At 44.2% G+C, this 121,896-nt stretch overlaps 3 protein-coding genes, 1 long non-coding RNA gene and 1 pseudogene across 4 annotated transcripts; 1 reads left to right on the forward strand and 4 right to left on the reverse strand.

Moving 5' to 3' along the window:
• Positions 1-2,934: 2,934 nt before the first annotated feature.
• usp43a (ubiquitin specific peptidase 43a) lies at positions 2,935-100,752 on the reverse strand. The gene is made up of 16 exons (XM_056409303.1): positions 99,643-100,752; positions 90,818-90,979; positions 72,141-72,244; positions 53,161-53,253; positions 50,239-50,374; positions 46,758-46,902; positions 37,663-37,819; positions 34,613-34,724; positions 27,966-28,069; positions 26,254-26,331; positions 25,949-26,078; positions 22,447-22,566; positions 19,155-19,404; positions 17,539-17,697; positions 7,685-7,846; positions 2,935-7,550 (listed from the first exon to the last, which is right to left on the reverse strand). The coding sequence occupies exons 1-16, from the start codon at positions 100,246-100,248 to the stop codon at positions 6,382-6,384; spliced, it is 3,687 nt and encodes a 1,228-aa protein (XP_056265278.1). The 5' UTR covers positions 100,249-100,752; the 3' UTR covers positions 2,935-6,381.
• On the forward strand, positions 77,746-80,206 carry LOC130190105 (uncharacterized). The gene is made up of 3 exons (XR_008830902.1): positions 77,746-78,084; positions 79,311-79,395; positions 79,995-80,206. It is a non-coding gene; the product is annotated as an uncharacterized LOC130190105 (long non-coding RNA).
• Positions 100,753-102,033: 1,281 nt separating the features above from the next.
• cfap52 (cilia and flagella associated protein 52) lies at positions 102,034-112,284 on the reverse strand. The gene is made up of 14 exons (XM_056409828.1): positions 112,224-112,284; positions 111,642-111,841; positions 111,382-111,518; positions 110,534-110,662; positions 110,329-110,428; positions 109,913-110,029; positions 109,737-109,837; positions 109,390-109,560; positions 108,835-108,983; positions 108,579-108,724; positions 107,878-108,029; positions 106,622-106,724; positions 103,777-103,888; positions 102,034-103,018 (listed from the first exon to the last, which is right to left on the reverse strand). Exons 1-14 carry the CDS (start codon positions 112,282-112,284, stop codon positions 102,837-102,839), a joined length of 1,860 nt encoding a protein of 619 aa, XP_056265803.1. The 3' UTR covers positions 102,034-102,836.
• A 543-nt stretch (positions 112,285-112,827) lies between these two features.
• Positions 112,828-116,204, reverse strand: LOC130190058 (zinc finger protein 501-like). Its single transcript, XM_056409224.1, has 4 exons — positions 116,040-116,204; positions 115,719-115,864; positions 115,055-115,112; positions 112,828-114,934 (listed from the first exon to the last, which is right to left on the reverse strand). The coding sequence occupies exons 2-4, from the start codon at positions 115,797-115,799 to the stop codon at positions 113,841-113,843; spliced, it is 1,233 nt and encodes a 410-aa protein (XP_056265199.1). The 5' UTR covers positions 115,800-115,864; positions 116,040-116,204; the 3' UTR covers positions 112,828-113,840.
• A 588-nt stretch (positions 116,205-116,792) lies between these two features.
• On the reverse strand, positions 116,793-121,596 carry LOC130190479 (TBC1 domain family member 24-like; annotated as a pseudogene).
• Positions 121,597-121,896: the final 300 nt, after the last annotated feature.

Raw genomic sequence — 121,896 nt, forward strand, 5'->3', positions numbered from 1 at the left:
ATAACATAACATTTGCTCAGATATAAGTTAAAGCAACTGTTTCAAGGTGAGATTTTTTCTCTCTGTTATGTGACTGTTCACACATTAAGAAGCACCATTTTGGCGTGGGGAGCGGTATCCAGCCGATGCTAAACAGATCGCATATTTTGTTCAAAACAAAGCCCCAGCTGCCATCACGGCACTGCTCTATGAGGGGGACGTGGCTATTGAGAGCACAAATCTCTAGCTAGTGTGTTATTTAAAAAAAAAAAAGGTTATAATTGTGACATCTGCCTCTTTTGTATATTTTGCGACCTGTGTCTTCGATTGTGTCATAAGTCACGGATGTCGCAGAGAGAGAGGACCCAAATGCCGACATATTCTGCAAAAACCAATATTTAATTTCCAACTACTAACAGGACGACAAACACGCGGACCAAACAGTACAAAGCCACACTGGGAATGTGACGAACAGGGTTTACATACACAGGCAGGAGGAGGTGATTGGACAACGAGACACAGGTGAACACAATGAGGGCGGGGCCAGCAATAAGACAGAAGGAAACAATCAGGGCCAGGGCAGACAATCACAGGGAGACAGACGACACAAGGACTTCAAAACAAGACACAAAACGAGACACAAACTCCAGATCATGACAGTACCCCCCCCTCAAGGGACGAATTCCAGACGTCCCAAGCGTTCCACACGGGTGGGTGGAGGGGAGCCGGAGGAGGGTCCAAGGCTGCAGAAGCAGTCCGGGGGGCGGGCCGCAGGACCAGTGGCGGTTCGTCCATAGGGGGCGCTAGTGCGCCGCCCCTCTTAAAATTTGGAGATGAAAAAAAAAGGAAAAAAAAAAAATCCTGTCAAAAAACATTATATGCCAAATCATTTAAATAGTAAATATACCGTGTTGACGCGCTAAATGTGTGTGGGAGACCGTAAGCCCCTGTCAACAACCACTTAAGTTAATGTGAAAAAATATAATATATCGCCATTATCACGGAGAGAAGCCCCTCCCCTTTTTCGAGGCGCTGGTCTAACGTGTGTGTACGGCATCGATACAACATTTCAGTCGTTTTGGCAATGACCGGCTTCACATTGGCGGATGAAACCGGGAATCTTGGGGCGCACGCGATTGGATTATTCGGCAGATCAGAGACCCGTATGTTCCCTCAGCCCATAGAGCAGTGTTGCCAGGTCCGCGGTTTTCATGCGGAATCGGGCCACTTTTGAATTTTTTGTCCTTGGTTCGGGTAGACCTATTTTGCATGCAAATTACATGAATATCTTTAAATAAAAATCCATATTTTAAATGAAATAATTTATTCATACCCAAATCCTACCAAACTGACTCCAGATCAGCACGTACACACATTTTATTTATGATAATATACTGTATCTAATTACACAAGGCCATTTTAGGACCTAGGTGAAATAACTTGAGGGAAAACTGCTTTTAATGCTGGCAAACTAAACATATGTTGTTACTTTGTAGATATTACAATACATTTGGCAATGATAACAATGCTGTTGGACTTTAAAAGCAGTGTATATGGTTTGGCACGGGCATATTTTGAGTTCTGATATTGGGCTGGTTTTATCTCACAGACCTGGCAACCCTGCCAGGGAGCTCCACCTCCACGCAGGTACGCGAGCAACATAGCTAGCAGAAGCTTGTGTTGAGCACTGTGTTCTTGAAATAAAGCTTTGTTACAATATTCTACTCAAAACCTCTTTTCTTCTCATTGTGGAGTGCTATTTAAACCGTGCCGCCCAACTGCGCCCCCCCCCAAAAAAATTTAACCAGCCGCCACTGCGCAGGACGATTACCAGGCCAAGGGGCGCGCTCTGAAGAGCGGGCCGGAGGACATGAGCGGGGAGCTAGGGGACCGGGCTCAGGAGAGGAAGTCACAGGGGTACCGGGGTCTGGGGATGGGGGCTCTATGGGACCAGGACCAGGCGACGAGACATGGGGAACTGTGACTGGACGGGTCACGGGGAACTGGATGGGACGGAGGCGGGATGGGAGAACCGTAGCCGTGCAGGACGGAGGCGGAACATCGGGGACTGGAGCCGGAACACCGGGGACTGGAACCTCGGGGTCTGGAGCCGGAACACCGGGGGCTGGAACATCGGGGGCTGGAGCCAGCGGCGGAACACCGGGGACTGGAACATCGGGGGCTGGAGCAGGCGGCGGAACACCGGGGACTGGAACCTCAGGGTCTGGAGCCGGCAGCGGAACACCGGGGACTGGAACCGGAACACCGGGGACTGGAACCTCGGGGTCTGGAGCCAGAACACCGGGGACTGGAACCTCGGGGTCTGGAGCCGGTGACGGAACACCGGGGACTGGAACCGGAACATCGGGGACTGAAACCGGTGACGAAACACCGGGGACTGGAACCGGCACATCGGGGACTGAAACCGGTGACGGAACACCGGGGGCTGGAACCGGCGACGGAACACTGGGGACTGGAGCCGGTGTCATTGACTACAGGGCCCGGAGGGACTCCAACATGTCCTCGAGAAGAACATGAGCGTAAGCTGGTCAGGCAGGAACCGTGCAGCGGAAACTGAAGGCTGGGTCCATTATTGGTGGCTTCGTTCTGTCATGATAAGTCACGGATGTCGCAGAGAGAGAGGACCCAAATGCCGACATATTCTGCAAAAAACAATATTTAATTTCCAACTACTAACAGGACGACAAAAAACGCGGACCAAACAGTACGAAGCCACACTGGGAATGAGACGAACAGGGTTTACATACACAGGCAGGAGGAGGTGATTAGACAACGGGGAACGAGACACAGGTGAACACAATGAGGGCGGGGCCAGCAATCACACACAAGGAAACAATCAGGACCAGGGCAGACAATCACAGGGAGACAGACGACACAAGGACTTCAAAATAAGACACAAACTCCAGATCATGACAGATTGAGAGTGACAGCCTCTGCGAATACAATTATACAGTTTAATATAACCACAGAGGAGGATATCGAAATAGCAGCTGCAGTCAATCCCATTTGACAATTTAAAGTGAAAACTAAGTTTTGGATTTTGTGTTGACCGACCGCCAGCTCAAAGAACACGTTTTAACAACAGCACTTCTAAGGATCAACTTAAATGAAGAAGACATTTAACTCTTATTGCTTACTTGAGACAGCCTTAAAGAAACGTACATCTTACCGAAAGTGTTGGTAAAAAATAAACGTGCAAGGGATAAAGTTACTGAGCAACCGCCAGCTGGTACTCAACAAATAATTGCCAGAACTCTCAACACCAAGCTGCCAACACTCTTACTGGTGGTCGTTAAGCAATTTCGTGTATATCGCTAGTTAAAAAAGGATTTACGGACTCATTTCTGTGGAATGCGCTCACCTCACCTAAAAAATGTGAACAGAAGAGTGAACATTTGTAGAAAACTAGCCAACTATCCGCTAGCTAGCTAGCTAACGTTAGTAGTCCACTGCTTGTTTTAGTCGTGACTGCAAAACCTCACCTACTGAGTTTGCTACTTGACGTAAGCCGGTTTATATGGAAATGAACCCACTAAAGTTTGCAATAGAATCGGTAAATGTAAAGATGGCCGCCGCTCTGAACACCCTACTTGATTTAAATGGGAATGTCCGTTCTACTCCGATTCGCCTTCTATAAACATAGTGCTCTAGTTTTGGGATTTAGGAGTTGATCATGTAAACTGTTGTTTTTCTTGACTGTCTTTAACCTTAGGATTACCATCTATGAATTATGAAAATGGGCACAGTTATGATTTAGATTATTCTACATCGTGGGTGCTGATAATGAAGCTCGAGGCAAAGGGAAATCCTGACAGGCTGTAAAGAAAATACAGCCGTTGCTACAAATGAAAGTCCAATTCTAAAGGTTTTGTTAGCAGAGTTTCTCAATCTTGACAATAGATCTCACACATTTCATATTCAGACGAGTGGAGTGGAGATTTCTCAAGTTGATATGAAGCAGAATAAAAAAGGAACAGGCTGATATTTAAATGTCATTACTTGATGTCGATGCTCATTTTAAGCATTCAGGAGTGCAGGTCAGTGAACGTCTGCTTCCCTCTCTACGTATAGTAGCAAACTACAGAGCTCGTTCCGGTCCAACACATTGATGTAACGCTCCAATAACCAATAAAATAAAGATTGCACAGATGAGCATGAATCCAGTATTCATATTCATTTGGAAGAACATTAGGAATTATTGAAGCTTGATAAATAGTGTTGGTTTTCAAGGTTTAACCCTTGTGTTGCCTTCGGGTCAATTTGACCCGATTCAATGTTTCACCCTCCTGTCGCCTTCGGGTCAATATGACCCGATTCAATGTTTAACCCTCCTGTTACCTTTATATTTACTAACATATTTTACCCTTGAGGTCAATATGACCCCAGCTATTAAAATCTCCAGAAAATTATTAGAATTAATATTATTTTCCAAGTTTAAGTGTGAGGTACTTTATGTTTGTTTGTTGACTCCCGAAAGAACACCGACATTAAACATTGAATCGGGTCAAATTGACCCGAAGGCGACAGGAGGGTTAAATATTGAATCGGGTCAAAATGACCCAAAGGCAACACAAGGGTTAAAGACAAATTCTCGTTACACACATAAAAAAAGGCTGTTTCTGTGTTTGGGTGCTTCGGCAGCATCGAGTGCTTTTCTCTTTTTATGCAGCACTGTGCAAATATCAATGAGGGGGTTTAACACGTGGAGAGCCTGAGAAGGCATCATGGGACATTTCTGTGCACATACAACATTGAATGTTATCGGCAGAATTTGGAAGCAGACGTGTGACCAGGAAGTCACACATTTGAATGAATCCCTGGAGACATCAGGGCCAGGAAAATGAAAAATCAACTGCTTTCTCTCACCAGTTCTATTTGAAGCACTCCCAGTGGCTCCGGCTACAGCTGCTCAAGAGCCACAAGTGTAATTGCACACACATGAACAACTTACCATTTAAAAGTGAAGCACATTGATAAGGGGGATACAAAAGTCGAAGGTAACATAAACCAAAAATCTAACTGATTACATTGAATAAAATATGTGGGAACACTTTGAGTCTTTATGAATATTTATGACTGTCGTAATTGACGTTTAACTTCCATATGTTGTCGGTTTGTATAATGGTTGTTATTAGACCATTATAATTGTGTTATATTTTCCTTGACCTCAACTAAAGTAACCACTTAAAACTGTAGCCGCCGTTAGCTCAGTTACACATGTAGCTATGCCATCCAATAATGTCATTCTGGCCTAATGTTAACACATGAATATTATATGATGATGATATAGTGTGTGTGTTATATTGTTAATGTCACGTTGTCAAGACAGTTCATGCAATGACAACTTTCATAAAAAATATCGTAATTGACCAAATGACAGTCAAACATTCATAAATACTCTCTTCAAATAAAGTGTTACCAAACATGCTTACAAGTGACCCCATAATTTATCATTATACTATTCTGGATGTACAAAATAAATTCCAGTTGTCACTTATTGATATGGAAGATTTAAAGTGTCAAAATGAAAACCCGTCACAAAGAAAAATACCAAATACATTGTGCATCTACTGCGTCAGAATTAAATTCAATCACATAAAGCAGTTTTGTCTTTAATAACAGAATATTTGTTTTCATCAGAACACGAATGTACGGACCTAATTTTGTTTCCATGAGAACTGAGACTCACGGTCAATGCCAAATGGAAAAACAATAAACTGTCCACCATTATTCATTTATATTAAATTTATTTCACTTGTCACACGGGGAGGGGGCGAGTCGATCCTTCACCAGCACACCGGGATGTGTTCAAAGACAACCTGCGCTCCAAACCAACATTAAATATGAATAATTCATGTAAATTTGGAACTGCGCCCTCAAAGTGACTCACCTCATCAAGTGGACGCGTTACGTTATTATATTTGAACACAATCAGTGTTAAGCAGCTGTTAAGCAGACAACATGAGTTTAATATGGAGTGATGATTTCCAGCTGCACTAATAAGACACAAATGCAGATAATGTGCTTGTGTGTGTGTGTGTGTGTTTGCGTAATATCGTACTTGCAGTGCTAAACAGACAAACTCATTGGTCTAAACTGCATATTAGTTGCTCAGGCACTTGTTTTTAAGTCATAAAATAAACCGAATAAGTTTGATGGACAGGTCGCATCGTTTCATTCTGCTGATTATATCCCTCCTTCATTTGCTACGTGTCTCTCAACTCCATAGTGCAGGCCACTTTGACCCTCGTCCTTTTCTGGAGACATAAAAAAAGGCCCGCCACTCGGAATTGAGCTCTATTGCTTTGATCCCAGGGATCGAACGCCATCGACTACAACAGATCAGAAAAGGCTTTGTGAGTGGCGTCGAGCGCCCCCGCGTCAGAAGCTGGACTCGGGAACTGTCCTTTTGCGTCCCAGCGAGGTCGTGCTGTAACGGGCCCTCTGCAGGGTGCCGGAGGACGGTTTGTCCGTCGTCAGGCTGCGCGGCGGTGCCGGGGCTGGTGGCGCCGCGGTCATCCCGTTGCGATGCAACGACGCGGTCCTGCGCATGCTCTGCTCCGCTTTGGTGGGGATGTTGGAGGAGCTCTGGGAGCGCTTGATGTTCGCCGAGCTTCGTCCCGTCGGCCTGTTCGCCAGCTCATCTCGCAGATGGCCCGGGCCGCTAGACTTGCCTCTTTCCACCCTGGTTCCTTCTCCCGCGGCTCCGTTGGACAACGGCAGCCTCGCTCGGGTCCTTCTGTCTCCTTCCTCACCTCCTCCTCTCCCTGACTCTCCCTCCCTGGACTTCCTTGAGTCCTTTTCCTTCTTCAGGAAGTTACCTTTCAAAAAGGAGCGCAGTCCCTCGTGGTTCTTGGGCACTTCCCCTTTCTTGGTCTTCGAGTTTCCTTCATTTGCACCGCGGTGTTCCTGATCATCTCTCTCCCCTTTTGGTCTTCTCAAGGTCCCATCCTGAAGGCTAGGAGAGCTGTTGCTGGGCTGAACTCCAACACTGGAACTTATTTTTGTCTCAGTAGTTTCCTGGGAGGCTTTGGAGGAGCTTTGTCTCCTGGCATCCTTCTTGCTGGTCAGGGTGTTGCTACCCGAGCTGCTGCTCATCTCATCTCTTGCCTGGATCCCCTTCCTGCGTCTCAAGCTGGCTGTCTTATCTGATGCTCTCCTCTGGCCCTCCCGGACCAGCGTAGAGTCAGGAGGCAGCTCATCCACCGCCCTACTGATGCAACTTAAGCTCCCAGCGCTCGCAGATCGGACATTGGCTGAAGCCCGGCCCTCGGCAGTGTCCTTTATCCTGCGCGATTCGCTCATCACTGTCACTATTGGATCCTTTGTGCACCGGGGCCGCCGGCCCGATTCCAAGTACTGCACCAGCTCCGCAGGGGCAGAATCTTGGACTGAGGGAGGCACTGGGTCCGGTTTACGTCTGTCTTTTGAACCAAAGGACCAGCTCAGGGGGAACACTTTGCTCAGGGTGTTCTTGGTCTTGCTGGGGGCTCTCATGCTCACGCTGCGTCCCTGAAGACCCCTGATTAAGGGCCTGCTCTCGAAACCCCCTGACAACACAGAGAGGAACATGTTTTTAGCTTTTACACTTGAATGTGACACCTTTGTAGAGGATTGAGCTTGAAATAAGCAAATTATAAGACACCAAACTGATTCGGGCAAAATACTGAGTGTGGCCCCTCACCTCTTTCCTCTTTGGAGCCATTTTCAAGGAAGACCGGAGACTCAGGCAAGTCAGGTAAGGAAGACGGGCAGGTGGTGGAGGATCGAGAGACCATGCTGCCTCTCTTGCTATCCCCTGTCAGCCGGATTAGCCAGTGGTCTGACATCGATGAACTGGTGGACCCTGTGACACAAATAGAGGGAAAATGAAGCATCAGCGTAAAATAGTTGCCCTCCTACAACTTTACTGGATGAATCAGAACCAGATGAAATACTTTTGTATACTACCGTGTCAAAACCTTGCAACAATGTAACCCACAATGCACCACTTTGGAGATGTTATAGTTTTATAGCCTCAAGCAGAGACGAGGAGCAGCTACAGAGGTCTGGTGAGATCACTTGTTAACTCCACACCCACAGAATTGTTTTTCTTGAGACCAAGTGACATCACTTTCGACTATTGATCAGACTTTTTTTCGGCGCCCTCGGGAGCTACACATACATATATTTTTTAATTCACAAGACCCATAAAGTAACTTTGATGTGTAAAATTGATTGGAGTTTATCTTTATTCAAACAGTTCATCACAAAGTGAAAGTTCCGATGTAGTTTAAAGTAAAAAAAAAGTTAACAACACTTTCTTCTTCAAGTCTTGCAATACCTCTTTCAACCACGTATCCACCGTCACACTTTGCAGCACAATACTATATAATGTTATAATCATACACTGTCTGAGCGTGCACGCTTACTTTTTTTGTGGTCATCAATTTACAAAGCTGTTGGGATTGTGGCTCATCGTGCTCCTGCCACCACGACCAATCGTGCCAATTTTCTAAATAATTCCTAATTTTATCATAACAAATCATAATGTTAAACTATAAAATAAAGAAGGCACCCAGGACATATCTATACAATATTAGCCCAAAGATGAATGTAACTTGTCCTCGACTCACTGCTGTGAAGTCGGTCATTTCCACGTAGAGGATCCACAGTAATTGATTCGCTTCCTTATCAAACATGTTTTTCCCTTCCTCAAGTGGCCATATGAGGAACACATTTCAAAACACAAGTGGCAAAACATAAATCACATCAGCATAAACTCAGCATTGTGTGTGGAGCTCCACATGTTTCACAAGAGGAGTATTTACTGATGGAGTTTATGGTCTGGAACAACAAGACTTGACTGCAAAACAACCCTGTTCCTGCAGCGCTCTCTGGCAGGCTCACACCTACATGAAATTACTTTTGACCACTGTTGTGAGAAAACATGTTTTCCCCTGCATGATGAAATGTTAAAAAGGCTTTTGGGTTCATTATTTCTCCCTTATCATGTGCTGCAGCCTGTAAAAGGTGGAGGTTCACCATCATTAAGATGCTCCAATCCCACCAATGAATCTCTCTCTCTCTCTCTCTCTCTTTTACTCTCTCTCTCTCACTTTGCATCCGCTGATTGATTGTCAGTTGGTGATCAATCAGCCCCAGCTGTAAATAATCTGTGTGTGTGTGTGGGCCTATCTCTTCCCTATAAAGAGCAGTAGGAACCGAGACGCGGGAGAGGGAGCTTGGGCGTGAGGTCTCATCCGACCGCCAGTGATATAACGCTAAAAAATAACAATCCCCGTTGCTGCCTCCATCTTCAGTCCGTTACTCACGGGATAACAGAGAAAGCTGTGACACATTTCCTCAGGAAAAGAATAGAGAGTACACTATTGGAGGAAAATTATGCTGAAAACAATACATGCCCACTGAAACGGAGAGTTTTTCTATAACAGCTGTGTGAGCAGCAGCTTGTCAAGCACAAATGTGTCAAAGCAACATAGCCGTGTATATGCAACAGGTCAATGGTTCTGACAGCCGGATCTAAAAAAACATTAAAATAACAAAACCTGCCTGTCCTAAAAAGTTATTGCTTAAGAAAGGTGGAAAAAATAAGTCATTTTAGATTGTGAGTCACAGTAACTTAGCTACATGTACAATTACAAATAATATTGAATTAATGTTTTTATTAAACTAACCCTAATACAGTTTAGTGGGCTCTAGGAAATGAATAAGTATTATATATAGCTATACTTATTAAAACTATAGCTATTACAAAGAATGTCTGCATTCATCTCAAAATTTACTCCACATAATGTAAAGCTTCAGTGCGCTTCACATTTTGCCTCTAATATTTGTACACAGATGAATATCCTCCAGAGAGCTTGCCCTTTTGAAGGAGGACAAACTGCAGCGTAAAATACCGAATGTCGACCAAATTTGTGCATGTTAAACATCAGTAAAACATTATTTCTGACATGTACTGTATAGTGGAAGTAATAGCAAAGTTCATAATGACAAAAGGTTAAACCTTTCTCATGAGAGGCCCTGTGGCATTTGTGCTATCAGTATGGGCATGCTCAACATGGCCACTTCATGAAGTTACATATTTATCTGACCTTTACAAGCGTGTGTTGACTTACCATTGAGGTAAACATGTTGTATTTTCCACACTAATCTACCTTAATGTCCCGAATAAACATAGGTTGTGTCCTCCGTTCTTCCTGTCTGCCTAGTTGAGTCATTTCTGAATGCATATATATATATATATATTCTTCTGATGCACACGATTCGGAAAATAGTAATACTCAGTTTTTCCTTTTGTTTTCCTTTTATTGGTTGTTTTCACATTTGTTTTGCATTTGATGCTGACAAACCCTTCAATATTTGATGTAAAGAATGCAACATTCACACCTACTCACGTCTGGGTATATGAATACACGGCCACCGAGTAATAAGTGTCACATTTCAAAACATAAATCATGAGCACAAACTCAGCATTGTGTGTGGAGCGGTGTTAACGGCAACACAATGAGGGAACTAATTGTGGCTCCACCAGTTCACACGTTTGCTCTCCCCGCTGTGCAGTCAAGCATGTGCTTGAGATTGCTAGGACATGATTCATATACTTTGTGGATTAATAAAAGTGTATATAAATATTAGTTTATAATATGCCGCTGCTTGAAAGCTTTTTTTATTGAAGGCGAAATTCTTTGGTGCCGAAGTTGTGAATCTGTAATGATCGAGCGGCTGGCTAGTTAGCGAGCTAATTTGCTGACTGCTTTCATGCTCATGCTATAGTGGTTCCAGAAAGTAGAATAAATATAATATAATAGATATAATATGAGCCCATCTGCTGGGCTCATATTATATATTATATATCATTAAAACTACCGAGAGGAAACCTTCAGCGACAGTCTTGTGTTTGACAAAGATCAGTGAGGTGTGTGGTTCGTTTAGTCTGGTGGCTTTGAGGAGAGAATACCTAAACGATGATAATTGTCCAAATCCCTGTTAATCTTCTTCTTTTAGTAAAGCACTTCAGCTACTTGCCCGAAGGGAAAAAAGCGTACTCCCTGAACTAGGTACTTGCAAATTCAGTTTGTGTCTGAACCAGCATGCTGCGACTTTAATCAATATCACAGCAACTCACAAGGGAGAGAAATCTGCCATTTCAAAGAGACACTGACTGTTCACAGTGAGCCTTCGTGAAGCCGTTATCTGGTGATGTGGTTTCTGTAGATGGCATTGCCCGGGCATCCGACACCACTGTAAAGAATCTCGGTTATCTTTGTTCAGGACTTGTCCTTTAACTCCAACGTGAAGCAAATCTCAAGGACTGCATTTTTTCATCGATGTAACTAGGGCTGCTACAAACGAATATTTAGATAATCGATTAATCTGTTGACTATTTCTTCAATTAATTGGATAAAAAACTGTCATTTTCAACCCTTTATTCAAAACAGGGTTCACGGTCATGGTAAACATGGAAAATTCCTGGACTTTTAAAATGGTTATTTTCAGGCCTGGAAAAGACTGGGAAAAAAATAAAATCCCCAAAAGTTTTGGAAAAGTAATGCTAATGTGTTATATTCATATGTTTATTTACGCTGTGTATATACTCTATGCTTTGGAATTCTTATTGTTAGTTTAAATCTTCTTACTTTTTCATGTACACACCGAGTTTTCACAACATTTTGGGTCGTGGAAATGTTGTTTAAAGTCATGGAAAGGTCATGGAAAGGTCATGGAGATCCACTGGTCAACATGTGTATGAACCCTGTCAAAAACAGTACAGACAACGCTTTACTCGCGTGAGTTTACTCGCCCGACTATTTGTGGTTTAATCGCATCATTCGCCCGGTGAGGGGGCGTGGCTTATCTCCGTTGCTTTGCTTCATGGAAAAATCATTTCCGCCATCCACCGCGGAAGAAATAACCACTATTTCTTCGTTAAATACGTTATACACACACGGAGGAACATCGTATGCCCTGGTGTCTGATTGGCTTTCGCAACGCTGCATTATGGTGTTATGTAATGTTTTGTGCAACTTTAGTTTTATTTTAACGATGGAAGATGTCTTTGTTTTCTAGTCTAAATAATTGTATCTCTGACATTGAAAACAGTTCAGTCGGACCATTTGTCTGTAGTTGGAGTTCCACCTGAGCTCTGCTCCTACGACGTGATTACACAGTGTAGTGAAGTGATTAGCAACCTCAGGCACACATACCGCCGTTGGCCCGAGGTCACTGCTGAGGAACAAGTAGTGAGAGTTAGTTACTCAGCTGTGGATGATTTGCTTTAGGTTGTGTTAGGTTGTAATAGTTTATTTTGATTCTGGACATGTACATAGAGGAAGTCTAATGCTTTAAATTAATACATATAGAAAGATATTATAAATAGGAAATATTAGGAATAATTTTATTATGATGAATGTATTATGAAGCATAAGAGAAAGACACTGTTTTCTGTATTAACCGTATGTAAATGATCAATGTAAATGGCAAGATTTAATGTGTATATGTATGTCGCATGGGAATGAATGTTAGTTTATTATTTCAGAAATTTCTCATGAAATATGAAGCTGGTTGAATCCTGTGACGTTACTTTAATCCGGAAAGTAACATACTAGACTTTTATTGTGAAGGAACTGTTTAGTCAGCTGACCGGAAGTGTGATGTCGCAACCAAGGGTCGTGACGTTTAACGCCCTCCATGTTGTTGTGTAGCTTTAGTCAACGGGAAGGTGATGCATATTTGGAAGAACAAAAGACTAATCCTTGAGGATAGGTGATTGGCTGTTGAACACTAATATAACGTTTGTCTTGACCGGGGTTCGACAGACCTGCTCGCTTGTATTCCGCGAGGAGCCTGTGGCGCATCGGCAGGAACGGAGCCACGATCAAGAGCTTTAATTTTTTGTAATATTGTTAAACTTAATCCATCTTGATCCTGATTTCCATCGAGCGTGAGGTGTCGAGTACCAGAATCTTTTGTCGTTCATACATCATTATGACATCCTGATTATGGAAGACAGATGTGTCTTGGTGCAGGGATATCATCACGCAAGAGAAAGCACAAATAGTAGTGGCAAAATCTCTCTTTGAGTGTTTGGGGGATATTGAGTCTGTTTGTTCCTCTCAGGATCTATCAGAAAAAATGAGATCATGCTGAGGACCAGAGTGCAGGGGATAAAGCTTTCCGCATGGTGGTTGTATACAAGAGACATTCTTAGCAAAGCAAGACTTGGAAAGACTAAACTCTCAATGATGACTTTCATGGGGCTGGGGAGTCTACAACTGACCTTGGCATGGGAATAGTCAGAGGTAGGATACCAGGGGGCGTGGCTATTCGATGGAATAAGAAGCTTGACTCATTGATAAACGTGGTCACGCTTGGTGTTGACTGGTGTATTGCAATATATTTTTCTCACGATGATATGGAATTTATTATCCTGAATGTTATACACCTTATGAGTGCCATCACCATGAGGATGAATATCTAAATAGGCTCCTATATTCAAGATAATATGTCCTCTAGTATATATGTCATTGGGGATATGAATGCAGATATCTCAGACAACTGCTCACTATTTGCCAAACACATGGCTCAGTTCTGTAATGATAATCATGTGATACTGTCAAGCGAAGTGCTTTTGCCTCCAGACATATACATGCATCAGTGAGGCCTGGCTCACTACATCATGGCTGGACCATTGTATTAGTACAACTGATGCTCATGCTTCATTAGGATGTATGGGCATTCTTTATGGGGCAGCAACAACTGATCATCTACCTTTTTCTATGTCCATAAATGTTGAATATCTCCCAGCACTCACTAGTAATGGTATAAGAGTCAACACAGAAAAAAATCAACTGTTCAAGTCTCACAAAGTAGGTATTCTTAGTCTTTTATGCTTGTACAGACACATCTCTTGGTAATATTCATCTACCTAGAGATGCAAAGTTGTGTACAGCTTTTAAATCATGGGCTATCGCAGGGAGACCCAGACAAGGGCCTGAGCTCGAGTACAAGAAGCTCACTATAAATATGCCGTACCCTTCATTTGTAAAAGTGAGCAGGCCATTAGAGCTGACTCCTTGGCCAAGAAGCTGAAAAGTAACACTGTTGATTATTTCTGGAAAGAAGTGAGAGCTCTTAAAAACTGTAAAACATCTTTGCCGTGCACTGTTGATGGAATTTCAGAAACAGACAATATTGGTGAGTTATGGTGACAGCATTATAGTACCTGGTTCAATGTATCAAGAGTGACTTGTACAAGGTGGACGATATTGAGAGTAATATGCCAATGATTATTATGTCACATGAGGTGTACCAAGCTATAAATAAGGTGGCTGATGCCAAAGCAAGTGGTTTAGCCCATATCACTTCACCTTAAATATGCTAGTCCGAGGGTAGCTCCTCTTCTTGCCATTTGTTTTACCGGCTTCATGATGCATGGCTTGTTACCAGACTTAATGCTGTCTGTTCTGTTAGTGCCCGTCATTAAAAACAGAGCTGGTAAAGTAGGTAGTCTGGATAATAACAGGCCCATTGCTTTGGCCAGCTTCCTGTCAAAAGTCTTAGAAAGAATCCTGTTGGACAGAATAAATGAGTTTATTCACTCCTCAGATAACCAGTTCGGCTTTAAAGCCAAACATGGCACTGACTTGTATATATGAGCCTTAAATGAAATTTTCAACAAATATAGAGGTCAAAACTTAGTGGTTCTCATGTGTTTTATTGATGCCTCTAAAACTTTTGACCGTTTCATGGAATTCTGTTTGTAAAATTGAGTCAAATAGTGTCCCCAAATACATTGTGAGAATTCTGGCTTACTGGTATTCTCACCAGACTTTGCAAGTATAATCGGGCCAAAGTGTTTTCGCCCCATGTGGGGTCAGCAATGGGATCCGACAACGGGGGATTTTTTCCCTAGTTCTTTTTAATCTATATATTGATGATCTGTCCAATCAGTTGAAAGGCTGTAATACTGAGCGCATGATTGGAAATGCTTTAATTAATCATATTATGTATCCAGATGATCTTGTGATTCTTTATCCATATAGTGCTGCTCTTCAGCAGCTCCTTACTGTATGTACGACCTATGGTGTGGAACATGACATCAAATACAACGCCAGTAAGAGTGCTATCCTCATCTGTAGAACCACAGAGGACCAAAGTCTTCAAATTGTTTAATTACCTCGGTGTCTGATAAGGTAAAATATCTTGGACATTTTAGAACAGATGACCAACGATGAAGACATCTATCGGCAATGTCGTATGATGTATGCACGAGCGCTCTCACGCAGGTTCAGTATGTGTACAGATGGAGGGAAGATGTCTCTGTTGAGAGCATAGCGTCCACTCTACACTGCACACATGTGGTCCAATTACAAAAAGCAAGCCTACAGAGACTTCAAGTAGCTTTTAATGATGCCATGAGAATATTACTGAAGAGACCGAGCTGGAGTAGCGCCAGTGAAATGTTTGTGGCTGCAGGAGTCAATACTTTCCAAGCTGTTTTAAGAGATCTTATGTATAAATTGATTTGCCGGGTTGATGACTCCGAAAATGAAATCCTCATGGTTTTATTAAATATAAAGTTCAGTACTCCATGCTACAAGTCCCAGCTGTGAAGATATTGGTACAGCTGCCTATTCATAAGGCATTCGTAGGTCGATGTATTTTACTTGTGGTTTTGTATGTATTTTATTCTATTTTAATGTTTTGTACTATTTGGACTCTGAGTCTGAAATATAAGTTGGATTTATTGATTGATTAAAAGAGAGCTATCTGGTTGTATATCCACTGCACCTGGGAAAGCCGGAGAAGGCTATTCGCAGATTTGCTTCAAACAATAAAAAAATTTTAAGTAAAAAAACACCTTGCCTTTACCTGGACGCATGACATTACAAGTCATTTAGCTGAGTCTTTGATCCAAAGCAACCTACAATAAGTGCATTAAACTTCAACCATGAGTACAAACTCAGAATCCGAATCAAGAAAGTACAATTTCTTCAAGAAAGCTAAACTACAAAAGTACCAGAAGTAAGTGCCGTTCAAGTGCCACTGAAGTGCTAATCTGACACCAACCAGTGACAGTGAGAGGCCGTCTTTTATATTCAATTAAAATGTAACAAGGTCCAGTTAATGTCTGACTTGCGCTGTGATTTAGCCCCATATATATATATATATATATACAGGACTGTCTCAGAAAATTAGAATATTGTGATGAAGTTCTTTATTTTCTGTAATGCAATTAAAAAAACAAATGTCATGCATTCTGGATTCATTACAAATCAACTGAAATATTGCAAGCCTTTTATTCTTTTAATATTGCTGATTATGGCTTACAGCTTAAGAAAACTCAAATATCCTATCTCTAAATATTAGAATATCATGAAAAAGTATACTAGTAGGGTATTAAACAAATCACTTGAATTGTCTAATTAACTCGAAACACCTGCAAGGGTTTCCTGAGCCTTGACAAACACTCAGCTGTTATAAATCTTTTTTTTACTTGGTCTGAGGAAATATTAAAATTTTATGAGATAGGATTTTAGAGTTTTCTTAAGCTGTAAGCCATAATCAGCAATATTAAAAGAATAAAAGGCTTGCAATATTTCAGTTGATTTGTAATGAATCCAGAATGCATGACATTTTTGTTTTTTTAATTGCATTACAGAAAATAAAGAACTTCATCACAATATTCTAATTTTCTGAGACAGTCCTGTATATATGGGGCTATATGTATATATATATATACAATGAATTCTCAGGAAATGTTTGCCGCATAAAATCATATAATATTTGTCCACAAATTTAAAAGGCTGTTATGACGAACAGTCCACTTATCATTCTACAAAACGACACAAACATTGTGTTGTTAAATTACAGCTCCACCATTCTCATCCCCTTGTTATGACAGCCGTGTGCACGCTCCTCCAGATGTTTTCCACACTGACTGCGGAGAGGCCACAAAGGCGTAGAACAGGGAAAAAAGGCTTTTGAGGAACTAGCAATTTACACTTGTGATGAGCTGAGAGAACATTCCCACTCTGACACTCAAAAAGGGTATTTTGACAATACACATTCATGAATTTTAACCTCTTACGACATAGCCTCCTGGGACACAAAGAGCATGGCAACTGTCTCCAGATCAACCACACTCGTGCATGAGTGTACATTTAGGATATGTAACATTCTTATCGTAAATACGGCAGATAGGAAACTGAAAACCTGAGGGGGGTTAAAGTACCTGTCGCCTTGGAGAATGGTTCACATATTTTAACGGTGGGTATTTTTTCTGGGTAGCTGTTGTTTCGACAAGAGGGTGTGATGGAGATGGAGCAGGCTACGAGTTTTATGCCCGGTAAAATGTATTCCGATTTGGGGTTTGCTCAACTATAGAACCGCCTATTCTCTGATTACACCGTGTGTTCTATGATTACACCTTTTCACATGACTGGTTGAATCAGCTGATTTATTGTGAACACATCAATTCAAACATTGTTTTTCATCGATTAATTCCTGTTTGCTAATCATTCGACATCATACCTCTGACGGAGCAACTGGCCGACCATGGAGGAATGGTGTTGCACCTCTGGTAGAAAAGGATGTAGGCTCCTCTGGTGCACACTTCCTCCTCTGGCACCGGGTCCACGCTGCTGTCGTCGTAGTTGTACCACTGTGCGTCCACCGAGTTCCTACAGTAAGCTGGGTTAGAACAATGACAACTTCAAATCGGCTTTGTGGAGGAAGAGGCTAAAGTGGTTTTAATGGGATTTGTTGATGCCAGACTCATTCCTTCATATTTGTGCAACACATCCTAAATTAAAAAAACATAATCTGCTTGAGATAAAACAGTGAAAGGAAAGTGGTCATGAAGAAGCGTAGATATACGTGATATCACACAAAACCAAAGCAGCTATATTGTGCGCAGGCATGACGCACAGATAATCCACCACCAACACAACTCCAAGGTGGGATTTCAGGCAGTAAGACCCGGAGACAGGAGGCGACTGTCAAGCCAGCTGTCATGGAGACGACTGCTTCTCTTTCCTCATCTCCTGCCGTCTCCAATTCTCCTGGATCGCCCCCCCAGCCTGTGCGCTGTGGCTCTACACAAACCAATTACACACCTTGCTTTGCTTCACCTGTTTGTCAAGATTCCCAGACTGCAGGGGACTCCTAAGATCTGAAGGAATATACTTACCCAAATAACTCGAAGGATAATATAGTGGATAATGATACGTTACTCGAGTATTCCCAAGAGTACTACAGTTTTTACTACTGTTTTGCTTTACAGGGGGTGGGGGGATTAATGTTCAGGTAATGCGTAATTGATGAGTCGTTACTAGTTTTATGCTGTCAGCACCGATAAAGTTAATCAGGAATGACTCGTAGAGGTCAGTATGATCCATTCACAAATATAAACTAATTATTACCTAATGACTTGGATCTCCGAGTCTGTTATCTAGTTACTCATCATTATCTATTTTATAATTCTTCAAATGACTAATCGTTTACAAAACATTATCAATGAAAAAAAATGCATTAACTAATGATTCATTAGCATTAAGTTCCTCATTCTTCCCTCAGTAGTTTCCCGGTAAATTCTTACATTTTTGTGTGCTATATTAAAACAATACTCATCATATCGGGTAGTTCTGTTTGGCTGTTCCTTGAACTATGTGAAAATGAAATGAAATGAAAAATCCAGTGACTTCAGTATTGGGTATAGGGTTGGACTCTTTAGTTGTCTGAGTGATTCTTCACTCACTGGCATTGTTAGCACCTGAATGGGTGCTGCTGGTAAATACTGAAAATCCCTCACACATGCTGGGTGTACTCCACTTGCAATTATTACTAGACGTGCCACATTGTCAGAGTTGTATTCAAAGGGACACTTTTAGACTTGTTAAGTCTTTTATTCAAGCTTATTCAATGGTCTGTGGAGAGAGTGGCTTCTGATTGGCGAATTCCAGCTAAATGACACCTATTCTGGAAATTCAACTTATAAAGAATGGGCAAGAACTATGCTCAATGTGACTGCTGATGCGAGGGTGACGTAATCTCTATTGAACAGACCGAAGATATGTTTACATGGGGCTGCAAGCGGTGAGTTACACTGCCCCCCGGAACACAACATGAATACTGTATCGAATCCATACCAGTATAATGTCCTCCGTGCATTCCCCCGTGGTGGTTGCACACAGCGTAGAGGTCGAACAGATAGTCGTATGGGAGGATCATGTCGGCAGGTTGGTGACACTGGCCAGACGGCTGCTTCCAGGGCGGTGGCCAGGCCCCTAGGTTCAGGTTCCTCATGCTCTGACTCCTCTTCACCACATGGGGGGCCATGTCCAAACCAGTCAGGGGGAAGCGCACCAGGGTCGACAGCTTGTTCCTTCGGTCGCCTACCTGTTTCAAAAAGTTTATATTCATATGTGCCGGTATGAAAAATAACACATGGTCTCGTGACAATCTGTGTGGAGTCGATCGAACAGAAATCAACTGATTGAGCAGCTGTTAAATTAATGTTGCAACAAGCATGCTCATGCACTTTTAAACCACCGCGCCAACAGAGATGTCGCAGCTGCATCTTAGCATAACAAAAACATCAGCTTGTGACTTTCTGTATCACTTCACGGTCTGATTAGAATTGAGCAGACATGCAGAAATACAATGTATTGATTTCCCCTCAAATCGTTCTTCACTATTGAAGCTCCTTTCCCCCTCTTGGGGCTGGCAGCTGATCGTAGTGAGACATTCTGCATACGCCCACAACCTCCAGAACTGTGTTGTGTGTGTCGCTGGCTTCTGGATAAGTCTCCTGTGCAGAGCTGGTCCTTTGGCATGGAGTCCAACCGAGAGAATGACTGAATTATAATGCAGAAGCTGTGAGGCTACAGTTTGACCCGGGGGGCCTGATGGTGCCACCTGCTTGTCAGATGAGTCAGAGGGCTGCCAATCTAGCTCCGGGCAAAGGGAAAGGTAGAGCTCGGGCTTACTTTGGATGGAAAATAATCCCTTGGTACGCGTCATGTCAAAGAGTGAGAAGTTGTGTGGGAGGTAGAGCGCAGCCAGCTGAATAATGCTTTTTAGCGAATGTGAAGTTTCAATGCACATACAATATATTCTGATGGGCAGTGACTTAAAAAAAAGAAGGAAAACTTTCATTTGCACACTATGTATATTGTTAATGGTACTTAACAATATACATGGATATAACTACTGTACTGTATCTTTAAAATAAAGAAGACAGCGTTATATTAAACGGTCTGTATAATTTATGCTTTAACAAAATATTCAATTCAATTCAGTTTAGTTTGTATAGCCCAATATCGCAAATGACAAATTTGTCTCAAAGGGCTTTACAATCTGTAAACATACGTCATCCCTGTCCCAGGTTGTAAATGTGTGTCGTTTACATTTGGGGACTCAAATGAGGCCGATTAAAAAGGCGATTAAAACTAAAGCATCAGAAGCCATGATATTAATATCAATGTGTAGGGTTGCGCAGTGACAGCAGGCATTATGACAGAAGCACTACATCTTTATATATTGCTGCCCTGACAATCCGTTTCTATTTTATGTGGACGATACTCATCTCTCTCTAAGCTGTGACCCCCATTACATCCTCACTGTGCTGCATTTCTGCTGTGTGAACACCCTTACCTTTTGAGGATTAGAACATTTCTCCCAAAAATCGAGAAATCGTTTGCCACACTGTCATAAATAGTTGATTTGATTACTTTCCTTAATCTCTCTCCCTCTCTGGAATCAAAAGAAGAAGAGAAACGTCTCTTCAAAATCATTTCATGGAGTTTGGTTCTCCCACACGGGCTAAGATATTATGTATCTCGTAGAAAGCCCTGAGGGAGTTATCTTTCAGATCTCTTCTTGCCCAATGTCCCTTTTCACCATGAAATCATCAGATGCCACTGTGGAATGACCTGCCTAAAGTTATCATCTTTGGGATCACTTCTTTAGAATTGCTTCTCTGGGATTTTCTTCGGGGTCTTTTTCACCGACAGTGTTTTTATGAGTTTAGTATTTTGCTTTTGGTTCATGTCCTTCTCTTCGTGTTTTAAATGTGTTCTGTTGTTATTGTAAAACACATTCAAACAGTGTTTTGAATTGTGCTATGTATAAAGTCTATCAATATTATTACCAGCATTATATAGAATATACACTTTTATTTATCCCCAAGGGGAAATTAGTTCTCTGCATTTAACCCATCCTTAGTTATGCTCAAGGACGACTTGCAACTAATGGGAGCCTGCGGGTGCAGGACGGCCCTCTTACCCCACTGAGCTAAAGCCGCCCCGTAAAGGTCAGAGGCATCTGGTACTTAATTGGTTGAGCAGACACTGTGTGTGTGTGGTCAGTGCAGGTTCAAATAACAACAGCACACAGAGAAATAAAAGTGTGTGAGCACTTCCAATCATCATTACTCAGCGTGAGCACCACGATGTGGGAGAGTATTGTGATAAAGAAGCAATTACTCAAATACTTATCTTGCAGCACACAGACCATAAATATAAACACAAATATGGTCTCAATGTGCTACACGGTACTCATTTAATGAGAAGCCATTTGGAATTAAATGGTCACACACACACACACACACGGTATTAATTGTGAGCCTTCCTCCACATGTGAGACCTGACTTCACATTACGTATCAATATGCAAAGTCTGATGCTAGGAAACGCACAGGTGTTGCAAATAACGTTAACGAGGGCTCTGCCCTCATCAAGCGTCCCAGTGAGCCCGGACCCTGAGACCGAAGCCGTCTCAGTTTAATTCATCACACCTGTGCGTTCCCCACTGTGACATGGGACAGAATGTCTAATGACATCCTACACCTGCTTTAGAATCAGCTTTGGAGAAGGGTCCGCCTCGAGAGATTGTGGCTCTACCGGGAGGCTTCAGTTCCTCGCGTTGACACAGCCTTGGCGTCAGAAAACACAAAGTGGTGAAATAAATCTCAAAGTCAAGGAAGGGTCCTTCAACGGCCGAATTTCAAGGATGCTAAATCGTCGAATCCCTTCGAGGGGCTGGTGCAATGTCGAGGATCCTTTAGATTCTACGGAGGATACCGCCAAGCCAGTTGATGGATCCGTGTTTTTCCAATGGTGAGTTAGGGATTGTTGGAACGGTGGAAATAGCTATTGGAGATGAATTTTATGACTTTTATTTGGTGTCTTTTAATGCAAGGTGATGGAGGATGTGGAAAAGAAGCCATGAGAAATGTGTTCACAAACAATGGCCGTGACACATATATCCAGAAAACCTGGTACATTGTGGAGCGGGTGTTTGTCACTTTGAGTGAGCCCATCACGTCACACCAGTGATTTGATCGATTGTAAAACATCGACAGCATTAAGAGATAAATGATCGGATGCATGTTTAACCAGAGGGCCTGTTTCGCCCCGGAGGCCTCTACAGGTACACGTACCTGTCGGAAGCGCTTGAGGTGGAGGATGAGTATGTCGGGGAGAGTCCACAGGCTCATCTTCACCATGCCCTGCTGAAGCTGCTTACAGTGCGGACACTTCCAGGCGTCGTCCGGGGCGAGCTGGAATCAGTGGAAGGACCCATTACACGGGGAAATAAATCAAACTCTGAGCAGTGTATCGATATGTGTGGTTATTTCGTCATGTAATTGGGGGGCTCTTGCTTTATGGCTTGCCGAGCTCTATCGTGCAGAATGAGGACTCTGCAGAGGATGAAGTGCAAGAGTCCTCCCACCCCCTGAGCGTGTATCGATCTGACTTCTAGCCGAGTATTTGCTCTTCACACTGCTCAAAGGTCGACTTTTCTGAAAAGATTTCATCAAAAATAAATAACCAAAGCGATCATGGATCAAAGCCCTCTGAGTCATAATCCTGCCCCTGACCATGACGCAGTTATCTCCGTTTCTATATCTGTTGTTGCTATCTATAGTTGAAAGCAGGGCTCCATGGGCTTAATAAAGCGTAATAAGCACATTGGAGAAATGGATACTGGCTCTGCGATGTTTCCGACAAGTCATAGCAACGAGCACAAGATACATCCTGAGACATACTGTCCTAGACCTGTAAATATTGGGTACCCCTTAAAATGCAGTATTCATTTACAGCTTTACCGCTGCATTAACGGCTGTTTTGGTTTGCTTTTTTTGGATTTTACAAGTTGTATACATACATCGGGAAATGAATATGATCACCTCATATCAACAGGTGTATCCTTTTGTTATGACGTCAGGGGAAAAAGCTTCAGATTATTGTTGTTCACCTCCCTGCCTGAGGGGGGGGGGGGGGGGCTTGCCCTTTGCTTTTCCTTTCGTTGCAGGTAATTGGACGGCTACTTAAGAGGGAACCTGTGGGGCCGGCCCTCCCTCTCCAGCTTCCAACCGGGCCATGCGGCACAACACAGATTTTTGGGTGGTGTTATTAGTAGGGATGGGTATCGTTTGGGTTTTTTCCGATACCGGTGCTAAACCGGTACTTTTAAAACGATACCGGTGCCTAAACGGTGCCTGAACCGATACTTTTTTTTTTAAACGCACAATGAGGACATTAAAAACCTCTTCGGCCATATTCCCTGGAGAAGCCGTTATCATGGAGCACTGACACACAACGGATATCAGACTGTTAACATACACAATATATGTTCTCCATTATATGTGATATGTATTGTCATGTGCAGACCTTATAGGGTTAATCCTGTCACTGTGTTGATGGGCAAAGAGAACAACCAATCAGAGGTACTGAAGATGACACGTGACAAATAAAGTTTTGCTTCTGACAGCGAGAGTTACACTGAAACAAAGTGATGCCCCACGGTCTTTATTCCTCCGTCATTATATTCCCGGTAACGCCAGGTATACAGCCGGGACCGCTGCACATCAACACATCTGCTAGCATACTGTCACGCTCGTAGCTCGTAGCTAGCGCTAGCTACGCGCTAACGCTAGCTACGAGCTAACTTAAGCATGGTTATAATGGCTAATTTATTATTTCTTGGCCTACTTTTATGAATGCAAGACTTGCAATCAACGATACGGTACTAATCTGAGTTAAGGCTGCTCGTCATCATCGGTCTCCACGTGTTCAGGGGGACCGGTGACGGTCTCCCTATCGCGTCCAGCTTGACGCTGGTGTGCTCCACACGGGCTCACCAGTCACACACGGCGCAGCCTCCGCTGTCAAAGTTAAATATGAGAGGCTCGTAACCTGCTGACAGGGCGGAGTCACCAGAGAAGTTCACAACAATAGTTTTTTTCAATTTCAATCGGCTCAGGCACCGGAAAGAAGCACCGAAATGTGCGTTGCGTTTCGGTCCGGGTAATACCGGTTGTATTGGAACCGGTACCATATTGGCACCGGGTTTCGGTACCCAACCCTAGTTATTAGAAAGGATGTGGATGAGCAGCCCTTTTTTGTTTAACCCTGTTTTCTGATAGGGAGATAGGTAAGACATCTGTACTTTTTTTTCTTTTCTTTTGTGGTCTAGATAGATAGATAGATAGATATATACTTTATTAATCCCCAAGGGGAAATTTGTCGAGTCAGTAGCAGCAACACACAAGAATAAAAAAACAAAACACAAAATATAAGAAGGGTTAGGGTGATCTGGCAAGAGGTGAACTGTTGTAGAGCCTCATAGCCGTCGGCAGGAATGTTCTCCTGTATCTCTCCTTGTGGCAGCGGAGCGTGAGGAGACGTCTGGAGAAAGTACCCCTCTGTCCCTGTAGGAGGTGGTGGAGAGGGTGGTCCGGGTTGTCCAATATGGACACCAGTTTCTTCAACGACCTCCTCTCCACCACCTGTTCCAGGTGCTCCAGCTGGCAGTCGATGATGGAGCCAGCCTTCCTAACCAGTTTGTTAAGACGGCTGGTGTCACCGGCCCGATGCTGCTCCCCAGCAGACAATGGCAAAGTGCAGCACACTGGCCACAACCGACTGGTAGAATAACTCCAGCATCTTGCTGCACACGTTGAAGGATCAAGCTTTCTCAGGAAAAGAGACGACTCATCCCCTTCTTGTACACAGCGTTGATGTTGGCCTTCCAGTTCAGTCGGCTGTCGATGGAGACGCCCAGGTACTTGTACTCCTCCACCATGTCCACGCCCACTCCCAGGACACTCAGAGGTGTAGGAGCTGTCGCCTTCCTCCTGAAGTCCACCACCATCTCTCTGGTCTTGGCCACGTTCAGCCGCAGGTGGTTCTCATCGCCCCACTTTACAAAGTCACTCACCACTGCCCTGTACTCCTCCTCCCGTCCATCCCTAATACACCCGACCACTGCAGAATCATCAGAGTACTTCTGCAGATGGCATGACTCCGTGTTGTACTGGAAGTCACTGGTGTACAGGGTGAAGAGGAAGGAGACAGAACAGTTCCTGTGGGTTTCAACATCACTGACCACCGTTCCAGACAGCACACGGCCCATTCTGACAAACTGTGGTCTGCCTGTGAGGTAGTCAGTGATCCAGGAGATGGTGGACGCGTCCACACCGGCCACCCGCAGCTTCTCACTCAGCAGCAGTGGCTGGATGGTGTTAAATGCACTGGAGAAGTCAAAGAAAGTGACTCTCACAGAGACATCGGTTCCATCCAGGTGCGACTGAGCTCGTTGCAGCAGGTAGATGGGGAAGTTAGATGACTTGCACGGATTGTTTTGTTTGTTATTTTCAGCCAGACTCACCCTGAAGAATTGATGAGAAACAGAGTGCACAATAAACAACCATTGTTCATTATAAACTGCAGCATTGGTCCTAATTTGGGAGGCGGGGAGACCCATCCGTATGTTACGCTCAGGCTCCCCTAGGCCGGGCGCAACAATTTACATTCAAAGATTAGAGATTAGGATTTAGCACAGGAGGCCACAAGAAAGACAGATGGCTGGATTTATTTGCCATCTGTGCATAACGACCTTTATTTTCTTCGTCAAGAGTTGTGTTGCTCTCGTCTCACCTGCTCTTCTTTGGTATACAGCTGAACGCACTGGTCCAGCGTGCAGCTGTGCTGCTGCAGATGCTGCTGCTGCTGGCTCCTCACGCTCTCCGCGTCCTTGATCACCTCCTCCTGGATGCTGCCAAAGAGACTGGAGACGCACACACACACACACACACACACACACACACACGGTTTATTGTTTTCATTCAGCTGGAGGGTTTAGTTTGGTGTGACTCCCATGAAGACATGCACCACAGCCCCGCCCTCTGCCTCCATGTTTGTTTCCACTATCCCAGAAGTTGAAATGATTGTGCGATGCTGACCATTCTTTGGCCGTGTTCTCCCACTCAATGACAACCTTCACGTGAGGAGGTCCCCCGGGGCCGCAGAACTTCAGAGCTCTACAACACAGCAGGAGACAAAGCACAGATACACTTCTTATGAACACGATGAAACACTTCCACAACTGCGAGAAAAAGCACGAAGGAGCGCCACTCGGGAGCCGGAGTTGCTACCTGCAGAGTCGACTTCACGAAGAAGTCACACAACAATTGTAAACGGTAAATAACTGCATACCTTATTGATCTCCGGAGGGAAGTTAGTAAAAAAAGACTCAATATATTGCCAATGTTATTGGGTAACTGAGGGAGGCTGAAGCCTATGCAATTGTGATGCTGAGACATTGTTATGTAAACATTTTTTTAATAGACATGAAGAAACATATGATTTCTGTTTCATAGCTTTAGTAATTTGAGAGGTTTCAGGTTTAGATAAGATGAGGACGTTGAAGAGCACTGAAGGACCACATCTTGTCCCGACTCTGGATAAATATGAACGGCTGACGATAACCCCAAGGCTTCCACACAGACACAGACACACAGACACACAGACAGACACACACCCACACACACAGCCGGCTTCACCCGAACCCCAGACATAAAGTCCCTGACTCCGAGGTCGATGGGCTCAGACCTTGTGAATAATCTATAGTGCTAGTCATTGAGTTTTAATTCTGTCATTGTGTGTTGTTCTGTCTGTATTTTTCTAGTTTTTATATTTTAAAATAAATTTATTTAGAGAGGGGCTCTGCAAACTTTATCCGCAAAGCAGCTGGATTCTCCCGTTGCCCTTTAAATGTAAAAGACCTCATTATCTTGCGCTTTCACTGAGGCCTGATCTTCAGTTGAGCCCCTCAGCTGCTCGTTATCGCTAAAGGAAGATTATTATTTGAGTTCCTTGTAATCCCCTTTTGCGCCATTTGCCTCTTCAAGAAATCACAGCTTTTTGTCTAATGCACAACAAAGAAACCTCTCTGAATATATGAGTTCATGCAGTTATCTCGATGCACGGTTTGAAAGGCAGGGTTGGTAATCATCAGGTTGGTACATCCTGACAGCTGTTTAATGAATCAAACGACGGACAAAGTATTGAATGATAAATTCCTGTTCTGAATGGAATGATCGCCCGTCCAGCTGCTCTCCGGCCCTTCCAAAGGCAGCCAGCTAACAACTGTGAGTATTACCATGTTCCTCATTAACATTCATGATGAAACATTTGGGGGAGTGGCTCTGGAGGGAAGAGCGGTCAGTGTTGACGACTTGGCGACTTTCTCGCTGGAGTTAGCGACTTTGTGAGCAACTGCTAGGTTGGGTTTTTCCATTGGATCTTTAAAAAAAAAGAACTAGTTTCTCATGATAACTGCTTTTATTACGTGGATATGGGTCTTTCTCTGTGTTCACGACTTTATGTGACCATGCAGCGATCCATCGATGGCCACTGGTGGTAATTAGTAACTCCTGATTCGTGCATTGTTTTTATCTGTACTGTAATATAGGATGCGTGTGCTATTATGCATCAATGTGCTGACTGACTGGAAATCCATGCTGTAACAAATGTGTTATTGAGCCCACAAAGAAGAACTTACGTGTTGCTGAGTCCATGTCGGTATACATTGAGCAGAAAGGTGTTTTTTCTTTGTGTGGGTTGTAACCGTGTGTGTGTGTGTGTGTTTGTGCGCAAAGCGTGTGTGTCCGACCTGTCAACCGCCGGGTGGTACAGCGGCCTGCTGTCTAGTGGGGACAGGTAGCTGTCGGCGTCCGATCCTCCCACCACTCTGATCTTAAACAGCCCACCAGCCTTCTGCAGGGGAGACAACAACACACACATTAGCACAACGGACATCACACTCTTTTCACAAGATAATATTTACGCGACTAGCTGGCGTGACGGACGGGGATCGCTCCATTAACTAATCTGTTTCTCTGTGTGGAAGTCTGATTTATTGCTATTATTTATTTCTTAAAGTGACCATGGTGCAGTGACAAAAAGCCTGTATGGAAGTTTCCCAAGACATTAACAAACTTCACCGCTCATTTCATTTTCAAACCTTTCCACCAGCCCAGGAAATTTGTCGCCGACCACCCACGGGCCTCAGCGCACAGCCAAGTGCATGAGCACTCTCGGCTGGCTTTGATATGCTCCTCTTTTATGTCAGAGCTGGCAAAGAGGAGCGGGTGTTTATGGCATGCGAGTCAGTCGATGTGTCTGTTTCTACAGCAGCTGAACCCTTGATGCTCTGATGAAGAGCCTTTCGGGTCCCACAGCTGAAGACAAAAGGGTTCTCTGCACAGGTTCAAGTATGCAGATATCTATTCCACTGGCATGCACGGCGGGAACATCTCATGTTTTCCTTTTTTCATTCGAAAGTTGTATTTCGCTGAATGAACCTGAGGGTGGCACCAGAACATTGCATAAAAAAAGCAGAAGCAGAGCGAATAACAAATCTCCCCGCTGTGGGACGGATGAAGGATTATCTTATCTGAACCTCATCTGCAGTTATGGCACACTTTCTGCCCGTTAAAGGAATAAGAGAACAGAAACTACATGCGCCTAAATTCCACAGTTTGTTTTCCTTTTAGGAATGAGAACAGAATCATAAACATTATTGTTATATTGATGGCTTTGTCAGCAGAAAATACCAATTCTGTCCAGACATTGTTGGAGGAGGAAACTTAGAAACCGAGATGGGGATCAGTAAATAACAAGTTGGTACTTCTCTTCTCTCCTCCACCTTAGTTCAGGTCTTATGAAGCTTAAAAGCTGCTCGCTGTGGATAAGGTCACGACAAGCGCTGCCTGTCACCGCGGCGTCGCCCGTGGCAACTCGAGGGCCAGTGGCGGGCACAGTGCGAGTGGCCGTGCGTGCGAGAGTGGAGCGCTGGGTTTCAGGGCTCGTGATGCGCCCGATGCTTTGCGGGATGTGTTCCATATTCAGGAATGTAGCAGTAATTCTTTTTCAAAACTACATAGTACAATGTAATTAAAATCTGCCTTCTATCTCCGCTCACTCTTCTGAAACATAGAGCTTCTTTTATGGCGGTAAAGAGGAGGATTATTGTTGGATTCTGAGTGAGCGGTGACATAATTAACGCTCAGCCCATAAAACCATCATTATAGACTGTGTGTATATGTGTGTGCACGTGTGTGTGTGTGTGTGTCCCGGGGTGAACTCTTTGATTTTAATCAGAGTTAATTAAATACTAGGAGTGCAGAATGAACTACAATTACATTTTAATTGCATTAACCTTGTGTGACGGCTAGGTATTTATTAGAGATGCTCCGATCAGGTTTTTTGGTGCCGATCACTGAAATCAGTATCTGCAGATCCGATCACGGTGTCGATTTAAGCATTCTATTTATTGTGTAGCATTATTGCCTCGGACTATGAGGAAATACATATAGAAAGCACCTCAAACATTAAATAAATTACAGATTTCTTTTAAAAATGTAGGACTTTTAATTTGAAAAATCTCCTAATTGCAACAGTAAATATGTTTGATTTCCAGGGTAATGGAAGTCAGGAATGTCTTGAACACATCTGCATCAGTTATTGCCTGGGACTATGAGGAAAAAGATATATAAAGCACCTCAAACATTAAAGAAATTACCGATTTCTTTAAACATTTAGGACTTTTACTTTAAAAAATGTCCTCATTGATAAATTAAAATTGATTGATTGCCAGTGTAGGGGATTTCAGATATGTATGGAACACATCTGCATCATTCATTTCCTGGAACTCTTGGGGAAATCTATATACAGGACTTTTTTTAACAAACAAAAGTCTGACTTATTTTTATGAACTCTTCCTTGGTACAGTAAAATATAATTTAAGCTAAATCTCAGAAACGATCTCAGGGTGTCTACAGGAATAAACCAGTGAAATTTAAGACTTTTTAAGACCACGTCTAAATAAAATTTAAGACCTAATTTACGATGGAAATATAAATTAATCTAAATTAATTAATTCAAAGTAAACACACTGATGTCTGTTCAAAATTAACAGTATGGTGTAATGCAAAAGGATAACACACAAATGTCATTGCTGTTGTAAATTATATTTATTAATACATTTTCAGAACATTTAAGTCCCATGAACAAATGTCTCTAAAATTAAGTAAATATATTTAAAAAATACATGCAACATAGTTCCTTTTAAAAATCCATAAAAATAACAAATAACATTTCCAGCTGCTTTTAAAATGCAATTCATTTACATAATATAATGTATGTGTGTGGGTGAGTGGTGGAGTTCTCATGTCTATGTGATGGATGTTTGTGCACAGGTTCATGTCTACTCTCCTGAGCTTTTGTGAATATACTAGGAAAACAATCCTTTTTCAAACTGTATTAATATAAAACTTCCAGTTGACATTTGGTCCATTCTCCTGGAAAAAAGAAAGAAAAAGGAGACTAGCTAAACAACAGTCACCACATCTCTACACCACCACTTCAGATTAATGTCAGACTGGATAAATGGGAATGAATACTATTTTTACAAATTAAGCAACGAGCCATCTCTTGAGCGGTGAACACTATGTAGACATATTGACAGGTAAACACCACTCTACTACCATTCTAAAACTATTTTTAATTAGTCTAATTAATGTGTGGTCTGCGCCTATCATAGCTGTTATTAAACTTGACACATGAGTAAAGCTTAACTATATGAAACACATACTCATATACAAGAGGATAGTTAATACATATATTTATAGTAGACTTACTTTGGAGGTGCTGAAGTAGGTCCTGGTCGCCCGCGGCTCCACAGGATCCTGACTGGGCGTGGTCATTTTCACCAATAAGCGCACATGAAGTCCAGCTGTCTGCTCATGGTGGTCTGGTCCAGAGTCGTGGAACAGAATGAAGAAACGCACTGCAGCGTTGGTCTTGATGAGCTCTTTGTTGCAAGCGCTGGATTTCCTCCGGTGACCTCAGCGTTGTAGTTGTGTGTCGTTCGCGGCGGGCGGAGCAGAAATTTCGGCGGAGCAGCAGCGGCAGAGCAGCAGCTAGCCAGGCTGGCGGCCTTCGCTAGACTCTGTGCTTCTTACTCTGCGTGAGATTCCACCGCTGGAAAGTCTCGCGACACATATGCCAGATTCGAAGCATTTCACCGACCGTGACCAGAAACACTCGTTCTTTTCAACCGTTGTTGAACTTGCATCCTGCCATGTTTTCTAAAGTAGCCGATGCTTCACGTTGTAGGGATTGATAGGACCGAATCAGCGGTGCTCACCCGTATATCGCACAGCGGCTTCGTCGTGTGTGTAATACGCTCTGTCATGAGCCGAAATTGTTGAGGATTTCACCCTGTTATAGAAACACTGGGTTGATAAGCGTGTCTTCTTGTCTGATCAATACATGAGTGTGCGCGAATGGACTGAGCGGACAGCTGCTGATCACTCAACAGCCCGACCTGCACAAATAGGCGGTGCGCGCTGGCGCCTCGGCATAACCACAGAGCACGAGACCCATTTTGACCCAGAAAAACCCTGGACATGACACCAAAAATTTAAGACCAATCCAATCTGAATTTAAGACAATTTAAGACTTTTAAGGCCTTATTTTTAGGAAAAAGCAATTTAAGACTTTTTAAGACTTTTTAAGGACCCTTGGACACCCTGATCGCTCCATTAACTAATCTGTTTCTCTGTGTGGAAGTCTGATTTATTGCTATTATTTATTTCTTAAAGTGACCATGGTGCAGTGACAAAAAGCCTGTATGGAAGTTTCCCAAGACATTAACAAACTTCACGCTCATTTCATTTTCAAACCTTTCCACCAGCCCAGGAAATTTGTGCCGACCACCCACGGGCCTCAGCGCACAGCCAAGTGCATGAGCACTCTCGGCTGGCTTTGATATGCTCCTCTTTTATGTCAGAGCTGGCAAAGAGGAGCGGGTGTTTATGGTATGCGAGTCAGTCGATGTGTCTGTTTCTACAGCAGCTGAACCCTTGATGCTCTGATGAAGAGCCTGGTCCCACAGCTGAAGACAAAGGGTTCTCTGCACAGGTTCAAGTATGCAGATATCTATTCACTGGCATGCAGGAACATCTCATGTTTTCCTTTTTTCATTCGAAAGTTGTATTTCGCTGAATGAACCTGAGGTGGCACCAGAACATTGCATAAAAAGCAGAAGCAGGCGAATAACAAATCTCCCCGCTGTGGGACGGATGAAGGATTATCTTATCTGAACCTCATCTGCAGTTATGGCACACTTTCTGCCCGTTAAAGGAATAAGAGAACAGAAACTACATGCGCCTAAATTCCACAGTTTGTTTTCCTTTTAGGAATGAGAACAGAATCATAAACATTATTGTTATATTGATGGCTTTGTCAGCAGAAAATACCAATTCTGTCCAGACATTGTTGGAGGAGGAAACTTAGAAACCGAGATGGGGATCAGTAAATAACAAGTTGGTACTTCTCTTCTCTCCTCCACCTTAGTTCAGGTCTTATGAAGCTTAAAAGCTGCTCGCTGTGGATAAGGTCACGACAAGCGCTGCCTGTCACCGCGGCGTTGCCCGTGGCAACTCGAGGGCCAGTGGCGGGCACAGTGCGAGTGGCCGTGCGTGCGAGAGTGGAGCGCTGGGTTTCAGGGCTCGTGATGCGCCCGATGCTTTGCGGGACGTGTTGCATATTCAGGAATGTAGCAGTATTTTTTTCTTCAAAACTACATAGTACAATGTAATTAAAATCTGCCTTCTATCTCCGCTCACTCTTCTGAAACATAGAGCTTCTTTTATGGCGGTAAAGAGGAGGATTATTATTGGATTCTGAGTGAGCGGTGACATAATTAACGCTCAGCCCATAAAACCATCATTATAGACTGTGTGTATATGTGTGTGCACGTGTGTGTGTGTGTGTGTCCCGGGGTGAACTCTTTGATTTTAATCAGAGTTAATTAAATACTAGGAGTGCAGAATGAACTACAATTACATTTTAATTGCATTAACCTTGTGTGACGGCTAGGTATTTATTAGAGATGCTCCGATCAGGTTTTTTGGTGCCGATCACTGAAATCAGTATCTGCAGATCCGATCACGGTGTCGATTTAAGCATTCTATTTATTGTGTAGCATTATTGCCTCGGACTATGAGGAAATACATATAGAAAGCACCTCAAACATTAAATAAATTACAGATTTCTTTTAAAAATGTAGGACTTTTAATTTGAAAAATCTCCTAATTGCAACAGTAAATATGTTTGATTTCCAGGGTAATGGAAGTCAGGAATGTCTTGAACACATCTGCATCAGTTATTGCCTGGGACTATGAGGAAAAAGATATATAAAGCACCTCAAACATTAAAGAAATTACCGATTTCTTTAAACATTTAGGACTTTTACTTTAAAAAATGTCCTCATTGATAAATTAAAATTGATTGATTGCCAGTGTAGGGGATTTCAGATATGTATGGAACACATCTGCATCATTCATTTCCTGGAACTCTTGGGGAAATCTATATACAGGACTTTTTTTAACAAACAAAAGTCTGACTTATTTTTATGAACTCTTCCTTGGTACAGTAAAATATAATTTAAGCTAAATCTCAGAAACGATCTATAAAGATGCAAAATCAGTTCATTGTTTACTTTTATATGTTAGTGTATGATTTGTCAACATCTTATTTTGAAAAACGGATGTTGTTTCACGTGGTTCTTTCCGCTAACTTTGCAAAACTGGATGTTGTCACGTGAATCCTTCCGCTAACTTCATCAAAACCCTCGCGCGCTTCCGATAGAATGCGTTTACCGTCAACATCAGTCTATAGGGGCTCAGACATGTGAGTGTCGGCTGAGTTGACCGCAGTGATTCAACTCGGGGGACGGGGACGCCGCTCGGTGCGTGAGGATCCCCTCGTGGACCTCTGCCCTCACCCGGCCCTCGCCAGGCGCATTTACTCTGTTGCGGTTCACCTCGATTGAAACTCTGATAGTAGTTCTCGCAGATTTGATGTCATCTGATCGGCCAAGTTTGATCGGCCGTTTTGAGAACGCCGATCAAAATCGATAATGGGAATATCGGCCGATATGGATCGGCGCCGATCAGATCGGAGCATCCCTAGTATTTATAAAAAGAGAACTAAAGTACTTAATATATTATTAGCCAATGTAGTCACGGAAAACTTTTTTCTGGTATTTCTTTTGCTTGAAATTACTCCGACATCTGTTGACAGACAATGAGAACTATTTAATCCAAACACAGAACCCAACCGTAATGAAAATTGATTCAACTTTTAACGACTCTCGAGGGGAGAGAAGTAGAGTGGATGATGTGTTATTGCGGGGGGGGGGGTATGTGTGTGTAGGGGAGGTGGGGAGGGGGGAGGGAGCGAGACCATTACCTGAGCCTGGGATCCATTCAGCATCAGATAATAGAGCTTGCTGAGGATGCTCTGCTGCAGCTGGTCCCAGGAGACGCTCCTGTCCTCGTGCATGAGGAATGGAGGTCCAAACCTTAGGAGGGGAGAGGAGAGAAAATGACAAAGATTGATAAACTCTGAACGTCATCCAAACTGGAAAACATCAATTAATTTCAAATAAATTAATTTCGGTGTAAAATCGTGCCGTCGCCACATCTGTTCGAGCCGTCAGACGTCACGTGCCTCAAGGCTGTTGAGCTGACAGCTTGAAGAGACATTATGCGGGTTAGGGGCCAAATAAATGGGAGAAACCAGCGTGTGCATCACCATCACCCAGCATCGATGCCTCGGAATGGGTTAACTGGAGGGTGACTGCACAGCAGTGGCTCCAGCAGAGGCCTTTTCTGCGTGAGGTTAATGGGAGACGCAGTTGTGCGTTTGCAAAGTGCTTCAGAATCTCTCAGAGGTTAGTTGATGGCTGAAGATGAAAGTCCTGAGGTTCACGCACGTGCACTACAAGCAGGTGCCTAATTGCCAGTTCATTGCCGGAGGTACACCTAGCTCAAACTTACGCAGCAGCTGCAACAATATCACTGAAACACTCCCAACTTCTAAAAAGGTGGGAGTGTTTCAGAGAGGCGTCGATTCAATGTCAAAAGTTTGGCATGATCCACGACTTTCAGTTTTGGGAAATCGAAGAGCTAAAACATCTGATGTCTCACCAGATGTTTTAGCTCAAAGAAAATTAATGAATAAAATATTTTTCCGAGTCGGTATTTAAATAACCTAATTTGCCTAACCTCGCGCTCCTCGTCAAGAGGAAGAGCGACGAGAGCAAAGACATTCGGACGAAATGTGCCACCTGACCAAGAACTGCCCTTGAATCTAGGTGATGGATGGATCCAGAACAAAGAGAGACCAAGATGCTCACACACACACACACACAGTCATACACACAGTCATACACACACACACACACACAGTCATATTGACAAATGAGTCCTCAAATGTCACATTCTGACAATTATTTGGCTTTTCAGACGAGCGCCTATAGTCGGACTTGATGAGTGGAACTGGATGACAAGAGGATTATTGATCCCTGTGGGGGAAACTGAGCCACCCTTCGGATCTCAGAGCACTAATAACAGTGACGGGGGTATTTTCAAAGTTGCTACTACGATCCCCGTCCAGGCCTGATGGACACAGTCTACCCTGGGTCAAATGAACCCTCCCATTAGAATGATGCTAATGTTACGAAGCACACAGCGTCTCCTAATGGGTTCGGGGGGAAAAACATTTCAATCACTTACATTTAGTGCAATTTAACCTCAGGGCAAAATGCCTCCAGCAAATGAATCCACAGCGAACAAAATGAATTCCATCTCGAATGCAAAATGAAATTCTTGCTTGGAATAATCAAACGCCGGTCACTGTTTCCTTTTTTTGGTGTGTTTTTAAATACTCATGCATCCACTTTGCAGCATAAATCACTGCCTATTACCCAGACTCCAAAAACGTGTTGTTTTATTAGAGTGTGGAGGATTTTCTATATCTGTGATGTTGCCTCCAGTTCAACTTCATTGCTGAGTAGAAGTAGTTTCTTCTCGGATTTACGAAGCCTGAATCCCTGTGGGACATTTATCTCTAAACTGTACAACAACATAAAGCAGCGATCCAGCTGCAGGTCCAGCTGCTGCCACGTTTTTTTTGGCCCAACCGAGTTTCTGTTGTACATCAGTTGCATTGGAGGCGCCGAGCCACATACTGTACACCTGCGTACCCTTGTTGGGAAAACTTATGGCGAGCGGGACAAAAGACCTTTCACAGGTTGAGTGCTTCAATTCTGAATCAGTCTTGGGTTTGTTTGCCATGCTGTCAGCTCTCAGCTCAATGGGAGCTCAAGCGGCACAAGATCAATAAGAGCAGCCCCACCTGTGGCCTTCATGCAATAAACTTAAAGGTCAAAGTCGAGACAGAAGTTGGATGTTGACATTGAGATCACGTTGGATGATGAGAGTGAGAAAGAATAACGCAGGTACTCTATTTAAGACACAGTGGAGCCGGAGAAAAGATGTCTCTACAGCTGTCTCGCAAATATAAAGATGACACATCCTCAATCTCATAAAATAGATATAAGTTAATCGACACTGCTACTGTATTCAGAAAGAAACACTCTTCACAAGATGAAGCCCAGACTCTGCAGCTTGCACGATGTCTGGTCAATAGGAGGTGGAATTGCCTCTGTCATAGACTTCACAGAGGAAGTGGTTGTGTCACAGTGGCATCACCCGTTGCTTTGCGGACTGACGTTTTAAAGCTTTGAGGTCGGCTTTCTGAAGGCATTTTGGTCGTCGCCATCTTGAGGTTTTATTTTGCAACCAAAAGTTAAAGGAAAGGGTGAAGCTTTAGCCGAACGCTTAATTAGCTGAAAACCCAACGTGAAAGGGTTAAAATTGTAAGACGAAAACAACAACAACTCTCAGACCGAAAAACATCGCGGTAGGCACTTGTCAATCACCTTGTAGCCCCGCCCTAAAGCATACCCTGCTTTATGGTCCATTAGTCTCTAAATGGACCGTAATTCAATAAATGAACTTCATGTTGTTGAATAAGACTTACAACTACAGATTGATAGCATAAAAGTAAGAAGTAGGATCGTTTTCTCCTAGACTTCTATATAATCTGACTTTGTTGTGCAACCAGAAGAGTCGCCCTCTGATGGCCAGTCGGAAGAATGCAAGTTTAAGGCGCTTTAGCGTTGGTTTCACTTTTCTGACCCAGAAGCGGCCACCTGGCCTAAGGCAAGCTTTATATTTGTCCAAAGAGTCATCACTTCCTCATTTCATCCCACTAGGCATTTGTGTGAAATTGCCATAATTAGCGTACCAATTCTAAAAATGTGTTTCGAGACTTTTGACGACCAAATTCTATTCAGTTTGCGTCAAACAAGGCATTCGGTGATATGTGTTGACGATGATGGACGGACAACCCCCAAAAACATAATGCCTTGTAGGCGTCGGCCTGCGGCTCACCTGACGCCCTGCTGGCCAGATCCTGCTGTGTTGCAGATGACGAGGAGGACCTTGGTGGGGCCGCCCTGGTTTAGGTATTCAGAGGAGAGCGTGCTCGACGGCGGTAACCTCTGCCTGTCGGGTCCAGCCGTGGAGGAGGGGAGGCTGTGGTGATACCCTGGGCAGAACAAAAGGAGGGCACAACTGTTTCATATAAACGGAAGAAGATGCAATATCTCTCAAATTAACGCGCACATGTCAGAGGCAAATTAAAGGGGATAGAGTATGAAAAGCTTATTTTATATAAGTTTGACTGGAGACGGCCTGTTTGTGAGAACCTGGAGTCCAGGTCCCGAAAACAATGTGACCATGTGATCAGAATGAAAACCTTGGAGTGACCTTCGATGGTAAACTCAGCTTCAAGTTACTGGTATCAGCTGTTTTAGGTCCCAAGGACGAACGATTGAAAGTCAGCACTCAGCTTCAAATCACTGATGTTAAAAACCAAGCCAGAGATCTAGGTGTAGTTATGAATTCAGACCGTAACCTGAACAGCCAAATCAAGACAAGCAGACAATCAGCCTACTGTCACCTGAAGAATACATCAAGGATTAGAGGACTTATGTCTCAACAGGATTCGGATAAACGTGTCCATGTATTTATCAGTAGACTTGACTACGGTAACGGTGCGTTCACAGGTCTCTGTAAAAAGTCAATCAGAAAGCTGCAGCTCGGGTCATCACGAAGACCAGGAAAGTGGATCACTCCACTTCTGAGGTCTTTGTGCTGGCTTCCTGTCCAACAAATAATTGACTTTAACATCCTGCTGCCAGGTTATAAAGCACTAAATGATTCAGGGCCTACATATATTTGTGATCTGCTGCGACCTTATGAACCATCACGACCCCTCGGGTCGTCGGACGGGTCTACTTTCCGTTCCAAGAGTCAGAACTAAACATGGAGAAGCAGTTCAGTTTTACTGCTCGTGCTCCACATATCTGGAACAAGGTCCCTGAAAGCTGCAGGTCTGCTGAGACCCTCAGAGACTTCCAGAGACATCCAGAGACCCTCAGAGACCTCCAGAGACCTCAGACCTCCAGAGACTCTCAGACCTCCAGAGACCCTCAGAGACCCTCAGACCCTCAGAGACCTCCAGAGACCTCCAGAGACCCTCAGACCTCCAGAGACCTCCAGAGACCCTCCTGCTTTAAATCCAGATTGAAGACTTTTCTGTTTGCTGTTGCCTTTAATTGAACCAGATTCAAGGATATCCATCACGTTATGCATCTCACTACTGCATTTGACTTCTTTAACTGCAACTTGCTTTTTGACTGTTTTTATGTTTTAATGAATGTTCTTAATTGTTTTAAAATCTAGTTTTCTTTTGCAATATGTTTTGATGCTTTTAATGGTTTTATGTGAAGCACTTTGAATTGCCATGTTGTTGAAATTTGTTATACAAATAAACTTGCCTTGGAGGTTATTTGAAATGCAAATGCACCTCCTTCTGGTGCAATCCAAACAAATTGTATCTGTACAGTATGCTTGAGTGTGTTTGTGTGTGTGTGTTTTATGTCTCCGTTTCATTTTCCCATAAAGCCCTCTTACTGTGCTTCTGTACGTTGCTCTGCAAAAAAATAAATCTAAATTAAAGGACAATATTCCACCCAGTTCGCAGGCGGGGCAGAAATGGACCACCTTAGTTATAAAAACACCTTCGGGTGCCAGAGTGAGGAACCGCCATGCAGGGAGCGACGTCTCATGTGACACGTTTACACTGAAAACACTTTCAGAACATTTCTATTAATATTGAATTGCCCTTTGATTCTTATTTCCCCCCAAGGAGCTGGAAGATGAATTACATTTGCTACTGCACACACACACACACACACACACTGTGAATAATAGTGGGTAATAGCTGGGGGGATACAGAAGGCCCAGCCTCTTGTCTCCCAACAAACATAAACTTTGACGTTATCGGAGGCTTTAATTAAACGTTGATTGTACGAACCCCAGCGAGCGATTAATCGCTGCCACCTTGCATCATCACATGTAGAGCCAACCTGAACACGAGTGTGAATATATGTAAAGCTCAGATGCACACACACACACGGAGACACAAAGAAGTGCCTTGTGAAAGCATTTGATTTTGTTCACGTCCACAGACAAGGACATAAAACATTTTTAGCGGATAAGTAGATTAAAAAAACGTTTTGATTTAAAAGGTAATGTAATAATACAACGATAATAGTGTTGACTGTTAAAACAAGCTCAGACAATAGAAGGAGAGACAAAAAGAAGCTTTGACTAATGTTTGTGTCAGCTGCTACCGAATCATTCGGTGATGGGTTTTTTTCTCGGCAGCTCACGCCACCTCATCATTCCGTCTTCATTCCCTCCTGTCCTACCATGTCATCAGTGTCCTCTTAAATAAACCCTTTACCTTCACCCAGCCTTGTTGTCCCCGTGTATGCGCTTGGGTCCAGACAAAACCGAACCCTCACACCGATAAGGCGAAATCGACAAAACTTGTTCCTGGTGCAGAATGTACATGGAATATGGAGGACACGGGGTTGAATAGTTCAACGCGAATGCTAGACAGCACTTGCTCTTTAGCGGCCACTTCCAGAGCCACACGAATATGACGTGCATGGCGAGGAGAGCGATTTCGCCCACCACACTACCCAGAGTCTCATTCTCACCTCCTCTTCCCTCCCTCCTTCCCTCCCTCCCCGTGGGGCGGACCAAGGAGCCGCCGTGGACGGAGGGAGGTGTGAGTTGGGTGAGAGTGAGAACAGGAGTTCTCTCGGGGCTAAACGACGAGAGCAGCGGTTGCCAGTTTTGAGAAGTAATTGGCAAAGTGAATAAAAGACAACGGGCGTGAGGGAGGAGAGCTGCATCGCGCGGCGATCAATCCAGCGCCACGTTAAAACCATTTGTGTTTTTTTGTGACAATGACAAGGCCGCTGTGGGAATCTCTTTGTAATCTGCCATTTTTAATTAAAAGATAAACGCCAGGACTGTAGTGACTGCGGGTGAAGTCAGGGAGAAAGAGACTTAATTAAACAGCTTAGCCCTGAAGAACTCACAATCACCCTCCTCCAATTCTTCCTTTTGCATCGACTTACCCTCCTCTCTCTTTCTCCCAGGTACTCTATTCATCATCGCCTTCATCTGCTTTTTAGGGAGGCGACAGATCGCATAACGCACGGTCTGGATGGTATCAGAGCTTGGAGTCACGGAGCGGATCAGCACGGGGGAAAAAAGAAGTAAATATAACTTTTGGAGAAATGGCCAGATGATTTTTTTTTCAAAGCCGGAATGGCCACATTTTATTTTTAGCATCTGGAATAGGCCTACAAAGCTCCAGATTATTATTTGTTTATCAGAAATATAGATTAAACCAATTGTGTTCTTATTGATTACAAAAATAATCTATTTTCAACTGTGTATTCTAAATTGCTTATTGCTCGCGTGAGGACGTTAAATAAGTCATATTTCCCTCTCAAAAGCATCTCCTTCAAACAATTTCATTCTAGTTTCATGATGATTATTATTTGTATTTGCACAATACTCATTGTTACCGGTGGTTCAAAATGACGAATGAGAAGATGTTAAAGATTGCGTTAAAAATTAAATTCTAGTAGTCAAAACGTGTCATCATACCAAAATGAATCCTCAGAAGGACATATAAGAAAGATATATTTATCTTTGTGAAACTAAACTATTTGGTAAGATCAAGGAAAAGATTAGTTGAAATAAGTATGTACTTAAAATAACTGTTAATACTACGCCACTTGACTTCCTCCCGTCACTATTACTACCACGAGAGCAAATATGGGTCTCAATCGGCGGCTCGCACATTCCTCCTGTACGGCGGTGTTTGTCGGCGAGGACGGATTCTCATTCAGACGTTGAGCTCGTTTATAACCGACGCTGTAAGAAAGGAGCTCTTGATCGTCCCTGTTACTCCTTCCGGCCTTAATTTAGGTAGATAACCACAATGTGGGGGGGCGTTAGACAAATCAGTGGTCCCACCAGAAAGCAACAAATGCCCCCCGTTGGCCTGAGCCTTCTGCCAACAGCAACCACAGATTAGGGCGGGAACTCAAACACACCTGATGCAAACCTCTCCTTTTGTTTTGTATCTTTCTTCCTCCGCTGCACAAAGTGTATATTGCTCTTTTGCACTCAAGGTGCGTTCACACCAAAAGCGAAACTATTTTTTCGCGCGACCAAATCCCATGAAAAGTCAACGTACAGACGCTTGTGGCTGCAATAGACGCGATATTTTCCAGGGCGGCGCGTTTGGGGCGACGCGATGACAGCGGCGCGTTTTCAGCGGCGCAATTTTCGCTTTTGGTGTGAACGCACCATTAGTCTCAAATACAAGCCTGTCAACAGTCCACGACAAATGTGCGTATCTGTGAGTAAATCAGACCCAAATGGGAGACGTGCTGCATCGGAGCTCTGTTATAGAACTAAAGACAAAAGATTCCCATCTCCAACGGAGATGGAGAGGACGAACTGATCACAGAAAAGCTTCTCTCAGGTAAACGCAGCCAGGCTGGCTCACGCCGACGCAAGTAAAACTGTCTGGCCGATTAAAGCGCAGGTTCCCTTCCGACTGACTTGTGGGCAGAGGAAGCTTTCACGCACATGCACTCGTGCGTCGCTGGTGTTGTTTGTTCTTCACGAGGCAAATGAGTCAAGCGTCGGCGGTCAGAGTGCCGAGTGCAGAAGTTCCCTTTGGGGTTATTTCTGAGTGATGAATCCTACCGGAGGGGGCAAGGGGTCCCCTGTGAATGTCCTGGCATGTTTATGCCTTACTGTACTTAGTTTGCTTTGGGAAAATTGTAATTGCCTTAATGCAGTGTGTACTTTGCAAGAGTTTCACACATTTGATGTCCTGTGTGCCCCCAAAGATAGGCTACACCTCGTGCCGCATGATCACGACTTTTCATGAGTCGATGAAAGACAGAGAATTTGAGGGTCATCAGGTGACCAGAATGACAACGTCATCCCGTAACGGTTGAATGTGTACACACAAACGTGATGAAATGTCGATGTTCGTGAATTGTTCGCGCTAAATCAGTAGATAAAAAGAAAAGATCAATTCAATAGAAGACTTGTCTGGGTGTCTAATACGCGGACAGCATTTTGTTCCCCTCATTTCCATTCAGCACTGCTCTATGAAAAATAGCTACAAAATGTAATAAAAATACATGATGCATTGAAGGCATTGTGACAAGAATCACAAAAGTATCGGAAGCGATCCCTCTGTTGTGCTGATGTGTGTGTGCGCATGTGTGTGTGGGTTCACTCGCGCAGAAGCAACACCTGGACTCGAAGTGGCTAATCGAAGGATGCGACTGATGAACACCTCGGAGTAATCCCTGACTCACACCACCAGCACGCAGCCCCCAGGGTGGTGGATGGGAAATGCCACGGCGGGGTTACCCTCGGACTCACAGGTCCTCGAGAAAAGACCTGAAGACTTCAGGAGCGCCGATTGAGGAGCCCCGGTGCACGGTAAAGTGTGTGGGGGAGGGAAGAAAGTTTTGGTTAATCTCAGACACACAAAAACAACACACACTGTCTGTCTGTCTGATTTTGCAGTGTTTTTCATCAGGGGACCTCCTGCTGTCATATGAAACCTCATTACTGCACCTGGGGGCGCCGTTGATTCAATACCCTTGGAAACAGTTCGCTGATCAAGTCGGGGAAATCACAGCAGGTTGTGACGACGGAGGAAGACCTGCTGATTGACCCTGAGGTTTACATACTCCTCATGCTATTATGGTCCAAATCAACCTTAATTCCTCCAACATTGTGTGATTTATTGTGTGATATATTTGAGTGGGCAACTCCTCATTAAAAAAACTCCTCCAATGGGGTTGAGACAAAAGAACACAGAGACGACCGTAAATAAAAAGAATTGGTCAAAGTATTGAATCGGACATTTTATTTAAAGAAGAAAAAGTTGTTTCTGCCTCTAAAAGCAGCATCACTCACACATGAATATGCCCAACCAACTCCCATCTCTTTGAGTGAAACCAAACTGAGACTCCTCGGGACATTCTTCATTAGATTTTGTGTTCTACGGGCTTCCCCCCCCCCCCCCCCCGACAGCCATCCGTCACGGCAGCAGCGTGCTGAGCCGAGGCTGCACCAACAGACTTACATGATGGACAGCATCAACACCGGAGCTGAGAGGCCTTTTAGTCTGAGGGAGGGTCCTCTGCACCGCCTGGCATATGTGATCAGCTCCAAACCTCATAACAAGTCCCACAACACACACTCACACACACACACACACACACACACACATTGATCTGGCTTGTGTGTCATTATGTACTGTTTTACATATTTACAGCAAAATGAGGACACTGTATTGGCAAAGTGTGATCTCGGATTTTGATCACACCTTCAAATTGAATTTCAGCATAAAACTATCCCCCTGTGTCACTTGGCCTGCCGCCCATCGTCCTTCATCTCCAAGCAGATCACAGTTCTCAGCTGTAACCACCCAGCAAAGTCCAGGTCTACATGTTCACAACAAGCATTTAAATACCTGCATTTCTGTGTGTGTGTGTGTGTGTGTTTGTGCGTGCGTGCGTGAGGCGTTGTATGTACGGGACTCCCGAGTGTAACTCTAAAACAGGGATTCCCAAAGTGTGCCTCTAGGGCGCGAGAGGAAAAATTTAATGGTGGTCTAATGGTGTAATAATTAATATTAAACATTCTCAGGGCTCTCAAGTGTCATTTCGGTCTTAACTCCCGCCACACATCGTATTTCTTACGCTGAAAAAAACTCTCGGCTATTTAATGTTTGAATGCAGGGGTGCTCAATACGTCGATCGTGGTCGCCGCAGAGCTCCGACGCCGGTCCGCGCGCATCGGGACGGAGCAAAGAAAAAGTCACTCACCCCCCGTCCCCCGTCAACAACTCTTCTCGGCTCGATGCCGGCGCGTCACGCTCAGCCGTGATGCGCGCACAGGTGAGCACACTGTTTTTTTTTAAGGTGTGGGGGATTGGGGGTGCGTGAACCCTGTCGGGGTGTAGAAGGGGGTGCGTGGTCTAAAAAGTTTGGGAACCCCTGCTCTAAAGGATTCATAACCCGTGTTTGATTTCACTCATGCACGCGTGTTCCGTGTGCGACGGCGACTGAAATCAAACCGTATGTGACACTGTTCTTAAACCGTGTGAAGGCACAACAGAAACACCTCCCGGTGAGAAGGTGAAGAGTCTTCATATTTCATGAGAACGTAGAGCACACATGTGAATTATTGATGTCATTCTTCTACTACCCCCCCCCCCTCCATAAAGGCTACATTGGGGAAAAGGGAAAAGGCGAACTACAACTTCCTAAGCGAGCCGTCAATAAATGACCTCATGCTGACGAAGGAGGTAATATGACTCCTTTAAGACGCCAACATTGATCTGCTCAATAAATCGCTGTGTGATAGAAAACCTGCAGCTCTCTTTTCCTCCGAAGCAGAGCGGATACTTGGCCGGAGAGCGGGCGCGAGTGGAGCGTCATAACCATCCTGAGGAGAGAGCTTGAGTGCCACTCATCCTCAGCGAGAGGGGCGATGCTTCATTAAATCCACGAGGAGTTGTCTCAGCACCTGAAACCTGATCAATCCTCCTTTATACATTTCACAACTCATTAGACATGTTTCACGCGATAAAATGGTGCCCGAGCTGCAGCTTAAAACTAAAGAAATAGGTAATTACTTTGATTAAAACATGTTTTTTTAAATACTTTTTTTTAATAATTAGAATGCAATTCAATACTTTTTACAATCCCACCCCCCAAAGAATGAACAACTGATAAAAAGCTCCTGCTTTTGCCCACTTCTATACGTAACAATGATTCCTCATCATTGAATCGCTTGAATGCAACCTGGAAAACAAGGGAGATGAATTAACCGTCCCGTAAACACATCCATATGTCCAAAATGTTATCATCGGATCTGAGCAGTAAACATTTTCCATGGACAAATAGTCAGTCCCCCCCCCCCACCTTCACCTTCACCACTGTCTGTGCCACTGGCTCCCTCTGCTGCACGACTGACTATCATCACAGCCCAGAGGGTATTTTTAGTCCATCAGTTTTGCTCAACCATAAACTGGACAGCAGGGCAGTATTCCATATGGCCATTCACCATCGACCCAACCAGGTTACCCTGTCAGAGTCGCCCTGCTGAACGTCCCTGTCAAATAAATAATGTTGGTTTTTTTGTAACAGAAACTTTGTTCTCGTTAAATATTATTCCATTAATATTAGCTCTCTTACTGAGCTGCTATCTGTTTTCATGTGACATATGACAGGCTTTTAATGTCAGGTGGCTTTTAATTGTATCAACAACAAAGAGTATCTTCACGCCGACCTGGTTAACACCCAAGACAGTTAAATGATCATACCTCAAACATGGCTCAGTCTGCCTTTTTGCTTCGTAAAGCAGAAAGATAGTTCGTTTGTGTTTCGCATTTATATATAATGTTTATATAAAGTATTTATATGATACTGTAAGAGGTGCAGCAATCACACAAGCCAGTTCCTTTCTGGAATGTAGTGCATTTACTCTGATGATACTAGAAAACAGTTTTCTATTCTGAGTCATGAATCTCATCACAAAGCTCTTCTGTTGCTGTTTACCCCATGAACAAAATAAGAAAGGTGAAGCCAGCGCATGAATAACTTTACGTCTGACATCGGCTGTTTTCTTACCGATGGTTCTTACTCGCCACAATCTGATGACTTCTCAGAGTATTAAATTAAATAATCATTTGTAGGAGCTCGTCCAGGTGAGACAATACTCATTCTTACTTCTTATTCAGAAGTTAGTATGTTTGATGATTTGGTGATGTCATGCATAAAGAAACAGAATGAAAGGAGGAATACAAAGCAGACAATGACCCTCTCCTCACCAAAGCGAAAAAGTCTGCAGTGAAAAATATCCACAGAAAGTGAAAAACTGTGAACCACTGTGAATAAAACCAAGTCCAGAGGACTGCGGGGCTCAAAAGGAGAACATTGGAAATGTGGAAAACATTTGAGGGTCAGCGTGGTCCATGTCTTTAATGGACATCCTGTTGCCGTAGTTACCTGAGTGAGGTGCGGAGCCTCCACGACCATAGAGGGGAGGAGCCTGAAAGGCGTAGATGACGTCGCTATCAGCGATTGCTGTCAGGTCGTCATCATCGGAAAAGGAACGCTGGAAACCCGTGGAGTACAACTCTGAAAGGATGACCTGGGAGAGAGCGAGAGAAATATAAATCAAGATGCACATTCAAAACAGGAACATCTACAAGGGGAATAAACAAGTTTTTATTTTGTATTTATTTATTTATCTATCAGAGAAGTGTATTTCCCGTTTTCATGTTTAAGTCCGAGAGCTCCAGAGCCCCGACAGTCAAACAGAACATTAAGTGAAGAGAGAAATCTAACTGACTATTTTATTTATTAATATTTTAAAGTGCAAACTGAGATGGTATTTTTTCTTTCTAATTATTTATGTGTTTCTAAATACTTAATTGTGAACTGAAATTAATTTCCTCACCAGGAAGCCAGTAAAGTTGCAACAAAGAAAAGTAAAAACGATAGATGAAAATGGGACAAAAAGATGAAGATGAAGCCTTAAGATCTCAGTGTTAATAAACCACCACGTCACCTGGCGATCAAGGCAGAAGATAAGGAAATTAAAAAACAGCACAGTTTGTTTAAAGCCTGGTCGGTCTTTGTTCACTGTTACTGTCAATAAAAAGCAAAAGCTGCATCAGTTCATTATACCTCCAGTAGCTAGGATAGCAAAGAGGTGCTAATGCTAGAAAAAGTATATTTACTTCCATCCTCTCCAGAAAAGGAGTTCACAATTACACTACCGTTCAAAAGTTTGGGGTCACCCAGACAATTTCGTGTCTTCCATGAAAACTCACACTTTTATTTATCAAATAAATTGAACATTTCATAGAACATATAGTCAAAACATTGACAAGGTTAGAAATAATGATTAATATTTGAAGTATTAATTTTGTTCTACAAACTTCAAGCTCAAAGGAAGGCCAGTTATAGCTTATATCACCAGCATAACTGTTTTCAGCTGTGCTAGCATAATTGCACAGGTTTTCTAATCAGATATTAGTCTTCTAAGGTGATTAGCAAACACAATGTACCATTAGAACACTGGAGTGATCGTTGCTGTAAAAGGGCCTCTATACACCTATGGAGATATTTCATTAGAAACCAGACACTTCCACCTTGAATATTAATTTACCACATTAACAATGTATAGAGTGTATTTTTGATTAATTTAATGTTATCTTTATTGAAAAAACAGTGCTTTTCTTTGAAAAATAAAGACATTTCTAAGTGACCCCAAACTTTTGAACGGTAGTGTACATAAAATTAAACATATAAATTGCAGGCCAGACCATAGCAGACACTGAGAACCAAGGGGTGACATAAAGATCCAGCTAGGAACACTATCATACTCAGACACATACAGTGCATTTTGCAAGACATTTTGACATGAAGGTATATTTGTCCTATAACAATAGATGGTGTAACAATCCAAAGGGTATTTTTCATTGCACGGGGACATTTGAGTCATTGCTTCTTCTTTACTCTTACGCTGCTGTGGAAATGGGTTTATAAAACCCCGAAAAATTAATCATATATTGTCGGGCAGGTGAAGGATTTATGAACAGACACCTCTGGAACCTTTTTTACTCTAACCTTTATCTTGCTGGTGACATTTTATCTTACTGTGTGAACGCAATTAAGTGTCACCCTGCTATAAGAAAAAAAGAAGAATATATATATATATAGTTTTAAACCTGGATTTTGTTTTTGCAATGTTGGTCATTATTTGTTGTTCATTATTCTCATGAAGAAAATATTGAAGTGACTGTCTTCCTTGCTAAGGACTGGGGAGGTGAAGCCATCACAGTGGAAAGCATTCAAGCATCGAGGGTTTTAGGTTTGCCATAACCATGTTATCTAAACTACGTATTTGCTAAAATAATGATTCCCCAAATAATCTTTATTTTAATGACTGAAGAAAATCTCAGTTTCTCTAAATATGTAAAGTCACACTGTGCTTAAAGTTGAAGTTCAAGTTAACATGACCTAACAGGACCATACAGTTTGAGCTGACCTCCATGTTGCGAGACGGTCGCCTTTGCCGGACGGAGATCAGACGGTATCTCCGAAGAAGAGGGCTGCCTAGCATGCTAGCTAGCTTGTCCTTCTCCAGAGCGAGCAAGCTAATAACTATCTCTAGAGGCCCTACTTGCTTTCCTCCGAGCTTAGGACGAGGATTGAGGCAGAGAGGGCCGTTCTTCTGTTACCAGTGTTGCATAAAAGCTTTGTGGAATAAACAAGGCAACTAGCTAACTAGCCAGCAGCTAAATTCACAACATTTAACAACTTACTGCTTCATCCACACAATCTTGTCTCAGCGCAGGGTAAGCACATTGCTTGCGCCGGATGAATGGGAACTTCGGTTGGATCTTTTTCTGTAGGCTAACCAGTGTTGCGTGAGAGCATGTAGCAATAAGCAAGCTAGCTAAGTATCCAGCCATCTGCTAGTTAGATTGCTAAATACGCCATGCTTTCATGCTACACTGGTTGCATAAGTTAAACCCAACAACGAAGTCATCTCTTCATCTCTCTCATAGTTTGGTCTACAAGCATCTCTCTTTCTCTCTCCCCCTCTCATAATTTAGCAGTAGCCGTGACAAGGGAGGTTAGCAGGTGGCTATTTTTAAACGAGAATCAACATTTTCTCAAAAAAACGTTTTGCCAATATTGGAGCTTGCTCGAGCCCTGAATCACAGTTTTTCATCTCAAACAAATGCAATTTTGATTTTGGCAGCCCAAAACACAGCGAGATGTCACATTTTCATGTGAAACTTCAGCCCGCTACCCTTGAGGTGATTTGTGCCTCCAGTGTTTCCATTGTTCTGCCGCCAGCTAACGATGTGACGTAATCTTGAAGTCGGCTGTCAAACTACATATACTCTATATTACAGAATCCTCATTTTTCAGATACCAGAACCAAAATGTTTGCCAGTTTTACACACAAAAAAAAGCTGGGTTTTGAAAATCTATCTTTCATTAAAGCCCATGAATACTTTTGATCCACCCACACAGTTCTTTCCACTTATTCTACCTGAATGGACCTCTTCTCTGGACTGTGTGAGAGCGTGCACGCCAGTGGCGTCCCTAGGCTAAAAAACCCGGGGCTAAAGCCCCGGATGTTTTTTCATTAGCCCCGAATGTTTTCAACCAAAACAGCGGAGTCAGACTGGCAGCAGGCGCACGTAACAACGCTCGCACTGGCTAAGCCCCGGATGTATCCAAATCCTAGAGACGCGCCTGGTGCACGCTGCTTGATTTGCAACTCCCTCACTCTCCTGCTGCACCTCTGGAGTCTGGTCACCTTCGCACAATTTCCGGCATTATTTTCAGGCCAAATTTTACAGGGCAGATGCAATTTTATAGGGCAGAGACGTCATTGTGTGTGTGTGTGTGTGTGTGTGTGTGTGTGTGCTGTCTGTGTGTGTGTGTGTGCGTGCTTCTGTACCTGGTCCGGGGAGATGTTGCCCTCCTCTGCCACCATGGCTCTCAGGCAGGACAGGGAACCCAAGAGGGGTACAGCTAGCCCCACCCGCAGGTACCTCTGACCCTTCGTACTGAAGACCAGCGTCACACACATTGGCCTGTGGGGCAAATAGCACAGGGGGCCAAAGGGAGAGAGGGTAAGCAAGTGTGTACGTGTACGGGCGTGTGCGTCAAGGAGGAAGGGGATGAAGACAGAGAGGAAGATAGATGAAATAGAGCAAAGTGCCAAATTGTTTTGCAATTTATTACAGATTCCAAACACACCCTGGCACACTGAGTCATTAACATATTTGTCCACACACACAATCGCACACACACACACATCGTTTAGAGATCCACACATCAACCAAAACCACCGAAAAGAGGGAGACAATATTGTGGCTGTGCAGAATTCAAGGACGCCAGGGGCACCAGACGCTGTGTTGTCAGTGTGTTCCAGAGATGTGTCGAGTCTTCGTGTATTTCAGCTGCTAAACAGCAAAACAAAGCATTCCATAAAATGAGACTTTTGAGACGCGCTGCTGAGCCGTTTTATGTCTAATAAGATTGGGTAAAAGATTTCCTCTGAGAATACTGTCGAGCATTAAACCATTAGATTTGTCTGCTTCTGACTTTATCTGAAGTGATTAAACAATTTTTAGATCTTCATTCCAGCACAACGGTGATGGTCCCGTGTGACGGGACACCTTTCAGTGATGGAGATTAGAAAATGATTGTTTAGGGAAGATCAGAGGACATGAAGGAGAGCAGCCAGCAATCGAGGAGAGAACGGGAGACAGAGTGAGGTCGCGCCTTCTCGTTTGGAAAGACGGGCGTCTCCTCTCTAGTCACTTCCTGTTTCCCATCGTGCATTATTCAGGCGAGTAATGCGTTTTGCGTCGGCAAGGATCTGAGGCAGTTGTTAGATGCTCCGGAATGAGACACCGAGATGTGCGATGAAACGGGATGAAAGGTGTCGGATGACTCGAGAGAAAGAAGAAATGGAGATGTCGTCTTACAAGGCAGGTTGTTTTTTTGGGGGGAGGGGGGATTTGCTGCCTCCCAAGCCCCTGCTGACTCAGAGCCTGTTAGTCCTCGTTCAACGAAAGAGAGCGCACGGTGCTCTTTGGGGTATCAAACCATTCCAAATTGTCTGGAAGAACCATGTTGCAGCTGGGATCCAGGGAGCCATTTGTTCCAGTTCCATGCCGTGAGCATGAACAAGTATGCACTCGTTCACCCCTTGGAACTGTTTAAAATAGTTAATCAAGAAGTGCAGTACCTAATATTAACTAATATTAATGTTGTGGTGATTCAGCTGATTTGAAGAGTCTGTGTTTAGGTGCTGGTGGAAAAATAAGACTTTTAGAAATTGGTTGTTGAACAGAAATGCATTCAGGGATGTCCGGAAACATTATTTACATTATCTTTCTTGCATTAATAATGAACAACATTAGACCTTTTCAAAGAGCATGCCACTCCTGTAACAGTGTCGCATAGTTTAAAAAACGAAAAAAAGGAAAATGGTGCAGCAGTCCCAGACCATATAGATTTCCATGCACAAAAACCTGCCCTCTACAGTACTCACAATGCATCTTGATTGATTTAGAAAATAATAACTCTAGTAGGAATTATTCTCAGACTGGCTGTGCAAGGTTAGATCAGGAGAAAACACTCAGAGATACTGCCGTCCGACCGTCCGCTTCGCCATACCAGGATTATCTGCAGCCCTACTGCCAGCCGGACCCGGCTGTGTCTCTGGGGGCCCTCCGACTTATCAGGTATTCTGCTGGGATACTGCTGCAGCAGGACGATGCAATGAGGCCACTGTGTGTGTGTGTGTGTGTGTGTGAATGTGTGTGTGCATGTGTGTGTCTGTATGTATTGGGTGGAAGGGGGGCACAGACCACCCACTGTCAGAGAAATGGGGTTGTGAAAGTCATTCATGTCGAGAGGTCTGTATGTTTGAAGATTGAGGGATGCACTCAACACTGAATGTAGGCAAATTGTAGAATTCGACTGATATTTGTTTCATTTTTGTGTGTGCATGTCTGGACACATGGGGGACACAGAGGGAGAGAGAGAAAGGGGCGAGAAAGAGGCATCCTGGGTAACCTACAATGTCGTGGTTACCAAGTATGCCTCGGTCACCAAGACGCCCCTCATTCGGCTTATTTTAAAGGGTCTGTTTTCGGTTATTCTGGGTGATTAGACCTCCACTAAGGTCGGCGCTGGGTTAAAGCTTTGATGGCAACGGGGATATCATGAGAACCGATACTTCGCGACCAAGTCGATGCTAAAATCCTGAAAACATGACTTGTTCATATGGTACCAAAGTATTTGGTACCGACGGAGGTTGTATTGAGCTTCATTGTGATGCGAATCACGAAGAAGAAGACAAATAAATCCTGAGTCCGGAGACTGGTTCTCATCAGCCCAAATAATGAAAGTCACCTGGGTGTGTGAAGTGTGTGTGTCAGGCGTCAATGCTGAACCCTCGTGTACACTAGAGCCACAAAGTCTTATCTCTCTCTCTCTTTGCATCTGTATTGTCAAATTCACAAAGTGAGTCCTAAGAAGTCTTACAGCCGGGCTGCTATGAGAGGAAGTGTAGATCGCCATCTACGTAACATTGACATCAGGTGAACATTTCAAATATCCAGAGGGTCAATGTCCCAGCAGCTCAGAGAAGCTTTTGCTTGGCTGAACAGTTTTGGGTGTGGACTAGATTTACCCAATAAACTAAAGTATGGCAGAACATATATTGTAATAATGTTTACTCACTGTCATAATAGGACCAAAATGAAAACATGATGTAATTGCTAAAACAGCATTGAAAAAAATCAACACATATACATCACAAACACACACACACAGACTGTAAGAGTTGTGTGTTATACATCACCTGGTTTGTCGTAGGGGGATAGGCAGAGAGATGCATGAAAAGGGGTCGAAGGTGTTGCTCTGCTTAAGGCAATGAGGGCACGTCAGAGAAGACCTGGAGACAAACGGACAAAAAAAGCAATTTAAAGTATGTATTTTGTTATACGTGACCTCAGAGCACCATGCACTCTGGGTTCTGATAAGTCTTGAAAGACATATTACTTTTTTTTTTGTCCGAACTTGATCCAGCCAATCTAATCACAAGGCTGGCTCTCAACGGCGGAGAGAGAAGCTCGAGTAACTTGATATGACGCGACAGATATCGGCCCATCGCCACATATCAAATCTTCTCATTGCCTCTTGAGTATTATGTGAATTTTCCAACAAGGACAGCAGTGACTACTGAGCACAGAATCAGGCCATCTGGATTCAATGTGTTGTTGTCAGAAGTGCAGCAAAGCAACAGAGATGTGATGCTGAAATTATTTGCACCAAAAGCAGTGAGGCAGTGGAAATACTGCTGCAAAATAAAAAAATAAATTAAAAAAGGGCTGCATCCTCAAGAACATACTGCACCGCGGAGAGGAGAAATATAGAAATATGGAGAGAACAAAGATAAAGGATGAACGGTGGGTTGGGATATTTAAAGGCACAGAGGGTAGCGGAGAGAAACCGCTAAGCAGAAGGGAACAAAGACGACTTCGACTAAAATGAAGGGTAGCAGACGGCGGATGTGGGACAGGCGGAGGAAACTAACGTGGAGAGCAAAGAGACGGAGATGAAGAGGAAGACAACAAAGTGTGGGGCTCAGTGGGAGCATGACAAACAGAAGGTTGGAGGCAGAACAGTCGAGTTGACGAAAACTAAAAAGCAAAGCTGACGGGAGAAAATAATAAAAATAAAAGCAACGGACAGGACCCCTCAACGTCTTTGAGTCGACGGGCGAGGAGCTGATCAGAGTGGAGGAATGACACCTGGGTGGAACAACTGGGGATCCACAACCTAAAATCTGCAAACAGAAACAGAAAATAGTTCCGAGCCACCTTCATAAGGATCTGGACACATCAACGCTGGCGCTCATGTTGACTTTTCTGATCATATCTTACATCATGAAAAGCCAGCCACTGTTTCGAATCAGCCCAAAAAAGACGAATCGACGTCATGAAATAAAGGAGCGAGGAGAGCAGTGCCCACTTCTTTTACGTTCTTCAAGATGATGCAGTGGTATAGTTACACTTTAACGACTACAAACAGGGTTATATAAAGCTCACTGTAATCTATTACTTGTATTTATTTTTCAGGAGGGTTATATGCAAGGTGCTTACTTCCACTTAGTTTATTTTACAAACTAAGCAAGCAAGATAATAATCAGTGAATCAGGTGGATTTTGTTCAAGAGAGATAGCCTAGCCACGGTGCCCGGTCGTTATGCTAAGCTAAGCTGATGGACTTCTGACAACAGCTTTATATTTATCGCAAAAACACGATAGTACCGATCATCTCATCTTTTGGCAAAGACGAGAATGAGCTCAAATGTTGACCTTTTCCTTAAAGAGCACTGCAGCACTGCCCAAGGTTTATGGGCTCTTTTTTTTATTGCTCCTCGACTTCTGTGTTAAGTGTTATTGGCTTTGTCGAATCAGCACTCAAGGAGTTCTACAGCTCCGATATGATTCATAAAGAGCAGAGCACCATCTGTGTATCCTGGTGTCAAGGGAGTTCAGCAAGTCCTCAATCTGTCTTCACTGCAAAGTACCAGGAGTCCCTCAGAGCAGCGGCCCTCAAACTTTCTTGTGCCACGGACCAGTTTCGTATGAGACAATATCTTCACGGACCGGCCTTCGCGGTGTGGGCGATAAATATGACCTGATAAATATGACCTAATAAAATGATACTAAGAAGTGCATGAAAAAACAACTCAACATTATGCCGAATTAGTAGGAGCCCTGAGCTGAGCATTTTTCTCTGCAACGAGCCGGTCACATCTCAGGTTAATGGGAGAAAATGACACCCGACGGGTGTTCTTTATGTCCGGTCTGCTCTGTAACTTAGTTTTGGTCTCTGTCACTGCAGAAAACCCACTTCACAAAAGGTAGGATGTTGGAAATGGAAGCACGGTTTCAGTGCGTTTTGCTGACAGAACACCGGCAGAGTTGTTGTCTGAAACGTACTTTTAAGGCCACGTTTAGTCACTAGATTGTGAGTTTCATTTTGGGGTATCGTATCACGTGACCTCTTGACATGTGTCGAGACGAGGCTCAGACACACAGACGGATGTATCTGGTTATTTTTCAAAATAAAACCTATTTCCGACCTTCATAATCACACTTTTTTTTAAAATTCATTCTTTCTGTGCGGCCCCGGTAGCAAGGGACCCACGGGCCGGTACCAGGCCGCGGCCCGGTGGTTGGGGGCCGCTGCCTGAGAGGATTGTGATGGCAACAAGCAGTAGTCTGGCACTGAAGTAGTGTGGGAGCGGATAAGCAAACACAATGAAATGTAGCTATGACTACAAATCCGCAACACGTTTCCAGTTACGCACATTCCTGGTGTGAGTGATGCTTTCGCTTTTATCTGAACGAACCTTGGCCTCGAGTAACCCGTTGTCCTTCCTTCAACCTGACGGTAATCTGGCCTTGCCGAGTGAAAACAACATGATCAGTTTGTTCCAGAGTCACATAGCCCCGTAACACAATCCTTTTATTCATGTGAGATCGTCTAATGCAATGAGGTGGCCGTGTGCCTGACGCTGCACTCATTGAGCCAACATTGAAGCACCGTTTCAAACCTTTGCATTTTTAACTCTGACAGATTCTTTGAAGCAACTTGACAGAGGTAGAGTTTCCCCATCGGAGGGAAACCAATTATCCTCCAGAAGATATCAGGCTTTAAACACACTTTTAAAATGCTAATGCAGCTGTCGACGTCATTTAGTGGTTAAGTCCTATATGAGTAGTGGACAGTCATTGTCACATTAATTATTGAGATGTAAGACTGCTGTTTTGAAGTATTGAGTTTGTCCTTTTGGCTTACGCCATCTTGGTTTTTGGCCGTCGCCCTTTGTTTTTTTTTGCAAAGACACGAGAAGGTGGAGCCATAGACGTGGACAGTCACCGAGTGGTTTGTGGACTGCCGTTCTGAAGCCTTGAGTTCTGCGTTTTGGCCGACGCAATCTTAGATTATGACTGTCGCCGTCTTGGATTGCGACCAAGCATACCCTGCTTTTTGGTTTCTTTCACTCCAAACAGGACCATCATTTACTAAATTAACATCGTGCTGTATTAGAGAAGACTTGAAACTAGCGAATTGGATTGGATTGGATTCAATTTATTGTCATTGCTAGAGTACAGGTACAGAGGCAACGAAATGGCAAGAAAGGATGAAGATTACAGCATAACTTGAGGAGAGAGAGCACATAAGCACATACATTTTAAACATGACTTGCAACATGGAGGGGGGGGGGGGGAGGTAAGCCAAAGACTGGGTGATCTAAGCCATTGGGGGGCAGAAGGTAACCAGCACAGACAAGCAGCCAGCCGGTCCAGCAGCCATTACGGCGCCAGTCACAGACCCCGTCCGGTCACACTGGGGGTACGAAGCAGGCGAAGGCGTGGGATGGGGGTGAGGGTAGTGAATGCATATCAGTGTGTTGAAAGTTTGTGTGTGAGTGGCCTGGTATGTCGTCCTCCCCCAGGCCACAACAGACAGAGTTCTCAGTCCGCAAGATGGTCGTTGCCATGGAGATAGCCTTGAAAGGTCCTGGGGAGACAACAACCACAGGTGTCTGTGGATTGGGGGAAGGGAATGAGAGAGATTCTCACTTGGGACCAAATACTCAAGTTTACAATGTTTACTGAGGTAATAAATCAAGAGAGAAGTAAGGTAATGTTCTCATAGACGAGAGTATCAGATTTCTTTTATCAACCAGAGGAGTCGCCCCCTGCTGGCCAGTAGAGCAAATGCAAGTTGAAGACACTTCAGCATTGGTATCAATTTGTTTGACTTGATCTTGAAGGACCATTATTCCAATGTTGCTGCGTCATGTTCTCTTCACACCGATGGCTCTGAGAGTGCGATCACATTCATGCGTACGTGTGCTGCCAGATGTTCGTTTCATCTCACAGTGTTTCACTTTCATTCCTGCCAGTTGAGCTGCTTCCAAGCTTGTGGAGATGCAAACTTGTCAAATGTACAAATACGCTGGAAATATTAACCACTTTTTCAAACTCTGCATTACTTCGCGGTCAGTGCCGCAACCGTTATGCCGTGGCAGCCGGTCACGGGCTCGCTAGTGATTCCAGAAAAGCTGACGCACGCACACAAGCACAAACTCTGCATTCATTTACACTGAAATACCCCCCCCCCCCCCCCCAAGTTTGTATTGAGGCTGACAGAGTTTACATGTTCCAACTGATGTTTTATGACAGAGTAAGTTTCAGTCAAACCAAAAATGCTTCCATCCTTTAGTCTGGACCCGACACCCGAAGCTGTCCCACACACGCCCACGGACGGGAGCATGCACCACAGCAGCAGCAGCAGCGGCTCTTATTCATCACGAAAGAAAGCGGGAGCTGCTCAGCATCCCTCCGATCAGCTCAGGGCTGAATAAATAAAGCTCGCATCGGCAGCGCCGCCGAACATTATGCAGCATCACGTCGCCTGATCCAGCGTGCTTTAAAAAAACAACAACGTTATTCTAAAAATGAGAAGCTTTGCAGCACAATACTGGGAAGGATGTGGGTGTTGTGGCACAAAATAGATCAGGGTGTAAAAGTTATGTGAAGTATTAGTTACGGTGTCAGCGATGAGCTGCTGTTGTCAGAGTTGCAGGGTTTTCTTGAAATATAATTTATTTGACAGCCCAGAGAAAGAAAAGCATAATAATTTACTCCCACTTAAAGGTGTTACTATTAGTATATCTGTGTTGGTATTTCCTCCAGTCAAAAGTCAAGTGTGAAAATGCAGCTGCGGGTGCTAAATGTGACGATTATACCTTGTGAATGCAGCAGACCCGTAGCCCTCACCTCGATTGTCAGTAAATGCTTCGAGAGGTTGGTCAAGGACTTCATTTGTTCCATGTTGCCTGCCACGCTGGACCCATGGCAATTTGCATATCGTCAAAACAGATCCACCGACGACGCAATTGCCATGGCACTTCACACCGCCCTTTCCCACCTGGAGGGGAGGAACTGTTGTGTGCGAATGCTGGTTGTGGACTACAGCTCAGCGTTCAACACTATTGTTCCCGCCAAGCTCGACACCAAGCTCAGAGGTCTAGGCCTGCACTCTACCATGTGCAGCTGGATACTGGACTTCCTGTCGGGCCGCCGCCAGGTGGTGAGGATGGGCAGTACCACCTCAGAGCCGCTGACCCTCAACACGGGAGCCCCTCAGGGATGCGTGTTGAGCCCTCTTCTCTACTCCCTGTACACCCACGACTGCACGGCCATGCACAGCTCCAACGTCATCATCAAGTTTGCTGACGACACAACAGTGTTGGGGCTGATCACCGACGACGACGAGACAGCCTACAGGAGGAGGTTGGATCACTGGTACAGTGGTGCCAGGAGAACAGCCTCGTCCTCAACGTCAAGAAGACCAAGGAGCTGATCGTGGACTACAGGAAGCGGAGAGGAGAGCACACCCCATCTCCATAGACGGAGTTGCAGTAGAGGGTCAGCAGCTTCAAGTTCCTCGGCGTGCACATCTCCGAGGACCTCACATGGACCACGCACACCACTCACGTGGTGAAAAGGGCCCAACAACGCCTGTATTTCCTTAGGCGACTGAGGAAATTCAACATGGCCCCCCGCATCCTCAGAACATTCTACACCAGTACCATCGAGAGTGTTCTGACAGGTTACATCACCGTCTGGTACGGGAACTGCACCGCCCTGGAGCGTAGGGCACTACAGAGGGTGGTGCGGTCGGCACAGTACATCGTTGGAGGTGAGCTTCCTCCATCCTGGACATATACACCAAGCGGTGCGTGGCCAGGGCCAAACGGATGATGAAAGACAATAACCACCCCGCCACAAACTGTTCACCCTTCTACCGTCAGGCAGGCGATACCGCAGTATCAAGTGCCGCACAAACAGACTGAGGGACAGCTTCTTCAGTCAGGCCATCAGGCTGCTGAACAAGGACTGAGACCCTCATTAACACTATACACCAGAACATATTCTGTGAATATCTATGGCCATGGTGTATATTTTATTACATTGTTTTATATATATATATATTGTATATATATATTGTATGTATATACATATATATATATATTGTCTCAAAAAAGTGTATATTTTATTACATTGTTTTATATATATATATTGTCATGATGTATATTGTATTACATTGTTTTATATACATATATTGTTAATACTTTCTTTTTTGTGTGGATATTGTATAGTTTATTCTCATTCTTATTCTTTTTTTAGTCTGCTACTGCTGTCGGGTGTTTTGCACATAAGAATTTCACAAACCGATTATACTTGTATAAAAGGGGATGTGACAATAAAAACTTGAAACTTGAAACTTGAGATTTAGTTTTCGGGGACTAAAACTAACAGAATAACTTTGAATCTATTGCGAGAGCCTGGGTGGCAATGGATGTGTCAAACAAAAGTAAAGAAATATAAGTATCAGAGAGCTTACACACACACACACACAAACTCAAAAAACAATGAACCCCCCATTTTGATCCCATAATTTCTCAGTCCAAAGACATCGGGTTGGTAACGGTTGGTGATTCTTTCATTTCTTCATTTCCCTCAGAAAGTATTCTTTTCCCAGCCGCGATCAAACTGCATGGTTCTTGCCACAGAAACCTGATTGTTTAGTCGCAGCAGTCCTGACCTGCTTTAAGGCATCGGACGAACGCTGCACTTACAGTGATGGATGGAGGCCTGGGCTCAGGTGGAAAGTTTGTTGCTGCTATTTAAACTTTAAAAAACAAGAAAGAAACTTGGATTCCTTCTAGTGAAACTGTTTCTCTCATAAAGGAGTTTCATTCTGCGTGTTTATTTTGAATGGCTATTCAAGAACTGTTGAAGACTGGAAACCAAGATGCCAGATGTACATTCAGCAGCAGCAAACACTACTCAACTCAAAAGGTCAAAAAGCGTCATGACCCTTTCATTAAGTTTCTCTCACTGGCTCCAAACATCACATCCTCATTCTCAGAGTTCCTCGTGATTTTTTAGAGAGAAACATATACAGGACTGTCTCAGAAAATTAGAATATTGTGATGAAGTTCTTTATTTTCTGTAATGCAATTCAAAAAACAAAAATGTCATGCATTCTGGATTCATTACAAATCAACTGAAATATTGCAAGCTTTTTATTCTTTTATTATTGCTGATTATGGCTTACAGCTTAAGAAAACTCAAATATCCTATTTCTAAATATTAGAATATCATGAAAAAGTATACTAGTAGGGTATTAAACAAATCACTTGAATTGTCTAATTAACTCGAAACACCTGCAAGGGTTTCCTGAGCCTTGACAAACACTCAGCTGTTATAAATCTTTTTTTTTACTTGGTCTGAGGAAATATTAAAATTTTATGAGATAGGATTTTAGAGTTTTCTTAAGCTGTAAGCCATAATCAGCAATATTAAAAGAATAAAAGGCTTGCAATATTTCAGTTGATTTGTAATGAATCCAGAATGCATGACATTTTTGTTTTTTAATTGCATTACAGAAAATAAAGAACTTCATCACAATATTCTAATTTTCTGAGACAGTCCTGTATGTATATATTTGCTAGCTTTTTTTCATTTCATATTACGTGACCTCTCGAGATGTGTCACATATTTCGTGACATCGTGAGAGGCTCAGACGCACACACGGGTGTGTCAGGTCTTTTTTCAAAATAAAATATTTTTCTGACTTTTTAAAAATTTACTTTTCCTCTGCAGCCCGGTACCAATCGCTGGTCTAGAGTACATATTTATAACACCGGGCTGGAGGACGAAGCATCGGTGCTCTTTCATAAGTCAAACTCAGGCTTGCCCTGTGTTAGAGGCGACAGGACACAGCGGGCTCTGATGTCGTGAGTCTCGGGGGAAAATGAAGAGCTGAATAAAACATGACCTCCAGCCACAGAGGCACTTCATACCACGGCCGTCTACAGGTCAACGCTCCTCCAGGGACTGAAAGAGAGCGAGAGCTCCAGAGAGTTCTCTCTTCTGTTCGGCTGTCAGTCAGTCAGTCATGTGTCACTGGCTGTGGATTGGAGGGCACTCATCTAGAATAGAGACCCCCTGTCAGGGGAAATTAACTCAGCCAAAAGGGCAGTTGAGAGACACACACACACACACACATACACACACACACAGACAGACTTGTCTCACCTTCACTTTTAGAAGCGTTAATGCTCCCTCTTTAGGCTTTTACACACCGAGGGGGTTGTGAGGAATAAAGGACATAAAAAACAGAAATACTCACCCTGTGAATATTTTTTTACCAATAAAAAAAAGGTTTGAATAGATTTGCGTAAGCATACATTATAGAAATTAGCAAAATGCTCCGAGGGACAAGGAGTTCCCTCTGGTAAACAGTTAAGCAGGATGCGGCTCAGCATGAGAGCGGGTCCTCTTTCAGTCAGAGTATCGGTAGTTCGATCCCCGGCTCGGCTCGTTCATGTGCATGTGTCCCTTTGGGGCCTTTAAACGGCTCCCGTGGGCTCTGGGTGTGAATGACGGACAGTCCTGATGGGCAGGTGGCACCGTGCATGGTGGCCCTGCCTTCGGTGTCTGAACAGGTGACATGTAGCGTAGCAGCGCTTTGAGTGGCCGGAGGAGTAGAAAAGCGCCGTAGTCCATTCATCATGTGACGCCGTTATTCACAAACAGCCCAGAAAACAAATGAAAAAAGTTGCGTTGTTTTTTTTGCTGTGTAATATATCCATTCTGTTGGGAAATACTTATGACAAAAGCCAGATATGAAAATATACTGACATTAAACTGACATTGCAACGACAATATTGTGATTCTCAATGCCACCTTCAAACATGCGAGTTTCCTCCTTCCTGGTTCAGACTAACTGAGGATGAATGGATTCCTGCCAGCCTCTTTAATAAGCACCTTGGCGCACACGAGACTCACCGACTCACTGTTGTGGACTTCAAGTCGACAACACTGAGTGGGTGTAGCCTGGACAAGCTGGTTGTGTGAACAAATAGAATAAATAAATTAAAGTATGGGGATAAGGATTATGAGTTATGACGGAGTTGGGTACTGGCTGCCTGCAGTCCGATCCTTTGTTTGTCTGTCCTGCCAGCTGTCCCCACTGCGAGTTAAAACACTGGAACTATCTCACACAGGCACAGTGTCCAAAGGGAGGAAACAGAAAAACAGACAAAATACATTAAAATAACAGCAGCTCTAAAAAAAATATAAATAAAAAGCCATGATGTGAGCAGACTTCCTCTGTTAGCGATCACTTTGAGTGTCCAGCAACAACAACAACAAGTGTGTCAGTCTTTGAAAGTGTCTCAAGATCTTTCTTTAAGTTACTTCTCGCTGAAGATTAGTTGCTACATGTCTCTTGTGTTTTGCGTTATGGGACGAATATTTCCATCGACCCAACATTTAAAATTGGGCAGTTATAGTAATGAATACGGGATGAAAAGTTTTTTTTTTAAACTGGCAACCGTTTGGGCACAAACTTTTATGGAGCCATCGCTATGAATGACACATTTTCCTGTCAGTCAATCTCTCTCTCTCTCTTTCTCTCTCACACACACATGCATCATTGTATTTCTGACAGGACACAGTGAAGTTCGTGAGGTGGAACCGATTCTCCAAACAAGCGACTCTTCCATGGTATCTCCCTGCTCCAGCCAGCCAGCGATGTATGCAGGGTGTGTGTGTGTGCAGTGTAGCATATACACACAAACACACACTGGGCTTTACAGGTGATTTTCTGGTGGGTCTCCACAGTGGAAAAGTAGCGGTGTGTTTTAATGAGCCTAGAATCTGGAGGCCTGAACTTCAACTTATACAGTTTGGGTGTCAGACAGGAAAAAGTTTGAGAATATAAACTCTTGTACAAGGCCAGTTCCAGAATATGATTCAGATGGAGCTTGGTGAGTGGGGAGATGGGAAGTTGTGCCCTGGCGCGATTTCAAGGTGTTCTTTTCGATTCAAAACATTTCTAACTTGACGAAACATCCACAAACCAATAGTCACACTCCCTTCTTACGGCCTGTGGTTCCGAGGTCATCTCAGGTACTCGCTGGTGAGCTAACTGTAAACTACCGAATAACTGTAAGGTGTAAGTGAGGTGGCAGATGACTTGTCTTTGCGAGAGAAAAAGGGTAAAAAGGTGATCAAAGAAAGAATCACTTTCCTTCTCACTGCCCGGCTCAAACCGGCTAGCGCCTGCTTCAAAGCCTGGTAGTGCAGGGAGCTGTGTGGCACCAGCAGGGGGTTTGGGGGGGGGGGAGTGGTACTGTGGGTGAGGCACTGTTGGTGCCGAAAGCTTCCAAATTAAAGTAAGTGAGGTCAAACAACGTCTGGTCACATTTTCGGGTCCTGTGCGCCGCTGACAGAGCGACCAGGCGGTCAGCGTGAGCACATCCCAACCTGGCTGGAGCCCCCGTGGACCATCTTTGAAGATGAGAGAAAGTTTGCACTCTCCATTTAAACGTCAAGTCTTCAAAGGATCTGCCGTACAAATATAGGATTGGTGGAGGGAGCATCTCATGCTGGACAGATATCCCCCGCATGTCACGATCACGCCACAAGAGTAATCAATCGTCCGTGGCTCCGGGCTCCACCTGTCAGGGACGGAGCGAAAACAATCTCCACCTTGTGTGTCTTTCAGCTGGCTTTGGTTCCATAGCTCTATAAACCTGGAAATCATAGGAAATCTAGTTTGCCTCTGACATGTTTATTATACAAAGTGTGTAATATCCCAAATGCTTTCACATCCAAGATGCATCCTAATAAAAGCCACTGTGATATTTAGAAGAAAAAACTAAGTAACCATCACCAGCTATCTTGTTTGTCAAGAAGACGGAGATCGAGGCCGGGGCTCTCCGCACGTCTCCCAGGCCATTAAAAATAGATGCCAAAAACTGAGAGCGACAGACAGAGGAGGAAGAGAGGGAGCGAGCGAGGAGGGGGGGGGGGGGCTTTTGACAAAGGCTCATTCAAACGCCGACTTGAGTGCGGACTCCCACATCGGCAGCCCAAACCACAAGACAGCCCGGCCTCTAATCGCAAACATTTATTCAAATCAGACGACTCCACTGGATGCCTCTGAGGCAGGGCTCCAGACTGCGACCAAATGGTCGCATTTTGCGCCTAAAATTAGACACAGTGCGAGTAAATTTTTCATCAACTCGCGCATGCGCGACCAGTAAATTAGCAGATTTCTTTTTTTTGTTATTAAATATTTGTGTTGCTTACAAACTTGTTCTACACTTCAGCCCACTATAGTTAGCGGTAATGCCTGAATGACTGGTTTGCTAACCGACATTAACTCCAGAAGAAGAAGAAAGGAGACGAAAACCGAAGAAGAAGAAGGCTGGCCTGTGTGTGAGAGGGGGGGGGGCTAATGTGTGAAAAGAGGCGCACCGCAGCGGAGACACAACGAGGGCGAGGGCCGCAGAGTGAGAGGTCCACGAGGGGATCCTCACCACCGAGCGGCGTCCCCGTCCCCCGAGTTGAATCTCTGGGTCAACTCAGCCGACACTCACATGTCTGCCCCTAGAGACTGATGCTCACGGTAAACACATTCCATCAGGAGCGCGCGAGGATTTTGATAAAGTTAGCGGAAGGATTTAAGTGACAACATCCGGTTTTGCAAAGTTAGCTGAAAGAACCACATGTAACAACATCCGTTTTTCAAAATAAGATGTCGACAAATCAAACACTAACATATAAAAGTAAACAATGAACTGATTTTGTATCTTTATAGATAGTTTCTGAGATTTAGCTTAAATTATGCTAACATTAAAACATTTTTACTGGACCAAGGAAGAGTTTATAAAAATTAGTCAGTCTTTTGTATGTTAAGAAAAGTCCTGTATATAGATTTCCCCAAGAGTTCCAGGAAATGAATGATGCAGATGTGTTCCATACATATCTGAAATCCCCTACAATAGCAATCAAACAATTTTAATGTATCAATTAGGACATTTTCAAAGTAAAAGTCCTAAATGTTTAAAGAAATCGGTAATTTCTTTAATGTTTGAGTTGCTTTATATATGTATTTCCTCATAGTCCTAGGCAATAATGCTACACAATAAATAGAATGCTTCAATCAACACCGTGATCGGTGATTGGTATTATCGGATCGGCAGATACTGATTTCAGTGATCGGTGATCGGTATTATCGGTGATCGGCATATACTGATTTCAGTGATCGGTGATCGGTATTATCGGTGATCGGCAGATACTGATTTCAGTGATCGGTGATCGGCACCAAAAACCTGATCGGTGCATCTCTTGAAACCAACAAATGTTTTGATTGGCCACATCGAAGTGCAACATGCACATGCTCAAGGTATGTTTTCTCTTAAAATATGTTTAAACTCAATACAGTAACTTCTGAAGAGTTCTCTGTTGTGAATGTTTTGCAGTTCATGAAGGCAAACAGGCATAAGATTGTATATTGTCAAATTATTTATCAGTAATACAGTAAATGATGGGAAAACTTTGCAAGTCGATTTATAGTGTGTCAGGGTTTTTCCTGCAGAGAAAATTTGGGCGCGTGCCTAAGCCGTTTTCCCGAGCGCCTATGACAAATCTCGAGCGCCTAAGGCAAAAAAAGTCTGCGATTAAAAAAAACTACGAACTTCGATGTCGGCGCATCGCTCTGTCACGAGCCGAGAATTGTTGACGGGGTAGACGAAAATTACAGAGTGGCGGGTGGAGATTTCCCCCTGTTATAATAGTAGGGGAAACACTGGAGTTGATAAGCGTGTCTTCTTGTCTGATCAATACACAACTGTGAGGTGCGTGAATGGACCGAGCGGCCAGCTGCTGATCACTCACTCAACAGCTCGACCTGCACGAATAGATGGTGCGCGCGCAGCGCGCAAACATTTTTTTTGGGGAGCACCGAAGACCCATTTTGACCCAGGAAAAACCCTGTGTGCGCCCCTAAATTTTCTGCTTGCGCCCCTAAAATTTTAAGTTAGGGGCCACTGTGCTCCTAGTAAAAAAAGTTAGTCTGGAGCCCTGCTCTGAGGAGGATCTCTGTGAGATATAAAAAGAATCAGGAAGGAAGAAGAAAGAAAAATCAGCTCAGTGATGGAGGCAGAGAGAAGAGAAGGGAAGGCCAGAGTGAGAGAGAGAGACACACACACAGACACAGACACACAGATGGAAATGGAGAAGGAGACAGACGAGAGTCGGGAAACAAAGAAAACAAAAATAAGGGAGTGATTCATCTTTTGTTGGAGTGCATTTAGAGCCGGAGTGCCCTGGTGATTACACAAAGAAAAGAGGAGGAGACCACATGGAGGTCCCACAACTCAACTGACTGCTAATGCGGCTGAGAATACAAAAGCATGCAAAAGGCATATTTACACTGAAGACGGTCTGATGGAAAACAAATACAAAAAACATTATTTATTAAATGAGAGTGAGTCACCGGGGGGACGGTGCTGCTGCAGAGTTTAGAAACAAATCAACACTCTGCGGTTTCAATTAGAGCGGAACTTATGTCGTGATGCGTATGTCGGGGAGCAGCCAGCGCTTCATTAAGGTCTTGGACTGGGAAAGTAATGCCAGTAATGAATTGTATTTTTTTAGATTTCTCTACGATGATAGGGAGAAAACAGCAAGAGGGGGTCGTAAGAGATGCAACTGAAATCGTTAAGTGAGTAAATGAAGACCGGGTCTTTTATTAATTCATAGTTTAAAGTAACACATTCATGAACATCACTAATCTGTGATGTAAACATACCAGAAGAAGAAGAGTCTAGTCTTATGTCTGCATGCCAAGGCAGATTATTATATGAAATAAGGTTTGTGTTTGATAAGATTTGTTAAACCTTTTTGCAACTAATAGCCAAGTATTACTCTTCATTCGGGCTTACTAATAATATAGTGGTATTGTAAATGTAATATCTTGGAATTTTTAAACTAAAAACTCACCTCGGTGTCTGTCGGTAATTGCGATTCATTTTGGAATATTTTCAGACACTTTCTGAACTGACAAATGCTTTGCTAAAAAAGAATCGCACACTATACATAATTAGTACACGATACATAATTAGTAGGGCTGTCAGCGTTAACGCATTAATCTATGCGATTAATTTGGCAGCGATTAACGCACTAAAATATTTTAACGCAATTAACGCAACTTTGTTCACTTCCGGTGTGCGTTGAAGTTTTTGCACTCCTCTGAGTGTCAAGCCGCGACAGTCCTGTTTGACACTGTTTCCGTTTTTATAACTATGAGTTCTCCACGAAAATATGGAGCAGAAATAAATTTAAACTCCTGGATGAATCAGTCGGGTTTCCTCCTCCGCTCCTTCCTCCCGTCTGCTCCTCCGACCCACAGAGACACAGAGGGGCGACGTGTCGGGTGACGCGGCGCGGAAAGAACTCGTCACACGAAACCCTTCACCGTGATTTGTCAATCCGTTTGTCTGTCAACATTTTGCGAAAAAAACAACCAATGAACACTCAGTAAATCACAAAGGACCTCCCACCACACAGGTGAGGCTCATTAGCAACCTGTCAGTCAGAGAAGCAGAGAATATGGCGCGAGGACAACTGAGCCTCATTATATAGAGATGAGATTGTTCTGGAATGTTTGATGTATAACACATGGGGATGTGTCATATGCAAACGCCTTTAAAAGGTGAATTTACATTTGTTTGTAGAATGGAGAACATGCCCCCAGCCTCCAGAGGGTTAACATATTTGAATGTCAGTCAGTTTATCAAGGCCACTTGTTCTGCTGTTGTTCAATGTTAAAGATGACAGGACCAATGGTGTCTTAAATACACCTTGTTTTACTAATCTGGATGTTTCACTGAAGAAACAATTTATCATACACGATATTAAATACCTCGCTGGCACTTTATAAGTAGGAGCCTCTTTGAAAAACACAGCTCTGTGTGAAGTTTTGTCTTAAAAAAAAACCTTTTAATCGCGATTAATCGCGATTAATGAATTTCAAAATGTGCGATTAATTAGTTAATTTTTTTTAATCGATTGACAGCCCTAATAATTAGTCTTCGGGCATTATATGGAGTAAAGACTGATGTGATCCATTTGCATTTCTTTTAAATGTCAGCAGAGGGAAGTGATCCTGCAACTGATACTGAAGGGGGGAGTGCCTGGCTGCAGAAAGGGGGCGGGGTTTAACATCAAACGTTTAATCCAACCCACTGTGATTTCACCCGGATTTTATTAAATTAACTGTATAATTTGGGTGAGGTTAAATGTTGATTGTGATTGGTTACTAAGGCTTTAAGGGTTAAGGGTCACGCCTCGCGTCCAGTATCGTCTGTCATCGTTTTTTGACCAACTTTAGATTAAACCAGCCGCGATGCTCTCATGCTATGCTTGACAAAATAGATTAAAAAATGCCGCATTAACTGCTTGGTTTACGTTAATTTGACATTCAGCTAGACTGAACACATTTCTAATTACCGCTAACGATGGCCGTTATATCCTTTTAATTATCCTGTGAATTGCTTACACTGCCCGCTAGCGCTTATTTCCACAGCTAATCGCTAGCATGATGACTATGTTTTGATTATGTTGAGGTAGAAATCTTGTCAAGAGACTGTTATGGTGTCAAAATACATAATTGTTCATTTGAGTTTCGATGAAAGGCTGGGATGTGTGTATGCATTGTTAGCACGAGTAATTAGTACTAGCTATTAGCACAAGTGATTCACAGGATATTTAACAGTGTAATAGCTATCACTGTTTGTTATATTAAATCATTTAAGTCATGAAAACGGTAAATGTGAAAATAATGTCGACCAATATAAACCATATTTTGCTGTTGCCATAATCAGTGTGTAGTGTGAGAGAGAACAAAGAAGAGAAGGAGAAAGACATAAAGGCTTAAGAAGATTGTCAACAAACATTTCCATCCCTCTGGTCTCTCCCACCCAATCAGCGAATTGATGCAGCGCGAGTGGTTTTCAATTAGTCAGCCGGAGAGCATCATGGGAGACGAGGATCCGCGGGATACAGTTGGCCTCTAAGACTCCAATCCATCATCCGCCGATGAGGGAATGGTATGATCCCACGAATGAACGGCTGGTTAACGCCCAACAACGTGCCGGTCAATACGAGTTCGAGTGTCAGAGGTCGACATCGTCATTGATCGACCAAAGCGTGACAGGGCTGCTCCGGGTGTTTAGACCGCGAGTCTCATGATCCCGTTTGACTATATTATTTGAGACCTGTTTCCAGAGTGCATGGTCATTTTATTATGTGGGTGCCGGAGTTTTTGTGTCTTGTTTGTGTCTTATTTTGAAGTCCTGTCTCTCGTGTCCTCTGTTTCCCTGCATTTTCTGTCCCTGTGATTCGGCGTTTCTCAATTCGAAGTACACTGAGTACAGACTTGTGTTCTTTTGGAGTCTGGACTTGGGAGGCTGGTCTTGGGAGTCCAGACTCCGGAGGACGGGACAACGGGAGGACGGTCTTTCTGTGATTGGAACAGCAGCTTACTTGATGACGTCACCACATCAGCTGTTCTTGCTCCTGAGTTTACTCCAATTATTCACTGTAAATTATTTTTTACAGTCCAAAAAAATATGACAACCCTGCTTTTTTCATTATTCTTTAAATATAATTATTTAATTTTGAATTATGTATGTGGATATATATATATATAATAAATATGTTATATACATATATATATAATAAATGTTATATACATACATATGTTTATTTTATATATATATATATTTGTATGTATATATAGTTATATTACACATGTAATTGCAAACAATTCGGTCAAAAGTAAAAAGACACCATGAGTTCAATGTTAAAATGTTATTAAAATATTAAGTTATGAATCTTAACCCTCAGTCAAACTGATGTAACGTTATCTGTGAATAAATAATAAACTCTTGGTGCTCGTTAGATCCTCCAAACCGAATTATATCTCAGGTTTAACCGCTACGGAGACATCAGAGCCAGCGGAGCATTTAAAAAAGTCCTGCCGAGATCAGGCTGCTGTCGGCGGCCACACAGCGCGCTGACCGCCCGGCGCTGCGGAGCTCACTGAGCAGCAGAACCTCAAATCTACGGCGCAGATCTTTATTAGGCTGAATCATAACAAACTGACCACAGATTTGATTTTTAAACTATTAACTTCTCGCCTGAAAACATCGTAAAATTACATTCCGTGACTCAACAACAATAGTATTTATAAAAAGTCAACTGTCAGTAGTTTATTTTCTCCTCCGCTATTGTTTCCGGTTGCTGGTGAAATGCATTCTGAGATATCGGCTGGCCAGAGTACACACAAGTCTCCTCTGATGCATCCTCCGGAAAGTGGGAGGATCAAGTCACATCCGGGCATTTTGACCGTGCTTCGCGAGAAGCGAACTTTGAATTGGAACATGCACTCGGACTGAGACTGATGACGTTTCACGAGTCCACAAGTAAAGAAAAGTACGGACAAGAACGCATATTGAGAAACGCCGATTGTCTGCTCTGTTCCTGATTGTTTACTTTTATGTGATTGCTAGCCCCGCCCTCATTGTGTCCACCTGTGCCTCTTTCCCCAGTGTCCAATCACCTCCACCTCCCTGTGTATTTAAATCCCGTTTGTCTCATTCCCTAGTGTGGGTTCGTACAGTTTAGTTTGTGTTTGTAGTTGACCTGTTTTCTGCAAAGGATTGAATCTTCCGTTGTTAGCATTTGGGTCCAATCTCTCTCTGGCTACGACATCCTGACAGAGGGGGGGGGTGGTGGTAATGATTTCGAGGAGCACAAGACTCACTTGGTTTATGCACACGTGTTCACTTGTTCGCACTCGTTCGAAAGCCGTGTTTGTTTCGGTTCGGGCGTGAGCTTTTCCCCAACCCGCACACGGATCAGCCTTTGCTTGTCAAACATGAGTTAATTGCAAACTGTGAACGGGCGGCCAAACTCCGCAAAAGTCCATTCATTTCCCACAGAGCTGAGCAACCAGGGAGACGAGTTGGCGAAACCAATCATCAACAGCTGAATAATTCATCCAGCTCCCCTGATGTCCTGCTGGTATTTTTCCAGGACGGTATTTCCACCTGAAAACTGCAAAAATGTTGTCAAGATGAGGCATCAGCGACCTGTTTTCGCCGCTCTGTACCTATTAGCAAGGAACACTGAGTTCATTACAAAAGTTTGCAGAGAGAGAATGTTTGTTGGTAGAGTTTGAAATAGAAAAAGTATTCTGGGCAGTGTATTCATTTTAATGGCTCAATTCAACCCTCCATTATGATCCATAATGTGTAGTGTCCTTCGTATATTATCTTGTGTTAGGCGTTGTTGTATAAACCTGATCATTATGTATCAGCATTGGTAAAAAAACTCCTCCAATCGTCTTGCCTTGATGGAAGCGGACAATCTATATTTCGAACCAATATTGAATCCACATTCAATTTTGTCCTCGTCTTCTTTTGGGATAGCTGAAATTGCTTCGTTCAAGCTGGCTGGCGTTTGCGCCTTTTTTAAAGTCCAGTTCAGTGTGGGAAGTATCACAGGGATCAGCTAATTTTTTAATTCCTTATAAAATTACAACGATAAAAATGTGATCACATTTGTTTATTGATGTCAGTCTTAATGTTTTGGATGGCATACACTTGAAACGTCGCAGTCTCTTCTAGACAAATTCTCTGTTTATGCAATTCAAGATCGGAGGATGAATCTGCGTAGCTGCAGGATCGACTCAACCAGACCTGAACCGATGGTGCCCTCGGTCCAGCTGAGGCCATTTTAAATCCACGAAAACTGGAAAGGATTGGATATGCCACGTTCGAAGAAAACACGTTTGCAATCCCGCTGCTCGTGTCCATGCCGCTCACCTGTACTGAGCCTGGAAGTGTTCGTGGACAAAGCTGTGTCGATCTCGAGGCTGCTGCGAGCCGGCTGAACTGGGGCTGGAAGAGTCCTCCAACGAGCCGGGTCCCTGCAGACAAAGGGACGAGGGAGAGAGGGGAGACAAGTGATCGCTTTAGTGGACGTGGAATACATTCTTGTCAACATCCTTCGTGTGCAGAACGATATCAAATAAGAATACGAATACAAGTTCCTTACAAGCCACAGTAAATGAATCAAGGCTGCAGTAGAGTAGTGCATCCCATTTGCCTTTACCGTGCTTCCTAAGTCAATATCAGGCATCAGATATATGACAGGGGGAGATAATGCAAAACTCTTTCGCAGAAGCCAAAGAGCCCTCGTGTATTGAACGGCAGCTTTAACCAGACTTTACGGTAGATATGAACAAAATCTCCTGGACTTTGCTCTTTGCCTGCAGTATATCAAGACAATACGCTGTAAAAGGAAATGTACTTCTTCAATAAACCAGGAGACGATCAAACAGAGACACAGGGATATGGATTTCGAGGGAGGCCCAGACGGATGAGCCAATTGAATTAAATGCTGGTGGGGGGGGGGGGGGGGGGAGGAATTGTAAAATGTTATGGCACCAAGGGGGATTTAGTCCATCTGAAAAGAGAAGGAAAGTTTAAATGCTAATCAGTCAACACAGTTTGGAGTCAAAGAAATATTTGAGATCTCACCCGGTGTCACGCTGATGTCTGCTAAACTAAATGACTGTGCTGCGACGGACTCAGCAGGGGGGCCAAGGATAAACAGCGATGAATAAACGTCTGTGACTCGAGGAAACAGACTGACTTGAATCTTTGTTTGGTGTAGCTGATATTGTCATGATTTAACCCTCCTGTTATGTTGCGGGTAAATTTGACCCGTTTGAAAATTTTGGAAAAATATTTCTAAGTACTTTTTCTGTATACAACTTCTTCTACTTACCTTATTTAGTGTAATCAACATAAAATACCATGTATTTGCAACCCCCCCCCCCCCCCCTGCAGGTTTATATAACAGAGAAGATGTTCGGGTCAATTTGACCCGGCAGTCAAAGTGGAGGCCAAAAGTGGTCAGAAGTGTCACATTTAGACTATTTCTTGCTTTGTAAATGTGGGACAGGCTTTCTTACTCCCTCCCACCAAGTTTCAACACACACACCCACCAACACACACACACACACACACATATACACACATCAGCACACACTATCAACCCTGTTCATAGCCCCATATATAAAGTAGTACACATTTCAAACTTCAAACAAAAGAACCAGGTGGTTGTTATGGGAACCATCTCTATCCTGCTGTGAGCCCACACCCTACATGACAAGCACACATTACAAACTTAACAATGTTTCTCATCTTCTCACTTTCCCCCTAAATACACCTTTATTGGACATGGGACACTAATGTTAGGGTTTCTTTCATGTCTCAACTAATGAATATGCTACTTTAGTACTTCTAATAGACTGTCGGTCTGTCTGACAGAGTGACAACACCCCGTTTCATCCCAATCTCAGAAGCACACACACTCTTTCTAACGATCCCGCCTGTGAGAGACATACAGATACTATTCTGACGGGAACCTTTATTTTCCCCCCTGGGAAAACTTCACCCACACTTATCAGGGGAGGGGCCAAACAAAATGGTACAAAGTACTACAACATTACACTCTGCAGATACATACGACTGCACCAAGGATGGCTGTGTGCTGGCCTTTGGTCATCTTTTAAAATGTAACTGATGTATCTCAACACAATAAATAAACATAATTAAAGTTTACTTTAAATACCAATCCTTCATGACTCATTTGGCTTTCTCATCTCTATTTATCTAAATCACCCCACAAGAAGAACATTTTTTTATAAAATGCAAATAAAATGTAGGAGAAAATACATGTTATGGTAGACTAATGCAATTTAGATTTAGATTTTTTCAATGTACCCAAAACATTTTTTAACGAGTATTTTTCATTAAAACTAGTGAGTTCTCCTGATTGAACTCTGATCTATGGAGGTGTGAGTAACTCAATTACACAAAAAACAGATTGAACTGACAACTTTTGGATGATTCAACATTAACTGGGTCAAATTGACCTGGGAACATCACGGCTGTATGTAAGAAACGAACATAACAGGAGGGTTATAGCAGACGCACACACAGTTGAGTTCCGCTGTACGCAGCCCGGTCTTAGTGAGGAAAAAGAGTCAACAAAATGTATTGCAACCATTACTTGTGAATAGGAAATGGATGTAGTTACCGGTAACAACAGCCATTGTTTCATAAACTGCTGTTCCGAAGCTTCGAATGCGCCATCTTGGACGTTGCCATCTTGGTTTTTATTTGCAACCAGAAGTAAAACAAGAGGGTGGAGCTTATGCTGCGCTCCAGACAACTCTGAACTCGAAAATGTCCAAAACTACAATGGAACGCTGGTCAAAGTCGTGTTCTTACACGTAAACTCCATCCAACTTCACGCAGAAGCTTGATTACAAGTAGTACAACAAAGTAGTACAACCAAAACGCTGAATACAGCATTTTTAGGTGACCAAAAAGATTGTGACTATCGTCCACAAACTGTGAAAGAGTTACATTTCGAAAAATGTCACGGAGCGACCGATCAATCACAAGGTTGCCATGTCCTCCAGCATACGTTACTTCATGATCTATTTGACTCAATGGGACCATACTTTACTAAATCATCATGCTGTTAAGACCATGAACTCTTAAATTGTTTACAGCGTTTACTGAGGTAATACATCAAGTTAGATATATCATTTTTGCAACCAGAGGATTTGCCCCCCTGCTGGAAAGAATGCATGTTTAAGGCACTTGTGCATTGGCTTCACTCATCAGTTGGGTTGTCGCCTGATCACAACATATTATTTTATTTTATTTCTAGCTGTAGGAACAGTGGAGCAACGATGCATCTTCCAGGTATAACACATTTGCACGGCAACACTGGTTGCGTTTGTAGCGGCATTAATCAGGCCGGCTAACAGACATCCTGACGCGTTAGTTTAGAAAAAGCAACAGTAACGCTGACGATGCAATCTGGGAATAACTGGCCGTGGGTGTGACGATGACTTTCAAATGAGCCGGTAAACCGACTGCTTGTGAAAAACGAGCAGGTCGGAGACGTCATCTTGCATCTCAAGAGGTACGCCCCCAGAGGTATGCCCCCGGAGTCGTATCTGTCGTCAGGCCGAGAGGCGGCGGGTTTTGGAGATTGGTGGGAAATCGTATTTGGCTTCATTGCAATCACCATGAATTCCAAATAGGACAGCGGCAGGAAGCGGTACGACCACAATCCAACTTTGATGACAATTCGCCGTGGCAATGAGGTGCTTTATAAAAATCTTCTCTCGGGATTGCTCTTTACTAAAATATCTAATGAAGCAAAAGTACAAAGTCCCCGAAGAAGAAGAAAAATCTCCTGTGTGAAGTTTACTTTGAAGCTCCACCTTCAGCACGTCTCCAGTCCCGGCCTCGTCTTTGCTTAAAACTTAAGTGGACAAAAACACATTCATAAAAGCTCATTATTCTTTAAGTCGCCACATAATGCAATAGTTACATCTCCGTCTTTCGTTCCCGAGTGATACCACAAGACAAGAGCTCCAATTAAGCGCTGCGGTGTCTGGCGAGGTCGCCGAAGAGTCGACGCACCCGAGAGGAAAACCGCTGATCGGCTGAGAACAGCTGTTTGGGAGCCGTGTTTTGTGCGAGCTCGCACCTCCGCCATCTGCTCAAGTGGTGAGGGGGAAAAAAATCTCATCTTGACGTGGCGACATGTGAGATAGAAGCAGAATTAAGGCAAGAAAAGAACAGGGGGGTGACGTGTGAACTAAACAGAGGGCGGCGCCTCGAGTCCCCCGTGAGCGATAAAGATTGGACGAGGGATTCATCTGCACCTGGGGGACCACGCGCTGCAGCAGGGGGCCATTTAAAGTGCACTGCAATTTCACTTTGCGCTGGTGAGCATCACCTTTTCACTCAGAGAGTTGGGGGCGCCAGAATGAAAAAAGAAAAGAAAGAAAAGAAAAGAGAATTACACCACAAGTCGTTTCTTCATCCTTGAGACGTAGTGATTCAGAATGTGATTATTTTTTTTTTTCTTCTGTATGTATGATTTTACAGCAGGTCCATATTATTACTGAATCCAATGTGATTGCCTTTGTTTGAACAGCTGTTGTCGTTTACCGTCTCTCGTTTGTAACTCACAGGCCGAGCCGGGACCGACTCTCAATTTCACCCTCTTTTTTTTCTTTTTTGTGTGTCTCCATCTCTTCTCTGGAGGACAATGCAGAATGATCCTCAGACCCTCGAGAGACGGACCAGGTTACAAGCATCACCATGGCAACCCTGGCCTCATTCCCTTCAATCAACATATGGGAACAGGGGGCTTTTTCATCAGCCGGTGTGGCCGGAGAAAAAAACAAATTCCGTGTTTGCTCTCAAACGCGGAACGACTGCAAAATATAAACTCAGGTAACTAATATTTAGTAAACGACTAGTACCCGTATCAATAGAATAGAAAGTCCACAGACGGGTTTGAAGTAGCGTGACGAGTCGGCTCCGAAGAGCACGAGGACGCGAGCGTGGCAGCTTCTCTGTACTCAGCCCTCGCGGCATAATGCCGTCGGCTCGATTCCCACACAGATTGAATACACGCCACTTTGCAACGTGGGATTCCCCTGAAGATAACGGTCGAGCCCCGCAGATGCACGTGAGACGCCGCCGTCTGATGCACTTTTCACCTTTCGGATTCCCCGCCAATGATTTGTCTGCCCCCGTACTGTCGAGACCACTTCCTGCATTCTCACTCATGCACATTTAATATCGCAGAGGACACAGAGTGCCAAGAAAGAAAGTTGTTTGTGATGGAGAGCAGCGGGAATATGAGTGAGAGACAAAGACTGGCTTTGATACTTAATTCTCGATGCATAATTGATCCGAACCGGGGCTTCTTTTTTCTTCTTCTTTTCTCTCGCCGTACCACATGGAGCAGGTCATCAACCTCTGAGGCAGATCTGAGAGCAGGTAAACAGACAGCTCCACTGTGCGACGGCGAGAGATGGAGTTAGAGCTACAGACACTTCATATCCAGCAAAGACGCACACTGTGTATGTTCAGGAATATATATATATATATATATATATATGTATAATCATGCTGCAGAGTAGATACCCACAGTTAGAACATAGAGAGCACCTCCCTGTGCCTCTCCATTTAGCACCCAGGGAATAAGGAATGCCACCGCGTCGCCGCTCCGCCAAAAATAGATGCGGGGGCCGGCCGCGGTAATAACAAGCCAATACTAATATTCAGTAGCACTAAGCTGTTCAATTGTCACACTGGGAGTATTCAAGAAAAAAGCTCCCAACAGATCTAGGCCACGTTCACCCGCCTCCTGTTGCTCGGGGGACAAAATTACCGGCAACATCTCCACCCACTCTTCCCTCCCGGGCGGTGTTATTGATTTCTTCAGATTTACTTTTACTTCCAGAGCTCAGCGTGCTCCAGCTGAAGTGCCTGTGTTCGCCTTGTTCTCTGAACGGCTGCAGTGATAAACTGTGGACAAGCTTCTTTCAGAAAAGTGTAGCAGAGCAATGAGGAGGCATAATAAGGGACAACTAAGGAAAAGTCTAGAGGAAATATTCTGGGGATGAAAGGCTTTTTGTTCTTCTTCTCGTACTGCTGTTCCCTTCTGCTCCTGAGCCTATTTCTTTTATTACGCCGATGCTTTTACAGGTTTAAGGTCACATGGGGAAAAGAACAGCGTGTCCTCCGACTCTTTGGTTCTCCCTTTCTGTTTGCCCTGATAATGCGGACGATACGGCGCACATGGGCCACATCACCGGCCATCAGCGGAGCTCGGCCTCGTGGCATCATGGGAGCTGTTGGAGATGGAGTTGTAAAGGTGCGTCAGCCCTCTCTAATATATTCAATGTTATAAGCACACATCTATTAGAACTTGCGTTAATGTAGTATCATGGGATTTAACATATTGTTGTTTTTAATGCACTTTTTAATGTGAAACCAGTGAAAATTGTCCAGTTTTGACAATTTTAACAATTTTAACTATATATGACCTTGTTCAGAGCAGTTGAGTGGCTCTGGTTTATTTCTCACTCCAATTGATTTCATTTGAACATCTCGAGGACAACAGCAGACACAGTCAGAGTGTTGGAGCACCGTTTCAGACTTTGTTGACTGTTTTTTCTTCCAACAGAGCAGAGCGAGGCCTCATGGGTACTGTGCCTCAGTGAGATTTGTTGAGCTCTTCGGCACACTCTCATACCACACGCGTAAAAACATTTTTTTTTAAACACTTCAAGGACGCAGAGAAATTAAAGACGGGGACGTGCCGGCTCCTCTGCGTACCGGCCGGTGCTGGTGATGCCGTGAGGAACGGGCTTGTTCGTTTTGTTCACACAATAATACATACTGTGTGTGTGTGTGTCTGTCTGTGTCTGTCTGTTTGTTTGTACCTGCAGCAGGACAACATCACACAACATGCAAGATTCTTGGCAAAGCCAAATACAAATGTAATGTTTGGAAGCACACAGTTAAGGTGTGCTATCTTTAACTCATCAGGGCTCCCCGACAGCAGAGTGTGGGACAAGATGAAGGACAAAGCCATGGCGGGCGGTTGCAATGGAACCCCCCCCCCCCTCCATTGGCAGGACGGTTGGCGTCTCACTCACTGTGATCTGAGACGGCTTCTTCTAGCCCCCTCCTCCTCCTCTGCTTTGGGTTTTTTGGGGACTCACTTCTGTGTGAGCGGTGAAACATTTCTCCTGTGCAGCCTTCTGTGAATCTCTCCGGCCCAGTGCCTCTGGCGGGGGCCCCTCCACAGACCCTCACACTGCAATCCCGACATGAAAACATACGCCGCAATCAAAGGCCCCCCCCGATTCCCCGCGGCGCGCACCCATTCATGCGAGGCGGCACCGAGGCGCTCGTTCCTCTGCGGCGCGCCGTCTGGTTTAAAGTCTGTGTGTGTGTAGCTTCACTGTAACAATGGGAAAGACTGGCGGGCCGAGTTTTTATCGCGGCAAAACGTTACAACCGCGGCGCTGACACACTGATTTAATGATCAATCTGTAAACTAAATGATTCTTTATTGTATTTGACTTGAAACAGAAACCACTGAAAGCTTGAAAGGTGCCCCGAAAACATTTGCAGCATCTGCTGTCATGGAGCAGAACGGCTGGGAACGATTCCAATGGTATTTTTTATTATTTATTATCAAAATGACCGTACACAGGCTTTTTTTTCTTTTTTCTGCCTTAAACCATCTTGATCATGTATCAAATGTATTATATTTCAAATGCAAATCCCTGAAAATTGCATTTCCATCTTCAGTATGCTGTGATGGTGCAAGTAATATTTATTCCTAAAGTGTACTGAATCAGCACATCACACGGCCACGGTTGAGCCACGTTAGAGACGGAGAGCGTGACCACAAATATTGATCAGCTAAATATCTCAAATAAATAAACTATTGTATTACTTTCCATTTCCTCCGCCGTAGACAGACGCACAATGACGCTGAGGACACTAAACGATAGTGAAAGAACAGCTTTCCATGTTTGTGGGTGATCATGGAGTTTATTTTTATTTAAACCCTCGAGTAATCAAAGCCTTTAGAAAATACATAAGGACATAAAGACATAAACCAATACAAAAGGTAGGGTTACATTTATCTTCCTTTCAACAAAATTGCCCCAAACCAAGCTGCAAAATGAAAGTTAAGATGTAGGTACAAATTAAATATTGAATAAAATGCCTGTCTTATGTGTCATTTTGCTACTTTTCCATTTCCAGAGACACCAGTTTGGGGATGGAGACAAAGGGTCGGTCTTTCCCCTTGTTTGGATGTCAACCACCAGTGTGCTTTTCACTCTCGGAGTCAAGCAGATATTATAACATGTAAAGGAACAGTGTGTAGCATTTATGGTGCTCTTTGGGCAGAGAGGAAATGTTATAATAATAAGTTTGTTTTATTTTGTGTATGATCACCTGAAAATATAAATCGTTTGGCGTTTGTCCCCTTTGCCTTTTGTTTCAAGACATTGAGCGGTTTGCACCGCCATGTTCCTACAGAAGCCCAGAACGGACAAACCACACACTGGCTCTACATAGGGGACATATTAGTTTTTCGTGAAAGCCCATCGTAGTTCTCGTGCTTGTTGGCAGCGGGAGAAGTTTCAGTTGGTTGCAATCTTCTTTAACACCGACACATTTCACACGTCAATGTCCACTGGAAAGTGTTCCATACCTGAAAGAACCCAAAATCATTTCCGTAAAAATAACAATCTTTTAAAAAAAATGTTATGTCTGTGTGCTTTTATTAAGACCCCCCCCCCCAAAAAGAATTCTGGAAAAAAGATGGCTTCTGACCGAGGAGAGACGCCGATTCAGTTATTGTCTCAAACCACATATCTAATCAACCGGCTGGCTCCAGGGGGGTAACACATTCACCTGAGCTGCCAGCCACCGCTATGAGTCATCCCTGTGCACATACACACACACACAAATATTCACACAGGCACACTATAATATATTAACTCACAGGGGCCGATGCACTCTTGCTCCCTTTCTGTGCATTCAAGCAGGCTCATAAAAGTGAAGATTTTCCCTAAAAAAGAGACGTCTGATTAAATGATCTTTCGGTTCGTGGTCACGAAAGCCACAGCGAGGACGTTCACCAGCGGAACTGCGACAGCCGAGCGCATCCGGAAACTTGAAATGGGGGGAGGAGGGGGACGTCACATTTCTACGTCTATTCTTTTCAAAGTTGAACACCACATAAATTAAGAATCCCCATATGTGGAATCTCCATGGCCTCAATATTTGTGAACATGAGCTACTCTGTGAAAAGAAGAAAGCCTCAAACTTGTGTCATCGGATATAAAGTCTGGAGGTGCTCCATAGACAATGAATGGGAGACTGATGTGGACCCAGAGATTGTTTGATTGCTTTTTTAGATCCTTATCCTTTGTTCTATTGAAATCAGTTGTGAAACAGAAACATGTATACAAATACAATTCCTTGGGTCCTCTCAGTGGTCATCTATATCATCTTCCTTAATTCACTGTCTATGGAGCGGTTTACTTTATGATCACAAACGTTTCGCATTCTACTTTGGGATTTGGGAGACAGTTAGTTGTTAACTCACTATTTGTGTAACTGTCTCAGACCATAGTTGAGAATGGCCGCTGCTGTTACCCTGTGACGGTTTCACCTCAATGTGATCAAGTTTCCTGCCGCGTGAAGAAGCTGATCCCATTATTATGTCGTCTTGTAGAGTTACAAGTTGACAAGATAACCAGCGACTTTTGAAAGGAAGTGGTATTTGATCAAGTTAAAATCAACCAAAGCGACCATATTAGCAGGCCGCTAGTTAGCAGACCGCTAGTTAGCTAGCTAGCATGTCGGGGTGGATTGAGGCAAGGACCCATTAGGCCTGGCAGCAGCTGTTGGATGGTGTGGATCCTTTTCTGTCATCAGTGTTGCATGAAAGCATTCATCTCTCTAATAGTTTAGCCTTTTAGCAACATGTGCTAGTGGCCGGCATCGGAGCTCTGCGGCGCGCGAGACGGAGAGCCGAGAAGTGTTAACGCGACACGTAGAGACAGAAATGACATGCTGCTGTGTAGAGACGATCAATAACAAACGGCTGTTTCGTTTGTTTAATAAAAGAACAAAGGCGTCTTTAAGAAAAGGGACCTTAAATTACTTCTGCTGTAATCTGGCGCTATAGAGAAAATAACAGGGTGGCGGGCGGAGATTTCAGGGGGGCGGGCCGCCACCCTGACAGAATGGTGGGGGAAACACTGCCTTCGTCTTCTCTGCTCACCTTCAGAGACCTTTATGAAGGTAGTCAGAGTTGATGAGTTGTGTGTAGCGGCTACTGTCTTATTAAGCGTGTTTGTCTTTGTGTATTTGAGTGCGCTGAAGCGGCCCACACTGGAGCTGCTGCTACCAGCTTGATGTTCTCGGCCTCCTGCAGGAGCAGATGACGTCTCCCACTGAGCGCGCGAATTAGGCGAGCCAATGTTGACATAGCTGCCGTCTGCTCTTTCAGAGAACGCCTTTCCACCAGAGCATATGAATGACACTCACATATCAGCACAGGCCAGGTTTAATGGAAGCGAGCATGTGCGTGTGTGTGTGTGTGCGTGTGTGTGCGCGTGTGTCACACCTGGGAGTTTGTCAACACTGTGAGAGGACTGGAGGTTTTTCTAATTAAACAGCTTTGAATAGCGAATCAAGCTGCGCTAAAAGACTCCCTCATTCTCCTCTCAAGCGGACGGTGTAGAAAAAGGCGGCTTGGCAGAGGTCGCCAGAGGTCAACGAGACGAGGCGGCGGAAGAGAGAGAGACAAAGCGAACACACAAAGGACCGATAATTGAGTGGAAAAGGGTGTTCAAGGCAGAGGCAAGAGGAGTAAAAGGACACAGTGTGACAGGAAGATGTTCAGAAAACTATGTCTTGATTACTCGACAAGACTAAAAGGTCTAGAGCCGTGCTAGTTTTCCAATTAAGGCTGTCGCAGTCTGTAATACTGGTGACAACGGCGTTTGGTTAAGTGACAGTGAGGTCATTGCTCGTCACATCTGGCGCACAGTGTGAAGAGAAAACTCCAGTGAAAAACACCCACTACTGAAACACATAAAGGCGACAGGCAGGACTTTGGCTCTGTGTCTCGGTTCAAAACCGTACGACAGAGGGTGGGCAGGAGAATAAAAGTGGAAGGAGAGAGAGGAAAAAGGGAGTAATGAAAGAAACGCTGTCCGAGCGGTAAAGCGGCTGACTCGACCCGATTCTTTCAGCTCCGGACGGCTGCCGCTAATGCGGCCTATTCAAAGCAGGCTTACAGGTGACAAAGGCAGTGGTGAGATAGCGGTTTGAAACCACCAGGCATTAAGCCCCTCCCCCTTTCACCTCTCAAGCTTAGTTTATACTAAGGTAGTGAAGTAGGCACGAGAAAACAACGTAATCACGGCCGGCGCACCTCTGAATTATTTTGTAACTTGTCACTCGGGCCACGTTTGTGGCTTCTTGTGAAAAACCCCGGTCGCCCTCTTCGTCGGCTCATGTCACTCAGCAGACCAAGAAGCTTCACCGTGACTGCCCTCTGATCGGAGGCCTTCCCCGACCTGAGGAGCACTGCGTGTCCCCACTTCATTTTCATGCAGCGCAGAGTTGCCACTGATGCCGCTCTGGCTGTTACTATGGAGATGCCACGTCGGGCCAAAACAAAAGGCGGAACAGAAGAATAAGCAGCCTCAGACAAGAGCCCCTGGCACGGCTTTGACAGCCAGATCTGGCTCGGTAGCAGGAACTAGATCCATCCCTCCATCTCTCTCTCTCCTCGTTCAACTCTGTGATTCTCATCTGAACAAATTATTATTGAAAGAAACAAACTGGTATGACTGATCGAGATACAGGGGGCGGTAATTAATTGGTCTCTCAAGAGGGGCGGACGGTCTTGTCAGGGCGTCTTTAGCTTTGAGCCGACCGAACAGGCGAACAGAGAAGAAGCAGCATTGACGATCCGCGCTTGGCATTCTGGGAGAGAAACGGGGGAGAGATCTCGTCTCCAAAAAGACGAGCTGAGAACCGAAACGTGAGCACTTGTAAGGCCGGGTAATATCCTCATGAACTCTCGCTCCACTGAAGGTCCCCACACTTCCCCCGCAGGGAACCGGGTCTGGCTTTGGTGGAGCTGAGAGACGAAGTTCAACTAAGGCCACTGGAAGCTGGAGTGGGGAGTCTGTATTGTGTACTGGTTGTTGCCCAGTAAATCTCAACACCGGGCAAAACACACACACACAGCTGAACGTGATTGTATAAAAAGAAATCAGCAACTGAAAGTTAATAAACAATAATAATTGGCTTTTTGCTCCAAGTTTTAACATAAGAATTGTTTAACGTCTCTCACAAAGACACTATTAAAGCCTTAGTTGGTCCCTCTGAGGTGTTGTTGTTTTTTAGTAAATGACCACACTCACATTGGACCACATGCAGATGTGTGAGTAACTAACAATGCAGCGTTACTGTTTAAAGGGCCTCTATTGTGAGCCTTAAGGTCCAAGTCTGCTTTTTAAATCCTTTATCCTTCTGCAAAATATGCCTCACTAGCACATCAACGCTTATGCCTCGCGAAAACCAAGGGACACACACACACTCACACACACTCACACACAGCCCACGCCAAGTCGACCACAATCGAAAGTGTCGCATTGCAAACAACAAGCTGATTAATCCAACACTGATTAATTTCTTTCACCAGGAAAGAACTTTTTATTTTTTTATTTTGAGTAAATGTGAAACTAAATAACTCGAGTGGCATGTAACGATTTCCCTTTGCAGCTGAGGACAACGATGACAAGCAGGAACAGGTCGGACTGCTATTTCACGTTCTACCGGTGCCGGCTTCAGGAAGACACGACCATATAAGGAGGGAAAGCTTGTAAAAAACAAAAACAAAGAGTGAGTGTGGTGAACAATGAAAGACTCGGTTTACTTGAATGAGATCAACAAAAAACATTTCGGTTCCCAGCAGGAACCGGTTCTTTTCGCCAAACACGATCACACGGAGGACAGACGATAACGACGGTGAGACGCGTTTGGTTGTTTGAGACTTTCCTCCGATGAGCGACGAACAGCCAGCCGCTGATCTTGAGCCTCACATTAATTATTGCAAAAAAACAACACACGTGAGATATCGCACCTGAATCCACAGACTTTTACACCGTTTCCTTCCAAACAACTTAGCAGAAAACCGGCTATGTAAACCCGACAGCCTGCAGGGAATAAATGAGACGGATGTGGGCTGAAGTTCACCGCCCTCTCTCTTGATTTTCCTTTCACCACTTTGAATAAGGTCCGAATAATTAAAAAAAGATATGGAATGTTAAAAACTTTAAATTCAACATTTGTGCAGCTCTTTCTGAAAAGGCCTTTTTATGCTCAGAATGTAAGCGTCGAATCCTTCAGCCTTTATAGTCCAATTTCTATTAACATCCTCAAGTCACCCCGTCTTCATTAGAGGAACTCCCCTCCTCTCTTCCCCCGCTCTCCTCTCCGTCTGACATTTTCACTTTCATTCCCTCTCTCACTCACTCTCTCTCTCTCACTCGCTCGGCAAAGACATACGTTTATCTTTCAGATGTTCTTTCAACTATTTTAAGAAGGACAACCTTTGAAATATATGAAATATATGTATTTAATGAAATGTTTCCAAATAAAATTGCCCTGAATATTTTATTCACCCAGTACGATCCATTGAAAGCCTTTCGCGGTGAATGTCCACCTGTGTGCGCGTGTGTGTGTGTGTTTGTGTGTGTGTGTGTGTGTGTGTGTGCGGGAAAGGGAGCTGAAAGAATTATAGAGAAACGGGAGGAAAGAAAACACACACACATAAACACACACACACTCTCCTGACCTACAAGAGGATCAGTGCTTGGTAAAAATGGGAAGCTAAGATGAAAGAAGGAGAGAGCAGGCGAGGCCATCACTGTCTGCTCTTGTCAAACATGCAAGAGTTTTAAAAGCTCCCCCCGAAAACTCTTCCGTCCGTCGCCCCACGCGAGAGAGAGAGAGAGACAGCATGGCATCTTCAGCAGGAAGACTGGTCCCTAAATTCAGATTCCTCTGCTTGCAATATTCTGCCCACTTTTGGTCAGCCGTGCGTTGGTTTTAGAGCCGATTACATCATGGATTTCATGTATTGAGCTACGAATAAACATGAAGAGTATATTTTAGGAAGAATCAGTCCAAATGTACGAACACACGAACATGAACTGTCGCGACCGCATCAAAACGTTGACACAAGACCACAACCATCCTGACCTCTGACCTAACCAGGGAGTTGCATTGTGGGCCACGTAGGCGTCAAGGAGCAACTCTGCTTCACCGCTGCATCCGTTTCTCACAATCTCACAGTCTCATCAGCGGCTTGCTGTTTTTGATCGTTTATTCATAAACTTTTTCTTTGGACTCGGCTGAAATCGATTCTGGGTGGCGTGTTTCCCGGCTGCAACAACGAAAATAAAGAAATTGAACAAATGCGCCGAGTTCTGTTCTGTGAGAGGCGAGAAGCAGAAACTGGCAGGTTACATTTGTGGCTCCCCGATGCCTCGGGGGAAAACAAACACCCGGATGAGATATTGCTGTTCAAACACAAACACACAAAGAAAAGTTGACACACTCTCCAGCATAGCTAATCTAAAAAAATAGCATAGGAATGTCCTCTGGCCTTTCTTCCTTCTGTTACTGATGCCTCTCAAGTGAGATAGCAGTGGATGTGCACTAGCATACCCTCTTCACCCTCTCCCTCTTACTCTGTTACCCCCCTGCCCCCCTTTTCTTTCTTATATGACATTTTCTGAAAGACATGAGACAATGAGGTGCAGGGGAATGTTCAGAGACTTATGTTGAGGTTAAACAGCACAGATTTCCCACTCGCCATTCAGAAGAGACACACATCAGGGCAACTCCGGTTCCATCTCGAGATGCGCAGCACTAACTAGCCCCCACCCGAGGAATCCCAACGTCATTTCTGCAGACGTCGGCGGATGGGGGGTGACAGACAGGCGATGAGAAGACCCTACTCAGTCATTCAACCCCTCACTAGCAGGATGGATTGAGAAATTGCATCGAGAAAGAGGCTTCGAAAAATAATTTTTAAAAAGAAGACATTTGAAAGGGCTGAATTATGGCTGAAGATGTGGCGAGAGGGAATATTTCCAAAAAGTTTCATTCTCTCTCCTCAATCGCATTAGAGGGGAGAAGGATGACCACAGGCGGGGATGAGCTGACCGCGACCCCTCTGTCCAGTCTGTTGTCACACTGATAGATTACAGGAGATCTCAGAATCACTCCTGAAAAATGTTGACACCGCACATCTTTACTTCTATGAGTTGGAATGAGCGTCAGTGTCATAAAAAGGGCACCCCCCCCCCATTAGCATCGGAGCTAAGCTAATATCGGCGCAGCAGTTTTCAGAGGCTTTAAAACCGGCAGTCAGGATTAATACTGAATAACAAAGTTTAAATGATAGGCAATTCATTCATTTAGTCTCACAAAACAAACTTAATTTGGAATTCTGATGAATTATTCAATTGAGAACCACAACCTCTCTCGACTCTCAACAACTATACTATCTTTAGTTATTAAATTATTTATTAAACAAGTGTGGTACTGTCATTCTGCAGTTGTTTTTTAACTGTGTTTTATTTATACATAAAAACACAGCGTCATTGTTTCCAATGGCAGCCAGTGAAACAAGCGACAAACATTCGACACTACGCGGCGCGCTCAGAATCGAAGTTGAGCTGGCCCAAATCATTTATTTGTATCAATACGCCGACAAAAATTTGAGCAACTCTTCACCAGCAACTCGGCAACAACGTAGCTGACCACACTTTGCTTTTATAGCTTTGTTTTTGTGAGCAAAACATTGGCGCCTGGAGGAAGTGAGTTTACTCACCGGTCGGCTACATAGCTTTACTCTACTTTTTTTAAATGTTCACAGAAAACATGATCTATCACTAGAAGCCCCCAGAGAGCCGCTCTCAATCATATTTCAATCAGTTGCTCATGTTTTATATGTTCTCCCTCTAGCCTCTCAAATATTTTTTAAATGCACTCGCTCTAAATCCCACTCACGGAGGAGCCCGAGGCAACTAAATAAATCGCAGCTTGCGCTCATGGTGCTCACCCAGTGAACACTGGGAAATGTATTTTTAATGCTCACCTTAGTGCCGCTCGTATACATATTTTGAGAACTGCTGAGGCCTACGGGGAGAACATAATGCAGCGGTTTGCAGTGCGATCCTGACCTTTAACATCATGTGATCTGCCTGGCTCAAAGGCAGAGGCAACCCTGGATCAAGAACAGGCCTCTCTCACTTCGAGTAGAAGATATCCCTCCCTCGTCTTTTTGTTGTTGTTGTTATTTTTTGTTGTCGACGTGAGACAACGGAGAATATGAGCAACGGTCGTCACGCCGCTTTGAGAGGCCGTTGTTGCACCGAGTCGGCGTTTCACCGCGAGGAATGCGCCGCCGGTGCCAGCGAGGCGAGAGTTCAGCGAGCGAGTTCAACGAGGTCCCGCTGGAAGGAGGATTAACATAACTGGGCCGCCTTTGTGTGTGTTCACAGCCTCGCGTTTACGTCATGCCGCTCGGGTGAAGCTGCCGGACTGGTCACACTGCTCTCACAGCAGGTGTGCTGCACAAACAACTTCTTCTTGGCAAAGAATGCTTCACTGTCTGTTTCTTTTTTTCTATCCTTTGAAACTTTTTTTTTTTGGGACTTCATATAATATGATTTTTTCGTCTCATAACCCCCTTCCCTTTTTTCGTCTTTTGTAAATCACTTTTAATTGCATTTGATTTCTTTAAAAGCCTCTGAGTCGAGCTATTTGGAATCCTACAAATTCAGTAGTAATACAATTTAGTGTTGTGTTAACCTACAATATATTTGGCATGTGTGAGGAACCTACAATCACACACACACACACACACACACACACTATAAATAACCATAAATGTTCATCCTGTGTCACCAACACATCTAAGGAAACGTGTGACTGGACACAAGTTTCCCAGCTCATATTTGCTCTTCTCTGTGGGAACCTGTACTCTCCCTATAATGTTGTAGACGTTTGTTTTCCTCACAGTCAAAAAGTAAAATCGTGAAACACCAACCTTATTTTAAGAGGATTCTCCTTAACGCTTGTTCCTTGAGGATTTCCCCACTTGAGAATTTCCCCACATAAATCATAAATAAGAATAAAACCAAAAAGATTTAAAAAGCTGTGACAAAGAGCTGGAATGCACAGGTTGTAAGGATGCTAAGGTAGTACCGAGGCGCTGATGTCCGTTGTCAGCAGACTATTTGACAGGTGTGGTCAACAAACGATGAAGTGATACGTTTAGAGAGGGAGGAAGAAAAATACACATCACATTCAAATGTCCTTCAATTTAGTCTGTTGTTGCACATTTACTTTCAACCCGGCAAAGTCAATATAAAGATGCATGAGAACCTACCTGAAGTCAGGTTCTTTTCACTAAATGCCTGTAAGGTCACCGGTCGCCATTTATCGCGGTGTATTCGGGCCCATTGTAGGGACAACATTTACAAGATTAAAGTCTTAAATCTATGGGGGAACAACTCTGTAGTTTCTCTGAGGTTTCTCACACAAACCAACAGAGGAGCTGTTCTCCGAGGTCCGATGTCTTTCTCATTACACAGTCACTATCAGTATCTGAGAGACATGAATTAAATCAATTTCGGGGAGAGGGAAAGAGCATTTCATGTTTTTCGATAGACATGTTACCTCCTGGTGTGAAAAGGCCAGGGATTCTCTGCTTCTGGCTTTTGTGAAAACCTCGACTCACTGGCAGCCTAATGAGAGCGCCGGCCGTAAGCTGGTTAACGGCGCACAAAAGGCGGCCTCTATTAGCGCTGCTATCGGAGAGGGCGAGCCGGGCGCTGACAGCTCGACTCATAACGGTACTCATCTACCGACAAGGACTCTGGGGGGAGGGGGCGTGGAGGCGGAGCCGCCAAACTCCAGGACGACTGGGAGGACAAGGGACGATACTGAGCAGGGCGTTTAACACGCGTGATCAGAGCAGCTCTTCTTATCCCGTGTTTAATGTCATCATGTGCAAACAAACACACTCGCAAAATTGGACATTCAATTACATGCTGTCATATTGTTTCGTGACGTAGATAATCAAGTCAGGCAGACAGAGTGTTATCTTACGATCTCCTGTAATGTACTCTACTGATGTTGTATTAGTGTGCGTTTCTTCTTAAGTGCACTTCAGTCTGATCTTATAAATGTATGGCATATTTTTACTGGCTATTGGTGCCTTGGCAACTCTGGTTCTAATGGAAAGAAAGAAAAAAAAGAAAACGAAAAGTCATCAACTCAGTCCTGATGCGTCTGCCCTTCACTTCCTCTCTCCGCACCACGTCCTGTCCCAGCTCATTTCCAAGTGCAAGGCGGCGAGGTGAATGTTTCACACATTGGGGACAAATACAAAGAGAGCGAGAGGGAAAGACATCTGCTTTCTCATTTGATATCTCACAGGACAGACAATCCTCTCGGACCAATGGGTTCAGGCTCCAAGAGAACCAGCTCCAAGACTCCCGCCGAAAAAAACCTCTTCTTTGGAGATTTCCACGACTGAAAACCCCAAAAAACAACACAGAGCAGTGATCGTGCTTTTCGATCAATGACGTAATCCGCCGTTGGTAAACTGTGTTAAAAGCACATCCCTCCGTCTAAACATGTGGGCCTCCTGTGTATACAACACGTTTTTTTCCGCTGTCTGTGAAATGATTCAGGGAGCTAAGAAAAAGACGGGACATTGAATCTGGAGACTTGGTTATGGGGGATCCAACTTGGAAGAATATCAGACATAATCCTCTTGGTTTCATCCCACCTTCTTCAAAAATCTTATCCACATACCTCACAAAGAAAACCAGGCTTTGTGTTCGCGCGCAATGGTTAAGTTCCGCCCACCTGCCGGTTTGCAGCTGCTGGCAACTAAAGGTGGCTTATTATTTATATATATATATATACACACACACACACACACAAACAGCGGAGTGCGGACTCACCTTGGCGGTGGCTTTGGTCTTGCTGCTGCTGTTAGTGTTGTTGTTGTTGTTAGGGCTGGGATTGGCATCTTCGTGAACTCTGTCCAGGAGCCAGAGGAGGAACTCCAGGGCGTCGTGCTGAGAGTTACCCCGAAACTGAGAGCCGTACTTGGCCACCATGCTCTGGGGGGAAGAAGGTCATAATCAATGTGAGTCATTACATTTTGACATCGTTCCCCGACAAGATGAGGACAAGACCACATGGAACACAATAACTCGTCGTTTGTCATAGTCTTTCTCTCTCTCTCTCTTATCACCACTTATGCAGACATTTAAGAAAATCTGCAGGGCATTATCTGGCTGTGATAAGATCAAGTAATAGTCATTCACAATTCTCTTTGGTCGCTGCACTCTGGCAAAAAACAGAGACAGAGGGCCCTTTACTCGTATGAATCAGACTTCAGAAGATGCATGGATCAAATAGAGCTGGAACAAAAAATGTAATATTAATATATATATATATATATACATATTTCATCTGTTAAGCGATTTATCATTTTGTCTCGAAAGAAGTTCCAGGTGCCTTTTGTCCTTTCCCACGACCCAGGTTGCGATCTTCAGATGTTCTGTTTGAACAACAATTTATATTGACCCAAAGATGTTTAGTTTAGTTTAGTTTAGTTTATTTCGATCAGCAATACTTTACAAAAATCAAAATTTCAACAAAAGAAGAAAGTGGCCGACCGAAAGGGTCAAGGCTGAAGCTATCAAGCTTATAAGTGCCCTAACCTATGCTTTCATGAAAATACTTATTTTAGAGAACCATATACATATACCTATATAAATATATACATAAACATATACACATGCATACAAATTCACACACCCATATAAACATATATACACACACATACATATCCATAAAACAATCAACAAAACAAAACCAAAAAAGCTTGTCCCCATTACCCGTTACTTATGATGCGTCATCAATGCTGATACGTCTGTACTTGTCCAGAGTCATGTCTTTACATTTTTCTTTTAATATCACCAGATTCTTACTTTCCCAAAGATGTCTATTTATTTTCTCTCATATTATATTATATCTCAACTCCTCATATTACATGACATGTCAATTAGCTGACGCTTTTATCCAAAGCGATTTACAATCATGTTACATTCATACGCCGTAGACACAGCTACAGGGAGCAATTCAAGGTTATGTGTCTTGCTCAAGGACACATCGGCTAGGGCGGGGATTGAACCGCCAACCCCTAGATTGAAAGACAGACCTGCTACTGACCCACAGTATTGGAAGGAGCTTCGAATGTTTGGCATTTCTTAACCGATCTTACCCGATCTTAAACTGACGCCCAGTTCAGACTCTTTTCAAGTGAAGCTATTTATTTTCTCTTTTTTCGTTTAAAGACTGTGTGGTTGTTGAAATAATACACTCTTTATTCTTCTATTTGTGGGGAAGTTTAGCAGCATCGGTAAACAACGATCAGACCGCCCTCATATTGCCCAATACTATTCTAAAACACGCATTGACAGTTGACACACTGCAGCATAGCGAACGATGACTCACGCTGAGGGCATCCAAAACCCTGACAGGTGTTATATGAGAAGGGGAAAAGGGCTGGCTGTCTAATTCAATGATGAGGAGTTGTGACTTTATGAGTCAGACGGCGCTGTCAACACTTCGCTGGGCGGCTACTCCACGCCTCATTAAAAGACGAAATCACAACATCACACCAGCAGCGTCGAAATATAAACAAGGGAGGGAGGGGAGGAGAGGTAGCCCCCCCCCTCTACCTGACGGAGACAGCCCGCTAATGAGCTTCATCCCTGTGAGGGAGCACTGACAGAGGATGGAGGGGCAGATGGAGAGCGGGAGAGAGGATAGGAGGGAGGGCAGAGACGCTGGCGGACATTCAACAGAACCTGCGAGTGTTTTTTTCTTCTTTTTCTCAAGGACGTTGCTGCTGTGGTGAGAAGTGAGAAACGGGCAAAAAAGTTTTAATGTTGATGATTTCGCCACTCCTATATTTATAAATATATATGTATAAAAATATATAAATATATATATATCCACACATATTATATATATATGAGGGGCAAAAACATTAAGCAAATACAGGTTACGGTGAGTTGGGGGTCAGACACCTGAGAGAGGTGACCCCACTGCCGGTCTCATTTTGTAACGCCCTGTTCCGTGTCTCCCCAGTGTGTCTTGATTATTAATTCCCTGCACCTGCCCTCAGCAACTCCTGTTTCTCTGATTGTTTATGCCCTTCACCTGCCATCAGCCACGCCTCTGTCTCCCTGATTACTGATGACCCACACCTGTGGTGTTCCCTGTTATATATGCTCTCAGTCTTTCACATGTCCCCTGTTGGATTGTTGTCTCTGTTATCATGATTCATTCCTGTCTTTGTTCGGGGTGTCTTAGTTAGTGTTGCTTATGCCTGTCTTTACTAGTGTCATTTATTCCAGTCTTTGTACCTGTTGTAGATTCCCAGTGTTGTTGTGTTTTGTGTGGAGTTGCCTACAACCAGAGTTTTAATGTTGAACATTTTTCTCAAGTAAAGAGAATTTTTTGTTACCTTTACCTGGAGTATTGCCTGCTTCCTTTGCACCTGAGCTTTTGCCCCCACGAAACCTGTGACAATCCGGGACACATCTGCTGTTTTATAAGTGTGTGTGTGTCACGGGTTAGGTTTAGGGTTCATCCCTACGAGCGTTTCAGGTGCATGTGCGCCACTCGGCCTCAAAAAGCACTTAAAAATGTGTTTTAGGAAATGTGCAGAGGCTTTGTGGCTTTCTTAAAACTGTAATTCTTGTCAAGGGGCTGAAAAGGACGGCGGAGAGACAAAAGACCTAATTTGCACGTTGGAGTGTGTTGAGCAAACAATCCAGAGGCAATCAAGGAGAGGATGAAGGTGGGCGTACGGGTCAACTTGAAGGAGATATTTTTTTTGGAAGAAACTAATCATCAGTCTCAACCCACACCTCATCCTAGTTTAGATCAGAGCATGTGGAACAACTTTGGGGTCCGTGATTCAGTTATTTTTGTTGACTTAAACTATTAAATGGTAGTGGGAGTAAAAGTAAATATATTTTGTATCTAGAGAATTCCTCACAAAATAATCTCCTTTTGATGTCATTTCCTGCATTGACCTTCAAAGAATACAAGACAAAATTATCAAGGCCAACCAGCTTTTCTGCAAACAAGGAAAAGATAAGAGAATGACAAAAGGCAGATGCTGAACCACATGCGGCCTCTGCTGCCGGGGTCACGACCTCCCATCGGTCGGCGGAGATAAGGGGCAACATCCCCCTGCTTCCACGACCTGGAACAGTCTCGGCACCCTCTCTTAAACTCACACCATTGCACCCCTCCACCCCCCACATCCATCTTCCTACAATACCTTCTCTCTCCCTAAAAAAACATTTACGTCCACCTCGTCCTCATCGTGGTCCGGCCTGGACGGATTTCTCTGTGACGGACGGAGAAGGATGCTGACACATAACGATGAGGCATAACCTGAGGAGGAACTGAGCCGGTTTGGCCCCCTATAGGTGTGTCTGGAATGAAGGCTGGATAGAATCTGTCATTACTGGCTGCTCCATTTGCGGTTTCATTTTTCAGCGACACGGTGTCGCCGGCTCACCTCCAGACGCAGGACAGTCATCACTTATAATCTGCACTTCTGTCTGTCCCTCTTTCTCTCCCTCTCATATGCTGCATTTCATCTTTCCTTTCCTTTTCTCACACACACACACACACTTTATTTTGTCCTCTCTTTCTATTGTCTCTCTTTGTCTTACCTCTGTGTCATGTAAGTACCATTCCCCTGTGCTAAATCAGTCCCAGCTGAGCTCCAGATCAACACACACACACACACACACGCAAACAAAAGCATACAAACAGTTCAGCACCTGTCCTTCCTCCACCTCTTCCTCCAGCCATCCTTCCAAATCTAATCAGCCCTCTACTTCTTGTGTCATCCTGGGCCGGGCTGGTATTATTATTATTACTACATGTCTTTTAACGACAAATCGAAATGCCACATCTTGGAACCGAACCCTACATCTCCTATGTGTATCACCCATGTGGGATTTACAGGCGCTCAGTGAGTAATTAGGGAGGAATGAATGAGACGCCATAGTAATCATGCTTCACAGGCTCCATGGGCTCGGCTGGAACGGAGCAACTGATACTTTTGAGGATTCACAGTTGAGGCTGGACATTATTATTTATTTATTTGTACACGTGCGCACTCCATTTCCATCACGGAGATGAAATCGGGGACAAAGAGTCCTGCATGATGTGGCGGTCGCAAAAATGTAATCCCCCAATGCTTAACCCTTGTGTTGCCTTTGGGTCATTTTGACCCGAATCAATATTACACCCTCCCCCGCCTTTGGGTCATTTTGACCCGATTCAATGTTTCACCCTCCTGTTACCTTTATATTTACTAACATATTTTACCCTTTGGGTTCAATTTGACGCCAGCAATTAAAACCTCCAGAAAATTATTAGAATTAATATTGTTTTCCAAGTTTAAGTGTGAGGCACTTTATGTTTGTTTGTTGACTACCGAAAGAACACCGACATTAAACATTGAATGGGGTCAAATTAATCCTAAGGAGGGGGGAGGGTGTAATATTGATTCTGGTCAAAATGACCCTAAGGCAACACAAGGGTTAAGGAAGATTTTGCTTCTTTCTTTCTTTCTTTCTTCTACAGCTTCTACAGTTCAAGCTTGGCACATAAATCACGGGCGGGATAATGAAACCTGGTGCAGACCGGTTTCATAATAGTGTCGCGCTCTAAACACAGACACGGCTCCTGCTTGTTTCTTTATTTACTCTCGTCACAGCGGCTCAAAGGTGTAAACAGAGTGCGGCTCGCGGAACTTGTAAGTGGTCCGGCTTGTGTTTCACGAGTCTTGGCCAAAGAAAAAGCATCCATCTTTCAGCCCTGAGAGTGAGCATGAGAGACCAGGCGAAGACAAACAAGCCATTAGTCGCACTCCCCAGAACCCAAACAGGACTACCAGCAAAACCCCAGCTTCCCGGCCGAGCTCCTTCTAGCATCACGGAAGCTGTATTCCATCAAGCATAAAAATAAATAGATAAACACAAAAAAGATGCGTCCGGGCTCCTACGTCACAACTTTTTAAGGTCAGGAGTGTGAGGCGGTAACAAAAGAATGAGCTCGCTCCACCGTAGAGTTAATGGACGGAGACAACTTTTGGAGGCACCAATAAAAGGACACTTCATCGCTCCAGATTTCATCAATTTCAAAATGTGTAGTGAAGCGGTGGAGGCAGGGTAGGAAACGGTGACCTTTAAGCGCTGTCGTTTGCAAGCGGAGCAGCATTTGGCAACTCACTTGCCAAATGCCACGCCAGACTTAAAATGCAGGGCTACGAGCAATGGGATGGGTTGCGGAGGCGAGCAACGTCTGACGATCGGGAAAACGATGATATTGTCGCGAGAGCCTTGTTTTTTCATTATCCTTACTGTCCAATGAGGAAAGAGCGCCTCTGAACTTAAACGGCCCACTTAATTGAAACACGACCGTCACTTGTTAAAAGGTGCTCGACGTAAAATCTTTCAGCATATCTAGTGCCTCCGTGCGGCTGACACGGACACGGCTGAGCCTTTGGCCGGCGGCCGGCAGTGCTAACAGCGCCCTTTCCTATCTCAGGGGGGGGCATCGTGAAGGAGTTATGCTTAGGGCACCAACATGGCTAGCAGCCGCACTAGTCCCCCCCCCCCCCCCCCCTGAAGCTGTAAACCTAGCGGAAACACTGCATTGATAACAGTTATTTTCTTCTATAATAACGCTCTGAATGTAGCAGCTACAGCAAATCTATATGAGTGACAAAGTTTGACATCATATAGACCAGGCCTCTTCGTTTAACTCCCGTCAACAATCCTTACAACTCATCAATATTCCCCTGTGATTTTCTTATTTGGCCCACTTGCTACTGAAGTTGAATAGCCCTGATATAGACGATAAATGAAAATCCAAGTGCATATAACAGACGCACGCTGCACTTGGGTTTTCAAAGGCCGAAAAAAAGTTAAACGAAACTTGTTTTCCAGCTTCAAGTGGACCTTCTCAAGAGCAGCGGCCTACATTTAAATGTTGACTTCGCTCCGTGCTGTAAAGGCCTGTGGTCATTCTGCTATCTTCACTTGAGAGGTATTGGGATTTCTACTGAAAGGCTCGTGAATTATTACAGGCGAAAAGAAGATGGGAAAAGTATCCGAGTGCATACATTTTTTTTTTTTTCACTTGCAGCCCAGTAACCCTCTTCAGGTGTGGAGGGATTTGGTATTCACCATCAGTTGTCAATCCACCCCACCCGCCTAGATTATAACCCTGGGGGGGTTTTATGAGGATAACAGGAGGGACAATTTAGTTTTGTTTCCAATCGCTGTCTCTCCCCACTTTTCTTTCCCTCTCCCTCTGAGTGCACACAACTTGAGGCGACTCAGCAGGGGGTGGAGGGGGGGGGGGGGGCTGAATGCACTTGCTACGGAAAACATCCTCTCTCCTGCTTCACCCTGGGATGAGCAGACTGACACAAATCACTGTGGCGATGCGATGGGGCGAGGCGAGAAAACACAAAAAGCGGAAGTGAAGGACATGATTTTTTTTTTTTATTTTACATTTTTTTATTTCAGCCCACTGTGATGAGAGGATATCGAATGGTTGAGTTAAAGCCGAACTAGACCAGTCACACGAGTATACACACCCAACAAGGCTGTGAAGGAGGACCAGTTGGCGTGATAATGTGTTGTATCCACTTGTTTCTTTTTTTAAAGAATCAACATTTGCAAAGGGGGTATTTACTAAGTTAAGAGAAGACACCATGTCAAACCATTTTTTATTCTCCAATGCTTAAAATGTCAGGCGTGCATTTTTCAGTTACAACGTAACGTAAGGTAGACCACCGCAACATCATCGTATCCTTTGTTAAAGCACGTACATGTCGTTATAAAGGTTGTTTTGATGCTATTTCACATTTCCCCCTTTTCCGAAAAATTCTGGGTTTATTTATTTTTCCAAAACTTCTCCGAGCCTGAAAATTGACATTTTCTAAATGTTACATACGCATATGCACGACATGCTGCCAGTCTTCATCATTAAATGGTCTCAGCGCCAACCTAGAGCCACACATATTTGGTACCAAGTGACCACTTCAGAAGAGGTCATTTTTATTGAATATCCTGATCGGCTTTATATTTCCTTTAATTCAAATCTTGTGCTGGTTTTCTGTTGACTTTTGACCATATTAGAGGTCTGCAGAGGCTCAGGTTCAAGTTGGCAAAGCCGCCTGTGAGAAGTTTAAAATCTTTTATTTAAATCACCCATTGCAGGTGTTCAGCATTCATGATCGATAACATCATGAGTCCTTCTATCTGATCTTTCGGATCAAAAGCGCATCTTCTTCTTCTTCTCGGTTAATCACCAGCTCTACCTCACAGCTTTGTAAGTCAGTCAGTGTCTCTCTCTCTCTCTCTCTCTTCCTTACTAATGTGTAGCTGTGGATGACATCAACCCTTTTTCTATTATAAATGATATCCCACTTGTACGTCAACACATATTGCATTACCAATCTCCCCTACAACTTCCCCCCGGCCGTTTGTTGATGCAACAGAGCAGTTACCGCTCAGGACGCCTGATGGTAGACGGTCATCCACTCAGCGCAAAGAGAGAACCGCACGACTTGCATTATGTCACATGCTGCGTTTGAAAAAACAAAAAGTGTCCTTCCAGTTTGCTGGAATGAGATGAGGAATGCACGACTTCCCCCGCACTGGGAATGCAGACCCAAGGGTCAGGGCAGGTTTGTCAGGTAGAGACGCTTCACCCAGTGTGTAATGAGTAATCGCACTATTGTTCAACAAACAAGAATACAAAGACAAACTCGCGGTGGAGTGGCTGGGCTCCACGTGACGCCCGCACAGGCACACACACGCCCACGCAGGTCCTGAGCGTCTTCACGGGACTTGCATTGGTAGATCGTCGCCCTTTGAACCCACGTGTGAGGCGCCGCTTGGCTTTAGTAGCTGAGATTCCGTTGGAGGAATGCGTAGAAGCAGCCGGAACCTGTCGATAATGAGGTCTCTTTATGGCTGGAGAAGCTCACAAAGGGGGGCCCACACATCCCGTTGAACCCTCATTGTCTCCCCCTAACCCACCACCCACCCCTCTCAATGTGAATGTAATCTTGTCCTCCCAGAGTACCCGCTGAGTGCAGATCACACAGCAGCAGGCCACTCACGGCAGCTTAATTATGTTTAGCCCAGAGACCCGGACACCCACCGGCGCTGGAAAATAAACTACCTGGCTGCAGCTTTTGCGGCTGTGTGTCAATTAGCTGTGTGCTAATGTGATTTAAAAGGCCCTAAGGTCCCGCAGTATTGCTTTTAATTGTGCGGCAGCGGGGGACATTCGCTGACAAATGAGCAGGTAATAAAATAACCAGAAATCAATTGACACACTATTTGGCTGGGGAGGAGGTCTCAGGGCCCCTGAGGGCCCAGGGCCCATGGATGTGTAATTCAAATACATAATATATGGTCTTTCTTTTATCCACCTTACTTTCAAAAAAATATTATAATTCAACAATATATTTGCCAAAACATACAACTGGTATTTGTTTAGCTATAAAAAAAAGTTGTTCCCTTTGTTCGAAAGACAAAATATAACAGCTTCGTCACACTCTTTCCCTCTGAGGTATTACCAGTATTAGTAGCTGGTAATTACCATTAACAGCATACTTCTAAACAACAACCAGCACGACCAACCAGTGGGTCCTCACCTTGAACTCCACGGACAGCTGCGGGGTGTACTCCAGGGTCCACAGACCTCGAACCAGCGACGCCAGCTGCTCGGTCACCTCTCCCCTGGCGGGCTCCTCGCCTCTCGCCTCCCCGTTCACCCTCCCGTGGCACCCCTCGGACTTGTACTGCTCCAACCCGAGGTACTCGGCCAGCAGGTCCGTGTTGCTGAGGCACTGGACCACGGCGTTCATGAAGCAGGTGTTGCCGTGGTTCTTCAGCCCCAGCACCCCGGGGGTCTTGTCCCCGTGGCACCACGACAGCCTGCCTTTCACCGAGCCCTGCGAGGAGGACGCCACGGAGCTCTTCTTCGCGGTTCCGTCCCGGGCGACCGGCGCGCCGTCGTCTTTGAACCCCCCTGACCTGCCCGTCCTGAAGCCGCCGTCGTCGTCCTCCGCGTTCGGCGGCTCCGCGTCGCCAAAGTGCGCCAGAGTACCCAAAGTTTTAAGGATCCTCCCCATGAAATTTCCAAAAGATCCCAGCGATTTCTTTCTGCCGAACCTCCTGGTTTTGTGTTTCTTCTCCTTGCGCTTCGTCGTTTTGGGTTTCATGGCTCTCCTTACCTTGTTTTCCTTGCGGGTATCCATGGCGCCACTACTTTACAGGACCGCGCAGAAAAATGAAACGGGCTGCGGAGTCGCACCTGTCTGCCGGGGCTGTCTACCCCTCCTCCTCCTCCCTATCCTCCTCGTTTCTCTCTGGTGAAGCGCCGGTAAGGCGCACGAGGACTGATATTATCTCCCGTGACATCCCGGTAATTCCCAGTAGTCTACGATGTGGTCTCCAGACCGCGCGATTCGTGGAGCGACGCTCTTTCCAGGAGCCGCGATGAGACGCTTTCCACCCTCCACTCACACACACACGCACGCACACGCACACACACAGCAGGTTCATTTACACTTCCTCATCGACGGCTGTCAGCGCTGGATCGCACGCGCGGACTCGTTATTCCTGCCTCCTTGCCTCCTTCCCTCCTCGCCCGTGTCTACGGGGCTACAATGAACTTCTATTTTAGGATCCTTTCCTGTGCCCGCCCCTCAGAAGTGAACTTTAAATACCTGGGTTGTTACTTATAGTTAGTCACAGTCTCAGCTGATGCTGGGAATGAGCAGAACACTTAACCGGACCCGTCTCGTTCGTTACAGAGGGAACCAGGAAGTTGGTCGTCTTTAATAAGGGTCGAGCTCCGCTTTGCATGTAACTGCCCCCTGTAGGACTAATTACAACATCACCTGATGATTTAATCTCTTCAGAAGGTGTCAAAAGAAGACACGTTGGCATTTGTTGGATGATTCTCGGGGTTGTCACGTGCATGAATTATTAAACCTAAACATGACCCTATGTTCATCTCCGATGAAGACAAATGTGCAACTGAAAGTCTTTTCTAGTTGTGCACATTGTCGCCAGAGTACGGATTAAACAAACACGGTTTTAAAACGAGTTCCCATAGCAGTAAAAATAGGAGCAGAACAGACATTCCCAAACATAGCAGGGTGCTCCGTGCGGCGGCCATCTTTGTATGTGCTGTTGCCTTTGCTATTGTTGTAGCGCAGTAGCGGAGTAAGGTCTGTTCAAACTAAACCAACACACTGGTTTTGCAGTGACAATTTATTTTTTTAAAGCAATAACATTACGTTATTTGAACTTTTTTAACCAGTTTAGCTTTAATTAAAGCATGATTTGATTGACTAGCTAACTAGGTTTGTTAGCTAGCTTGCTAAATTCCAAATACATGGTTTACCCCCCCCCTCTCCATTGTCACTTACAACTAGGCTATTTTCTTCTGCAGTAATCAAAATGATCACATAAACTGTCCAATATCTTCCTATTCTAAGTTCACAAGTGCATGCACAGCCTCAATGTAAGAATTCTAGGGTCCTGTGTTTTGGGGGTAACAGGATAATGATGCTGTATCTACTATTATAGACTATTATAGGCTTTCCACAAGTTTCTTTTTGCCCTTTACACTGCTATTGAAACCTCTTGTCTATATAACACACACGCATTTACAGACACATGTACAGCATCCTCTAAAAAAGTCTGGCTGTTCACTTCACACAAAGTAAGTCAAATGGATTTTAAAGAAGCACTCAGCTGGACGCGCTGTTTGCGGTTCCGGAATTCAGCATCTTTTGTGCTATATTCAGATTGTAATCATCTGAAGTTTAATTTCACAGCCCACCAGTACTAACGATTGAATTTAGTGTGCCAGATATGCTGATTTATTGAAACAGATAGTCCGGGACTCATCCGATTTCCATGATTTTTCCTCGATGTTCTTATTCCGGCATCGTTCGAAAACTCTCACACATGGTACACCATTTTGACAAATAAACATAATCATGTTTTCTCACAGAAAATGATACACAAACTTCCTTTATTCAACAGCAGGGTGTAAAATTACGACAACAGCGATGCCCTCATTCTCTTCTTTTTTTAGTACTGATCCAGGGATGTTTTTGCTGACTTGGTTTATACTGCAGGTTTGCCATTTAACTTTTTTGGGGGGGGGAAGCATGGACGAGGTATTAATTATTTAGCTTAGCCTTTCTGAACAATAGTGAGTTGAGTGGGTTCGGATCAGGCAGTCCGAGAGCGTCTCTGCCGTCTTGACCGGAATCCTTCAGGGAACCGCTGTTGATAGATTAGCTGACTGAATCCGGAGGCCCCCTCCTTGTCTCCACTACCCTCGATCCAGACATTTGAATGAGCCCACTCAATCAGAAACAGACAGAAGAATCATATCTGTGTGAATGTAATGCACTACATATAAAGTACAGCATTATTTTTACACATTCCGGTTTCCTCGGCATTGAGGCCGCGTCTGCAGAGCGGCATTAATTCTGTTGTTCCCAAGAAGCCTAAAAAAGCGTAGTGAAGAATACGTTCTTGTGCAAGTGTAATTTTAAACTCATGTTAAGTGTCGCTCTGTGAATTTCCACCTATATTCAGCTACTGTGGGTAGTTAGTTACCACTCAAGTGCCGGCACTGCACAGGAAATGCACTCGTCATTTATTTTTTTATTTCGCCCCTTCTCTCCTGGGAAAAGAAAAAAATCCAACAAAGTCATTGGTGCTTCATCAAATTGCAGACTAAGGGAGAACATTGTATACACTTGAGTAGGACCGTGGATGAGAGGTCTCAGTGGGCAGCAGTCTACATGGAGTGTCCACATTAAGGGGACAAAGGGTGAGGGAACCTCCACCGGAGAATGGCTCCGTCGGCGCTGGTGCTGAGCAAGATTCGGTTATTGGAGCAGATCTTGATGCTGGTGATGCTGCCACTGTGAGCTATTCCTACGTGGGTTACCTCGCCTTTCATGTAGTCCCATACCTTCACCAGCTTGTCATCTCCGCCTGTCACGGAGAGGTGAAAAACATGCCAATAACCGTTTGAGCAGACCGCATTGTAGTGTCACAGGAGATGAAAACGGAGGCTGCAAAGGGATGAGAACACTGTCGACTATAGGAGTGAAACAAATGGAAAGTCACACAAGAATGCCAGGACTAATACAAATCCAAGCATTTTATGTTATAGTTTTGTGAGAAATTGTCAAAATTACGAATTCTTGAGTTGTCACATGTATTTGTGAGGTCACGGTGACCTTGACTTTTGACCATCAAATTAGTTCATCCTTAAGTCCAAGTGGACGTTTGTGCCAGATGTAATGAAATTCTCTGAGATATTGCGTTCACGAGAATAGGACAGGCGTGAGATCACAATGACCTTTGACCCCGCTCTGCCTGACTACAAACAGTTCAACCTTGAGAGCAAGTGTAGTTTATTCCGAATTTGAAGAAATTCCCTCCAAGCGTTCCTGAGGTGTTGGCGTTCACAGGAAGAGGACGGACAGACGAATGCGTTCACGAGAATGGGCCTGAGATCACAGTGACCCATGACCCCCCCCCGCCCCCAAAATCAAATCAGTGATTAAAATTGTTCATTTGTGCCAAATGTGAAGACATTCCCTCCAAGCGCTCCTGAGATGTTGCGTTCACGAGAAAAGGAAAATATTAACGTAAAATGTATATATTGAGCACGCCGAGACTTTTCGAAATTTTCAGACTTTCTACATTCTCGATTGCACATAAAACGAGCAGAGGGGGGGCCACACCTGTCACAAAGTGCTGGCCGTCCTGCGAGATGTTCATGCCGTTGATGGACCCGGACTGCGAGCCCTCAAGTTCTCTGATGACGGCTCCGTCGGACACATCCCAGTAGGCCACCTGAGAGGGAAGGTAACAGACGCGTATTAGCTCATCACCGGCGGCATTAATGCAAGACTCCGAGAGGGGAGGGTTATATTATGGGAGTCTCTTTTCCTCATCATGAATGACACACCGACTTGTGATCTCTTTGCCGCGGTTTGAATTATAGTCGTGATTGCTTTTGAAGATTGAAGCGGGCCGACTATTGGCTCACTATGCAGATGATGCCGCCGATGACATCTCTTTGTAGTTGTGATATATTCCTTTACATTAGCAATATATTTCCTATTATGGTGAAATATATATATATATATTCATTCATTATTTGCATTCTGTATGGAAATGAACAGGTCTGTGGTGAGATTCCATCGCACACAGACACACCGATTGAAACCATGCGTGCTGATCTAGATGATATTTAACACCCCCCCCCCCTGTCAAAAGTATCAAGTCTCACAAAAGGCCATTGTTAGCCGAAGTTATTTATAGCGTGGGCGGCAAAAAAACAAACGTCACAGAACCGCACGGCAACAAGGGTCCTTTCTTCTTATTTATATGACGATCTGATTACGTCTTTCAACAGGTAAGCACTGTGAATGAGGAGCCGAGTGGATTTGATCACGGGCTGAACCGATGGCGCCTCAAAGTCAACCAAGCGTTCGGGGCACTGAGGGTCTGTGTGCATCGTTGCCGTAACGCTGAAGATGAACAATACACAGATTAAAAGCAATAAGCTGCCCCTACGAGCCACAGGAACATTTTCTGTGTGTGTGTGTGTGTGCAAAATTGGAGGGGGAAACATTTCATTGTAAACACCGAAGGAGGTGTGTGTTTCTGATGCAACCAAACAGCAAACAAAACATTGCTATAGATGCCACTAATGTTCGTACACTTTTCAGTACATGATCAAAGTTACTGTGACCCCCTCCCCCCCTCCAATCTTTTGTTGCTTCCTCTGTTGCCAATGTCTCGACCTCTCCCCTCCGCCGTGATCTCATTTCTGCGGCTCATTAGAGACTCCCGCCTGTGTGAGTTGTCTCGGCCCATCTGTGTCCCCTCCACCTCAGCCTGGGCGAACTTGCTCATAGCAGAAATGAATCAAGTGCAGCCAACGGGGTCAGAGACAAGCATCAGGCCTACTGCTGGGGAGATATCATGGTCATATCCGTTAAGTTACATTTGTTTTAAACCCTATTCACCTGAAGTGTCTCCCCTTAAAGGTCATTACCATGCATGCTATGCGATTATCATATTGTGCTGCAAAAGTACTTTTGCATTTCATTTATGGGAGGCATAAGGGCTGCACCCTCCCATGACACAGCAACGTTGTACAACGGCTTCCGACGGGTGTTCCCCTCCACCACGTGCAGCATCCCGACATGCATCGTCACCAACGCCACCTCTCCCTCTGACCCTCCACAAGCCCCGCCTATTTTCTTTCTTCTCTTCTTTCTGTCTCTGTTATTCACTTCCATTGGCTTCCTCTCTCTGATTTCTACCCATCAAGGCACGCCAAGGGATGCGATGAAAGGGTCAGAGAGAGAGAGAGAGAGAGAGAGAGAGAGAGAGAGAGAGAGAGAGAGAGAGAGAGAGAGAGAGAGAGAGAGAGAGAGAGAGAGCCTGTGTATTGGGATGAGCAGATGGTGGATCTAGCTGGCACTTGGGTGGCACAGGCACATCCGAAGGAAGCCACGGACGCCACAGCGCTCTCCTCTTTCAAGCTCTTCCTTCTCCCTGCTCTTTCCCCTGAATCTCTCTCTCTCTTTCTCTCTCTCTCTGCTCACTCAGCACATCCACAGCGCTGCGTTAATCAGCACAACTTGTCCTCGTGTCCCGGCCCTGCAGGGTGTCAGGAGGGCACCGACACAGGTCTAGTGTGCGGCCGAGGGGTTCAAGGGGTACGAATGAAGCTCACAATCAAAGGAAATGAGCATTTCATTCTGCCGCCGTGAACTTCTGACCCCGTGTAAATAAGCGGCGTTAATCCAAATGACTCAGGAAATCACAGACTCGAAGGGCTGAGTGCCTTTGTCTCTGCGACTAGCGGCCAATGCAAAGGCCTAATTACGTTCAGCTGAGAAACAAATTACAAGCTTTTCAAACTAATCAGTGGACATGCGCGTGTGTGTGACTGTGCAAGTCCTCTCTATGCTGATTCCACCAGAGCAGAGGGCCTCACTGAGTGTAGATTATAATAACAATAACAGCACAATGAGACATCTGGATTAAGACTGTGTGAGTGCCCGTCTCTCCACACTCCGAGGTATTTTCAATCATTCCGTTTCTTTCTTCTTTCTGAGCGGCGTGGCTGCTGAGTCGTGTGCATCCCTGTGAATTCTTTGTGCCACTCTTGCATGCCAGCGCAAATAAAATCAACCAAAACAAGTATTGTTGTAAAGGTACCTGAACAGACATCAGTAATGGGATATGGTGTATTGGTTGGGATATACATTAACTAAATCAAATATATACATCAGATATTTAAATGTCTACTGTAATCGCCTTAAAATGCATCCATAGTGCTGTACTCAAGATGAAAGTGTTTGTGTATTTCCATTGTATACAACTTTATACTTCTACTCAACCCAACTTTACATGTTGATACCATTCTCCTTCTACAAAAAAAACCTACTCAAAAGTAAATGTAGCAGATAATACTAATACCACTCATTTTCCCAGGGTGACATTAGTACTTTCATTTGAACAAAGGGTCTGAATACCTTTTCCACCACTGACGGCCCCAAAACGTACCTTTCTGTCAGTCCCGCTGGTGATGAGCTGGTATTCCTCTGGGTGGTAGCACACCGCCCGGAACATTGTGTTGGCAATCACCATCTTAAGACTCGCAAACCGCCTGCAGCCGGAAGATGCAGATGATGGTGCAGAAGAGAAGACGAAGAAGTGAAAAAAAGCGATAGGCGAGAGAAGGCTTTTGCCGGTGCAGCAGTGGTGTAGAAAAAGTCCCACATGGTGAAAGTGCTCTCACGTTGCCAGCTGCAAAGTGCAGTTGTTAAAAGTGATGACTTTGTAATACGGAACACTGAGACAGCAGCGAAGATCTGTTTGCTCTGTGAGGACACAGCGGCGTAAGAGTGAAGTCACTCTCCCTCTGTGTGTGTGCTGCAACCTGGGATTCTCTGCACTTGGTGTACGGGGCCCGTCCGGGGCCGCGTCCCGGTGTGTTGTCCGCTAATCACATACTGCGGTGGCATCGGTTCCCCCTCAGGTGCACGCTGTAAACTCTGTCAGCACTGTTAGTTATGTAAACTCTGTTATAATCTGTCAGCACTCTCAATGTCGGCTAGTTGAGGAATGCGTATTGAGTCAGTCCCTCAGAATTTGGAACCTTTTTCTGACTAAACAAGCTTTTCTGTATAGTTAAAATCTGAAAAATGAGCTGTGGATTTCAAATGAAACATGCATGACCCACTTCCTCGTGGACAGGGTGCCAATCTAGATTAATTAAGGATAACGGCTCTCGTCAGACTAATATTTTCTTCAACAACAGCTTGTTAGTAATCATAAGAAAAAAATTATCTATTCCAAACTTGATGCGTATGGTCTGGACGACTTTAATCCTCAGACTTGTTCATTGAAGAGGCTAGACAGTGGAAAAACACAACAGGGTTTTTAAAGATTGTATTCTCCTCACAAAAGAAGCCCCGCAGATTAAGGATTTGCACATTTCTTCATAAAGAATGCACCAGATTCCTTTCTATTCTCTCTGTACCCGCCAGATGCCGATGAAGGGCTCCAGCATTTCGCTCTCATAACGACGCAGACCTGAAAGCAGCACACTCTAATTTCTGTAATTTTCTCTCTGGTGCCGATTATGTATAGTTATATAATGTATTTGTTACTGTATAAATGTGATTAACATATCTTTCCTCTAATTTTTTTCAACTCAACTAATAGTCGAGTTTTAGTTCAAATCTCTGTGAAGCGTCTCTGCTGCATATGTCATGACGACCAACACACGTGTTTGGGTGCGCAGACGGAGTACTCACACTATGTCCCAGATGATGCAGGCGCCATCAGCGCTGGCAGTGACACAGTTCTTGCTGTCACTCGTGATCTTGATAGAAGTGATGGTGGCTTTGTGCTCTTTCATGGTCTCCAGCAGCCGATGGCCGTGCGGCTCCAGCTCCCAAACGCGGACCTGCAACGGTTGGGGGGCCCCAGCTCAGTCATCAAATATGACACTTCATTTAAAATACGTTTTCCACTTTGTTTCAATGCCAACTATAGATACATTTAAAAAAAGTTGCAATTACACTGTTTGCTCATCTGCATATAAGACAACATGCGGTGTGTGTATTTGCACCATGTGTCTTGGATGCATAATGGATTCATGTGACTATTTGCATGCATTTGATCTTTCTTCAACAACAAAATTGCACAGCTTCACATTTCGGAAGAAAAAACTAAACAAAGGTACGAATACAAATGTTAAGACTTCCTTTTGGGTGTAGTCAAGTTTATTCTCAGATCAATTTGATCAGACTGAGGAGGAAATCCAAAATAAAAAACAGAAGTGCTCAAACAGCTCCTGGCTGTGGCAGGAACTCCACTTAAGAAAAAATTAAGCAGCAAAATATTCCATATAGAAGCACATGGCTTCTTAATTGCAAAAAAAAAGTGATGACCACTGCAATTCTACAACGTGACGTAGACGCTTTATATATTTTTGAGAACAACGTCTCCTCACCTGTCCCTGTCCCCCTCCGCTGACGATCCTCTTGCAGTCCCTGGTTCCGGCAATGGCCGTCACGCCCATCCTGTGAGCGTCGTGGATGATGAGCATGAGCCGGCCACTTTCCGGCGCAAACACGCGGATGCTGTCATCGCTCCAAGCTAGAAGAGAGTGAAAGTCGCTGAACTACGACTCATGCTCAGAAACAAGCAGACAGAATATTCTTTTGTGGGGACTTCTTAGCAGATGTTTTCTCTCCACTGATTCCCACCACTGATGATGCTGTGTCCGTCAACCATGAAGTCCAGGGCGTTGCAAGTGACTTTGGGTACAGTGATGCGCAGCAGCTCTGTGGGTTTGTCTATGTGCCACAGCCTGATCTCCTCCTCAGAGCAGGTTGCAAACAATTCCGATGTTCCACTAGGAAAAAAACACACACATAGAAAAATAAATGTGGAATTATAGTTCTCTTATAAAAAAGTGCTTGAGTTCCAAGCATATAATATTAAGTATCCGTACAATGTTATCCAAACCTAAACTGTGTCATCTTAAAACCGACATGGATGAGGCAAGCTTATGTCACCCTCTAGTGAGCACGAAGTGGTACTGAACTCATGCGTTACGAGAGATAACAGTCCCTCTACGTGTGTGATACTTTTGGTACCAATGGAAATTAGTATTATTATGACATGGATGTCCATTAATTTAGGATATACTGTCTATTATTTGCCTAATTAAAAATATGTACTAAATAAATTAAAAGAAACAAAAAGGGCCTTTTGCCTTTTTTTTACTCCATCCCCGGTTTGCTTTGCGTAACACTCACAAACATATGGCCACATCGTTGACAGCGCTGCTGTGGCTGGTGGAAATGAGTGTCGCTCTGAAGTCGTCATAACTGAAGCGGTACATCTGAGCCCCCTCCGTCCCAACGTAGAACTGCTGGTCCTCTCCTCTAATAGCAATGGAGGTCACACCCTTTTTCAGTTGGGCTGTCCTAATGTGGGAAAAGAGGGGGCGTTTTTTATTATTACAAAAACACAGTAACTGTTGACATCAAAGAGATATGTATAACAAGACATGTATTCTAGTATACAAGATATGCACACCATGACCGAATGTAAGTATCTTTGTAATGGGGATGATTCAAAGGACACCGTTGTTGTGACTCACTTAAGGATTTTGAATTTAGTCTTGGAACACAGAACGAAGTTGCCGGATCCAGAGCCCACGAGCAGGTCCCCACACTTCAGAATCCTTAGGACATTGACACCCTGCGCAGTAAAGCCACGAGCACGAAGATTAGAGTCAATACACCCGGCACGATTTAGACGGACTCCCCGACCTACCATGCTGAATTTTTCTTTATCAGGTCCAAAGTCGCTCAGAAGCCCCGTCTCCAGGTTGATTTTCAGGATGTCTCCACTGGTGGTGCCACAGAAAATGAACTGATCGTTCTCTGTAATCTGGGTAGTATAAACACGTTGAGATGACCAATATGCGATCTAATATCACTGTGCACTGTGGAGAGCATGTTTTGGACAGTTGAAAATGTTAGAAAAACCACAGGATGATATTGCATTGATTTGCTCGCCGTGTTCCCAGATCGTTAGTTATCACCCCAAATGCATCCACTGCAACTCCTCCCCCAATCATTGAGTGACTTTCAATGGTAATAGCCATTTTTCAAAACTCAGATGGACCTTTAAAAATAGTAAGCCAGTAAAACAAGCTGCGTGAACGAAAAACTGTCATGGCCTCGTACCTGTACACATTTCACAATCCTCTTCAGCTTGCCTGTCTGACACTCTGTGGGCCTGATCTTCCTGTTGGGGACGTCCAGCTCCCAGACTCGCAGCGTTCCGCTGACCAAAATAAAAACACCACCAAGGATGTTGACATACAGAACAAAGAATAATAAGAACGACGCTGATTGATTTACAGAATGCCAGCAGACGGCACTCACTCACCTCCCGGCGGAAACAAAGACGTTGTCGTTGGTGTTGGAGTACTGGACAGTGAGGCAGTGACCGGCACTGTGAGCTGAAGCCAGGCTCCCACAGATGGCCTGCTTGGTCTCAATGTTCCACACCACTATGCTGGAGACACACAGACAAAGAGAAACCACACATACCAAATAAATAAGTATGAATATGTAAAAATAAAATGTTCAGTAAAATGGAGAATTATCTTCTTTCTTATTATAATAACTTATTTGTAGGAAAGTACTGTATTCATCAAGGGTTACTAACTGATAATTTACCATGAGAAGTGTCTTGATTTGCATTAAGATGGCCACTGCAGTACACACTGTGTCTGAATGTTATTCCAACTAACTGTGGCTATCGGTCCAGAGTAAACATTTTTGGAGGTGAGTGTGGCAATTGGATTGTGTTTACTCTTGTGAAATTGAAATCATGTAGTTATGATCAGGTTCTGTCAGTAACAGTTAAAAAGAGAGACTGCAGAGCGCAATCATGAGTTTTAGAAACTGCTATCCAGCTCGTTTTTCGGCTGATCGTGGGGTCTGTGTTCCTCATTCCTGTGGGACACAATCTGGTTTTTTGTGGAGGGAGCAAGGCTCATTTTGGTCGGCACCCTTCCCCCAAACCTTTTCAATGAATTCAATTCAGTTTACTTTGTATAGCCCAATATCACAAATTACAAATTTGCCTCAAAGGGCTTAACAATCTGTACACATGCGACATCCCTGTCCCAGGACCTCACATCGAATCAGGAAAAACTCCCAAGAAATAGAAAAAAACCTTTCACAGGGAAAATAAAGGGAAGAAACCTTCATTAAACTTGATGCTTATACCTGCCATCGTCCTGACCTCCAAGGGACACGAGGTACTTTTCGTTGGGAGAGAAGGCGAGAGCCTCTACTTTGGCCTTGTGGATCAGCAGCTGGGCATAGATTGCTCGCTTTTCATAGTCCCAGATGATAACCTCAGCCTGGGAAAAACAAATGTATATATACATGATATAATATATATGTATATATATGTAATGTTGCATGGGAAATGTAAGCGGAGTTAAACAGGTTAAATTAAATGACAACGCATAGCTACTGCCTACCTTAAAGCCCATAAAGGTGACCTGTCCAGAGGCAATATACAATCCACTTTTGGACACTGAAACACAGGACACGTTGTTCGTGTGTCCATGCAGGAACTCCTGCTTGCCATCTTTAATCCTCTTCAGAATGACGGCGCATCCCAGCGGGTAGATCAGGTGCTCTCTGTCGGGATGGACTCTCAGACCGGCACACACATGGCCTGAAGAGGTGGAGGGGAGGGAGGGATTATAGTGAATGGTCTATAATAATAAAATATTGATATAATAGTAATAATAATACATGAGCAGCCAGCAATAAAAATGCGCAACCTTTTTCCATTTTCAATTCAACCAAGTTTCTTAGTTAGCTATCTAACATAGTAGGATATTTAACCTAAATTATACAAATAAAATAATTAGCATAATTAGCATTTAAAGTTCATCACAACATGAATGTAGTATTCACTTCAAATGTCAAAATAATGTGTAAAATGTGCACCAGGTTCGAGTGTTACCGTGAGCTAATAAGCGAGTTGTGTACAAAACTAGTGAAACTAACGCTATTTGATAGGTTGGAGGAGTTAACGTTTGAGGAAAACTTACCGTTAAACCCAATAACAGCCTCGAGTTCAAGTTGAGGCATCGTCTGTGTTTCAAGAGCCATGGCTAAAAAACAATACTATCCTGTAAAGTGTTAATATAAGGCGCCACGTTACTTTTAGCAACAAATTCACAACAACGGAGAAAAAATAGGAACTACCGTTGTCAAGTTACGACCTGCACTAAACAAACGTTACCTAGCAACAGCTGGGATTCTATTTGCCATTTTCATTGGTGGGTGAAACGTCCTCGTTGCCTTCAGGTACCCTCGGAAATGTTAAAGAAAAAACCTTGAAACGAGTGACCATACAACAAATAAGATAAATAGGTACATCCGTTTTTGTTTGTTTGTTCATTTTATTTAATCCCGAGTGTGTAATGTTAAGGGAGAAATCTACAGAGAAAATAGAAATATATGTTACTTTCCAAAAGAATAAATAAAAATGATATGTCACTTATCGGGAACCCGACATTACACTAAACACCTTGAAGGCAACGGCGGTTTTCACAAGTAGGCAATATGCAGGAGAATTGTTTGGTACACCACAACAAAGGTCCTAACACAATAATAATAATAATAATAATAACAAATGCTCTAACTGCAATAGCTGTTATGAAGACAATTTATTTGGTGACTATACTTTCAATAAAATAGCTTTCCAGAGACTAGTGAAGCTCAAAGGTGAATTCACATCTTAGTCAGAGCACAACTGAAAGTACATTTGAGCACATATTATATAACATGTGTGGCACATATTATATAAAGTCGAACTGAGAAAAAAAAAATAATTCATTTTCATTTTACACCAGTCCAGAGGGAAACTGTTGCTGTTATGTTGTGACAGTTTACATTTTAAAAAGTTTTAAAAAGATTTTCACATACAAAAACAGATTTATTTTTGGCATTTTAGTCTCATTGTACATTTTCGAAAAAATAAATAAATAAAAGGAACATTTTAGAAAATTGCTGAGCTACTGATATGGACTGAACAAACCCATCGTGAGCTACTGAATGTGTGTGTGCCTTCTGTGGAACCGTTTGCGAGAAGGAGCAAATAACCTCAGATGGAGCTTTGAACACTGTTGGGGAGGCAGACGTTTACTCAGATTCAGTCAAGACTTCACACGGACGTCTCCATCGATCATACAGTCGCAGAGACATCGCCGATATGGGTTCTGGCATCGGATCGGTTGAACGTCAAATATGAAGTTCAGGTCTTGTTCTCTACTTTGGTTGTGACACATATTTTCGTTGGCAACAAACAGGAATTCACTCTGGGACATTTTTTCACACGAGCTAAAGGCAAGTCCCAATCTGTCATGAAGCAAGATATAAACAGGGCTTTACCACATACAGCAGTGGACTAAGTAGCCACATGATCTGCCTTCACCCAAATAACAGAACACAACTTGGATCAATAGAAATGTTAAATTTAAAAAAAGAAGCTAATCTGGAGACCTGTATTAAGAATACTGTACGAATATTGTGTGGCAAAATAAGGCAGTCAGCAAGGTGAATGAGTTCTCAACGCAACAAAAAAATACACATGACGACGTTTGATCTTGACTGAGGCTCCGGAAAGCTCGCTCTAACAATGAAACGTCCCTCACTTCTGTCTCTCAGCTTTTGGCATTCTCCGAGGGTCCTTCAAAACTCAGTCTGTCTTTCGACGTGCCCGCAGACATCTGTCTGTGTGCGTGTGTCCTCCGGTGTCTGCTGAGCGAGTGGCTCCAGGAGAACCTGCGACCGCAGGCGAGGCACAGATAGGGCCTCTCGCCCGTGTGCGTTCTCTGGTGCTTCGTCAGCGACTTGTACCGCGTGAAGGTCGCCCCGCACTCGTTGCAGATGTACTTCTCTGACTTAATGTGGACATTTTGCTCGTGATCCTTCATGTTGCCCAGCTGGGAGAAGCCCTTGCCGCACACGGGGCAGATGTGCGGTTTCTCTCCCGAGTGGGTCAACCCGTGAATGTTCATATCCTGGCGGGAATAAAACCCCTTGGCGCAGATGATGCACTTGTAGGGTCTCTCCCCCGTGTGGCTCCTCATGTGCCTTTTGAGTCCTTCGGAGCGGGAGAAGCAGCTCTCGCACAGGGTGCACCGGAAGGGCTTCTCCCCCGTGTGGGAGCGGGAGTGCCGGCGGAGCTCCGACGCCTTGAAGAAGCGCATGCCGCAGTTGGCGCAGCAGTGAGGCTTCTCCGGCTGCTCCTCGTGCGTCTTCTCGTGCGCCTTGCAGTGGCCCGACTCGGAGAAGCCTTTGCCGCAGACCGAGCAGGTGTAGGGCCTCTCCCCGGTGTGTATGCGCCTGTGGCGGTCGAGCTTATTCAGCTTACTGAACGTCTTCATGCAGTACGAACACTGGTGGGGCTCCTTGGGCTTCTTGGCGTGAATGCGTCTGTGCCTCTCGAGCTTGGACGGCCTGTCGAACACCTTCCCGCAGTCGGAGCAGGGGTGCTTGTTCGTCCGGCTGTGGCAATTCTGGTGCCGGAGCAGCTTCTCTTGATGCGCAAAAGTCTTCTCGCAGTGCTGACACTGGTGCAGGGTCTTGGGCTTCCTCGTGTGCACAGGTCTATGCCTCTCCAGCTTCGACGGCCTGTCGAAGGCCTTGCCGCAAACGGAGCACGGGTACCTCTTGTCCGACGCGCCACTCTCGGGCTGTTTCTCGCCATTGGAACTCGATTCCGAGATCTCCCTTGCGTCGTCTTCTCCGGCACCTGAGGAACAGTCACATCAAATAAATGACCTTTTTTTCCTCGACGACTGATATTACTAAATCATATTAGCGAGGACCCAAAGAAAAATGACGAAAACACAAACGGGGCGCCGACACTCACTTTCCTCTGAGGATCCTGCTTTAGAGTCAGACGCAGCGCCTGGGCCCATGACTGTTGCCTGTTCACAGACGCAGAAGCAAAAACAGACACAAGCGGACATATTTTAGATTAACATTGGTATCGTGGAGCAGGGAGCACTCAAAGATGTTTCATGATCACACATATATATTTTTCAAACGTGAACACATTTTCTTATGATATACTGAAGAGGAAAAAAAACTTGTCAGCCCTCTATGGTGGGCAAACTATTCAGCAATGCCCTGTTACTCTTTAGCCGACTCTCACCCTGCATCGAACCTGGCTGAGAGCTCTCACAAATCAAGAATGGAAACGGCAGGAGAGATAACAAGATGTTCATTTGTTGTCTGGCTGGGCTCAGCTATTTGGGTCAAGCGGTGGTGGAATTTTTTCTTAAAATATAGCTGCTAGCTGTCAGAAATGAATGCGGCGCGCGGGATACAGCAGACCGACCCAGCTGCTCGTCTCTCTCCTTCTTTGCTCAGCAGAGCCTGAAGCAGGGTTGAGATATTAAGAAAGTCCCATTGTTGGGTTTATTATTTTTTATATTGCACCATCGTTTGCGGAACCTATATTTGTATTGCATTAACATACAGACCAGCTATATATAGCTTATATATCAGCGCTGATTCAAGGAAAAACATACCTGGATGGGATGGATACAACATCCGGAAACATGTAGGGCAACACACGCAAAGCCGAAAGGTTTTTGATTTGAGATTAGCATGAGCCCGTGTCACGACAGAGCTCCCCCACACGCGATCAACCCAAACTATTGTATTGCTTTAGTGTCTGTAAGAAAGAAAGAAAAAAGAGTGTGGATGATTGTTTATCTGGGACACACATGCGCACACGCACGCACCCACAAAAGTCAACGTTAGCTGTCGGCTAACTTAGCCAACAGCTAACGTCGGCTAGCATAACAACGGCTACGGTTCATCAGAGGGCATACAAGATCGTGTCCCACCTCTCTAATAATCCTCACAACCGCAGCTCGGTCGCATCTTTTTCTCCGCGACGTGTTAAAGTCAACCCACTCCACATTTAAAGGCAGCTCGTCGCCACAGCTTGCCGAACAAGCTGTAGCTCTGGCGGGGCTGTTGATGCCTGTAGCCCACAGTCCTTGCGCGATGCCTTTAATGCCGCACGTAAAAGTCGGAAGTTATACGGTTGTTGTCGGATCATGATTTTAGTTTAACTGCTCGTGCGACTCGTAGGCCACCTGCTTTTTGCTTTGGCGTCGGAATGATGAGACGAGTATGCACCGTTTTATTTAAAAGTCAGGTGGAGCACTTTTACAGGAGACGTATCCGAACCCTCCACTGGTGTACAAGATAATTCAAACCAACGGGTCTGCTGGTTGTTTACATCGTTTTTTATTATCCGCTCAGTATGTGGTTTTGTCTTTTATTGCACAAACAAACAAACAAACAATTCCCCAAATAGTATTTCACCCCAGTTTATGTAGGGTTCAGCTGCATCCTTTTACCACTTTAAGATAGTTTCATCAGCACTAGAACGCATCACATGTATAATAAACCTGTCATTTATTCATGGTAGTCTAATTTGGTTGTTCACTATTGTACACGGTATTTCTACTGTAAAGGATATTATAAACCCTTCAGGTTATTTTAATAGCAAATAATCAGGCATTCCCTCCTACAGACAGACACACACACACACACACACACACACACACACACACACACACACACACACACACACACACACACACACACACACACACACACACACACATTTGCATGTATATGCCTACACCCCTTATTGGTAATAGCCTCCATATCTTGACAACTCAGAAAAAAGGTTAAACAGAAATTTAAAAAAAGAAAAATACAAATTCAGTATGAAAAATGTGCTTTTGACCACATTTAAAACAATTTAAAAAATCTGATCACAACATATAAAAAAGTGCATGAAGTTTAATTGTCTATCAAACACAAATACGCTGCTAAATAATAAGAACAAAACGGAAGTCTATACATCCAAGTAATTCTTTTTTTTTGCAACAGATAGGATTCATTTTAGATGACGTTGCAAGCTTTCGTAGCTATGTGATAGGTGAGTACGATTTTGTTTTTCGCTTGGAGATTTTCCTTATGTTTTACGAGAGCTTCCCTGTGTGAGGGACCATTGTTTATGTGAGCTTGTAAAGACACGTAAGCATGACTTGACATGTGGAGATCAAAGTCAATTAAAATCTCCCTCAATTTCTTCACAATATGCCACATATGTGCATTTCACAAAATAAATATACAAAAATATATCCATAAAAATCAGTGGTTATACCCAAAAGATCTCTCTCTCTCTCTCTCTCTCTATCTCATTTCTAATCATGTCCTCAATGGCATGCTGGGAAATGAAGTGGCCGTCACACTCTTTCCCTCGGAGGTATTACCAGTATTATAACAGCATACTGCTAAACCCGTTAGTCTACTGAGACGAAAAGCATTCAGAAAATGAAATAGAGTTCTGGATGCCCCACACTTCCAGGGACTGGATCTTGAAATGCCCCTTGCACAGTTGGTTACTCTTGAATGTGTCACAAGGCTCTGAGCGGCCCCCCTCCAGGTTTTCCTGTAGGCAGAGTGCGTGACCTCCATCGCCACCTAAGAGAGAACATACATCAGCACTGAGTCCGCACCAGAACATTGTGAATGAAACAATAACTAGGACATGCCAATATGTTCCCCTGCCGTACCGATGATGAGCTGACTGTCGCTGCCTGCGATGAACATGGACGCTTCCTGTTCCTTGGGTCTCCTCAGCTCTTTGGCCGTCATGGGCTCCTCCGATGGGGCGGTGAAGGGGATCGTCAGGTAGCTGGGGTCCTGCAGGGTTCCAGCGGGACAGGTCAGAGTCGGGGAGCAGCCGCTGTTGGACACCGCGGAGGAGGCGAAGCCGCCTTTTCGAGGCTGCTGAGGGGAAGCTGCTCTGGTCATTATGTTGACCATGGCCTGCTGGTAGCGCTCCATGCTGGGACGCAGCTGAGGGGGGGGGGGGGGGGGGACATCTGGTTTATCAAACGGTATTAGGGCAGAGCTGACACAAAATCCGACTCGAGGCATGTCGCAGCAAACCTTTGGTGATGGGCTGAATTTAAGAAGAAGAAAGCAGGACTATGTCTCACCGTAAAAACAAAACATTCCCCTGTTCCAAAGTATGTGAGGCCCTCGGAGTCGTGCTTTTTCCTTTCTTTCATGTCTGTGGACAGGAAGGCACCGAAGACCTGGGAAATGAGAATTATTTCAGTCCAAAAGTGTACAGAAGTGGCTTTAAGACACACTGGGTTCAAATCTATGAAATTTAAAAAATAAAAGCATATGTACCCAAATATCCCACTATTAGTCGTCTAATATTACCTCTTCACACCTAGTTTTGATAATCAGGACCGCTGGTTCGTGTCCTCCACATGTGAATAGAATCTATATAAAAAGAGAGAGAAAAAACATGATTCATTGTTGTTTTTAATATCCATATCCTGATACTTTTTAAAATAACAGACAGTTAAGAACTAGTCGTTTCAACTTACGGTAATCTTTTTGTCAACAGCGTGAAATGAACTGAGTCGCTTGACTTTCACACTCAAAGCAAACATGTTGATAGTAAAAACACGTCGGCCCCTTCCTGTTATGTAACTAGACCTGAGAATCTGCTTTTCACTGCCGGCACATGGTGCTCAGCAGTTATTGATCCATGATGACCTGGCCTTATTTAAAGCGACAGTGACAAAAACTATATAATGTGGATATTTTCAAAAACCAGACAACTCACACAAAACAAATCTTGACTGATACATTCTTCATGTGAGAGGAAAAATATGTTTTTTTAATTTATTCAGGGTGAACTGTCACTTTAATAGTGCAAGTATGAGGAGACATAATTAAAGGACATGATGGCTTTTGACGTGTGAAAGAAAGGCTTCTTGCCATAACTCATCCGTTTTTTGTCTCGCGGATAGTTTTCTTCCGATAGAACGAAGGTGACTTACGAAGCGAGGCTTCTTCCGTGTTCCGCCGTGCTGAACAGCCTGATGGGGCTGAAAAGAGAGAAGCGCACGGGGATCCAGGCCCACACGACTCTCATCTCAGTGCCAGTCACAACACTGGAGGCAAAGTTGCTGAAGTTCACCGTCTCGACCGATTGCCTTTAGGGACATAGAAATGATGAGATTATGAAACTGAAACAAGATAAATGTGGGCATTTCTGTCGAGCATGAAAACTCCTTTTTACTTATATATTAAACCTCTGACTGCTGACCCACCTCTTCTGATGCGTGCCGACGCCTTTTTGCATGAGGGCGTCCTTGTTGGCATTGAACAGGAGGTTGAGCTCCCTCCGCGTGGCCATGGGGATCAGGAAGGCCCTCTCCAGGAGGTTCTCAGCCGTGCAGTGGCGAGCCACACTCTGCACGAACCTCCTCATGTCCGTGCGGAAGTCCTCCACGTCTGCCACTCTGGACGACACGGACACCTTGTAGAGGCCGAGCAAAGCCAGCGCCACCCTACGCAAAGAAGGACACGGTTACGCCGCCACGCCGGAAGTAACGGCCATGTGGTGAAAAATCACCCACTCAGACTTTTGTTTCCATTTGAAGTGGCAACAAACCTGTAGAGGACCTTGTAGCCCTCCAGGATGTAGACATCCAGCACCCTGATGGCGTACGTGAACGGGAGGTCGGCGAATATCCAAATGATCCAGTCGGAGTAGAACTCAAAGAGGTTCTGGTGAGAGCTGGCGATCAGCTTGCGGATGCCCCTGCAGCACCGGTTGGCGAGGTCTCCGAAGGTCATGCAGGAGGCGCGGTAGGTGAGGAAGGTCTGGTCGATGTAGCGCTTGTTGGGGTCGGTGTAGCAGATGAGCCGGGACACGCTGTGGAAGCACTCGGCCTCGTCCTCGCTGAAGTGGAGGAGGAGGGAGACCAGTTCGGGCAGGATGGGGCAGAAGTTCATGTCCGGGAAGCATTTGCCGAGACAAATGAGGATCTTTTTCACCGAGTTCATGCCCGCTTTGTTGAGACAGTATCTGGATAAGAAGAAGACGAAGAACAGGATTCACTTGGGGGCACTTTAATGGTAGAGTATACATGATAATTCAACATCTCGCATCACGTCTTTTTTTTAGAAGAGTAGAAGGCAAGATGTTAAAGGTCACTCAAAAATGCAACCCAATTAACTGACAGCTGATACAAGGAACTTTCATTTCAATGTTGGCGGTCCCTGTGGATGAAAATGGTCGTCCCAGAGTTCCTTCAGAAAACCGCTACTTTACTGCCGCAGAGTCTGACAGCCCCCGCTCAGTTCTGTCTCTCTTCAGGGTCCTTTTTTCCCTTTTTTTCAGATAAAAACTATAGTGTACATACATTTTTTTATAGTGCGAGAACACATGCTTCAACATTATCCCACAAATGTACCTGGGTATTTCCCCTGCCTCCATGTAGTCTGGGACCGGATGAGTGCTGATTTTCTGTTCTCCAAAGTGCTGCTGGGCCAGTTCATAGTGGGCACTTCTGTCTGGAGTGACGCACCTGCTGCACATTTGAACATGAATGCATTTGGATTTAGATTTAGCAAAAAGTCTTATCGATCAATGCATATGTGACATCACTCATGGAATTCAATGTGACAATCTTAACCTGGAATTGATGCTGTGGATGATGTGGAAGTACGCTTTGGCCCTGAGCGTGTGCGGCGTGGCCCAGAATCCCTCTCGGCCCATGGCTTTCAGCTGCTGGTGGTCACTGTGCAGGATCTGCTGGTATCGAGTCGCAGCTTCGGGGTCAATCGTCTCCCAGTCCACAAACTGCCCGTACTTCATCCCCGAGCAGGAGTTAATCTCCCACTTGTCCGACTCAGAGATGGTCATCATGAACACTGGCTGCTTGAGATTGCCTTTACTGCCTGAGCAACGTAAACACACACATTTAAGTTGAATTGTATGCAAATACTTGCTATTAAGAAGAAGAAGAAGAAGAATACTTTTAGTACCATTATTTTCTCTTGTTTGCGAGTGCTTGGTTCGTTTGGACTTGGACTTCTTCGAGCTGACTGGGACACCCGCCCCATCCCCTTCCCTCTTCTCCTTTTTGTTCACTTGATACTGGAGGAGGGAGCTCACCCTCTGCCTCAGCGGATTGAACCTCGAGAAGTTTCCCACGTCATAATCAGAGTTAAGCTCAGTCGTCTCATAAAAGGACCTGGAGAGCAGGGGAATCGGTTTGTATTCAGTCATAAATATGTCCCCCTTTTCTTTCACAATATTCAAATCCAAATCCATATCATTATAATTGCCTGTTGCACATACCTGGAACGAGGCCTGAGAAAGGTCTCTTCTGTCTGCGCGTCGTAGTTCGTGCTGCTCTCTGGACTGTAGTGGGAGTGAGACCTTTGCCGGCCTCGGCCCTCGGCCACGGAGCCCAGGTCCTGGTCAGAGGACGTGTCGCACACTGAGATGGAATTCATGTTTCCGCAGTTGGAGAACTCCGGCGTTCTTGAAACGTCGATCATCGTCTCAGGTCTTGTGCCTCCGCGCGATGCGATCCGGAGAGTTAAACTGACACTAAGATGCATGTTTTCCGAGGGCCGGGGTGTTATATATCGGCGTGTGGGCTGCAGCCATGTGAGACAGGCATAGTGGTGGGGGTTTGTTTATGGTGACTCCAGCCCTTGAATGTTGGGAAAAAAACAAAAACAAACAACTGTGCAGATTTTCCAGTTTTACCGCTGGCGACGTGCAGTGTCTCATTCTGAGAAGTGATTAGTCCGACTGGAATGTAGGCCTAAACTCGGTGCCCCCAAAATCAGAAG

This window comes from Pseudoliparis swirei, chromosome 24 (genome assembly GCF_029220125.1).
Source record: "Pseudoliparis swirei isolate HS2019 ecotype Mariana Trench chromosome 24, NWPU_hadal_v1, whole genome shotgun sequence".
Taxonomy (NCBI): domain Eukaryota; kingdom Metazoa; phylum Chordata; class Actinopteri; order Perciformes; family Liparidae; genus Pseudoliparis; species Pseudoliparis swirei.

Excerpts from the sequence above, each read along its gene's own strand:
- usp43a (XM_056409303.1), bottom strand. The coding sequence starts at position 100,248 with ATGGATACCCGCAAGGAAAACAAGGTAAGGAGAGCCATGAAACCCAAA. Across the intron at positions 53,254-72,140 it reads CACTTCCAGGCTCAGTACAG|GTCTTCTCTGACGTGCCCTC; the intron begins GTGAGCGGCATG and ends GTTTGTCTCCAG. Across the intron at positions 26,079-26,253 it reads GAGAACACGGCCAAAGAATG|TCTCTTTGGCAGCATCCAGG; the intron begins GTCAGCATCGCA and ends GTGCGTCTCCAG.
- cfap52 (XM_056409828.1), bottom strand. The coding sequence starts at position 112,284 with ATGGCTCTTGAAACACAGACGATGCCTCAACTTGAACTCGAGGCTGTT. Across the intron at positions 111,842-112,223 it reads GGCTGTTATTGGGTTTAACG|GCCATGTGTGTGCCGGTCTG; the intron begins GTAAGTTTTCCT and ends CCACCTCTTCAG. Across the intron at positions 106,725-107,877 it reads TGCATCATCTGGGACATAGT|GCGGTTTGCGAGTCTTAAGA; the intron begins GTGAGTACTCCG and ends TTCCGGCTGCAG.
- LOC130190058 (XM_056409224.1), bottom strand. The coding sequence starts at position 115,799 with ATGCTAATCTCAAATCAAAAACCTTTCGGCTTTGCGTGTGTTGCCCTA. Across the intron at positions 115,113-115,718 it reads GTTGTATCCATCCCATCCAG|GCAACAGTCATGGGCCCAGG; the intron begins GTATGTTTTTCC and ends GTCTGTGAACAG. Across the intron at positions 114,935-115,054 it reads AGCAGGATCCTCAGAGGAAA|GTGCCGGAGAAGACGACGCA; the intron begins GTGAGTGTCGGC and ends ACTGTTCCTCAG.